We start from the raw sequence: 144,179 nt of genomic DNA, 5'->3' as shown, positions 1-144,179 counted from the left end.
TGACCAGGCTGGTCTCGAGCTCCTGATCTCGTTCGTGATCCACCCACCTCAGCCTCCCAAAGTGCTAAGATGACAGGCGTGAGCCACTGTACCCAGAATTTAATGGATATTTTTAATTGATTTCATTGGGTTTTTCAGACAATACCATCACATACTAATAAAAATCACTTCACTCTGCTTTTATTAGTTAGTAATATTTCAGTTCTTTTCCTTATCTTACTGTATTGGCTAGAACTTCTGGAACAAACAAGGAGAAATCACGGTAATCAGAGAAATCTTTGTCTTAGCTTTACTTTAATGAACGTGCTGCATTGAAACAAATAGTACAACAGGAAAGACGTCACAAATGACCCAGTCTCACTTCTCACCTATCCCATCCCCCTGCATCACATCAAAAGAAAACACTATCCTGAATTTGGTGTTTATATCTTACTTTTTAAAAATTTATTTTTATGAGGATTTTTTTGCACTGCTTCAAAAGAGCTTGTGCATTTATGTTCAGTTTTGCTAGTATCACACTCCATGTAGTTTTTCCCAGTTACTCAGGACTCTCAATATTAATATTAATATTAATATTAATGCTAATATTAATCCATGTCATTGCTTCCAGCATTTGCTTATTAATTTTTACTGCTATATTATATTCTTTTGTATAAACACACCACAATTTATTCATTCTACTTTCACGAGACTTTTGGATTGCTTATACGTTTCACCATTAACAATGTGGCTATGAACATTTTCGTATCTTGTTTCTTGGTGCAAGAGTTATTCTGATGATTTCCAGCAACATGAAATTGAGCATGTTTCCCTACTTTTTCTTTATATGTTTATCATATTATTGTGTTTCCCCTGTGTAACGCCTCTTAATGTCTTTTTCCTATTTTTCTACTGGGTCTTCTGCCATTTTCTTATTCATTTATGAAAGCTTTTCATAAAAACGGGGCACTACACCAACCCTTTGGCATTTATTTAAGTTACAAATACATTCTTCCAGCTTGTGTCTTGTCTTTTCACTTGATCTAAGTCAAAGTTGGTTTTTTTTCATGGATTGAGGATACTAATATTGTATAATGTAATTGCTTTATGATTGATGCTTTTTGTATCTTATATAAGAAATACTTCCCAATCATGAGAACATATTTTTTCATATTTTCTTTAAAAAGTTTTAGATTGTCTGGGCACTGTGACTCACGCCTGTAATCCTGACATTTCGGGAGGCCAAGATGGGTAGATCACCTGAGACCAGCCTGACCAACACGGAGAAATCCTGTCTCTACTAAAAATACAAAATTAGCTGGATGTGGTGGAGCATGCCTGTTATCCCAGCTACTTGGGAGGTTAAAGCAAGAGAATCACTTGAACCTGGGAGGTGGAGGTTGCAGTGAGTGAAAATGACACCATTGCACTCCAGCCTGAGCATCAAGAGCGAAACTCTATCTCAAAAAAAAAAAAGTTTTAATTTTTTTTCCCTTCTTAAGTCTTTAATTCACCTGAAATTAGTTTTTCTATATGCTGTGAAGTAAGTGTCCTATTTTACTTTCCATATAGTCAACCAATTTTTCTAGCACCATTTATGGAATAATCTACCCTTTTCCCACTGGAACCACAGTGTAACCTCTAACATACATCAAGTTTCCATGTATAAGTGAGTCTGATTTTTGGCTCTCGATTCTGTTTTGCTGTCAGTTTACTTAATCCTACACCAGTGGCTCACCCTGCAGTCATAGAGCTTTTAATGAATTCCGCTCACTGAAAGGGCAAGTCTCACCCTTTCATCCCAACCTTGATCTTCAGGAGTGTTTATCAAGTTCCTCTAAAAATCTTGTTGGGATCTACACTGGAGTTTGTACTGAATGTATAGATCAATTTGAGAAGAAATTATTTTTAAAAAATATTGTCTTTTCCTGTCTTCTGAAATAGTATCTCTGAATTTATGTAAATCTCCTTTAATGTAACATCATTATCTTATTACATGTATTCCTAAGCACTTTGTTTTGTGGATTCTGTCAATATCACATATTTTTGTATTATATTCTCTCAACCATTTGTTACTAGTTGACATGGACGTAGTTAATTGATCCTCAGTTTTTACTACCACCCTTTTCTAGAGTCACCAACTGGATTGCCACTGCCATTCCCAGCAGAGGATGGACAGCTGAAATCTACATTTTGCAGATTCTCCTGAAGTTAGTTTTATCGTTATGAATTAGTCTCCACTGATTATATACATTTATGGGAGATTTGTAAGGCAAAAGTAAGGAGAAATCGATTGGGCATGGTGGCTCACCCTGTAATCCCAGCACTTTGGGAGATGGAGGTGGGCAGATCACTTGAGGCCAGGAGTTCAAGACCAGCCTGCCCAACATAGTGAACCCCTATCTCTACTAAAAATAGGAAAAAAATTAGCTGGGCATACCTGTAATCCCAACTACTCAGGAGGCTAAGGCATGAGAATTGCTTGAACCCAGGAGGTGGAGGTTGCAGTGAGCCAAGATTGCCACTGCACTCTAGCCTGGATGACAGAGTGAGACGCTGTTTTAAAAAAGAAAAATGTAAGGCAGAAATCACTTTTCTGTTGCTTCAGTGGTTTTCAGCAAATAGTCAAGGTCACTGAAGTATGAAATTTGCCTGAAGCCCTGTTCTAGGATCCAGTCATATTTCACAGGTGCTGAGTTTGAGAGGCAACTTACGAAGTGGTTTTCTGATTTCACAGTCCTGAACTGCAGCTTTAGTGATTTCTGGGGTCTCTATGTTTGTTTCCTCTCTACATTAGTAAGTTGAAACCTAATCAGCAATGTGGTGGTGTTAGGAGTGAGGTCTTTAGGAGATGATTAGTTCATGAGAGTGGAGCCCTCACAAATTGGATTAATGTCATGATAAAGGAGCCTCCAGAGCGCTTCCCTGCCTTCTCCACCATGTGAGGATGCAGGGCCCTCCCCAGATGCCAGAGCTGCTGGAGCCTTGATCTTGGACTTCCCGGACTGTGAGACAGACTTTTCTGTTGTTTATAAGCAGTTTGTCATATTTTGTTATGACAGCCTGAACAGACTAAGATAGTGCTATATTCCTAAATGGCAGCAGCAGTTACCTGACAAGTTACTTCTTGTAGTCTTTTTGGAGGGTCATTTCTGTTTTTCTGAGATTCACACTGAAAAGCCCAGATCTCCTAATGATTTCATAAGCATCTAATCTCATCTATTAAATCTCTTTCTATTTAAATAATTTAGAATGGTTTCTATTTTATATTTCCTGGTTGTTAACTATATATAGGAATACAACTAATTTTTATGTGTGTGTGTGTGTGTGTGTGTGTGTGTGTGTGTGTGTATATATATATATATATATATATATATATATATATATATATACATTTTTTTTCTTTTCTTTTGAGGCAAGGTCTTACTGTGTCACCCAGGCTGGAGTCCAGTAGCATGATCATGACTCACTGCAGCCTCGACTTCCCTGGGCTCAGGTGATCCTCCCACCTCAGGCTTCTGAGTAGCTGCCATTACAGGCTCTCACCATTACACTAATTTTTTCTTTCTTTTTTTTTGGAGAGATGGGTTTTCGCCATATTGCCCAGGCTGTTCTCCAACCCCTAGGCTCATGCAATCTGCCTGCCTTGGCTTCCCAGAGTGCTAGGATTACAGGCATGAGTCACTGCATCCAGTCTTTTTTTAAAATTTTGCTTGTTTATCTATAAATTCTTTTGAATATTCTACGTACATGACCACAGCATCTGCTGCCATTGACTATTCTATTTTTTAAAAATCTTTGTATATTTTTTCTTTCTTTTTTTCTTTTTCAGTTAGAAGGGTTGGGTTCACTAGTAGAAAAATATCTTTGTATCTTTAATCTATTTTTCTTGCTGTTCTGAACTGGCTAGTACTCCAGTAAAGAGCTGGTTGAAATAAAACAAAAGTTTATTTGCAAGTGACTGTTTTAATCCCAATCTTAAAAGGAAAGTTTTTGGTATTTCAACATTAAGTGTGATATTTGCAGTAAACTTATTATTTGTGAATAATCGTTATCAGTTATGAAAGTTTGGTTTCATTCCTGACTCCATAAGAGTTATGTTTTAAATTACAGATGCATATTAAAATTCATTAAATGCTTTCTGTGTATTTATTGAAATATTCATCTGATTTTCTTCCTTATTCATTTAATAGATTACAATTATCTGCTTTCTCATGTGAAAGCAACCTTACATTCCTGGGATAAACTCACTTGGTCATGATGTTATTAACCTGTTTATATATTGGCTAATATGTTAGAAGCTTTTCTGAGGTACAATTAACATAATAAATTGCACATTTATCATTTAAATGTGCAATTCAATAAATTTTAATGTGCATATACACTCATGAAACCATCAACCCAAACAAGATAACGAACATATTCATCACTCCAAAAAGTTTCTTTATGCCCCTTTATAATCTCTTTCTCCCACCCTTCTCTTTTATCCCTAGGGAAGCAGTAATCTGCTTTCTGTCGCTATATATGGGTTTGAATTTCCTGGAGTTTCATATAAACGAAATTATAAAATATGTGCTCAGTTTTGCCTGACTTCTTTCATTCGGCATAATGATAATTATTTCCAGATTCAACTATGTTTTTATTGCCTGTATCAATAGTACATTCCTTCTTATTTTTGAGTAGTATTCCATTTTACGGTGATACCATCATTTGTTTGACCATTGGCCTGTTGATGGATATTTGGATTGTTTCTTCATTTTGGCTGTTACAAATAAAGCTTTCTGAACATTTGTGTACAAGTCCTGTTTTTTCTTTTTCATGGGACATCCACATAAACATATGTATTCATTTCTAGAAGTAGAATGACTGAATCATATGGTAGGTTTAATTTAACTATTTAACGTACAGTCAAACTGATTCCTAAAGTGAATTTCCTATTACATATTCTCACCATCATTGTATAAGAGATCCCGTTCTTTCTCATACTTGCCAACACTTGATATGATCAGTTTTTTTTAAAAAATGTGCTATTTGAATAGCTGTGTAGTAGTATCTCATTGTGGTTGTATTTGCATTTCTCTAATGACTAATGACTATCTTTTCATGTGCTTATTTGCTTTCTGTATATCTTTTTTGGCAAAATGTCTATTAAAATACTTTGCTCATTGTTTTATTGAGTTTTTTCTTACCTTTGAGCTTTTAGAATTCTTTGTAAGACATTTACAAATATTTTATCCCAGTCTATGACTTATCTCTTCATTCTCTTCACAGTGTCTTCTGAAGAGTAGAAAATTTTAGCTTTGAGTAAGCTCTATCTAATACTAATAAATGTATTAGTCTATTCTTTAATGGATTTTCTTTTGATGTCATAAGTAAGAAATAGTTGTCTAACCAGAGGCCATGAAGGTTTCCCCTATGCTTTCTTCTAGAAATTTCATAGTTTATCTATGATATAAGGTATGGATTGGATTGAAGTTTTGTTTTTTTGATTTTGCAGTATGATTAAAACTTGCTGGTAACTTTTATATCTCACACTCCCTTTGTCATGTTTTAGTGGCAAGTTGTTCTAGTTTCATAAAACGAGTATGAGTATTTCCTATTTTTCTATTCTTTCGAACACTTTATGTAAGATTGCAACCACTTTTCTTCCATGAATGTTTGATAGAGCTATCTACAAAAGCCATCTGAAGCTGGTTTCTTTGTGGGAAAGTTTTTTCACTATTGATTTGAGTTCTTAATTGTGGAAAAATATGTTTTCCTAGGAATTTGTCCTTGTCTGTTATACTTTCGAATCCATTGGTATGCAGGATGTTTATAATATCCCTTTGTTTGTTTGTTTGTTTGTTTGTTGTTTTTGTTTTTGTTTTGAGAAAGAGTTTCAATCTTATCACCCAGGCTGGAGTGCAGTGGTGCAATCTCAGCTCACTGCAACCTCTGCCTCCCGGGTTCAAGTGATTCTCAGGCTTTGGCCTCCTGAGTAGCTGTGATTACAGGTGTGTACCACCATGCCTGGCCAATTTTTGTATTTTTAGTAGAGATGGGGTTTCACCATGCTGGCCGGGCTGGTCTTGAACCTCTGACTTCAGGTGGTCCACTGTCTCAGTCTCCAAAAGTCCCTTATTGTTTTTTTTAAGGACTATAGCATCTATAATGATATTTCTTTTTGTATTTCTGTAGTGATTATTTTTACCTGCTCTATCTTTTTCTCAGTTAAACAGATACTTATAATTTTTATTGGTTATTTCAGAAAACTAACTTTTGGCCCTGTGAGTTTTCCCTATTTATAATCATTTTATTTTATTGACTTATGCTCCCATAGTTAATATTCTTTCTCTTTAAATTGTATGAGCTTATTTTATCTTCTTGTTGATGATTAATTAATTTCAGCCTTCCTTCTTTACTAATATATATGCATGTAAGACTAAATTTTCTTTTAAGTACTACTGCTTGAGCTGGATCACAAAAGTTTACCAATAACATATACAATGACATTCAGTTTAAAATATTTTCAAACTTCTATTATAATTCCCTTATTGCTCTATGAATTATTTCAAGGCAAATTTTTAATTTTCCAACTATACAAAAATTTTCATATTACATTTATGTTATTGGGTTACAACTTAATTGGATTGTGTTCAGGGAACATGTTTATATGGTTTCAATACATTCATATTTCTTGAGACTGGCTTCATGGCCCAATGTTCTATATTGTGTATGTTCTATATGTGTTCCAAAAATCTTAAATGGCTTATTTCCAAATGTGTGTGTGTGTGTGTGTGTGTGTGTGTGTGAGAGAGAGAGAGAGAGAGAGAGAGTGTGTGTGTGTGTGTGAGAGAGAGAGAGTGTGTGTGTGTGTGTGTTTGAAATTTTCTTTGCACTATGTGAATCTTTCATTTATTGATTTGTTTTAAATGCTTGTTTAATCAAGCTCCAAGAGAGGTTAGTAAGTATCCCCATTGGTATTAGGGGTTGTAATTTTCTGACTTTTGCTTTATACTTTTTGAGGCTATATTGATAGGTACATACAAATCTAAAATTGTTAAATGTTCTTGATGAACTGATCGTTTACCATTATGAAGTGATCTTCATTATTTTTGGTAATGTTTTTGCTTTTAAAAACTATCTTGTCTAGGTACATTACCTTTTCTTTTGGTTAGTATTTGCATGTCATATTATTTACTTTTGGTTCAATCATTTTATGTCTTTATATTTTAGATGTGCCTGTTCTTTATATTTTTACTTTTTTTCCATAAGTTATTAGGGTACAGGTGGCATTTGGTTACATGAGTAAGTTCTTTAGTGGTGATTTGTGAGATCCCGGTGTACCCAGCACCCAAGCAGTCTACACTGCACCATATTTGTGGTCTTTTATCCCTCATTCTCCACCCACGCTTCCCCCCAAGTCTCCAAAGTCCCTTGTATCATTCTTTTGCCTTTGCATCCTCATAACTTAGCTCCCACATATCAATGAGAACATACAATATTTGGTTTTCCATTCCTAAGTTACTTCACCTAGAATAATAGTCTCCAGTTTCAGCCAGGTCACTGCAAATGCTGTTAATTCATTCTTTTTTATGTCTAAGTAGTATTCCATCATATATATATATATATATATATATATATATATATATATATACACACATCACAGTTTCTGATGGGCATTTGGGTTGGTTTCACAATTTTGCAATTGTGAATTGTGCTGCTATAAACATGCATGGGCAAGTATCTTTTTTGAATAATGACTTCTTTTCCTCTGGGTATATACCCAGTAGTGGGACTGCTAGATCAAATGGTAGTTCTACTTTTAGTTCTTTAAGGAATCTCCACATTGTTTCTCATAGCAGCTGTCCTAGTTTACATTCCTACCAGCAGTGTAGAAGTGTTCCCTCATTACTGACCCCAACATCTACCGTTTTTTGAATTTTGGATTATAGCCATTCTTGCAGGAGTGAAGTGGTGTTGCATTATGTTTTTGATTTGCACTTTCCTGATCATTAGTGATGTGGAGCATTTTTTCATGTTTGTTGACCATTTGTATATCTTCTTTTGAGAATTGTCTATTCATGTCCTTAGCCCACTTTTTGATGACATTGTTTTTTCTTGTTGATTTGTTTAAGTGTGCTGTAGTCTCTAGATATTATTCCTTTGTCAGACATATATACTGTGAAGATTTTCTCCCACTCTGTGGGTTGTCTGTTTGCTGACTGTTCCTTTTGCTGTACAAAAGCTCTTTAGTTTAATTAGTTCCCAGCTATTTATCTTTGTTTTTATTGCATTTGCTTTTGGGTTCTTGTTTATGAAACCTTTGCCTAAGCCAATATCCAGAAGAGTTTTTCCAATGGTATCTTCTAGAATTTTTATAGTTTCACATCTTAGGTTTAAGTCCTTAATCCATCTTGAGTTGATTTTTGTGTAAGGTGAGAGATGAGGGTTTAGTTTCATTCTCCTACATGTAACTTGCCAATTATTCCAGCACCATTTGTTGAAAAGAGTATCTTTTCCCCACTTTGTGTTTTTGTTTGCTTTGTTGAAGATCATTTAGCTGTAAGTATTTGGTTTTATTTCTGTGTTCTCTATTCTGTTCCATTGGTCTATGTGCTATTTTTATACCAGTGCCACACTGTTTTGGTGACTATGGCCTTATACTATAGTTTGAAATCAGGTAGTGTGATGCCTCCAGATTTGTTCTTTTTGCTTAGTCTTGCTTTGACTATGTGGGCTCTTTTTTGGCTCCATATGAATTTTAGAATTGTTTTTTTCTAACTCTGTGAAGAACGATGGTGGTATTTTGACGGGGATTGCACTGAATTGGTAGATTGCTTTTGGCAGTATGGTCACGTTCACAACATTGATCTTACTCATTCATGAGCATGAGATGTGTTTCCATTTGTTTATGTCGTCTGTGATTTCTTTCAGCAGTGTTTTGTAGTTTTCCTTGCAGAGGTCCTTTGACTCCTTTGTTAGGTATATTCCTAAGTGGTTTTTGTTTGTTTGTTTGTTTTCTCTCTGTGTGTGTGTGTGTGTGTGTGTGTGTGTGTGTTTTGTTTTTTGTTTTTTGTTTTTGCAGCTATTGTTAAAGGGGTTGAGTTCTTGATTTAATTCTCTGCTTGGTGGCTATCAGTGTATAAAACAGCAACTGATTTGTGTAAGTTAATCTTGTATCTGGAAACTTTGCTGAATTCTTTTATCAGTTCCAGGAGCTTTCTGGAGGAGTCTTTAGGGTTTTCAAGGTGAACAATCACATCGTCGGCAAACAGGGACAGTCTGACTTCCTCTTCACCAATTTGGATGCCCTTTATTTCTTTCCCTTGCCTAATCGCTCTGGCTAGGACTTTCAGTACCATGTTGAAGAGGAGTGGTGAGAGTGAGCATCTTTGTCTTGTTCCTTTTCTGAGAGGGAATGCTTTCAACTTTTGCCCATTCAGTATTATGTTGGCTGTGGGTTTGTCATAGATGCCTTTTATTTCATTAAGGTATGTCTCTTGCATGCTGATTTTGCTGAGGTTTTAATCATAAAGGAATACTTAATTTTGTCAAATGTTTTTTCTGCATCTATTGAAATAATCGTGTGATTTTTTAATTTTAATTCTATTTACGTGGTATATCATATCTATTGACCTGTGTATGTTAAACCATCCCTGCATCCTTGGTATGAAACCCACTTGGTCGTAGTGGATTATCTTTTTGATATGTTGTTGGATTCTGTTAGCTAGTATTTTGCTAAGGATTTTAGCATCTATGTTCATAAAGGATGTTGGTCTGTAGTTTTCTTTCCTGGCTTTGGTATTAGGGTGATGCTGGCTTCATAGAATGAATTAAGGAGGGTTCCTTCTTTCTCTATCTTGTGGAATAGTGTCAAAAGGATTGGTACCAATTCTTCTTTGAATGTCTGGTAGAATTCTGCTATAAATCCATCTGGTTCTGGACATTTTTTTGTTGGTAATTTTTAAATTACCATTTCAATCTTGCTGCTTGTTATTGGTCTGTTCAGGGTATCGAATCCTTCTTGAGTTATCCTAGGAGGGTTGTATTTTTCCAGGAATTTATTCATCTCTTCTAGGTTTTCTAGTTTATGTGTGTAAAGGTGTTCATAGTAGCCTTGAATAATATTTTGTATTTCAGTGGGTGTCAGTCGTAATATCTCCTGTGTCATTTCTTAGTGAGGTTATTTGGATTTTCTCTCTTCTTTTCTTGGTTAATCTTGCTAATGGTCTATCAATTTTATTTATATTTTCAAAGACCCAGCTTTTTGTTTCATTTATCTTTTGCATTTGTTGTTGTTGTTTCAATTTCATTTAGTTCTGCACTGATCTTGGTTACTTCCTTTCTTCTGCTGGGTTTGGATTTGGTTTGTTCTTATTTCTCTAGCTCCTTGAGGTGTAACCTTAGATTGCCTGTTTGTGTTCTTTCAAACTTTTGATTTAGGGATTTAGGGCTATAAACTGTCCTCTTAGCAATGCCTTAGCTGTATCCTAGAGCTTTTCATATGTTGTGTCATTATTGTCATTCAGGTCCAAGAATTTTTAAATTTCCATCTTGATTTCATTTTTGACCCAATGCTCATTCAGGAGCACATTATTTAATTTCCATGGTTTTGAAGGTTCCTTTTGGAGTTGATTTACAGTTTTAGTCCACTGGTCTGAAGAGTGCTTGATATAATTTCAATTTTCTTAAATTTCTTGAGGCTTGTTTTATGGCCTATCACACGGTCTATCTTGGAGAAAGTTCCATGCACCTTTGAATACAATCTATACTCTGTGATTGTTGGATGAAATGTTCTGTATGTATCTGTTAAGTCCATTTGTTGCAAGGTATAGTTTAAATCCATTGTTTCTTTCTTTTTTTGTTTGTTTGCTTTTGAGATGGAGTCTTGCTTTGTCACCCAGGCTGGAGTGCAGTGGAGTGATCTTGGCTCACTGCAACCTCTGCCTCCTGTGTTCAAGTGATTCTCCTGCCCCAGCCTCCTGAGTAGCTGGCACTACAGGTGTGTGCCACCATGCCCAGCTAATTTTTTGTATTTTTAGTAAAGATGGGGTTTCACCGTGTTAGCCAGGATGGTCTCGATCTCCTGACCTCATGATTCGCCCACCTCAGCTTCCCAAAGTTCTGTGTTTACAGGCATGAGCCACTGCATCCAGCCTAAACCCAGGGTTTCTTTGTTGACTTTCTGTCTTGATGGCCTGTCCAGTGCTGTCAGTGGAGTATTAAAGTCTCCCACTATTATTGTGTTGCTATTTCATTTCTTAGGTCTATTAGTAATTGTTTAATAAATTTGGGAGCTCCAGTGTTAGGTGCATGTATATTTAGGATTGTGACATTTTCCTGATGGCCAAGGCCATTTACTATTATATAACATCCCTCTTTGTCTCTTTTAACTGCTGTTGCTTTAAAGTTTGTTTTGTCTGACATAAAAATAGCTATCCCTGTTCACTTTTGGCATCCATTTGCATGAAATGCTCTTTTCCACTCCTTTAGTTTAAGTTTTTGAGTCCTTATCAATTAGGCGAGTCTCCTGAAAGCAGCAGATAGTTGGTAAGCTCTTACCCATTCTGTGGTTTTGCATCTTTTAAGTGGAGCATTTAGGCCATTTACAGACAATGTTGGTATTGAAATGTGCGGTACTGTTGCATTCATCATGCTCTTTGTTGTCTGTGTACTTTGAGTTTTTTTGTTTGTGTGTTTTTGCTTTTGTGTGTGTGTGTGTGTGTGTGTGTGTGTGTGTGAGACAGAGTCTTGCTCTGTAGTGCAGGCTGGAGCGCACTGGTAGAATCTCTGCTCACGGCAACCTCTGCCTCCCAGATTGAAGCGATTCTCCTAACTCAGCCTTCCAAATAGCTGGGACTACAAGCACTTACCACCACACCTGGCTCATTTTTTGTATTTTTAGTAGAGATGGAGTTTCACCGTGTTAGCCAGGATGGCCTCAGTCTCCTGACCTTGTAATCCACCCCCCTCAGCCTCCCAAAATGCTGGGATTACAGATATGAGCCACCGTGCCCAGCATGTTTTTGCTTTTTAAATTGTATTTTTCTTTTATAGAACCTGTGTGATTTATGCTTTAAAGAGGTTCTGTTTTGATGTGTTTCCAGGATTTGTTTCAAGATTTAGAGCTCCTTTTAGCAGTTCTCATAGTGGCAGCTTGGTAATGGCAAGATTCTCTCAGCATTTGTTTGTCAGAAACAACTGTATCTTTCCTTCATATATGATGCTTAGTTTCACTGGATACAAAATTCTTGGCTGATAATTGTTTCATTTGAGGAGGCTGAAGATAGGGCCCCAATCCATTCTAGCTTGTAGGGTATCTTCTGAGAAATCTGCTCTTAAACTGGTAGGTTTTCCTTTATAGGTTACCTTGTGCTTCTGTCTCACAGCTCTTAAGATTCTTTTCTTCATCTTAACTTTGGATAACCTGATGACAACGCACCTAGGCAATGATCTTTTTGTGATGAATTTCCCGGGTGTTCTTTGTACTTCTTGTATTTGCATGCTAAGGTCTCTAGCAAGGCTGGAGAATTTTTCCTCAATTATTCCCCCAAATATATTTTCTAAGATTTTAGAATTGTCTTCTTCCTCAGGAACATGGATTATTCTTAGGTTCAATCATTTAACATAATCCCAGACTTCTTGGAGGCTTTGTTCATACTTTCTTATTCTTTTTTCTTTGCCTTTGTTGGATTGGGTTAATTCAAAGACCTTGTATTCAAGCTCTGAATTTCTTTCTTCTACTTATTCAATTCTATTGCTGAGACTTTCCAGAGCATTTCGCATTTCTAAAAGTGTGTCCAAAGTTTGCCAAATTTTTGATGGTTTTTTCTTTAAGCTATCTATTTCTTTGAATAGATCCCCCTTCACTTCTTGTATATATTTTAGATTTCCTTGGATTGGGCTTCGCCTTTCTCTGGTCCCTCTCTGATTACCTTAATAACTAACTTGCTGAATTCTTTTTCAGTTAAATCAGGCATTTATTCCTGGTTTGGATCCACTGCTGTGAACTAGTGTGATTTTGGGGGGTGTTGACGAGCCTTGTTTTGTCATATTACCGGGGTTGGTTTTCTGGTTCCTTCTCATTTGGGTGGGCTCTGTCAGAGGGGAAAGTCTAGGGATGAAGGTTGTTGTTTAGATTTTTTGTCCCACAGAGTGTTCCCTTAATGTAGTACTCTCCCCCTAATCCTGTGGATGTGGCTTTCTGTTAGCCAAAGTGCAGTGATTGCTGCCTGTCTTCTGGGTCTAACTACCCAATGAGTACCCGGTTCCAGGCTGGTACTCGGGGTTGTCTGCACAGAGTTCTGTGATGTGAGCCATCTATGGATCTCTCAGTCATGGATACCAGTGCCTGTTCCAGTGGAGGTGGTGGAGGGTACAATGGACTCTGTGAGGGTTCTTAGCTTTGGTGATTTAATGCTCTATTTTTGTGCTGGTTGGCCTCTTCCCAGGAGGTTGGCACTTTCCAGAGAGCATCAGTTGTAGTAATGTGGAGAGAAACTGGTGGTGGATGGGGCCCTAGAACTCCCAAGATTATATGCCCTTTGTCTTCCATTACCAGGCTGGGTAGGGAAGGACCATCAGGTAGGGGTGGAACTAGGCATGTCCAAGCTCAGACTCCCCTTGGGCAGGTCTTACTGTGGCTGCTGAGGGTGAGATTCCCACGTCAATGGAGTTGTGTACCTAGGAGGATTATGGCTGCCTCTGCTGAGTCATGCAGGTTGTCGGGGAAGTGGAAGAAAGCTGGCAGTCACAGGCCTTATCCAGCTCCCAAGGAAATCAAAGGGCTGGTCTCACTCCCACTGTGGCCCCTGCAACAAAGTTTCAAGACTGTTTTCAGGTGGAGGGCAAAATGGGCTTGAAAACTTGCCCAAGGCTTTCTGCCTCCCAGCTGCAAAAGAAAAGGGCTTTAATTCTTCCCCCACCTGTGAAGTATGCAAGCCGGATTCATGCCCTCCCCTGAGTTCTGGCCAGGAGGCTTATCACCCCGTTAAAATTGTTACAAAGTTCAGCTAGAGAATTCCTTCTCCCTCTGGAGTTTTACCCCCTGCTCCTCTGCCACCCTCCTGATGGATCCCTGTGGTGACAGACAGAAATGGGCTGCTTGGTGACCCAGTGAGCTCCCAGTGCCTTTCTGCTGCTTCCTCTACCACTGTATTTCACTTTGTTCAGCTCTATAACTTGACTCAACTCCAGGTAAAGTTGGAAACTTCTCCTGAAAACAGACATTCAGCTTCTTCAGTGGGTGTGTGTGTTCAGGAGAGGAGGATCTCCTTTTCCCACTTCTGTAGTTGAAGGACTCACAATATTTGGGGTGTCTCTTGAGTTCTGCAGGAACAGTCTTCTTCCTTCAGAGGGTCTGTGGGTCCACTCAGGATTGCTAGTTTGTTCTTGCAGTTGATCTGGAGCTAAAATTCATAATTCAAGCCTCTGCATGCTGTTCTGACCAGAGCTGCAATCTAGTCCTGCCTCCCATCCACTATGATCCCAAAATGCCCTGGATGTGTCTCTCTGCAAGCTGCATATAAATTTTGTTTTTGTTTTTGTTTTTTGAAATGGAATCTCACTCTGTCACCCAAGCTGGAGTGCTATGGCCTGATCTGGGCGCACTGCAATCTCTACCTCCCAGGTTCAAGTGATTCTCCTGCCTCAGCCTCCCAAGTAGCTGGGAGTACAAACATGTGCCATCATGCCATCTAATTTTTGTATTTCTAGTAGATATGGGGTTTCACCATGTTGGCCAAACTGGTCTTCAACTCCTGACCTCAAATGATCCACCTACGTCAGCCTCCCAAAGTGCTGGGATTATAGGCATGAACAACCGCACCTAGGCTGTTTTGTTTTTCTTAATTAGATTTGATAAGCTTGACTTTAAACTGGAGCGTTTAGTCCACATACATTTAATGCAATTGTTTACATATTTGGGTTTCAATTTACCATCCTATGGTGTGTTATCTGTTCCACCTATTCAGTATGTACTTTTCTCTCTTTTCCCGCTTTCAACAAATTGTTTCTATCAAATTTTTTCCCTTTATTGCTGGGAGATTGTGTAATTTGTTTCCATTCTTTTAGTAATTCTCCTAGACATTACAACATGCATATTTAACTTTTACCCTTCATATAAGCTGTTGAGGATGTCTGATTCCATTTGACCCTCTTCAACATGTATGACCCTTTTAAATACATTTTTTTTGTATTTTAGATGCTATATTATTGTTTGCTCTTTTGCTCTTTCAGTGTATATTAAACTTACTTATTCACCACTTTCTTTGCTTTTTAATCCTTTTTATGTTACTTTTTTAAAAATCTGCCTAAAGCACTTTTTTTATAACTTCAGAATGATTCTGCTTAAGAAAAACTCCTTAGTCTTCATTAGCCTGAAAATGTCTTTATTTCAGCTTCACTATTGAAATATTTTTCACTAGATATAGACTAGATAATAATTTTTTCTCAGTAAGTGGAAGATTTCCTTCCATTGTTTTCTGATGTCCCTTGCCACTGCTGAGCGTCATGTGTCAGTTTCACATTGACTCCTTTGAAAGCAATCTGTCACTTTTCTCTGACTGCTTTCACTATTTTCTTTTCTTTTTCTTTCTTTCGTTTTCTTTTTTTTTTTAGCTTTGTTCTTCCTCTATTTTGTTTTGGCAATTTTAGATATAGGTTTCTTCTTATTTTGCTCAAGATTCATTGGGTTGTCTTAGTCTGTACCTTAGTGTCTTTCATCACCTCCGGAAAATTTTCAGCTGTTATCTCTTCAGATATTAACTCTGCCCCATTTCTCTCTCCTTTCCTTCCTAGATTCTGATGAAATGTGTCTTAATCCATTCTCCTCTGTTGTTTATTTCTCTTCTTAGTCTGTATTTTCTTTTTGTCTCTCTGTTTCACTTTAAAATTATTGTCTTTCTGACCTAACTCCTAGTTCACCAATTCTCTTTTCAGCTGTATTTAATCTGTTATTAAAGTCATCAACTGGCTTTCAAGGTGACCTAAAAAATGCAAATTTATCTCCTTGCCCTTCCAAAATGCAATTAAATTGAAGAAATGTAAAAATAAAAATTATGTAAATATATAAACATAAAAATTTATTCAGGCCAGTCAAGGTGGCTTACACCTGTAATCCCAGCACTCTGGGAGGAGGAAGGTGGATAACCTGAGGTCAAGAGTTCAAGACCAGCCTGGCCAATATGGTGAAACCCAGTCTCTACTAAAAGTACCAAAAAAAAAAAAAAAATTTAGTCAGGTGGCACATGACTGTAATCCCAGCTACTCAGAAAGCTGAGGCAGGAGAATCACTTGAACCCAGGAGGCAGAGGTTGCAGTGAGCTGAGACTGTGCCATTGCACTCCAGCCTGGATGACAGAGTAAGGCTCCATCTCAAAGAAAAGAAAATTAATTAATAGCAGCACTAAAAACCAGTATGGAGACCAACCAGAAAACTAAAACAGTGAGGAATTTCTGAACCATATAAATTAATTTTATTCTTTGGGATTTTTAAAAATATCTGCAACGTAATTTTTTGTGAAGGTATTTCAAATTTGTCTTATTTCATTAAATAATAACCATAGTTGTTTTATTTTATAACCTGCTAAATCCAAATACTAAGTATTTGTGGTTCTATGACCTTTGTTATTTCCGTTTGTTCTTGCTTATATTGTCTTCTTTCCTCGTGTGCCTGTTTAAACTTGACTACACATGCTCTGATAATAGGATTTTAAGATGTATTTGTGAGAATGATACTAGCCTAACCGGAATCTACCTTCCTATAGAGACATCTCTTTGTTTCTGCTAGGCACCTAAGGATACCATCAATCTAAGATCACCTTAGTGTAAGTTCAAAGCTTGAAAGTGCTTGGACCACCACCATGATAAAAATAACCACAAGAGGATTTGTTTATTTCAGCTGTATTCTTGCCCTCAGGACACAGCTCTTTCATTTCCCACCTCACTGTCAGGAGGACCTTCTTCCTGTTCAACTTCCCACTTTGTGCAATCCCTGGACAACTGCCGTACCTTTCACTCGGTGGGGACATCAAAATGAAAGTTATCATAACCCCCACAAAGCATAAACACCTTCTACTGCTCATTTAGCTCTCTTGGTTCTTCTTTGTTCTTAATTTTGGTCTTGTATTTCTTATTCTCTGTTCAGTAGTTGCTTTTAAAAAAGCCTTTTAGATTTTTCCCCCCAGCATTTTCAGTAGTTTTCTTCAGGATGTTTGGTCGATTACCAACATCCAGAGGTTCATTTCTTTCTTCCTGAGTTACTTTTGCTAAGCTTTTTTTTTCCTAAAGAAGTTATCCATTTCTTTAAAATGTTCAAATTTAATGGCACAAAGTTGTTCACAATGTTCTCCCTTTTATCATTTTAGGCTTCACTATATATGAAGTTAGGACTCCCTTTTTCATTCTTAATTGTTTTTATTTGGGATTTATCTCATTTTTCTTGGTCAGACTCACCCAATGGTTATTTTATGTTTTTTTTTTCCCCTTAAATCAATAGACTCTTCTCTGTTTTCTGTTTTTCTATGTCATGAATTTCTGTCTTTATCTTCATCAGTAATTTTTTCTACTTTCTTACAGTTTCTTCTGCTTTTTGCAGGCATGAACCACTGCACCCAGCTGGAATGCATTTTCTTTTCTTTTCTCTCTTTTTTGAGACAGAATTTCGCCTTTATTGCCCAGGCTGGAGTGCAGTGGCATGATCTCAGCTCACTGCAACCTCCACCTCCAGGGTTCAAGTGATTCTCCTGCCTCAGCCTCCCAAATAGCTGGGATTACAGGCACATGCCACGACACCCAGCTAATTTTTTGTATTTTTAGAATAGACAAGCTATTTTAGTTTTATATGAGCTATAAAATGAATAATTTTTGAAATGACCAGCTGATCTTTTATTTCCAGGTTACTTAAATGAGAAATGATAGCTCTGCTAAGTGCCCTGATTTAATTACTATACATTATGTGTATAAAAACATCACCAAGTACTCCATGAGATGTACACTTATTATTTGCCAATTTAAAAAGTACATATCTATCTCCATATCTTTCAAAATTCCATATTTACTTTCAAAACTAAAAATACATATTTATTTTCATACTCTTTCAAAACTTAATTAAATTAACAGAAGAAATAGAAACATAAAAATTAATTCATGGCAGCACTAAAAACCAGAAGACTGGCACAATGGATAATTTCTGAATTACTTAAAGTAGATGTCATATCAAGTGCTAATTCTGAGGAGGAAAGTGGAATGGCAGGAGTAATATTCAAGGAGACCTCTCTGTGTGTGTGTGTGTGTGTGTGTGTGTGTGTGTACTGAATTTCTACAAAGAAAATGTATTTGTGTATAATCATTTATAAATAAACTATATGGATACTGGATCCAGATTTGACAATAAAACCTAATGGAGCTGAGGATCTTTGAAATGTATACATTTGACAAATCTCATTAGAAACACCTCCAAAAGAGGCCTAAGAGCAGAGACAGTGGGAAACCATGTAGAATTTATTTTTATTATGAAATAAAGATCTGATCATATATATTCTTAAAAACAGCCAATTGACATAATAACATTTACTAATAGTTTATCCTTTTCCAACAGAGTTGAAATGCCATCTTTATTATTTACTAGATTCTTTAAATACATGAATCTGTATTTTCTATTTTCCACCACATTTTTGTCCATCCCTGTCCCAGTACTACACTATATTAATTATTATTGCTTTTCAGTGTGTTTGTATCTAGCAGGTTTTTTTCCTTTCCTTTTGTTTTTTTTTTTTTTTTGAGACGAGGTCTCATACATGCTGGAGTGCAGTGGCACCATCATGGCTTACTGCAGCCTCAACCTCCTGGGTTCAATCCATCTTCCCACCTCAGCCTCCCCAGTAGCTAGGATTACAGATGCATACCACCACACCCAGCTAATTTTTGTATTTTTTATAGAGATGGGGTTTTTCCATGTTTCCCAGGCTGGTCTCAAACTTCTGGGCTCAAGTGATCCATCCACTTCAACCTCCCAAAGTGCTGGGATTATAGGGATGAACCATCACACCTGGCTAGCAGGTTTAAAAAAAAAAAAATTTTTTTTTTTTTTTTTGAGACTAGGTCTTACTCTGTCACCCAGGCTGCAGTGCAGTGGCATGAACAGAGTTAACTGCAGCCTTGAGTTCCTGGGCTCAAGGAATCCTCCTGCCTCAGTCTCCCAAGTTAGGACTACTCATATTTTATAGAGATGAGGTCTTGCTATGTTGGCCAGGCTGGTCTCAAACATCTTGCCTCAAATGATTCTACCATCTTGACCTCCCAAAGTGCTGGGATTACAGGCACGAGCCACTGTACCTGGTCCCTGGCAGTCTTAATGTATTTTTTTTTTGCAAAATTTTCTGTTGTGCTCTTGCATTTTCTTTTCCAGATGAAATTTAGAATCTGATTAATTTTATAAAAATTATCATCGGCTATGGATTGGGATAACACTAGATTTGTAGCTACATTTGAGGAGAATTGGTATCTTTATACTACTGAGCTTTTCATGTAAGTCAGGAGGTGTTCAATCTTTTGGCTTCCCTGGGCCACATTTGGGCCACACATAAAATACTCTATCACTAATGGTAGCTGATGAGCTTTAAAAAAAAAATCACAAAAAATTCTCACAGTGTTTCAAGAAAGTTTACAAATTATTGTTGGGCCACATTCAAAGCTGTCCTGGGCCACATCTGAACTACAGGCCTAGAGCTGGACAAGCTTGGTGCAAGTAATATGACACTTATTTTTCTTTTCTCTCCACCTTTTGTCTCTGCTCCTCTCTGCATGTCAGCTTTGTTATCTGCTAGTGTATATCATCCTCATATTCACAGAAGATATCTCAGCCTGTTGCTTTTAGTTCACATCCTGCCAGTTTTACTACCAGAAAAGGAAGTTGCTTTTTTCCTGACTGCACTTCAATAAATCCTGGTAGGATACTCTTTGGTCTGGCTTGGTCATATACCTTCTTCCCAGCAATCACAGTGGCCAGGAAGGTGGGATAATGAGTCCAGTCAGGGGAGATAAACCATACAGTAATTTGAATAGAGACAATAATACAAAGAATTTAAACTATAGCAAGGGATTGGAGTATTGAGCAAATATCTAGGAAGAAGGCAAGAAAACTATAAATGTATAAATAGTATGTATAAGGTGCAGGCACTACTCCTAGGGCTGAGATGGAGCACCATCTCAGGAAAGGGAAGGAGAGCTTCCCTTCGTGTCATCCCCACCCCCACCACCATGCCTGAGCTCTAGCCCTTCTTGGAGAAGGCATGGCCAGGGCTCACTGAATGAATGCCTTGCAATCTATGATGCTTCACAGACCAGAAATCCATCCTCTAGGTACTGGGGAAAGCAGTTCACTGGAGGCACCTGACGGGGCAGAGGTTGAGGGTATTGCTGCAGGAGGTGAATACTGGAGGAGCTGCATGTGTTGCAAGAGTCAGACGCCAGAGAAGCTGTTCCCATTGCAGTGTGCACTTCAGAAACCCGCCCGATATTCAGCTTCCACATGCACATTTCTGCAATAAACAATGCTATCTTTCTATGTAATAAGGTACAGCTACCTTCTTATGAGTGAAGTTTATGCTTTCCCCAAAATGAGGAGAGAGAGTCCTGGGAGTAATTGTATCCATCACTGGCTATATGAATTAATCCTCATACTCAGTTCCAGCAAATACTGTTACCTAAAGACAAATTGTGAAGTTAACTTCTGTTGAAAGTTGCATTGTGGCCTCAAAAAGATCCAAGTCCTAAACCGCATTACCTGTGACTGGAACTTTATTTGGAAACAGTCTTGGCAGATGTTATTAAATCTTGAGATCAGCTAGGTACAGTGGCTCATGCCTGTAACCCCAGAACTTTGGGAGGCTGAGGCGGCAGGTGGATCACTTGACCTCACTAGTTCGAGACCAGCTGGGCAATATAGTGAGACTTCCATCTCTACAAAAAATACAAAAATTAGCCAGGCATGGTGGTGTGCACCTGTGGTCCTGGCTACTCTGGAGGCTGAGGTGGGAAGGTAGCTTGAGCACTGGAGGCAGAGGCTGCAGTGAGCTGAGATTGCACCACTGCACTCCAGCCTGGGCGATAGAGCCAGACTTTGTCTAAAAAAAAAAACCAATTCTTAAGATCATCCTGGATTTAGGGTGGGTTCTGAATCCGAAGACTGGGGTCTTTATTAAATAAGGAAGAGAGGACTATGAAACACAGAGACATCCAAGTGAAAATGGAGGCAGAGATCAGAGTAATGCATGATAATGCCAAGAAGGATATCTAAGGTTGTCAGGCAGCCACCAGGAACTAGGAAAAAGGCCCTCGGAGCTTCCAAAAGAAACCAACCCTACTAAGATCTTGATTTCAGCTGTCTAGCCTCTAGAACTGTAAGAAAATCCATTTCTGTTTTAAGTTACCAAGTTTGTGGTAACCCTATGGTAGCAGCCCTAGGAAAACAGCATGAGTGCCAAGAGTTTGAATAAAAAATTCAAATGGAGAAGGAGTGAAAAGAAAATGGTGAGTAAATACAAATCACATATAACAAGCCAATAGAAATATGCAAAGTTACTGCAGTCCTCATTTCTATAATTGTTTGCAAGCTATAATTGATATCTATAGCTTTCTCCCCACCTCTACCCATTCTGTATTTCCTCTGCTCTCAACCAGAAACTCAGCTGGTCAGTATTCTTGGTGGAGTGATCCAAACCTTCATTTCCAAAAGATCTAAGTCCTCAAACACCCTACCTTTTCAGTTGCTGTTGTTTTTCATTTACCTTAACATTGAAGTACTGAGAGGATCCTTAGAAGATCCCCTGGATTCTAGAGCATACTCCTTGCCCCCATTGTCTAGAAACAAACCAACATCCTCTCAGTCATCAGGATCCATCACTCCAGCCAGTGGATTACCTCCTGTTTTTGCCTTTTGCCTCAGTGGTGTAAGGAAATGGACAAGTGGTAATCTCACCGTGTAACATGGCAAAACCATTGTTGCATCTCCTGATGGAAGCACCTCTCCTTGGAGGCTGAGGTCTCTAAACCAGCAGAAGATGGAGTTTCCAAGTAAAGAAGGAAAAATTCTAAGAGTAGAGGGTATTATGCGACGCGCTACTCTCACTGCCATAATTAGATTCAAATGTATCTTGGCTATGGGAAAAACAGCAAAATATAATGCTCTCTGACTCAAAACATATAAGACGGAATTCAATTTTCCAGAGTATTGTCTTCCAGCTGAGATCATAATTGAGTCTTCAGTGAGCCATTTCACCATTCAGTTATGCCAGCTGCTTCCAAGTGATGGTATATGTGGTAACCCTCGTTAATCCTATTGGCATGATCCATTGCTGCACCTCCTTTGCTATGAAATGAGTTCCCTGATCAAATGCAATGTTGAGTAGAATGCACCGATGGTAGATGGGGCATTTTGTGAGTTCACAGATAGTGGTGCTGGCAGAAGCATTATAAGCAGTAAAGACAAATCCATTTCCAAAATAGGTAATTATTCCAATTAAGATGAATCTTTGCTCCATGATGGAACAAGTCCAATGTAATCAACCTGCCACCAGATGGCTGGTTCATTACCCCTGGGAATGGTGCCATTATCAGGTACTCAGTGTTGTTCTCTCCTCTTGAAATATTAACTAGCTGGCAGTAGTGCTGGCAGGGTAAACTTTGGAAAGGGGAATTCCAGGTTGTTGAGCACATGCAATAGTGTCCATCCTTGCCACTATGGCCGCTTTGCTTATAAGACCACTGAGCAAGCACTGGCTTGCTGGCGAAGATGCTGACTGATATCCACGGAGTGTGCCATTTTGTCCAGCTGATTATTAGGGGTCACCTTAGCAATGGATATACTTAATGTAGCCGATACACTTCATAGTTTGTATACATTCAGATAAGTCCTTCCATATATCTCTTTCCCACACTTCCTTGTCGCCTATTTTTCAATCTCATTCTTTCCAAGTCACTAACTATCTATACAAGTCAATAGCAACTGCCCATTCTGGTCATCTCTCTCTCCAAACACACTGAGTAAACAAATGTAGTGTTTGAATGATGCCCACCTGGAGGAGTTTCCTTCCCCACTGCCCTTCTGGCCTCTGAGTAGGGCTAGGATAGCCACCTGTGCTGCAGAAGATGGATTCTAGGGAGGCCTTCCATGCTGCAGGAGCCTGTCAGGGAAACACACTGGCACCAGAAAGTAAACACTTTTCTATTTCAATGCCTCTCTAGCATTCTCTGTGGACAGAACTTACCACTGTGGTAGGTACACACACAATGGTAAGTTCTGCCCACAGAGAATGCTGAGAGAAGTAGTAGAAGACTATTTTAAGGGGTCAGATCCATCTACACAGACAAAGCATGAAAAGTGAATTTGAAAGTGAGAGGTAATAAATCAATGACAGCACAGGTACTGTATAGGTGGGTAGCTTAGTCCAAAAACTACCTCTGTCAATCACCGTGGCTACTGCAGCTCCCATTTGGTGTCTCATTAGACTAGGGATAGGCAGAGAGGAAAAGTAGTTTTCCCAAAATAAAAGCCTATGGCCTTTGGTTAGAGGAATGGGTCTATGGGAAAATGTGATAGACCTATTATTATTATTTTGTATAAATTTAGAAGTACAAGTGCAGTTTTGATGCATGGATATATTGCATAGTGGTTGAAATCTGGGCTTTTAGTGTTAACCATCTCCAGAATAGTATAATAGGTCTGTAATTAATAGTAAATAGCGCTTGCAGCAAAACCAAATCCAATTCCAGAATGAGGAACTATTGTAGGGAAGCAAATTATTGGCTTATCCATGACAAAAGGGAGTCTAAAGTAATTGACATTCCTGCTTCTATGTATTTGGCTGGTCCCCTTGAAGGAGAATACCTCATAAGAATCTTAGAACTGGTCGCCATTACTGCAACGTTGATTTTCAGCAGTGGCAGTAGCCACTGGAATAGAGAGTTTCCCCCTGCCATTTCCTTGGTAAATCATGTGACTTTCCAGCTTAAAACTCCAATTTCCCTACCACTTGGAAGAAAGTCCAAACTCCTGTGGTCTGCAAGGCACTGAGAGTTCAAGACCTTAATTACCCTCCAGTTTCAACGGCTGTCATTCTTCCTTTGCTCTGTTTCCTGATGCGCTGGCCACACTAATACCCCAGCACAGCAAGCACTCAGCATATCTTGTTCCCTATACATCCTTCCCACTCCCCCATTTTAGAAATCGGCTGAAATGTTTCCTCCTAAAAGTCCTCTCCCCACCACCGTACAGACATTACTTTCTAACCCAGCTTCTTGTTCATTTTCTTCATTAAACCCGACCCAACATATAATTATTATCCCTTGAAAAATAAATTAGTACAGAAATGAAAACAAACTCCATCACTCTACAGAGCTTTCAAATGCTGATATGTTTTTGAACACTCTGAGGGGAAAAGCAAAAAAATCAAAAAGCATCCTTGGATATCTCGTAAAAAATAAAAAACCCAAATGGTTGCCTACTGCCAAAACCCCAAGAATTCAGCTCACGTCTTCTCTTTTAAAAAGGCAGTGACATTTTCATTTTTCATCTGATTCCCACCAATCAGAGACCAGGTACCCATGAAACCGGCTCGACGTGGTCTTTTAATAATTAAATCAGGGCTGCCATTGACCTCAACTAGCGCCAGAGGCTTCTGACTGCAGCCGAGCTCTGGAGGAGAGGCTGAAGCCGGCCTGGGAGTGGGAAGCGCGGGGCCAGGGGCCGGGAGCTTCCGCGCGGCGCGGCGCGGCGTGGCGCTCCCAGGGCCGTTAGGCAATTCTCGCTCCCGACGGCAGCGCCTCTCAGGCCATCCCCGCGGGGTCCCGAGAACGCACTCGGGCCCCAGCGCGGCGGTTCACACGGGTGACTGCGCACCCCCGAGGTCCCCCAGGCCCCTGCAGGGCTACCTGGGCGCAGAGCTGCGGAGGGGGCTCTGTCCCCAGACGCGCTCCTACTCCGGGCTGTCTTGAGTCCTCGCCAGCAGCCGCCCTCTCCCGCACCCCATCCTTTCTGCATCTGCCTATCCGTTCCCGAGGGACTGTCCCGACCGCAAACCCACGTCGAGTAAGGAGTCTGGAAGGGACAGGTGACAGAGGTGGCCTACACTCCTGCGTTATCCCCCCGTCCCTCCACACCTTGTGTCTCCATCGCTCCCCCTTCCTTCCCTCCGTCCGTCATCTGTCATCCCCTGTCGCTCTAAGACCAGGATTCCAATTCCCCCTAGTGAGGAATCTCACTAGGGAGACTTATCGCGACATCATAAATTAACGCGTTCCTTTTGACTGAAAAAGCGAAGGACTTTTTTCAGGCAGAAAATACATCTCGTCTGGTCGGTAAGGGCTAGCTTTACCAATTACATAATGGGGGGGGGGGTGGAGAGGACCTTTTGTATAAATTTAATGAGCTAACGAGAAAGTTCTAAGGTTTTGACCCCCAAAAAAAGTCCACCTAAATATTCGGCTGTATGCCAGAAATTACTACACGTTTAGATATCAACTAAAAATATACAAGGGATACACGGTGTTTTCAGAACCCTTTCAAGCGGTTCTTAAAAAAGTCTAGCCCGATGCCCACTAGCACCGCCCCCACTCCAGCACTCACCGCCCCCCAACCCACTTCCCCTGCCCCCGCCGCGCCCAGCGGGTGAGCAGGAGGGACCTGACTTGGGGACCAGGAAAGAGGAAGGAAGCTTGGGGGAGGGGAGGTAGGGAAAGTGACGGGAGCAGTGAGAGCCGGAAATGAGTGACTAGCGAGGCACCCAGGAGAGCCTTGTCCGGCGACGCTCTAGCCTCCGCGCGCTGTCTCTATGCTCCTTCGCGTCTGGTCTATTTATTGTCGCGGGGAAGCAGCGGCCGCCTCGCACCCGGAACAACAAAGCCGGGAAGAGGGAGTCCGAGCCTCGGGGGCTCCTAGCAACGGGCCGGGGCGGGAGTTCCATGGAGACTGGGGAGCGCGCCCGTCTCATCCTCATCCTTGTCCTCCAGCTTCTCCTTCGCATCCGACGCAACCGGCAGCAGCGCTGCCGCCGCGTCCTCTGCCGCCGCTCCCTCTTCCCACGGTAACCCCCTAGGCTACCCTGGGCGCGGGGAGCGCAGGAGGCTGAGCGGCCCGAACGTCGGGTCCAGGGCATCTGGGCGCGGGGTGGGCATGTGCGGAGCCCGGGTCAGACTTGGGGTGGGGTGTGCGGGGGCGGGCGACTGGAGGGCAGCCTCTGGGGTGGGGGAAACCGGTCTGGTGGCCGAGGGAGGGCTCAGTTCTGAAGAGGACTGGGCGATATTTGGGGATCTCGTTAGGGATAACGGGTTGGGGGTGGGGCGTCCGTACCTGGAAGCGTTGTCAAGCTTGGTGTAGGTTAAGAAAGGAGGGGTTATTTTTCGTTTAAGCCACCACTAGGAAAGACAGGGAAGAAAGATTCCTCATCTGTCTCTGGAGCCGTTTCCCAGGGGAGGAGGAACCGTGCAAAGATGCTAGGGGTCCGTTGCTTCTCAGAAAACTTACAGCGGCCTCTCTAGTAGCTCCCAAAAAGCGGCTTCATCGGTTTCTGGTTCTGGTAATGCCGGCAGCCCGCTTTATCTTACTATTATTATTTTTGACCAAATTTAGGATTGATAGAGAAGGATCTAGAACTGAAGAAGAGAAAATGAATTGTGGGTAGGGCTAAGCAGGGATGAGAGCCGGAACAAGTGATAAAAATAGCCCATAAAAGCCCTAAAAGTAAATCTAATAGGGTATAAGGACTTTAAAAAAAAAAAATCTCTTCTACTGCCGAGATGTGCATCTGCAGGCTCTGTCAATGTGTTCATTGCAATAAGACTCAAACTGCAGTCAGTCCACATCTGTGAGCTCTCTGACTGCATCTGTCACCTGCAGTTCCAAAGCGACCCTTGCAGTAAGTAGCATGAGCTTCTGTATTTAGGGTTCAGAACAGTGCCTTAAAACTGTGACTCAAGAAAAGGGAGCATACTTGGTAGGGTGTGTGTGTGTGTTTGAGCAATGTGGACTATGGGAAATTTTTTAAAAAGATGCATAAGAAGGTTCAGCCATCCTGGCATAATTTCGTAGTCTCTGAGAAAATGGCAGTTCATTCCAATTGAGAAGTGACTTTTAGCACTATCTGGTTGAAAGAATTATTCAGTTTGGTATGCCCAGTGAAGTACCAGTTTATGCTATCTTGTTAGCCTTACATCACAAACTGCTTAATGGTTTTATGCTTTCCACAATCATTTTAGGTGCGTAATTGAGGTTTTCCTGTAGCACAGTGAAAAGGCCACATACACAAACAAAGTTCTTTACCTAAAGTTGAAGATTAAAGATGAAAATAAAATTGACAAATCATAGGGGCAATTAGGTCAACCACAGCTTCTGTTTGTCCCCCACCCCTTTTGTTAAACCTGACTTCTCTTAAGCAAAAAAAGGTGTCATCCTTTCCCCAGGCTCCTCTTTACATACCCTCTGCCCTCAAAATCAGTATCGGAAACTGTAGTGACCTACTGCTCTGTGCCCTTGATTGGCTGGCTTATTCCTGAATGAGGGCCAGCCAGAATATAGTTTTAGCATCTTAAGCTTTTAATATGGAATTGAGGTCCAGTGTCTGTTAACGGAATTTCATTCATGTGCAAAGAAGTGGACAGAATGGAAAGTGTGAACATTGGGAAACCTAAGTTGCATTTTAAGACTCTAAGAAGAAAAAGACAGTATTAACATCTTTAGATTAATGAATCAAAGACTGTTGCTTAATCTTTGTAGCAGTTCTGTGAAGGATTTGCTGGGATAGCCACAGTTGAGGCTGTGGATGTTGAATCCTGGGATTATCTTTGTGCATATGAAACTTAACGAAGTGTCCCTCAACCTCAGGGCTGCTATCAGACTCACTTGACCTAGACCTTATTTGCTGTTGTCTCTGTCTCTGTCTCTTCATTGTTGGAGTGAGGGTCAAGCCGTAGCTTCCACCTTTGTTAACAATCCAGTGTCTACTTTCCTCTGCCCCAATACTCCCAACTTTGGTGGTGGTTTAATTCCTCTCTTTCTTAATCATGTCCCAATCAAAAATGATTTTTTTTTAATACTGTATCATGTCTGTTTCTTGTGGCATTTTCAACATGTGTCCTTGGCCTGCATATGCGTTTCATTAATGTGATTCTTGTCTGTTGCATTTTCCTTTTGTACCCCTCCTCTTTATTTGGAAAATTGGAGTGGTTATGTTAGATGTTCTTATTCATTCTGAATAATTGCTTGTTGTGAATACAACAGGTTAAGAACCTTGTGCTGAGAATCAAGAGCTTATATTAAAGTGTATTAAAATTTTTGACTTAGCAGAATGAAAGACGTTAGGAGTCCAAATGGTAATGCTGCAATTGTAGACAGTCACTTTTTTTTTGAAGAGTATTGTAGAGCCTGTTGTGTGGTTTTTTTTTTTTGGTTTTTTTTGTTTTTGTTTTTTTGAGACGGGAGTTTCACTCTTGTTATCCAGGCTGGAGTGCAATGGCGCGATCTTGGCTCTCCGCAACCTCCGTCTCTTGGGTTAAAGCAGTTCTCCTGGCTCAGCCTCCCGAGTAGCTGGGACTAGAGGCGTGCGCCACCACGCCCAGCTAATTTTTGTATTTTTAGTAGAGACGGGGTTTCACCATGTTGACCAGGATGGTCTCTGTCTCTTGACCTCGCGATCCACCCGTCTCGGCCTCCCAAAGTGCTGGGATTATAGGCGTGAGCCACCGCGCCCGGCGTGAGCCTGTTGTGTGTTTTAAATTGAACCTCAGATTTTCATGATTCTTATTCTAAAAAAATTATTCTTAAAATCAATTTTGACTGAAATTACATTCTGCCAAATTTGAGGGAACTACTTATAGTGATTTCCCCAAGTTATTCTTAACATAGAAAATTGTCACGTCAACATTTTTGTGGATGAACACTTACAGAATGCAGAATTTGCTATAAAGTAGAACAAATACTTAAGAAACATATAGCTGAATGTTTTTGGAGAAAGTTATTTCTCATGGTCGTGGCACATTATTTAAAAATCGGCAAATATTGTATGATCTAGTTGAGTGAACATCGGGACTGTTTTTAGATGGAGACCAATAATAACCTAGGTATTGATTGCCTTCTGTTTCATCATAGACCATGTGATGAAATTATTGCTATAAAACACAAACGTTTAAGTTGATTTTAGAAGAATTTATAGTAGAATGTTTCCTCACTGTCTCTGAGTCAAAATCTCCGTTTTCGAATGTTAACTGTATTGTGACATTTGAACTAATAAAGATTCCCTGAAACTTATGTCCATTTTGTTGCACCTTCTGTATGCCTGGTGCTGTGTCAGGTGTGTAAAGCTGGATGAAAGGGGTGTTTCCCTTCAGGTGCTTTTTGTGCACTTGTAGATGCAGAGAAATGACATATGCGGGTAACAAAACATGGCAGACACAATTTGAATTTTAAATTCTTTATTACATACTGCCTGGTACCGTCATTATTGGTGAACGGACTTCATCACCTCTACTAAATTAGAAGTTTCTTGAGGATTAGGAGTATGAGTTGCTTTCATATTTGATGTTCCTGCCCTGTGTGTGTATTTTGAAGATTACCTTGTTAATAGAAGATACATGTTTATTTTATTTCACTTCAAGGGCTTAGCTAGTGAATGAAGAGAACCTTTTTGAAATCTAATTCTTGATGCCTAAGATTTCACCTTTGTATTCCGGCTGTGGGCCTGCAAGTTATAAGCAGTGACTCATGAGTAGGGCTTTCTTCTGACCCATTCAAACAATAAGGATAATGATGGACTACCTTCACTTGTGTAGATACGATATTTGCTCTTGTCACATGACTACCACTTTGGGAAATTTCAAAAGGATGAGAAACTATACATATCTGAGGTTTTTCCAGGCTACATAGACAGATTTGATTTTTGTATTATTAGCCAGTCTTTTCTTTAGAAGGCAGATGGAGTTCATGTGTTTGTATAGTTGTGAAAAAGCAGAATTCCAGAAGTATGTCCTTAGTGGAAAGGAATCAGGTCATGTCAGAAGTTCTACTCATCTGTGACTAAAGGGTGATAAAGTTGAGAATTTGGTTTAAAAGGCTGGTTTTGTGGGTGGAAGCATGCTGCTATGGATCCCATTAAATGTTAAAAAAACGTAAGAGGATGATTTCTGGCAGTTCAGATGTGCCTTCATTTGGGAGGCAATAATGAAACTGTTTAAAATTTCACCAAAAAATACAGCACAGAAGTTTGGCTGTTGGTTACTTTCACCATCCATTAATAAAAAATACTGAAAACCAGATGGTATGTTAAGGACAGAGTTTTCTTAGGACATATGTGGATAACTTCAGCATTGAATTGTGCTTAGCCCAAGATAGACAGCTGTCTGTAGACATTGGCCCATGGTATGTTTTTGTTTTTTAACTCACTAGGTGAGGACTTAAGTTTTACTTAAAAGAAGCAAAAAAAAAAAAAAAAAAAAAAAAAAAAGTATTTCCATTAATAAAGTGGTTCCAAAAAATCAGGCGTTAACTTTCCCACTCCTGATAAATTACAAGTATTTCCTTTGTGAGACAGAAGAGTTCTGATCAGAATCAGTTACGTTTTCTTGATATTAGGATTGAAACAACACTTAAAAGAGTATGGACTCTGGATACAGGCTCCCTGTGTTCAGCATCATGGCTGTGCTTTTAATTAATGGAATGGCCTTAAGTATTAAGTAGCTTTCTCGCTGCCCTGAGCCCCAGTTTCCTCATCGTACTAGGGGGTTAATGTTACTACTACCTTACAGGGTGGCTGTGAGAATTAAGTATAAAACACTTAGAACTTTATTTAAAAGCTGAGAAAAGTATTAGCAGGTGCTAGTAGCAGTAGCACTGGGTAGTATATTAAAGGTGAACTGTTAGACCCCTTGGATGCTTTGTTTCTTTTGTTGAGAGGCTTTCTAATAGAGCATTGAAATTCTTTCCTTCTTTCTCGTCACTGACTATTGGACTCGTATCTGCTGTTAGCTTTTAGAAGGGGGAAGCACTTTTTTTAAGTTTTGAATTGTCACACAGGCATCTGGTTATCACTGATGGCAGATGGACTAAGTAAAGAGAGACATCTCTGTTTCTTGGAAAAGGAAGGCCAACAAAGCCTGGGCTGGCACCGCGTTGCAGCTATTGAAATGCTGTTTCCCTGTGGACTTGACTTGTTTAGCTGTGTGATACTTCTGAATAAAAGGAGTAGACCCCAATGGTTTCATTTAACAGAATTAAGCTTTCTTTAGAAGGTACTATTTTTTCCTTGTATAATCTTAGTTGATGGTAAACTGGAAACTTGTTAGTATCAGTGTAAAGCCATTTATTGTGAGTTTTGTGTGCCACTATAAATGTTCTAATAGTCGCTTTTTTTGTGATTTTAGAAGTAGCTAAAATTGCTTCACTGTTCCAGTAATTCAAGTGGCTCAAGAATGACTTCGTAGGATTGCAGAATTATTTGTTTATGGTAAGACTAAAAACAAATACTGAAGCGACCTAATCAGGGAAATCATTTGATAATTACAGTTTTGTTTAGGCTGCTGTTGAAATAGCTAACTTTAAAAAGTTAAGTCCAAATGTTTTAGTTTAGTTGTGTGGACATTGGAAACTGCTGACTAAAAATAACTGTTTCTGCCTAAACAAAGTGAATTGCAAACTACTGTTCTTTCCCATTTTGGCTAATCTCCAGGTCTTGGTTTTTAGTTGAAATCCATTTTTATAATATATGTACTATAGAGGTTTATATAAAATATACTATTAAAAGCATATTTTGCTTTAAATATTCAGGGTAAAATGTTATAATTCCTTCTTCCTAGTTGTGCTGGTTTTGTTGATCTGTTTTGGCCGGTTTTTATAAGCTTCCACACACTAAGGAGGTTGGCAAATATGCATGTATGCAGAGGTGTGACTTTTGTTTTCCTGTTTAAGAGAGGAAATGATGACAGTTGCACCAAATACATAGAGATACATATTTCCTTTAGTTTTGCTAGTCTGAGAACTGTGCGGGGAATTTTTTTTTTTTTTTTTTTTTAAAGACAGAGTCTTGCTCTGTGGCCCAGACTGGAGTGCAGTGGTGCCATCTTGCCTCATTGCAACTTTTGCCTCCCAGGTTCAAGTGATTCTTGTGCCTCAGCCAGCCAAGTAGCTGGGATTACAGGCGTGCACCACCACGCTTGGCTAATTTTTATATTTTTAGTAGAGGTGGGTTTCCCTATGTTGACCACAATGGTTTCCAACTCCTGGCCTCAAGTGATCTGCCCATCTCAGCTTCCCAAAGTGCTGGGATTATGGGAATGAGCCATCATGGATGGCCTGTGTTAGGAAATTTTTAGGAAAACAAGTCATCAAAGTATCAGTACTATTGAGCACAATAAAATTGGCCTGTTTTGAAAAAAACATTCTGTCTAACACATTGTTAATGTTTCCCTAGTGTTCTTGTTCTTGTTTGGTTGGTTGGTTTTTGGAGACAGGGTCTTGTTCTGTCGCCCAGGCTGGAGTGCAGTGGCGGGATCTCGGCTCACTGCAGCCTCCATTTTCCAGGTTCAAGCAATTCTCCTGCCTTAGCCTCCTGAGAAACTGGGACTACAGACGCCTGCCGCCACACCTATATTTTTTTTTTTTTTTTTTTTTTTTGTATTTTTAGTAAAGACAAGGTTTTGTCACATTGACCAGGCCGATCTTGAACTTCTGATTTCTTGACTTCTGACCCTCCGCCTCAAGTGCTGAGATTACACACATGAGCCACCACGCCTACCCCCCTAGTGTTGTTTCTACCACACTCTTTTTCAGGGACAGATGTTGCTGTCTTTCAGATATGAACGTAATAAAGTCAATGTGTAACCCAAAAGTGCAAATATGAAGATGGGAATTTGATTTATGACTGTGGTCAACATTTATAGAGTGCATTACTGTTTGAAACTCGGTTAATAAACTTGAAGCTTTTGTGGAACAAGAACCACTCCATCCTTTTTAATTTGTCAGAGACTTTTGGTGAGCCGCAAGCATTTTTTTCTCTTACGTATGTATGGCTGCAGTGTGTTCCTTGGGCATTTCCAGTGACTTGTGTGCATGTACAACCTAGGAAAATTGTAATGAGCATCCCTTAATTGCTTGTGGGTTGACCACATTCCAGGATCTTTGCTGGTTACAGATTAGGGTGGTTGCAGGAATCACAAACAACCACATTGAAGGCACCATGACTAATTCATTAGACCTTCCTCAACAGAAATGAGTGTGCTAATCTTAAAGGCACTCTGTTCTTTATGCTGCTTTTGTAGGGAGATGGGGGCGGGGGGCCTTCAGTAAGGCATGCTGAGTGACTCAACAGATTTAAAAGCTATATTAATAATGGAAATCTCTAGGTCTCAGTATACCAGAGAAAGCCTTTGGCTGACCAGCCATCTCTTCTTTTTTTATTTTTTTTATTTTTTTTTATTTTTAGAAATTTCAACACTACTCCTTGTCTGTGGCCAGTAATCTTGAAACTTCCATTTCAATGCGCAGTACAAAACAACTTGAATATTTAATTTGTCTGTACATTTAGAATGTGTGCCTCTTGATTTACTCTTTCTAAGGTTTTGGTTTTGGCCTGTTTGAATTAGAAGAGTTTCAAATACCTGAAACCCATATTCTGAATTTGTCTTGGTTATATAGTTTTGTTCTCTCTTTTTAAATAAAGGAAAAATGGCTTTATCATCAAACCTTGTTTGGTTGATATCCTGGAAGTAAATAACAGGGTTGCCCTTCTCTGATGACCAGCTATCATGGAATTAGCTGTAGGCTGTAGAACATGGGTGAGGTAGAACCCTTGGGGATGAAGTAAAGGAGAGTAACTTTCAGAGGATGAGGAAAGGTAATATAAATAAGTGCTGAAGGTCAGTAGGTATGTTTTAATTAAAATAACTCCTTTCTTACATCAGAAACTTAGTTTTGCATCTGTAAAAGCTCCTGGAACACAGTTGTCCTTCAGGATTCGGGAGTCTGACCTAAAACCGTTAGTAACTTATTAGGTGTAGGAGCACTAAATAGAACATACCAGAAAGCGAAAAAAGGAAGTAATAGGATACTGTCGGAGAACTTGAGTGGGTTGAGGCTACTCAGTTTCTTATTTCCTTAGTGAAAGATGTCTACTCTTTACACTTACCTGCCCCCAACCCCACAAACCATTTTCTCAGTTGTTCTTAAGATATTCATTTAATTCATCAACTTTTTATTGAGTTTAGGACCAAATGCCAGCAACTGAGAGCCAAGTTCTAAAGACGCACATTTAAATTAAACAGTTATCTTCAAAGGAGCTTGGTGCCTGCAGTTCAGTAGACACAACACAAACAGTACCGTTCATTTGCTGTGCCCTCTGCCAGATTGCTCTTCTCTCTGAATTCCATATGGCTGGCTACTTCTTATCCTTTAAGATCTCATTTTAAGAATTATTTCTTATCCCTTAAGAAAGTTGAAAGGCCTTCCCTGGGTCATTCCTCCTGAAGTTTCTCCTTTGTTATTTATTTCCTTTACAACATAGATCATATTCTCTTGATGATTTCGTCAGCCTATTTGTTGTCTTTTTCTTCCACTGAAATACAACTGCCATGAGGGTTCCTTGCCTGACCATTTTGGTCTGAACTGTATTCCCAGTGTCTACCCGCAGGGCTTGGTTCACATCAGTTGCATACTAAATATGCAATTATGCGTAAAAGTTTCCAAGTTGAATGAGTGGGGAAAGGACAATTTAGGCAGCTATAAAACCAGGAAACAGTCTTTTATTGGAAGAGGAATGGTATAAAACTGAAAATGTTAGGTGTGTTGGGAAGATGGGAGGTGGGGAGTCCACTGCATTCCAAGGCAAGCAGATGAGATTCTGTTTATTCTAAGAGAGCCAAGAGGTGTTTCTTCAGATAGGGATGTAGCACAGTTAGGAAGATAATCCTGGTAGCTGTTTGGTAGCTGGATTAGATCATGGAGACTGCAACCAGAAAGTTTCATTAGAAGTCGGTAGCTATAATGACATGTGAGTGGGCCTAAAATAAAACATGGATGCTTTGGATGCAGAAAAGAAGTTATGAAAAGTTAACTGAACAGAGGAGAAAAATGAGAGATGAAGGATAATTCTGAAATTTCTGGTTCAAGTGAGTGAGTGTTGATTGTGACTCACTCCACAAAATTACAAAGAGATACAGCAAGGTATTTTGAGGGGCCTAAAGAGTTTTGTTTGGATGTGTTGATTTTAACAGATATGCCTAATAGATGATTGGGAATATGGATTCAGATCTCTGATAGATCAGGAGTGATGTAAGAGCCAGACATAAACTCAGATAGCAACTGAGGCCTAGAAAGTGAAGAGGAAAAGGATTTAAGGCAGTGGTTTATAACTTTAGGGATCTTAAACCCATTGATAATACGAAGAAAACAATGGTCTTCTCAAGTACACATACAGATTAGTGTGTATACAATCTCAGGGGGTTCCTAACCTCTGAAACCTATTGTTGAGCTTTTCAGGGCCTGCCATAGATTTCAGTTAAGAACTTCTGATTTAAGAAACAGACAGAGAAGTATTTGAGATGGGAGGGAACTCAAGAAAGGTACCTCAGAAGCCAGGGATAGGGCATGGCAAGGCAGCAATTGGAGAATCAGAGGTGCCCAGTGCTTTATGCTCTAGAGTAGGAGGGAGTTTCAAGTGTGCCATTGGATTCAGCAGTGAGCCATTCATTTGTAACATTTTGTACTGTGTAGAGGCTGAAGGCAGATTGTGCTGGTTTGGAGAATAAAGTGGGAGTTTGGGAAACAAGGCAAGGTAAACAGACAGTAGAGTCTTGATGTTCTCTGATAAACAGTACTGATAAGAGAATAGAGCCCTTTTTAAGGACTTACTGAAAGGGAAATTCCATTATTTTGATTACCTGTGATGATATTTCAACCTAGTGGTTCACAGCTGACTACCCATTAGAAACATCTTGGAAATGTTCTCAAAATTAGGGCCTTACCAAAGCAAACTACATCTGTGTCTTTGGGGTTTGAGCATCTTCACGGTTGTTATCTTGTTTCTGTTGTTTTGTCTTTCTCTTTGTCTTTTTATTTATTTATTTAAGACACAGTCTAACTCTATAACCCAGACTGCAGTGCAGTGGTGTGATCATAACTCACTGCAACCTCAACTTCCTAGGCTCAATCCTCTTGCCTCAGCCTCCTGAGTAGCTGGGCCTATAGGCACACACTCCCACACCTCGCTAATTTTTGTATTTTTTGTAGAGATAGAGTCTCACCATGTTGCCCAGGCTGGTCTCTAACTCCTTGGCTCAAGCAGCCTGCCCACCTTGGCCTCCCAAAGTGCTGGGATTGTAGGCCTGAGTCTACCATGCCTGGCCTTGTCTTTTTCTTAATAGCTAAGAATCAGTGTTACAATCAGAAAACTTCCTTATCATTCTTTTGTGTTCTGTGTAAGAATCCTTTCTTTTACTTGTATATTATCATTAAATTACTCACCCTACTATTGTGCTAGTGTTCGTGACTTTCTCACAGACTATAATTTCAGGTCTTAAAAATGTATAGCTTTCTTCTGATCTCTAGCCAAGTTCTCCATATTTATCTTTTGTGAGTGATGCAGCCTTCACTGAGTTACTCAGATCTGACAAGTTCTGAGTAAAATAAATTCTTAGAGGTACTTATATGTGGAAAGAGTGTTCATTATGTAACTGTATTTGTTTTGTTTAAGTATATTTTTTACTGTTTTTTAAAGAAGAAATGTTTGTGCTGTGTTTTATTTTCCCAAGTAGCTAATTTCATAATCTGACCTTCCTTTTCTTAAAATGGCACTTGTGCATGACACAGACCCTAAACAGGTTGTCTGTGCTAGAGCATTTTTTGTGAAGGGTAAGCCTGCAAAAGCAGTTGAAAGGAAACTCTCAAAATCAGAAATTTCACCTATTGTATTTTCCCCATGCAGTACTTTCTCTTGATTAAATTCTTGATGAGTTATCAGTGCTTCAAGCTTGAGCACTGTATTCACACCCTTAAAATAAATCAGAATATAGATAGAGAAGCCTGATCCTGATGCATGCCAATTTTGACACCAACTTATGACAGGATTTATTCAGTCTTTTAGCTACCTAGTGAATTAACATTTCCACTTGTAAATGAAAATAGTAATCTTTCAAAAATTATGCCGTTTTGTTAGCATTAGTTTAGTGGCTAAATTGGTCTTACAAATTATGGTCACTTAGGTGTGGCTTAGGACAAATATCAAAGTTCTCTGTAAAGAAATAAAACTTTCCAGCTTTTAAAATTATAGCCTGTAATATGGGAAGTAGGGACACACATAAGACGTGCTCAAGAAAACAGATACCTTACATTTCAATGAAATGAACATCATAAACTTACATTACAATTTAATATCTAAACCTGTTATGCTTCTAATTTTCCTGCTTTTTTGCAGGTACCTAATGAAGTAAAATTTAGCATAGTACCTATATTGTACTATGTAATAGATTTGGTCAGTCTTTTCCTGTTTCCTTCACCACCTTCGCTGTCCCCACTCCCCTCACCACCACCAAAAAGGAACCCCATGATCAACAACTGTTTGCTTTGATTTGGAATGGTTTTGTTATTGTTGGAGTTTTGTGAGTTTTTTTTTTTTTTTTTTTTTAATTCACTGTTAAATTTAGTGCTTTTTTCAGTACTCATTCCACTTAACAGATACATCAAAGTTGTATTCCTTATTTTGGCCCCTTGCTTTTAAACTTGAAGGAATATGATTTGTTTTTGTGTTCCAAAGCTTGACGACTGCAGTTAATAACTAGAAATCCTTTCCATTTTTGAACATTTCTCCATCCGTAGAAGTTGAAGAAAGGAGATACAATGATAGTAACAATGATAGTAGCTAAATTTGAATGCTTATCATATGCAAGTATTGTGCCAAGTGCTTCATATGAAATTTAATCTTCGCAACACTGTGGAGGCTTCTGTTTATCGGCCTTATTTTACAGAGGAGGGTATTGAGGCATAAAGGGTGTTAACTTATCCAGTCTTATGGCTAATAAGTGCTGGAGTCTAGATTTAACCCAAGCATTCTGCTGAGCTCTTCGACTTGAGAGAGAGAGAGAGAATGTGTGTGTGTTTGTGTAAGTAACATTGCTTTTTAATAACCTCAAGCTAATAGTTAAGCTCTGCAGACATTTTATTGAATGTGTATGGTGCATTGGGAACTATGCCAAGGCTGGAGTACAGAAATAAAGATATGATCATGCTTCTGAGGAGGTTATTGTCTACTGAGGAGACATATAAATAGGAAGGATTTTACTGTAGTTTGACTATAGTTTGGAAAACTGCTGTGGTAGAAGTATGCTTAGTAACATGGTAATGGGACTCAGGATAGGGACACTGGCTTAGTATTGAGGATCAGATTTCTGAGTTCCTTTGATTTTTAAATTTCACCCATGATGATTTTAATTACCTTCTGTACTAGGATTTCCAAATTTTCATTTCCAGTCTCGACCTAGACCTGTCCTGAGCAATGGACTTTTAGCTGATTAACTGCTCCATGTCTCCTCTGGGATGTCTGACGAGTTCCTGCAGCTCAAAATGTCCAAAACCGAATTGTTAACCCCCTCCTACCTTTCTCATCTGTCCTGCAAACCTGCCCTCTCTCCAATGTTTTCTCTCTTAGTAAATAGTATCTTAGGCCACAAACTGGCAGTCATTCTCCATCTCCCTCTATCCCCATATCAATCACAAAGTTCTGTTTACTCTGTCTCTTTAAAACTGTTGCTCTTCTGTCTGCTACTTTCCATTTTGAAACAGCACTACCATTGTGACCCGTGCTGTCGTCTTGCCTGGACTGCTGTGCTAGACCCCGTTACCCGTTCCTCTCCTTCAGTCCATTCTCCCATTGCAGAGTGGTGGTGATACATTTTTATAATGCAAATATGTGATGTCAGGTCTTGCTTTTCTTTTAGCTAATCGTTACTTTTGAGATAAATATGAAAATTCTTAATGTGGCCTAGAAGGCATGATTTTACCCCTCCCTGCATCTCTACCCTCGTCTTATGCCACTTTCCCTTTCACTTTTCCCACTGTAGCCATACCTCTGATTCTTCCTTCAGGTCTGAGCAGTTCCTACTCTTAATTCAGCTGAGAACATCTGCCATTTCCTGAACCAAGTCTGTTCACTGCCAGGTCCCTATCCCCTAGTATGGGGCTTAATGCTTAGATTTCCAGTTCATTATTACAGAATTGATTGAATGAAGGTGATGCTGAGCTGTAGAACAAGTGGGAGTGGATCACATGTAGAAGTGCAGATAAATCATTTTCAGCAGAATGAATTAGATTAAGCTGGCAAAAGGTTAATATTCTTTACATATTAGAGCTTCCATAAATCAATAAGAAATCTTAGAAGGAAAATGAACAGAAGACAGGCGGCAGCTAACTTTAAAGAAATACAAATGGTTAGGAATAGAGTCATGCATTGCTTAATGACAAGGCTGTGTTCTGCGAAGTGAGTTTATGGTTGTGTGAACATCATAGAGTATGCGTACATAAGCCCAGATGGTAGAATCTACTACACACCTAGGCTATATGGTATAGCCTATTGCTGGTAGGCTGTAACCCTGTGCAGCATGTTTCTTTACTGAGTACTATAGGCAGTTGTAACATAATGGTAAGTATTTGGGTATTAAACATAGAAAGGGTATAGTAGAAATACAGTATTATGTGGGGTCTGTTATTGACCAAAACATTGTTAGGCAGCGCATGACTGTATTTGAAAAGTTCACCCTCATTAGTATTCAAGGAAAATCAGTTAATTCATTATTGTCGCTTTTCATATCTCAGGTTCTTAAAGATTGTAATAAAATCTTTTGGTGACTAGGTAAGACAGCATGCGCGTATGATCCCAATCTTGTTTCATATGCACAGATACATATACAGATTTAGAGCTTAGAACCATGTGCTTATATGAGCATAGAAAAAAACAATTATCACTGGTACGGTTATAGGTGACTGTTTTATTCAAGTATTATGTAATCAGAAAATGATGTGCTATCTTCTTTAAATCTTGTATATTTAGACAATTTATCTGAAATATTAAGCAATCTATCCAAAATAAAAGTTGCTTTTATATAATAAGGAGTCATATGCCAAATGGCTCATCTTTGAGTTTGAATTTCAAAATTTAAAGTTGTAGTCAGTAAAATACACTTTTTTCCTTTATCCGCAATAGTATATTAGTTAAAATTACTGTTAGTGTTGACTAATACATTACTTTAAAAGAGTATATCATAATTTGTGAGGTTTTTATTCTTCAAAACAATCATGGGAAGTAAGCGATACTGTGTTTTACAAGTGAGAACAGGAGCAGTACAGAACTAGTGCACTGTCATGTAGCTTCCATTACCGTTCATGTCCACTGTGTTAGCATTCACATTTTTTTTTTTTTTTTGAGATGGAGTCTTGCTGTATCGCCCAGGCTGGAGTGCAGTGGCACAATCTCTGCTCACTGCAACCTCTGCCTCCCGGGTTCAAGTGATTCTCTTGCCTCACTAGCCTCCCAACTAGCTGGAACTACAGGTGCCCACTACCACACCTGGCTAATTTTTGTATTTTTAGTAGAGGCAGGGTTTCACCATATTGGCCAGGCTGGTCTCGAACTCCTGACTTCAAATGATCCACCCACCTTGGGCCAAAGTGCTGAGATTACAGGCATGAGCCAACCGCGCCTAGTCAGCATCCAAGTATTCTTACTTTACAGATGTATTTTATATTCGTTGAAACAGTGAAAATCTTAAATAGACTACTGTTCAGCATTATTAAGATGAGACAGGTTTTCAATTATATCTTCCTAATATTGCAAAATATTTCATTTTTTCATCTGGAACTTTTGCATGAGAGTGTAAACCATTGAACTTATCTTTTCTTAAACAGTAATTCAGAAAATCAGTATCATTTAAATCTTTCCCCATCACCTTTTAGACACCATTACAAATAATGTCTGGAGCATAAAATACACTCCTTTGACTGGAGCATAAAATACACTCCTTTATATTTTTAATAAATAGATGCTGGCAACCTCAGAGTTGTTGACTGATTTCCATTAAAAAACAGTACCTTGTAGCTTTCTTAATACAGATTTTTGTAATCATAATTCACTTTGATACATAATTATTCACATGAATGCTACCTGCTTATCAGTCTCCAGACTGAATATCCAGATTGAGTCTCATAGCTAGTAGGAGGAGACATATGTAATGAAGGTAGTTTAACTTCTGTTTAACTTAATGTAATGATGTTTTTTGTACATCAAATGCTTTTGCTTTAGCTTAAGCATTTGTTAAATGTTTTATGGGTGGTATGATATACAGTCTTTTCTTTGGAAGATACAAGGTTATTTATGGCCAGGCAAACTGTTGGTAAAATTTTCTTCATGTGGCTAGACTACAAAAATGTACTCATGATAGAATGTCACCCTGCCAAGCAAGTTCAGGGTTTTCAACTGTTACACCTTAGTGCATCTAACTGTCTCCCATTACTGCCCCTTTGAGCAGAAATGCATGCTGAAGGGAAAGTGAGGAGTTCAGAATTGATGATAATTTATCTAAACTAACAGAATAGTTGTAGAATTAAAATGGAAATTTATGGTATAATTTCTACATTTGTCTAGAATGTATCTTCATCTAATATGTTAGACTCCTGGGATTTTAGAATTAGATGGGAATCTTACCATCAGTCTAGTCTCATCTGTCATCTAATAGAAGGCTTGCTTTATGTCACTCTTAACTGTTAATTATCTAACCCTACCTTCTTTTTTGGACACATATCTTCTGGGGAGCCCACTACTTTGCAGTATAAGCATGTGTTTTGTGTGTGTGTGTGTTTGGCTTCATGAGATCTTTCATGTGACTTCAGTTGACTTGTCAGTTTTCTTTTTTATTCACTTATTTGAGAACAACTACTCTTTTTCCATTCTTATACTAAACATCCTAAGATTTTCTTCACACAGCTCACTGTTTTTATATTTCACACCATTATACTTTCCTTTGGCTATTTGGAAATAATAATATCTTTAAATAATAATTTATTTGACAAATTCAGGATATTCTAGATCTTTCAATAACAAATGGTATCACTTTCTTTGATCTGGACACTCCTGTGTAACCTAGGTTTGTGTGTGTATGTGTTTGTTTAAGTAATACAGTACAGTATGTTTTGAACCCCATGTTGTCTTAATATAACCTATTATTAAATAAAGTCTTAATCTTTAACAGCTTTTAGATATTATTTTGGAAACTTTTAGGCAGAAATATGGGGAGAGTAGTATAATGAACACTCATATATCTGTCACCAAGGGTTTTTTTTCCCCTTATTATTTTGCTTTATTTTTTTGAGACAGAGTCTCACTCTGTCACCCAGGCTGGAGTGCAGTGGCACCATCACGGTTCATTGCAACTTGAGCCTCCCAGGTTCAGTCCACCTCAGCCTCTCAAGTAGATGGCACCACAGGGGTGCACCACCATACCTGGCTAATTTTAAATTTTGTTGTAGAAATGCAGTATCTCTGTGTTGCCCAGGCTGAACTTTTTATTTTTTAATTGACACATGACTGTACATATTTATAAGGTACAAGTATGTTGTATAATCATCAAACCAGGATAGTGTGTCTGTCACCTCATGCATTTATCATTTCTTTGGCAAGAGTAGTCAAAAGCCTCTCTTCTGGCTATTTTATAATATACAATATACTTGACTGTTCACTATAGTCACCTACTGTGCAACAGAACACCTTAACTTATTTTTCCTATCTAATTGTAATTTTATATCCATTGACCAACCTCCCTTCATCCTCTTCATCTTCTCCCTAGTCTCTGGTTATTTTTTTTTTAAGATGGAGTCTCACTCTGTTGCCCAGGCTGGCCTGCCATCTCAGCTCACTGCAACCTCCGCCTCCTGGGTTCAAGCGATTCTCCTGCCTCAGCCCTTTGTATTTTTAGTAGAGACGGGGTTTCACCATGTTGGCCAGGCTGATCTCGAACTCCTGACCTCATGATTCACATGCCTCGGCCTCTCAAAGCGCTGGGATTACAGGCGTGAGGCACCACCCCCGGCCCTCCCCTGTCTCTGTTAACCACTCTTCTACTCTCTGCTTCTATTATAACACTTTTTTTTTTTTTAAGGTTCCACATATGAGTGAGATCATGAGGAATTTGTCTTTCTGTGTGTGGCTTGGTTTATTTAACATGATATCTTCTGGGTTCATTAATGTGGTCACAAATGACAAGATTTCATTCTTTCTTACAGCTGAATAATATTCATATTTTCTTTGTCCATTCTCTCGTTGTTGGACACTTAGAGTGATTCCATATCTTGGCTATTACAAATAGTGCTGCAGTAAATATCAAAGTGCAGAAATCAACATCCTGATTTCATTTTCTTTGCATATGTATTCAGTAGTGAGATTGCTGGGTCATGGGGTAGTTCTATTTTTAATTTTTTGTGGAACCTCTATACTGTTTTCTGTAATGGCTGTATTAGTTTACTATCCTACCAACAGTGTGTGAAGTATTCCCTTTTCTTCACATCCTTGCCAGCACTTGGGTGTTTTTGTTGTTGTTTGTTTGCTTTTGTATAACAGCCATTCTGCCTGGAATGAGGTGGTATTTCATTATGGTTTTGATTTGCATTTTCCTCATGATAAGTGACGTTGAACGTTTTTTCATATACTTGTCAGCCATTGGTATGTCTTCTTTTGGTATGTCTGTTAAGGTGTTTTGCTTATTTTAAATCAGATTATTTGTTTCTTTTGCTGAGTTTGAATTTCTTATATATATTCTGGATATTAATCTCTCATCAGATGTATAATTTGCATATATTTTCTCCTATTCTGTAGGATGGCTTTTCACCCTGTTAATAGTTTCCTTTGCTGTGCAAAAGCTTTTTAGTTTGATGTGATCCCTGTCATCTAGATCTAATAATCATTAAGAGATGAAGCAGTAACAGCATTTTTTTGGTCCTAAAATACTATGATAACTAGTATCAGTGCTGTATCCCAGAATAGATTATCCAAATTTGTTTGGTGGCAAGATTCCAGACATCAAGAGAGTCATCTGAAATGGTATCTCAGCGTATTTGTTACTGAGTTCAGTGAAAGATTTTAAAGTTAAATTACAGACATGACATTCCCCCAAATATCTGAGTGTACATCTCTTAAAAAAAAAAAAGTCTGTCTACATAACCACTCTATTTTCTCTTCTAACAAAAGTAACAGTAATTTCATAATATCATGTCACTCAGATCTATTCAGATCCACTCAAATCACTCAGATTTCCCTCAACTATCTTTTATACTGGTTGGTTTATTAAAACCAGGATCCATTCAAGGACCATGTTATGCAGACATTTTGTCATTTTAATTAAAAATATGGGCTTTACATTTATCAGTGATAAATTTTATTTTCTTGGTAGTACCTCTTTGGGCTTGTCCAGTAATCAGCAAACTTTTTCTTAAAGGGCCAGGGAGTAAATATTTTAGACTTGTGGTTTATTTGGCCCTTGTCACAACTACCCAGTTGTACTGTATAGTCATTATGGAAACAGACAGGCATGAAAACTTTTGCAAAACAGGGCAAAACCAGCACTGGCCCATTGGCTGCAGTGTACTGACCTTTGCCTAACCTATTATGATCTTGGTTTTGTTTTGTTTTTTTCTCATCTGTAACTGTTCTCAAGTTTTGCATTTAATTAAATAATATAATGAATATTCAACTATTGGTGAATCCATCTGTCAGTAATAGCTACAATTTAATGAACACATACTGTATGCTGTGTACTTGGGATAGATAATATTTAATCCTTTAAAGCACCCTGGAAGGTACAGGTGATATTATCACCTATTAATAGATGAGAAAATGAAGATTTAGAGAGGGATTAGGTAACTAGCACAGTGTCACGTAGCTAAATGGGAACACTAGGTTAGAGCCCCCTATGTAAAGCTTGTTTTATACTGTCAAACTGTTATGAAAGAACATCAGCATTCTAAAAGGCAAATGTTAGCTTTTCTCCATCTTGATCATGAGCATGTGTTGAGAGACTGTCAAGTAATTTGTTGGAATTGAGACACAAAATGTCTATTTCCTAATCTGCTATTTTGGGAGCTTTTTGAATAATATGAGGTTAGTTTGTGTGGCATGTCTGACTTTTAGAAAAGAGCTTTCTCTAGGACACGACGTGGGTTCATGTTCTGTTCGCAGCTTGATCTGTTACCAGTCCTCCCCTGCTTCTGCCGTTTCTCAAATCATAGCTGGTAATTTTGTGGTTAGAGCCTTGAGGTGTCAATTCCTCTGTAGCCTCAGCTGCAACTTGAGTGCACTTAAAGTAGCTAAATTATTCTTTTTTGCATTTTCAGGTTTATTTAATCTCTTGGATTTCAATTAGAATTTAGATTTATTTTTGCTCTGTTTTTATGACAGGGCTTATTGTGGCCTTTTAGTTTAAATATCTTTCCTTGTGTGGAAAATTTTAAATGTAGTAGTCTTTGATGCAATATGTCTTAAAAGCCAGAAGGTGGCGATGTTTTCCAGTTAAGATTTCAATTCCTTGTAGTTGCTGGAGCAATGTTTTTGAAAACCCCTAGAAAGAGGACCAAAAATACAGATAATGTGCTCTTGTCCACAAAATCATTGAGTGTGGAAGAATGTATTTTAAATTCTATGATGCATTTTAGTAGAAAGCTAGAAATATGCCACTTTCTGAAGGGAAGACAGCTGCGGTTTTGATGTTTGCTTTTTTTATAAGAAAATATTTGACAAGTCAAACTAAGCCATTTCCTTGAGAAACAGGATAAAACACCTGATTAATTTATGTCTTAATATTAGCTCTTGGGCAGTGGGCAAATAATTGGTATTTATATTTACATCAAAATGGGAACAACTATTTTTCATATACTAAACCTGATATATATATATATATATATATATATATATATGTATATTTGTTTTTTAAAAAAGATCCAGACTTTACCAAAAAAGGAAATAAAAAAGAAAGGCACTCTGTTGTGCCAGGTCTCTGAATAGAACAGTTGTTAACATTTTGGCAGATATAACTACAAAAGTGCATGTGTAGATATATAAACCAAAATAAACTCATAATTAGACATACAGTTTTTTTCTACTCTAATAAACATGGACCTCTGTCTATATCTGTATAGCTTTGTAATTTATAAGCTCCATTTAATAGTCTGTGTTATAAGACTGTACTGTACTTTATTTAACTAGTCCATTTTCATTGGATGTGCAGGTCGTTTCTGTTATAAATAAAATTGCAGTATATCATCTTATTTATATTTTGCACAGTTCAGTTATTTCTAATTGTTACCAGTTGACTGCAGTTCCGCATATATGCACATTTTAAATTATGTGAATACACACTGCCAGAGTATCTCCTATAGAAGGTTTTTGTACCATACTATAAAAGAACACTGATTTACTCACACCTTCAACATTGTTTGATATTTGCCAATATAATTCAGTGGCATCTTATTTTTTTAAGTTAGCATTTCCTCAATTACTGGTAAATGCAAAGAACTGCTAAATAAATAACTGATTAGTCCAAGAAAAAATTGAATTTTAATATCATTAGCATCAAGGGGTAATGAAAACACATGTCCAACTTCAGTCACATCTAAAGAACTGAGTTATAATTGTCTTAAATGTTCATTCAAGAAAAGACCATTAAAAACTAAAGTATTCAACTTAATTACTTTCATGTAAGAAATTAGAAAAATAATACATTAAATCTGTGGAAGAAGGAAACAGTGGACATGGGCAAAAAATTCAATAGAGAGGATCAGCTCCTGATAGTTTGTTCTGTGAAGAACCCAAAGTAGAAAAGCCTTCCAGTAAGATTAACGAAAGCAATAAAAAGCAGGAATAAATGACACTAGAATGAAAAAAGGATAAGTAGGCTATAATAGACTATTAAGACAGCCATGAAGAATTGTATGCCCAATAAATCTTAAAATTTAGAAGAAATGGAAAATTTAATTTAGCAAGACAATTTCAAGAAGAAAACAGAGACATGAATTATTTTGAAACTCTTAGAAATTGAATTAGTCTTTAAAAATTTATCAAACAAGAAAGAGTTCCAGATTATTTTCAGGTAACATCTTCTAACCTGTCTTCCAAGAATTAAAAAAGAAAGAAAGAGAAAAGAAATAAACGACCTTAAATTGTTGCATGAGTCTAGTATAACCTTGATGCTCAAACCAGATAAGGACAATACAAGAAAGGAATGTTATAGGCTAATTCTACTTAATAACATAGATGTATCAATCCTAAATGAAGTATTAGCAAACCAGATTCATCAGTACTCTTTAAAAATCATGAATTAATTGGATTTAGGGATATAACATTGTGTATGTGTAGTAAGTTTAAGAGAAATATATGAGAATGATAAAACCTCAATTGAAAGTAGAGTTTTTCTCTGGAGGGAACATTGAGGAGAGTGTGATTTGGAGAACTGCATGGGGAGGCATCAATTGTATTATAATGTTTGTTTTTTAAGCTGACTAGTAGGTACATAGATGTTCATTGTGTTCTTTTTGCCTTTTTGTATATCTTGAATATTCTATACCATAGTGCCATGGTTAGCAGCCTTAATAGCTTTGTAGGTTTAAATGTCACTTTCAAATGCTATATTTTTGGTAGAGTTGCTTAAACACATTCCCTTTGGAAGCTATACAAACCAGTTTAAAAAAGAAATCATGTAATAAACCACCACGAAATATAATGAAGTATACTGTATATGCGTTTTCATGAATGTTGTCTTAAAGGACTTGAAGGAAAAAATATTGTTAACTCTTTTATATTCAGTGAAAATAGGTAGCTTTGAAAATAAAGTTTCAGCCTTGCTAATAGGATTTTTTTCATGCTGAGAATTAAAAGAAGTAGTTTGGAATTCTAGGTAGAGAATAAATTTTATATAGTTCGGAGGTTGAAATGTTGGATTTCATAGCATTCATACACAAAGTAATTGAACATTTACAATGTGTCAGATACAATTCGAGCCCTGGGAATGTATAGACCTATAAAACAGTCTTTCATCTCAAGAAGCTTAATTTAGTAGGGGAAATAGGTGATTCTGATGTTTAAGTGTAGGTATATCATAGTCATAAACAATTTGGAATATATATTCCCTTTTGGGAATTAGTTTCCATCTTTCATTTAGCTGTTTCGTTGTCTTTCTTGTTTTAATTTAAACAAAGTGGTGTGTGTGTATGTTTTCAAGAATAACCTAAGCCTTTGAACTACTAATATTTAGTCGGGTAGACCACGTTAACCCATCAATAAATTATGTCACTACACTTAAAAATACGAGTGATATGGTAGGCAATCAGATGCTTTGTAGAAATTGAGATTTATCTGTCTCATTGGACTGTCATTCTAATTATATTATTGAAAAGGGATATAATATATTTAACTTTAAAAAGTAAATCTTTGGTACTATCTAGTTCTGTTCTCTTGTTCTACAAGACAGATGAACTGATTGCGAGTGGGTCTTTTTTCATGCTTCAAAAAAATGTGCTCTTTCACGTAGGTTGCCTCTTTTTAAAAAGTAGTGACTTTTTATATCGCATCTTTAATTGGAAACTTCTTATTAAAGCAGTATTTTCTGAGCCTGCTTGTCATATTACTCATATTATAAAATGTGAATACTTAGTAACTTATGATGAACTGTTCTCATGACCTTATTTTTAAAATTTAAGTTGCTGAAATGTTGAAAAATTAGCAATTTTGAGCTAATTTCAAGCCTTCTTTTTTGCATTCACACAGATTTGCTTTACCCTTTTTTCTTGACTCAGTTTTACTAATACTGTCCTTAGTTTTGTCCTCTCAGGCAGAACTCAAAATAGTAAATTCAGAATAGAGTAGAACTCAAAAGTAGTAAATCTCAGTCAATTTGTTTTCACCTGTTTGATATAAAAACAAGTCTGTCATGAAATAGTAAATTTGATAGTTTATTCGCATGAAGTTTCCTGTTACGTAGTTGCTTTGTGGTAGCTCATCCTCAAGGGATGTGCAACAGTTAGGATTAGGTTTGGCTGTATATCACAGAAATTCAACATGAGGGAAATTGATTTTTCTCTCACACTCATGAGGTCTAGAATTAAGAAGTAGGGGGATAATAAGGAGATTCACAGCGTAAAGGGCCCAGGCTGCTTCTATCTTGTTCTACCATCTTCGTGCTCATTGTCTCATGCTCCCAAATTGGCTCCTTGAGCTCTAGCTCTCACATCCAACCTCTAGACAGCAAGAATGAAAAAGGGCAGAAAGACAAAGGAGCCCTTGCTGGCTTAGTTGGTTGCTCTAAGTAGACTTCCGGAAGATACATAAGCAATTCATTTTATGTGTCATTGACCAGAACATATTCAGGTGGCCAGTTGGCTATACCAGTTGCTGCTAGGGAAGCTGAAATCTGTAGTATTTTATTTCTGCCACATTGTACCCAGCTAAGTCTGGCAAACTCTTGGCAAGTAAAAGTTACTTTTTAAGGAAGGAAAGGCCTGGATTTTGAAGTATATTGGCTGTCCTGGTAGCTTTTTTAAAAATGGCATTTTTAGTGGGGAGAAGAAGGGACATGATTTGTTTTGTTTGTTTGTTTTGCTGGAGTCTCACTCTATCGCCCAGGCTGGAATGCAGTGCTGCAATCTCGGCTCACTGCAACCTCCGCCTCCCAGATTCAAATGATTCTCCTGCCTCAGCCTCCCAAGCAGCTGGGATTATAGACACGCACCACCATACCTGGCTAGTTTTTGTATTTTTAGTAGAGACTGGGTTTTGCTCTGCTGGCCAGGCTGATCTCAAACTCCTAACCTCAGATGATCAACCCACCTTGGCCTCCCAAAGTGCTGGGATTACAGATGTGAGCCACCATGCCTGGCCAGGGACATGATTTGATTCTAGTAATATTTGAAAAATAAATATAGGTTCATTTTTTACATTTCAAGATTGTTTGTGAAAAGTGAATTAAGAGAACATTTAAGTTTAATGACTTTGTTTTATTTCTCAGGATGTGATCTTCGTGGTGAAAAGCTAAATTTTTAAGCCACCCCAATGGATGCAGAGAGTGACGTTGCATTGGACATTCTAATTACAAATGTAGTCTGTGTTTTTAGAACAAGATGCCATTTGAACTTAAGGAAGATTGCTTTGGAAGGAGCAAATGTAATTTATAAACGTGATGTTGGAGTAAGTTTTTGAGTTTTGATGTTTGTACTACGTATCCTAATTTTATAGTTCTATGAGTGATACTAAAATGTATTCATTCTACAGGTAGTTTATAAGCACCTTACCATGCACTAGTTGTCCTGGATACAGAAGTGAGCCCTGTAAAAGCAGTCCCTCATCTCATGGAGAGGTGCAAGCTTTTGTACATAGAGTGCCTGTCCCTGAATCAGCAAAGAACTCATTGGTTACAGAGACACTTTATTGTTCTCTCAGTTTATTTTAACCGAAGAAAAGAACCCTTATATTTTCACATAAACCAAATATTATTATATTTGAATGATGCCTTAATATATAATTGTTATATTAATTATCATATTCTTTTTTAATTAACCAATGTAGATGGTTTTCTTTCATAACAAACTGCTGAAAATAATATGAATATAAGATATTATTAAGATAAACTGGACAGCTTAAACTTTGGTTTTTGTTAAACCTGTAATATTTTAAAGCCTGAATATTAATAACGAACAAAACCTTAGTGTTTTGAGATTAACATTATAAAAGATATTGAATGTCATTATAAACCAAAGATTGATGAGATGGATATGCATTTTATACATTTATCATGAAAATTAAGAATGTATCTCAAGGCTCTGTTTAGCTCAGAAAATTAGATGCCAGGATACCTACGTAAATTGTCATTAATTATTAATACTAGAAACTAAGTAAAGATGTGAGTCTGCCCAGATAAATAGCTTTCTAGTTTGATAATATGGCATATGTCAGAGAACGAAGAACTCAAAATGTAACAAAAATTTTAAGCAGAAACATCTGATTCATTTATATGTCAGTAAACATTTGTCTCTTTCTTACATAGAATGCGCTTTAACAAATATTTCCATTAATGAAAAGTTGCAATGAAAATTTAAATTTGCAGGTTGTCTTGGAGCTTAGTACCTTGAACTATTTATACTCACTTTGTAGTTATTTCATTGTAATCCATAGCTTTAAATGCCTTCCAAAGCTAATTAATTTCTTCTCCAGCTCCAACATTTCTTCATTACTCAAGATGCCCGTGTTGAACTTGAGTATGTAATAAGCATCCCAACTCTAGGATGCAATATAAAGTAGTGATGGATACCACGAAGCTGAATAAAGCAGGGTTAGGAATTAGAAGGTGATGAAGGGGTGGGTATTTCAGGGAAATGATAGGGGAGGGCCTGTCTTCAGGAGGGGACATCTGGTAAGAGACCTGAATGAAGTGAGAATATTGAGGGGAGAATATTCCAAATGAAAGCAACAGCTACTGCGAAGCTTCTGAGGCATGAACAGATTTGGTGTGTGTGAGGAGCCATGTAAGTTCCAGTTATATGACTGGAGTGGAATGAGAGTTGAAATGTTTATGTACTTGGAGTACATTGATTTCAAGAATATAGAGTGAGAGATTTCTATACACCTTGTATATTTAATTAATCAAATGTCTTTTTGGATTAATATGTTCTTTGTGTTCAGCATTGTACTTGATTTCAGAATGGGTGATTTGGGGAGTAGTTATTACAGTCTTCGATAAGCTTGGAGTAGTATTTGGACATTAATATGACTGTATACAACAGAACCATATGTGAAAAGTAATGCTTATGAGGTAATCAGATGTATTTTTCTCCCCCAGAAAGTATTAATGAAGCTTAGAAAACCTAGAATTACAGCTACAATTTGGTCCTCAGGAAAAATTATTTGCACTGGAGCAACAAGGTAAATGCAACTTGAATTTTTTATTTTTATTTTTTACTTTTTTCCTCATGGAAAGGACATTTTCCTAGCTTTAACAGCAAAGTTATATGTAACGTTTGCTGTGTTCCTCAGGGTAAAATTTATTTCCTGTTTACCTGATCATCTTTTTCTTTCCTTAAAACCATAGTGAAGAAGAAGCTAAATTTGGTGCCAGACGTTTAGCCCGCAGTCTGCAGAAACTAGGTTTTCAGGTAACATTTTCAAACACTATCTAAACTACAAATATTGAAGGATTTATTTTTGTAGAATTAAAAATTGTAATAGACTCGAGAAATCACTGTACATACTATTCTTATGACTGAACTTTTTCTAGGTTTTTAATACTGCCCCTCAGCGTGAAAATTAGTAGCAAAATTTTGCCATGGGGTATTTGTAAAGGATCCCAGCTTTTTCCCTAATTCCTTTCCCATGAAGAGACTTGTTCCCTCACAGGTTAATTTCCTTTTCAACTCTTTGTAAGTTTTTTCACTTCTGACATACACATACAAAATCATTTTTGGTCATCTCAAGAATGCCAGGTCAGGATGGTAAATAGAGAATTGCAGAGGCCTGTTGACATGAACACACCGGCTGGCAGGCTCTCACACTTGTTACGTGACTGTCACTGGCATGTCAGCCTTATCAATATATACCTTTGGATAAAATAATTATGTATTATGGACTTGCTAGGTCACTTGCAAATGATAGATAAGTGAAAGATAAAGATGAGATATGGTCCCTCAAGGTGAAAGCAAGGCTGTTTGGGATTGAGCCAAGTTTGTAGAAGTGGGGATGGAAAGTTGTGTTTCCCTCTGATGACTCAGTCTACTCAGTCCTTCTGAAGTAGAGGGTGATAGGAAGAGACTGAATGGCTGGTGGGAGCAGGGGTTGGTGCCTGAGGAGGGAGGCAGTAGAGAGAGTCTTGAGTTGTACTGTGATTTGAGAGTGCTGCCACTTTGTGGTTTCCTGGCTTTCTGCAACTGCTGTGTGCAAGACTGAGCTGGAGGATAGTTAGCTCATCTAACATTGTGATTTTAGGAGGAATGTCTGAAAAATAACGAGATGAAACAGTTGAAGATGCTGGTAGGAGTGGCTGAAGTTACCACTGTTAAGAGAGCGTTATTTTCGGCCTTGGAACTTCTTTTCTTAGCATGACATTAGAAGTGTAGAGAGAAATCCCGATTAGTTAAAAACAATTTTATCACTCTATCCCCAAAAAGAAAATAAACCTGTAACTAATCTTACAGAAATGCCATTTTACCCAATTGCATATGAGGAAAACATCTGACTTTTGGAGCCCACTGTACAGTTTGTATTTACTGACATTCTAGAGTGACATCTTTTCCATTTTTACTCTAGCAGGATGACCTGGCCTTCAGTTTTTTCCCTCACTATTCCTTCTTTTCCTAGTAGTTTTAAGTATTTCACTTAAAGTATTAAAAAAAAAAATTAAGCATATGATTAGAAAGACCCATACTGTTTTAATCATGCAAATACCTCAGGTTTTAATTTTTTAATGACTTTTTTAGCTTTTTAAAAAATTAAATTAAAGCTCTCAATGCTACGCAACTTACACTACTAAACATACACTTAAAATGTTTTTATCTTGTTTGCTCTTGTTTTAAGGATTGACAATTATTAAGGATTGCCATGACGAGCAGATTTTTTTGTTTCAAAATAAATTTATTGAGTTTTACTTCTCTCCTAAAGGTAATATTTACAGATTTTAAGGTTGTTAACGTTTTGGCAGTGTGTAACATGCCATTTGAAATCCGTTTGCCAGAATTCACAAAGAACAATAGACCTCATGCCAGGTAAGTCTTTGAAGCAATTTATCTTGATCAGTTACCAAATTTGAAATTACTAGTCAGGCTATAAACACTTATATTAATTGTGGCTTTTTTTTGTATAGTTATGAACCTGAACTTCATCCTGCTGTGTGCTATCGGATAAAGTCTCTAAGAGCTACGTTACAGATTTTTTCGACGGGAAGTATCACAGTAACAGGTATTCTATTATATCGATACCAAACTTGTCAGTTATGGATTGGATGATACAAGATGCTCATACCAAGATAGAAATAATGTCTGATTTGTTCCCATCTGTCACTTCTGCCCTTTAGGAGGAACCAGTCTCCTGACTTTTAACACTGTAGATGTGTTTTACCTACTTTTGTACTATTTGTAAATGTTACACGTATTATTTTGTGTGTCTTCTTTTACTCAGCCTTATCTTAGTGAAATTCATCTGTATTATGTTTTGGGTATTTGTATGTAGATCATTCATTCTTGTGTATGGACATTTGAATAGTTTCCAGTGTGGAGCTTTAAAAATACTCTAGTATGTGTATCCATAGTATGATATTTTTTTTCAATTTCTGATATCTTAAATTTAAAATACGAGAAACTCATTTTGTATTCACAGCGGTTTTACATAAGCAAAATACTAAATATAATTGGTACCTGTTTGTTATGTTTATCTTGCTATATCTTTTGAATCTTCATTTGGAGAAGGGGTGGTTTCAGAAGACTAGGCATTCATGTCCAAGAGTAGCATTAGCATGCTGTGTGACTTTTTAATGGTACTATGATTATTATAAAGTGTACAGAGGCATTGCTTGAGAGTCAGGCCCAACCTTAGGCAAAAATGAATTAAGATTTCTTTAGTGTCCTTGAGCTTTGTTTTTTTTTTTTCTTCAGTCCTTAGAGGAAAATAATAGTTTACTCTCTCAACAAATAAACTTTAGTTTTAACTCATCCCATGGGTTTTTCCATCTTCCTTGAGAACTTCAGAGTGGATTCCAAGATCCACCTGAATCTTAAATATGGCACGGCAGGCCACACGTCTGTTTCTTCCCTTCTTTCTGCTCTCTGTTTCTATACTTTGGAGCCTGGACATCTGAGAAGCTCCAAAGTCTGTTAGTAAATCTCTACTAAGTTTACAATAAAACAATGCATATGCAAAGCTCTGTATTTACCGCGTTACTAGATATTAAAATGATAACAAACTGAAGACAATTGACCTGGTTAAGTATTATGCATTATTTACTTACACCGGGAATATCCTGTGAAATATTAGTAATACTGAATTGGTTCCCATGAGCAAAGCATAGCAGCGTGGAGGTAAAATGAGTCAGGAAGGACCTGAGCAAGACAGGATGTGGTTAGGACCTTTAGAGAGTTTACAGTGGGTGAATTTGTTAGTTTCCTGGGTCTTTCAAAAGCAGTAAGTGTGTATTAAGCCATTTTTATTCAAATAAATTTTATGAAAACAGTTTCCATTGCCCTTTTTATGTTTCTTTTTAGCTATTTACATTTTTATAAAGCTGTTTGAGAATTAACATACACATGGTCACCTCATAGCCTTCCGCTTTTTTTGTTTTCTATTGACTCGTATAAGCTCTGAGGCTTATGACCAGATTGGTAACAAACGTGGATACCCAGTGGTGGTGAATCTGTGGGAATTTTTAAACCATAGTTTAAATAACCTCATTTTGTGTTTCATATGTCCTTTAATTGCCCAGAAAAAAAAAAGTCTGTATTATTTTTGCCATTATTATGACTGTGTGTATAATTATATGTGTAGTTTTTTAAAAAAACAATTAACTTGATATTCTGTACTACTTGAATATTTTTAATTCTGGGAAATCAGTTTTTCCTAGTGCTCTCTGCTTTCCAACTCTTCTCACTCCTTTCTCCGTTGTGTTTATTACAGGGCCCAATGTAAAGGCTGTTGCTACTGCTGTGGAACAGATTTACCCATTTGTGTTTGAAAGCAGGAAAGAAATTTTATAAGTCACCACTTAATTGGTTAGAATCTCTAACTGAGCACCTTTTAAAACCTGCTGCACATTGGACTCAAAAGGAAAACTGGACCAACAGTAATTGAGGAAATAGACTCTTTTATTCATTCACGGCTACAGTGTAAGCTCCAGTCCCTCTGGATTTTATTCCAAACCTTGCTGTAATATAAAAGGAAGTTTACAAGACATGACATTGCTGCTTTTACAAAAGGACATTCTATTTATTTTCGCAGTAATTCTCATGTCCCCATAAGCAGAGCTGTCACAGTGTGCACTACCTTAGATTGTTTTATTGTTGTCATTGTTATTTTTTTCCATTTTGAGCTAATGTGTTTTATTTGTGAATAGTCTTTTACATTTTTGTATGCTGAATATGGGCACCAAAGAACCTGTAAAAGTTATCTTTTTCAATTGAATGTGCACAAATAAAAGTTTGGAAAAATCTCTCTTCATATCCATTCTATAACTTTTATTCCCCATTTTCTATTTAAACAAAAATTGTATTCATACTTCTTTTTTTAAAAATCTATGCAAGCTTAAGACTTTGGCTAAAGTGTGTTGGCTTCTTTTTGAAGTGTATATGTGTGTGTGTGTGTGTGTGTGTGTGTGTGTGTGCGCACCACATGTGTGTAGTATCTTTTAATGCTCTGTTACCAAATAACAAATAGAAGTTTTTTTTCTTGAAGATTAGAAATAAAAACGTGTATATAAACTCTAGGGAACTGGACTAGAAGTTTATAGATAAAGGATGATGTTTTACGTTGCTAATTTAATATGATAGAAAGTGTTAAATAACATGTAAAAGTTAAGAAATTGTAGTTTTAAAAAGAGAAACCTCTTACCCACTAGACGGACATGAGAAAGAAGCTGTGGTGAATGGTGCCTCACTTGGACCTTTGTTTTTCCAGAAAGACTCAACACCTGTAGTTGTAGAGAAGTGATTGAGGTTCTTTAATCTTGGATTGGTGCTCAAGGGTATACTAAGAGTCTTGTCAGAAGCTGGTATAACATTGAGCTGTTTTAACAAGAAGTGCCCACAAGGCAAGCTGCCTCTGTGCCGCAATGTAATGATCAAATAGTCCCATTTGAATTCGAAAGCCATTTTGTGTGATATTGTCCTTCCCCTTGCTGTATCTTATTTAATGGAGTTAAAGAGTGACTATTCAGTCAGTATATGGGATTGCTACTCTTAAAGTGATAATAAATACGCATTTATGAAACAGTGTGTCTGGCTCACCCAGGAGCCCTGAATTGGTAATACAGGATCAAGCTGTAGTTGTGCCCTGTCACTTAGATGTAGGAGTTGAGTGTAACCAACAGTAATGATACCGAGAAACAAAGCTAAGTGGAGAGTCCAATTAACTTCTCAGGAGAAACTTAATGGAGGCAATATTCCACAAAAACTTGTATTTCCAAAATGTTTTAAAACCTTTGTGGAAAAATTGCAACATCCTAACCTCCATATATAGTAAGTATATTTTCCTTACCATATTGTAAAATCTTGAAAACCTAGCTTAGGCACTGCACTGAACAATACATACAATTTTTATCTTTTTTCTTCTCAGTGCCTTCCCTAACCTGCTTCTTACTCCCTCCAAAGTAGAAGGCAAAGCCTAACCTACATTTTTCTTTCTTATGAAAGATTTCATTGAGGTTTTTAGACTTTTATTTTTCCTTTTTTAAAAAAAAAAGTTTTTATTTCCTTCATTTTAAGGTTCAGTAGGCTAGCCAAACTCATAGAGAATAAAATTACATGAAAGAGTTACAAGCTCACTGTTTTAAAGATTTTACATTTTTCATTTAGTTTTAATTAACAGTAGTAAGGCACTTCCTGTTTTGCAATGTTCACCAAAAGAAGAAATACAGAATGGGGGAAAACATGCTTATATAGCTAAGGTACAGATCCAGATGATGGAAGCTTTTTAGTATTCACATGACTTGAAAACGGGGCAGATCAATAGCTAATTGAAGTGCTTTATCTGAAGGGACAGTGTGACCAGGTCTGGTTTCAGGGCTGCTGAGTGAGCTTCACCTAGCAGTGTCCATGGGTAATTTGCTAACCTTAACAAAGACGGGAAGAAGTGAGCGCTCTGAGGTCTTCTGCTGGCTCTCCATAAGTACTGTAAATTTTTTTAATAAATAAGAACTGTGAATGTATATGTATAAATTGTAAGTATTTTCCCCTTTTTATTTTTGAAAATCAGAAAGCTTGATTTGGTGTGGGGCAGTGGGTATTGGATAAAAATTAATTTGAAGACAAAATTGTTTAGTTACAGACTCAGGATAAGAAAAGAAAAATAGAATGCTCAAGATACTGAAGTCGAGGTCACTAGTAATAAACCAAGCTACGTGGATAAACAGTTCCCTGCCCATTTACAATGAATGGCTAAACCAAAAAATACTTAAAGTATGTATAGTGTTTGAACTATGAAACACAGAAGGAAACATGGGGAGAATACACTTTACCTTCTCTTTTCAAAAACAAAAGACAATGCATGCTCTAACTTGCATTTGAAATATACCATGATAGAACTGAGATCTCAAATCTTTACTTTTAGCTGCCCACTGCCAATTTTAATGCAGATAATACACTGCAGATCTAGGCCTTTTAGTCATTCTCCTGAGTCTCTAATATAGTTTTATTCTCTTACATGGATTTATAGTCTCTCTGCATTGTTATAAGGGAATGTAGCAGATCATGTTCCCTTATATGACATTGAGACAGTTTGTTAGGAACCAGTAGGAAAATTCTAGGCTAAATAAAAAGGAGGTTTGGCTCTTAGTATTCTCTTTCCTTCAGGTTAATCATGTTTTAAAATTCTTTTCCAAGTTAGGTTGTTGATGCTTTTAAGTTTTTTGTGTGTCATCCATCACTTACAATACTAGTAATTTAATATGTTACTACTTAAGTGGTTCAAGATTTGATTGTGGATTTTCTATCATCATACCCAAATTTTATTAGTAAGGCATCTTACCAAGTCTTTAAAATCAGCTGGAGAAGTAGAGAACAGTTCATCATTGTGTGGGTGAAACCCACATTGCTGGTACAGGTAGCCATCATAGCGAAGCACATAGTGAGGGAATTGTCCTGATGTCTGAATGTCATTTATTGTGTCTGCGGTCATCTGAAAGTTCATCGATTATAGCCTGTGTGCTGTAACCTGAGGTAGTGATATTCCTGAGGTGTGTGAAGAATTGCAGGACACTGTGGATGGCTATTACATTGTCATGAAAGCCTTAGAAGGACGCCACTTTTATAGGCTTGACTTAATAAACTTAAACCTAATTGCTTGGAGATTTGGATAAATAACCTAACGGCCTGACTCCTTTTCTAATATTTTACTAACAGCTACTTCTAAATAAATGTGGTCCCAGGATCTTAAAATTGTCTTTTCTATGTATTTTTTAAAAATGGAAAAAAATGCTCATTTTTCTCAACTATTGCAGAATTCTTTTAATATTTTACAATATTAACATGAAATTCATAAAAGGATATTTTCATTAAATTGTAGTTTATAATTCATAAAATAAGCTGTATAATCTTCATACTTTTTGAACTATAACTAGGAATTACTACTGAAATGCTCGCCGGGACCCTCCCCTACTCCAGATAGAATATATGGGCAGTTGTCCACACTGTGTGTCCTGGTTCTTTCTTACGTGAGACCCAGTGCAAATAGTGGCTTGGTAGGCAAAAACTGTACCGTGTCCAGGCCACTTTTGTGTCTGAGTAATAAAGCTGCGACTGGCCTCCGTTCATACAGAGCTTAAGGCAGAGGTTGATGTCTTCGCTAGGATGTAGTCTTTTCAAACAAAGGCTCTGTGAAGAGGGTAGATTAAACCAGCCAGTAGCTTTTTTCCAACCTGATATCCTGCTCAGAATAAGAAAGAGATCACTTAGGACCTTGTACCTCATTTAACTTTTGAGGTTCCTTTTGGGGAAGAGGAGATTAAAGGCTGTCTTTATCATTTCAGAGTATCTCTTCAAAACTAGTTCCATGACACTGAAAAGAAAGCATAAGAGTCACATCTATGCATTGGTCCAAAGACCCCCTCCTAAGTGTTCTGGCACTGTCCACGTTCAGAAGGTGTTGAGGCCATTAGGTCTCTGGAGAAAGCTGCCTGGATTGGCCCCTACCACACAGCTTGTTACACTCCAAGAGCTGCTCCTGCGGTTTTCTTTTTTGCGGCTGCCTTGGCACTAATTTTTCTTGGTGATGACTCATAAAACAAATGTTGTTTTTCACATAGTTCCTGAAAGAGAAAGAGGCACTGATGAAAATGTCATTCTTAGTTTACAGTACATAAAAAAAAATGTGTAGGCTATTATTTTTCAACCACCCTGGGGCTTTCATGTTTTAGCTTTGCAAAATAAATACATCTTTTTGTTAGGAAGCCTGCTGCATCATGAAATTCAGTATACCACACTTTGGTCAATCTCATATAAAAGATAACAGGGTGTCTTCTCAGAGCACAATCCCAGCAGTCACTCTGTGGGGAAGGATTCCAAGGATTACGTACAGAGATCAGTGGAGGCTTTTCATCCCAGACCTGATTTCTTTCCATTTCTCAAAGTCCAGCAATGTGCCTCTGTTTATATCTCTTCTACCTTCTACATTATCCCTTACTCCTACATTAACACATTTTTCTACAGGATTCTTCCCATCCATAAAAATATGCTGTAGTATTTTGCTTTACCAAAAATAGAGGGCTGCCTTTGAACCTCCCTTTTCAAATACCTTTTTCTGTAATGTGACCAATGATTTGAGTGGCCAAGACATGTAGGTGGTATGGGTTGAGTAGATAAAGACTCCTGTTCTCAAGGAGCTTACTTACATTTTAAAGGGGAGACAAGCATATAATTTGAAGAAGTAAAAGTGCTAATCAGAAAAGTAAACAGGGAAGGAGAAGAAATGACTTAGTTGGGTGGGAGAGGACAGATTGTATTATAGAGGTGGCATCTCTCTAAAGCAGTGACGATGATCAGAAACTGGAATGAAGTTAGGGAGGGAACCCTGCAAAGAATTTAGAGACCTCAGAAGTGGGGGCAGGGAGATGGATTGGTATCTGGAGGGAACTTGAGGATGGTATTTTTTCAGATGGGAAATACTGCAGCTCTGTGTGTCTGTGCATGATGATAATCCCATGGAAGGGGGAAACTGGCGATGCAGTCAGCACACAAATGGAAGCATTGGCCTTTGCAACAAGGCAGAGGGTGTGGGCATAGACGTAGGTAGGATAGGAGATTTTGTGACAAGAGGACAAGGTGGTCTCGATTTATTTTCTCAGTGAACTAAAAAGCAAAATAATTAGAGTGAAGAAGTGGGAGGGGAAGCTGGAGGCTTGAGAAGAGTATTGGTGTGAAGCAATCATCTTCGAAAGTAGGAACGTCAGCTCACCAGGGTAATGTGGTATATTGCAGGGCATTCTTCAAGATCGACTTGAGATTTATGTTCCTAAGTTTACAACAAGGCTGATAAGCATAGTTGCGTGTTTGATTCAGCCACGTGTAGCTCCTTGGATGCAGGGATAAAATAAGAGTTGACTTTGATCAGAGTTAAGGTTTGCCTGAGTGATGGAGGGAGAGAGAAGAAGGTAAAGGGAGAAGGGGAAGTGCAAGGAAGTGGCCTTGGTGGTGGGCCGTGGAAAGTAGGTAGCAGGGTAAGGAGGGAAAGGCGAACGTGGACTTGCAGGTCCTGATGGGGCTGAAGACTTGTTGGAGTGCCAGTACTTGAGTGGGCCGGAGAGATGAGTGGTTAGAGGGTGAGTGGAATCCTTGTGAATGAAGCAGTGATTGGAAATGAGGCTAGGCCGTGACCAACCTGTTTTTCTGCTCCCCTTCACAGCGAAACTGATGCAAGCAGTGGACTATAGCTTCTTCACTTGACTTGCATTTTGTCCTCCAACCTCATCAGTCGGCTTCTGGCCCCTCATTCCACTGAGGTTACCTGTGTCTTTGTGTTGGCCTCTCCAGTCCCACCTTCCTACAACACTGGCTTTCCTCCAACTCACTTTTGGCTTCTTTGCAGTCCCTTTTAACACAGTCTCCTTTGCTCGGTCTCTAAGGTTGGCACCAAACTGGGCCTAGCCCTGATTTCCTTCTCTCTCTTTTCTCTGACCAGATAACCTTATCTGACTCCATGACTTGAATACCACTTATAAGCTGATGGCCACCCACATTTGACTGTCTAACTCCTACAGTCTCCAAATTTCAGACCTACATAGCTAACTGCCTACTACTAATGTGTCTGTCTGATGTCTAATGGACATCTCACAGTATCTCCAAATCCGAGCTCTGTTCTCTCGTGAGCCCTGAAACCTAGTCTTCTTTCAGGTTTCCCCTTCTCACCGTTCATCCAGTTTCTCAAGCTGAAATTTGTGGCATCAACCTGACTACTTCATTACCTTACTCTTGTATCCATCCCATTCATTCTTTTCATCGATTCAATGCTCAGTTTCGATTGCATGCCAAGGAATTGTTCCAGATGTTGGGAAGCAACCGTGAACACAATATACAAAATTCCCTGCCTTTGTGGAATTTAAATATAGCAGGAAGAGAACAGACGGTAGACCAAGTAAAATACAGTGTTTCTGCTTTGGTTAAAGCTGAAGGATTGGAAAGTGGGTGCAGAATTGGATACACAATTGGGATTGGAAATAGAGTGATAAGAAAAGTCTGGTGGAGGTGAAGCAGCAAGACAGGTGGATATCTGGTGGAAGAGAAAACAAGTGCCAAGATCCAGAGCCTTGAGCATGCCTGATGTGTCTGGGACACAGCTTTTGGCCTATGTGCCTGTGAGAGAGAAGGGAGATGAGTAGGGTGTGCAGGGCTGTAAGGGCATTGGAAGGCTTCTGCTCTTGCTGGAGGGCCACTGGAGGATTGGAACAAAAGAATACCTTGATTGCATTTAAGGGGGTCATTCTGGCCACTGTATAGAAAATTGATTGGAGGGGACAGAGGTGGAATTGGGACCAGTAATGAGGTACTGTAGTAATTCAGGATGGAGATCATGGTGACTCAGACCAGGGCAGCCATGGAGGGGTTCAGGCTCTGGATACATTTTGAAGTCGGAGCGAACACAACTTCCTGATAGACTGAATGTAGAGTATGAGAGAAAGAGTCAGGAAAGAGGAAAGACTCCAAGATTTGTGGCCAGAGCAAGTAGTAGCATAACATTGACATCCACTGACATGGGTATGGCTGTGAGTAGAATAGATCTGAGGACATCACAGGTGCAATTTAGGACGTGCGAGGTATTAGGTATCTGTTAAACATTTGGAAAGACGTGTAGAGTAAGCAGTTGAATAAACAAGACTTGAATTCTAGAGAGATTGCTAGAGACATACATTCCAGACCCTGGGATACCAATGAGATAAAAACGGTAATAACTAGCCGGTGAGGGTGACAGAGAAGTGGTCAGAGGACTAAGCCCCAGGGCACACCAGCTTTAAGAGGGGAAGCAGAGGAAGAGAGACCCATAGGTCAGAGACAACCAGGGGAGGGGTCCCTCAAGGTTGTGAGGCAAGCATGTCAGGAATGAGGATTATCCCCAGCCAAATGCACTATCTCTAGTCAAATGCTGGGGATAGTCTAAGATGAGGAGTGAGAATTGACCACAGAGTTTACCAACATGGAAGTAATTGGGACATTAAAGAGTAATTTCAGGAGGGGAGGTGGCCGTAAAAGTCTCATTGGAGCAGGTTCATGAGAATGGGAAGAGCAGAAGCACAAGCGATGACAGTGAATAAGGACAACGCTTTAGAAAAACTTGGCTATGAATAGTAGCAAATAGGGCAAAAGTTGGAGAGAAAAATGGCACCAAAAGACCTTTAAAAAAAAGATGGAGAAAGAATCAGCAGGTTTCTTTGCCGATGAGGAGTAGGTAAAGATGCAGATGACGTGGCGGTGAGCTGGGAGAATTGCTGGAGAATGTGCTGGAGAAGGGAGAAAGGAGAGAGTGGATGAAGAGGCCTCTCAGAGGAAGGACTGCATTCCTACATAGGCCCTGGAAGAACGGTCCTGTCTTTGGAAGGTAGTGGAAGTTTCCCCCGATGATGTCCATTTTCTCAGTGAAGTCAGAAGCAAGGCCATCAGTGGGGAATGAGGATGCGAGGAGGTTTCCAGAGAGAACGTGATCGGGAGCATTTGTCTAAGAGAGAAGCAGTTAATAGACTAAGGACATGTGTGATGGCCACATGTGATTTAAGGCTACTTAAGGTCCATGGTCATGATGGGAAAAGAAGCCCATCACCCCAATTGCATGCTTTCCCAACCTCCTTCAGCGGGAGGGCTGCAGACAGTCACTACGGCACACTTCAAAGTGCAAGTCAGATCATGTCACTGCCCTGCTTAAAACCCTTCAGTAGCTTCCACTGCAATTAGAATGAAACCCAACTCTCCACTCAGCCTGCAAAGCCCTGCACACTAGTCTCTACTTACTTCGTAAGTCATTGTCAAAGATGACAGCCTTCTTACCGCTTCTGGAACAACTCAAGCGTGTTTCTGACTTAGCCTTTGCACTAGCTGTTTTTTCTGCCTGGATTCTCTCCCCTGTCTTCCAGGGTTAGCTCTTTATTACCCAGATTGTATCTTAAATGTTTTCTCTCTGAATAACCTTCTTAGACCCGCCCAGTTGCAAGTAGCCCTCCAGTCACTTACTATCTAATTGGCATGTTTGAAATCTTGTGATTGTACTTGCTGATAATGTTGTTGTAGAACCTAGATCAGTGCCTGGTACATAGTAGATGCTCAGTAAATATTTATTAAATGAATTGGATGGATGGATGAATGAAGAAATGGCCACATAAAATTAACTGCTAAAAGTGAAAAATAAGTTCACATCAGAATTGAAATACTTACAAAACATTAACTTGTTTGCTTTCTCCATTTGTGCCTACTTAAGCTGGAGGAAAAGTAAATAAAATCACAGCTGAAACAGCAACCACGACAAACACCACATCCCACTTTGAGTTTGTAGCTTGCAAGGCAGAAGTTCAAAATAAAATCTTTTCAAATTACATTATTGCAGAAATCTTTTCTGACCTCTCAGCGGAGTCACTGTTTATTTTACAAGAAACTTAACATCCTTGGAAGAATATTTGTTTTCTCAGCTTTTTAGAAATAGGGGTAGAAGAACCCAACTGCAAATAGGAAAATGCTAAGCAATGTGTAGTATCATGTTTGAAGTTAATTTGATATTATAGTTTCCTTTCTTAGAAATAGATACTGAGATTTATACATCAGGACTGTTACCTTGGTGACAAAGGTTGATTCATTGTTTTATAAACTTCTAAATTCATGAAGACGCTCTTAACTCAGCAGTGTCCTTCCTCATTCTTCAAGTTCACCTCAGCTTCTGTGTACAAGCAAGTTTCCATGGGCTTTCACCGCCTCACATTTTCTTAAGTAATTTGACAACTTACTGTAATTTTTTTTTTTTTTTTGTCTCTGACATTTCTGTCTTGGAAACCTTATTTAACATATATCCTTCATAGATGCTTTGGTCAATTTACATAAGCCAGGCTGTTCACATTGTCATTTTAAAAGCTTCTGCCAACCTGTTGCTTCAGCTCAGAAAAGCCTCTGGCTCACTAGTATTGCATGAATAGAAGTCAACCTACCATTTGGCGTAACAATCTCATTACTGAGTATATACCCAAAGGAAAATAAATAGTTTTACCAAAAAAACATACGAACTCATATGTTCATCGAATCACTATTTACGACAGCAAACAGGTGGAATCAACCCAGGTGTCCACGAGCAGTGGATTGGATAAAGAAAATGTGGTACGTACGCAGTATGGATTACTACACAGCTATCAAAAGGAATGAAATCATTTGCAACAACATGGATGGAGCTGGAGGGCATTTTCTTAAGTGAACTAATGCAGAAACAGAAAAGCAAGTACTGTGTGTTCTCACTTACAAGCGGGAGCTAAACGCTGGGCGTAAAGAGGAAAAAATAGATACTGAGGACAACTGGAGAGGAGAGATGGAGGGGGGCAAAAAACTACCTATTGGGTACTATTCTCACTACGTGGGTGAAGATTCATTCATACTCCAAACCTCAGCATCATCCAGTAAACCTTTGTAACAAACCTGCACATGTACCCCGTTTCTAAAATAAAATGTTGAAAAAAAATAAAAAGCAAAATTTTTAAAAGCCTTTTCCTTTCTGTCCTCAGTACTGGGCTTCCTCACAGTATATGGCTAGTAGGTGTTAGTACTGCTGTCATGACTTTCACATGTAAAAATTTTTTGCCATCTCATCTTTCATAATTGCCTTTATCTATGTTTGTTATTCCTTACAAGCCTTGCCGTTCTATAGTCTGTCTAGAGGTCAGTAGTAGCTTTGGATTTTGGTTCTCTCCTAATTTATAATTCATAACTTTCTTGGAGAGGGTCTGGATTTAAGTTTGAGTAACTGCATGACTCAAAAGTAACAGAAACGTGATTCTTTCAAAAACATTTCATAACTCAGAATTTTAGTAATTTAGACAGATTCTTTCCCCACCCCAAATTCTGAATTAATGAGTTCTGTTGGGTTTTAGATACCCATATCATATGTTTTTAAGGATTATCTTATTCTGGAAGCCTACTAGATAGATTAGATTTTCTTAAGTTCTGTCTTTAAATTTTCATTTTGGTTTGCAATTTGATACATTCTGACAGCCCTATATGAAAAAAAAAAAAAAAAGGATTTGGAAGTTCTTAATCTTATACAGAACATTCTGCTTTCAAATTAGACTTTTGTAAGAGAGTACAACGGGTTGTCATAGTAAGGGAGGCCTATATAGTTTCATTCAATTAATTAATTGCTGCTTTCTCCCTGCCTCAATTTTTTAGTTATTTTTGTTCACAAGAATTCTAACCAAATTTTACTTTTATTTTTTGTGTTCTTTTGAGACAGAGTCTCACTCTATCACTCAGGCTAGAGTGCAGTGGCACGATCACAGCTCACTGCAGCCTAAACTTTCCAGGCTCAGATGATCCTCCTACCTCAACTTCTCCCGAGTAGCTGGGACTACAGGCACAAGCCACCATACCCAGCTAATATTTTGTATTTTTGGTTGAGATGGGGTTTTGCCATGTTGTCAGGCTGCTCTCAAACTCCTAGGCTCAAGCGATCTGCCTGCCTCAGCCTTCCAGAGTGCTGGGATTACAGCGGTGAGCCATTATACCTGGCCACAAAACTATGTTTAAAGGAATTTTGCTCCCTGAGTTAGTAGATGAGTAGTTCAAAGGTGCATACACACAAAGTGGATTTACCGTGAAGCCAACAAAACAAGTTATAAAATTGAACAATGAATACTTTTTAATCATCTACCAGGCATCAGTATTAAACTAGGTAGGCATTGCAGGAGTTACAGTAAGAAAGATAATGGACAGAGCGTTCATGGAAACTAAAACTTTGTTAGTTAACAAGGTGAAGCCACTAGAGTTCTAGCCAACACAGTGTAGAAGAAAAGAGGACTAGAAGATACTGAAAATCCAGGACAAAGGATTACTCTCCAGGGCTAGAGCTACTCAGGGCTTCAAGGATGAGGATTTGAGTTGAGTCTAAAAGCATAAGGACATAGAGCTGAATCTTCAAAGTTAGCTATAATGTAGGAAGAGGGGAGAAACAAGGAGATTAGAGTCATGAGCTAGGAGGTCATCCAGGAAAGAAGATTGTTTTACATGAGCTAAAATAATTTCAAGAAAGAGTAGGTGTGATCGATTAAATATGGTCAGAAACACTTTGCCCTTCATCTCATCAAGAGGGTAAGTCTCTTTCTTCACCCTTTATATCTGGGCTGGTCTCAGGACTTTCGCTGACAGTAGAAAGTGGTTGAAGTGATGTGTGTATTCCAGATGTAAACCTCAGAGGGACTGGCTGTTTCTTTCTGCCTTCACTACCTTGGAAAGTTGCCCCAGGTTTAACATGTGAAGAAGCTACTTTGCCTCCGCTAGGATGAGAAGAAGCCACTGGGGAGGATTGAAGCTCCCCACTGACAGCGTCACCTACTGCCACCTATGTGATCAAGTCCTGTGTGTGATCGTGGGCTCTCCTGCCCAGGTAGACACATGAGTGAGCCCAGGTAAAACAAGCAGAGGGCACCACCCAGCCAAACCAAAGAATCATGGGAAACAGTATATCGTTTTCAGCTGCTACATTTGGGATGCTTTGTTACGCAGCAGTGGATAATTGATGTGAAACAGGCATAAGGGAGGATGAGAAATGGAGGAAGACAAATAGATTTGGAAGTCATCAGTGTCCTGGCATCTCAGTTCCGGAAAAGATGAATCCGTGAAGCATGTTGCCAGTTTACAGGTGGATACATTGAGTTATCAAAGTCTGAGGCTGTTGATGATTTAAATCGTTTGTAATTGACAGTCTTATTCAGAGTCTAATACTCACCAATCATTTTGGCCTCCACTTAGATAGGGCCAATTCATCCAACTGAAGCAGGGAGAAAGTGTGTTCGTTAGTTCAAGGATATAGCCAGCCTTCCTGGTTTACCTTAAGCTTACCTTAGGCTTACCTTAAGCTTACCTTAAGCTTAAATGGAGAGAATTTTTTTTTTTTTTTTGGCTTTTTCGTTTCTTTTTTGAGACAGAGTCTCACTCTGTTGCCCAGGCTAGAGTGCAGTGGCATGGTCTCAGCTCACCGCAGCCTCCGCCTCCTGGGTTCAAGTGATTCTCCCACCTTAGCGTCCCGAGTAGCTGGGACTACAGGTATGCACCACCATACCTGGCTAATTTTTGTATTTTTAGTAGAGGCGGAGTTTCACCATGTTGGCTAGGCTGGTCTCGAACTCTCAACCTCAGGTGATCCTCCTACCTCGGCCTCCCAAAGTGCTGGGATTACAGGCATGAGCCACCATGCCTAGCCCTTTCTCTGCTTTTTCTATAGTAAAGTATTTTTTTAAATTTAGGCTATCTAAAAGTGTATAATGCACAAAGTGAAAACTTTCCACAATCCTACTTTCTATATCCCCAATAAGCCAAGATTCATGGTTGGTTCAATGTAAATACATATGCACACATATACCTACTATCAAGTCACCAATCAGGTTGATTCTTCCTTCGAGTAAAAGCTGAAGAATTGCTATGTTCGTAATATCTATAATCATCCATTTCCCTCTACTGTTTTCTAAGTATTTTTAAAAGAAAATCACACATTGTGCAAATGTAGTTTCCTCCCGTTATATTAAAACTCAAGAACAAGTAGCCCTGCATTTCTAAGTGGAATGATGTAATCCTAGGAAGAGTAACAAGTTCTTCTTCATTGCTAGCCCCCACCTCTCACCTCTTCCCCTAGGACGTGATTGTGGTCATTAGAGCTACTAAAAAAGGAAAGGGAATTTTCTGTAGCCCACTTCTAAGTTAAATGTTTCACTTCTAAGTTAAGTTGTTTAAACCATCTCTCCATGTGAAATTTAACCAGTTTTCTAAATGCCTATTCATATAAGAAACTTATCTTTCTTAAAATTACCTTAAATATGCAATATTTAGAACACCTATAGATGGTTAAGCCTGAGAGTTTTTCTGCTAATCTTAGCCTCAGCAAGTGTTCAGGGCACAGAGGGAGAGCTCTAAGTCTGACAGAGATAGAAGGGCTGAGGCCCAAGGTCCTAGCCCAGCATGAACATGGTCCATCTACATGTCCAGTGGCCTCCCAAAACCCCAAACAAAGAAAATCTGTTGGGGGGAACTAGAGAGATGGAAGAAGTTCTGTATGGTTACTGAATGGAGCTTTAAAAGGTTCACTTATTGGTTGGGGACTGGGTGTGGGAAGCATGGGGGTCGGTGAGGGATAAAAGACTACAAATTGGATTCAGTACATACTGCTCGGGTGGTGGGTGCACCCAAATCTCACACATCACCACTAAAGAACTTAACTCTAACCAAATAGCACCTGTTCCCAAAAACCTATGGAAATAATTTTTTTTTAATGAGATAGTTTTAATCAGTAGCACTGCAGATTCCCATCTTCTATATAACAAAATTAATTTCAGAATAAAACATAAAATAAAACAACAATAATGACAGCTTCTTTCTGTTTCAGAAAAGAAATGCAGACAGTAAAAATATTAAACTTTGTGTGAGTAAAAATTATTACAAAAAAGGAAAATATCATTTAATGCTTTTTAATTACAATGTTGTATTTTTGTTTCTGTTTCATAGAAAAGAAAAAAAGCTGTAACCTTGTACCTACATATTGGTTGGTCACAGTAATGAATAATAGCATTACAGTTTGATGATAATTATAAAATACTAACAAGTTAAAAACACTCCAGTTGTAAAGATTTTATTCAAATTCAGTATATTCATGTATAAATGAAAATTTGCACTTGCCAATCAAATACATTCACTTTGTATTTGGAAAAAAAAAAAAAAGTTCACTTGTTGGGAAGAAATGGTTATTCTTCCTTAGCTGAATCACCCGAATTAAAGACAAGGCATGGAAATTGGAATGATGCACTGAAACACAGTCTTATGCTAAAGGGAATGTACTAAAATAATTTCAGATATTATTCCTTTGTTGTATATAAAAGCTGCACTTTTGACCAAAGAGTATTGTTCGGAAACCAACGTGTGTAATACTTACACTTTTGCTAGCTCCATCGATATTTGTTCCAAAGAGCAACCCTTTGTCTCAGGTATAAACATAACAACAAAGAGTAGGGATGCAAGACTCATGATTGTATATATAAAGCACACCCACGGCAGGCCAATAAGATCTATAAAGGACAAAAGAAGTGGATTAGAAATGTGTTTTGTGTAGCTTTGATCCCATTTGTGAACAGCCACTTAGGGCATCCATAATGCAATATGTATTTTCAAATATGCCAGCAGTGTCCAGGAAAATAGAAATCACAAATTTAAAACGTAGCCGGCTCTGAAAGTCTTACTTTTACAGACTACCTTAGCTTTCTCTGATGAAGTAAATAGCAATCTTGTAACTATCATGATGTATACCCAATGCCACCTTCTTGGTGGGCATGTCTTTCTGTTTCAAAATGGCAATGTATCTTCATTAATATAAAAAAGCACATGCAAAAAAGGAACCTCAAATAACAGAAACAGATGATGTAGAAGGTGAAATATCTCTTCTCCCCATCCACAGTTCCGGTCTTGGGAATCGCCATGGTAGCAGTTTAGTTTCTGTTTGGTGGACAATTTGTCCCCCTCTTACTTCATTTTCGATGGTGGACATTTCTAATGACATATTTATACAGATGGATTTTTTGGAATGAGCTCACTCTTTGCTCTGATTTGAATAAATCATTTCATGCTGGCAATATTATATCATTTCTTAATAGCTTGCAGTGTATTTGTAATGCTTCTTCCTGGGTTCGGAGAAAAAAGCGATCATTGATCCAGTAAAAGACATGAACTTGCCAAGATGCATCACAGGAAGCAGGATCCTCTAGATTCTGATGGCTCTCATCTGCAAACCTAGTTTTTCCTCTGACCACTTCCAGCCAAAGATACAGTCCCTCTGTAGTCATGGACCAAGTCAAGGCTCATTCAATGGAGAACGTGGCCCCCAATTCATTTGAGTCTACCATTTGCATTGTGCCGGCCCCTGACTCCGCAGCAGAAGTTCTAGTGTGGCAAGGAGTAGTCAGAAAGAAGATGGCTCTTGAGATCATGCCATTGCACTCCAACCTGGGCAACAAGAGCAAAACTCCATCTCAAAAAAAAAAAAAAAAAAAAAGAAGATGGCTCTTTCTGAACATAGGCTCAAACCAACTAGGAACAACAAGATTTTGCGAATAGCCCTCAACAGCTGCAGCCACAAACCACAGGTGGCCAGGCAGGAAAACTGACTGAGCAGTTGGGTATGGAGGCAGCGTTCGTAAATGCAGCGTGGACGAACTGAAGCATAGTAACCACTTGTCAGTGAGTTGTGCTGAGACTGAGAGAGGCAGGAAGGAGCAGCAGCACTGCAGTGCTTTTGGCAATTTTAATTAAACTCCTGTCTCACTGTGCTTTGCTTGCTGGCACAGGGTACTGCCCAACTGACTGCTTAATAAAGTCCTTGTAGAATTGTGTCTCCTTCCTTCTCTGGAGCATAAAACCAGAATACGGAAATTGTAAAAACCCCGAAGCTTGTCTCATCAAATTGTCCCCAGTTTTGTTTGAGCTCTTTGAGTGACAGGGAGCTTACCATTTCACGAAGCCTCTCATTGCCATTTCGTAGCTGCATCTGCTAAAATGTTGTTCCTTGCTTAGATCCGAAATCTGCCTTTCAGAGGCTGTGCTTTGTCCTCTGGAAGGACACACATTCACACTGAAGCAGCTCTCCCCACCCCTTCTCCATGACAGCCATTCAAATATTTGAATGCACCTCAGCCCTCCTCTGAGAAACCCCTTGTCCAAGTCAAACGTCTTGAACCCTTCCAGCCATTCTTCCCACAGCATAGGTTACTGCCCTTGCCATTCAGGTTGCCCTCCTTCCGTGGACACACTGCCATTTTTAAACGGCCCTCTCAAGATATTTTCCTCAGAGCTAAATGCAATACTACAATTGTGTCATGACCACTGCAGAGTACATTATTTGTCTATCTGGAACAGTCTGTCTTTATTGATACAGCTGAAATTGCATAAAAATGTTGGTATTTAAGGGCGAGCTGCCAAGTAGAACCTCACATCTTGTAGATCTCTCTATCCCACACTTGGAAAATTGATTTTGAAAATAAGTAGGAAATGTCAAGCATTCCAATTAAATGTCATCTAAAAGTTTTAGATCATTCTAGGCTTTTTTTTTTTTTTAAGTGGATCTGTTTTCCTAACATTCGTTTTTAAAGCCCGTACAGGAGAACTTCTAAAGCTTCACGAGCTCACATCCAGTATATTAACTAGCCCTCCCAGAGATGTGCGTCATCTTTTTCCATCCCTCATCAATTCCATTTTTTCTTTTATATTTCTCTTTCTCCACATCGAATAGCAGATGGAGGTATGTGTGTTGTGTACCTGTGTGCACGGGTGAAAGTGGATGGCATGTGTTTACGTGTGTGATCGGAGTAGGACCAGTGTCTTTGTTTCCTTCAATCTTGAGCCATTTCTCAAAATAGGATAGAAACATTAGAAAGTTTTATATAAAAACCCAAACCATGCTTAAATAGTAACTCCAAAGGTTGATTTCTAAAAGTGGATATTCTAAATAAATACATATGTATGTATGTATGTGTGTGTGTGTATATATATATATATATATATATATATATAGTGTGTGTGTGTGTACACACACACACACACACACACACACACACATTTTGAGCAAATGTCCACTTTTGAAAATTATCTATATAAGGACTATATGAAATGAAGAAATTGGGTTGTTTCATAGAATTTTCCACAGTCTGGATTTTCTTGATCGCAGTCATGTTGTGTGTTCGTGATCCCTATATGAAATAAACACAAACCAACTCATTGGTCAGTTTTGGTGGATAACAACTGCCACATTATTTTGAAAACTAGAAAATAAAAAGAAAGTTTCAAGTACATATTTTACCTTTCTTATATGAGCCACACTTCAAGGTAGCCAAATAGCTAGTGAGAATAAATTTCTCTTTAGAGAGGTATTTCAGATGAAAATGGAGAAGGAATGATATAATAGATAGGTCTGGGAAATGATCATTAAAGGAACCCTATGTGACAAGTGAGACAACCAGACCTGATGTGCCTCCTGTTGGCAGGTCACATGGCGGCAGCTGCCAGGGAGCTCACCATCAAACAACATCCAAATCTCCCCAAGCTGCTAGCTTAAAAAAAAAAAAATTAAGCTTTATTTATTCATTTTAGTTCTATCATTCTTTGCAATCCCCAAAGGGTTTCCCTTCTTACTCTGCCCATGTTTACTGGCTTCCTAGTTGGAGCGACGAAACAAGGCAAATGCTTCTGATTTGATCGCTAATATTGGGTTATTTTATGACAATAGGTAAATCTAATTTATTGTTCTTTTAGATAGGGCTGCTGAATGGAACACACAAACAGCCATTTTTTGTTTTGCTTATAACATTTGTTTATGCCTTGCCTTATTTCCAACATAGGGATCCTCAAATTTTCTATACATGCAGTTGAATTTCAGGGAAGTAACCAATGAACCTGACTTTACTAAAGAATCTTCCTTCTGCTGCTCTCAATCCTTGAATTTGATGAGATCCACCGTGAAAACAAATGTTTATTATTATTACAAGCAATTCTGCCTGACACCTAAACTTGACTTTTGTTATTGTGGATTGCTTTCCCTTTCTCCTCAAACCTCTATCTAAATCTAATAGCAATTTATAAGAAACATAAAAGACAGAGAGGAGGGCCAGGCATGACGGCTCATGCCTGTAATCCCAGCACTTTGAGAGGCTGAGATGGATGGTTCACTTGGGGTCAGGAGTTCGAGACCAGCCTGTCCAACATGGTGAAACCTCTGTCTCTACTAAAAATACAAAAATTAGCTGGACATTGTGGCATGTGCCTGTAATCCCAGCTGCTCCAGAGGCTGAGGCGAAAGAATCACTTGAACCCAGGAGGCAGAGGTTGCAGTGAGCCGAGATCATGACACTACACTCCTGCCTGGGCAACAGTCTGAAAAAAAAAAAAAAAAAAAAAACAGAGGGACACACTACATGACTATAATCAACAAAATTCAGACTGGAAAATTCTATGAAACAAATGATTTTTTAATTTCGTTAAAAATATAAGGTGCAGTGGAGGTGAGGAGATGGAGACAAAACCTACAAATTATGAGCCATGTCAGTCACTTGTATGTTATGTATTTGGGTCATGATTCAAATCACGTATGAAAAACAATTATAAGACAATTAGAATGTGAACACAGACTGGATATTTGATACTAAGGGACGATTTTAATATTTTTAAGCGTGATAATGATATTGTAGTTATATTTTTTTGAATGTCTTTTAGAGGTCTATGCTGAAATACAGTCAAAACAGCATTCATTACCTATGGGACTGAGTGAGAATAATTTGGTAAGGGGAAAAGCAGGTGGGGCTATAAAGAGATTTAGATTGAAAACTGTGCAAATTGGGGGTACTTCAGGGTCCTGGCCATTCTAAGAGTGAAAATTTCCACCAAAAAAAAAAAAAATAGTTTTTAGGTGAGTGTGATTCCCAAACATTTGTCCTATGAGGACCAAAGACATTAGAGGAAAACAAAGACTTCTTACCGGTTACAGTCAAAAATGTCAGCGAGATGAGGAGATTGATGCCCCAGTTCATGCTAGAAGTTAAAGCCATGGCTCGTCCTCTGATCCCACCAGGAAAGATCTCGCTGAGCACCAGCCAGGGCACTAGAAGAAAGCGTGGTGGACCGCATTTTAGCCAAAACCCATTGAATCTGAGTGTCAGTGCCCTGATCTCTCTATGCCCTCATCCTGCCGGGATTTGTGGTTGGGTAAAGGGCCATTTCCTACCTTAGCAGGACAGGATGGCAAAGGGACGTGCTGCCTCCTCACCTCCAGCCAAGGAAGAAAGGATTCACAGAAACACTAGGAGAGCTGGACCAGGGTCTCCACGTGTAGGATGAGGGACATGAGGCACTGGTATCTGACACAGGACTAAGAACTGCAAACCGCACAGGCAGAGGCGGGGGCCACCTGCCTGGCAGCAACAAGAGAGCAAACTCTGGACATCTGCCAAGCACAGGAGCCTGGGTGCCAGAGCCCAGGTGTGCCTGTTGGAGGACTGGGCTGTTTCCTCGACTCTCTCCCCCTGACCTTGGAGGCACCCAGCGAATGGCTGGGTAGGAAATGGAGCCACCAGGGCATGAGGAAGCTGGCTACTCTTCCTTCTCTGAATTAAGCATCCTGGCCTGAAGCAAGCTGGGTACAGAGCAGTTCTAAATTAAATAGCGCTCCAAGATTTGATTATTGTATCAGACTAGACATTTGAGTTTCTAGAAGGAGAGTCTTATTGGCACCAAAATTCATCAGAGGACTTTTTACTACATGAGACTGACAGAAAACTTTATGGGGGTTGCCTGATGGGATCAGATGGGGCAGTTGAGGAGCAAATTAACTTGTCTTCTGCTCATAGCCTATCAAACCCAGTTTGCCTAATAAAAAACAGCCAGGAGTTCTTACTGCGGGCATTTACAAACAATTTTAAAACCTCATCTCATTGGATCCTCACAAAACCCTACAAGGTAGGAACTATTACGATGCCTCTTTCGTTGAAGAGGAAACCGAGGCTTAGAAGAGTTAACTTGCCAAGGTCACGGAGCACGTAAGTACCAAAAGTGGCATTATCCCTGGTAGTCTCTGGAACCCCTGCTTTTTTTAATCACTGTGCTCTCTTGCTAGTGGCTCAATAAATATTTTTTAATTAATAAATAAATGTGGAGTGTAAGCATCTTTGTTTCAGTGGAAAGAAGGCCTCCAGCCCTGTCCCAGCTCAGGCTGCCTGTGGGCTGATTCGCTATAATTTAGAAAACCAGCATTGTTGTATCAACCAACTACACAATTTTATCCTAGGAGAGGGGATGGGAAGAAGAGACTAGAAGCTAGGGAGAGGCCACTCTGGCCAGCAACCACCTGAGCTGCCTATGCCAGAATCAAGCAGTCAACCGTGCCTCTAACTTAAAATTTGCCTCTCCTCACAAGATTATACTCTGTAGAGAAAACACCTGCTGGGTGTAAATTTGCTACTTTGAAGGAAAAAAAAAATGAAATTGGATTGTAGAAGACTGGAAAAATCTATTTTTTCTTGATTATCTTCTCCAAGTGAATCTATACAGGGTTACCTTTCACACAGAGAAGATAATTGTAATAAAAAGTAGTGTAATTATTATTGTTCTTATTAATGGGGAATTCAAAACTAGGAAATCCCATGTCTGCCACCCCTCTCACCTCACCTCTCTTCCCCTGCCCCTCTCCATGCCAAAAGGCCTTCACTAGATTCTTCCAGATTATATCCTTGGTGGAATCACTTTACTTTTAATGAGACCAGTTTAGTGCTCAGGCAACCCTGTCTTGAGCTTTGCAAGACTGAAGATCCAGCTCTGAGTAGAATGATATCTGCATAATTCTTATGAAGGCTTTGTAATGAAGACCTGTCCTTGGACAAATGCAATATAAAATTACATAAATCTGATTTTTAAACTAAATAATACATGCCATGGACCAACCCCCTTACACCCCTTTCTGCCATGGGTATTCGATGCTGGCCAGGTGAAGCTGAGGGTTCCTACAACCATTTGCTTTAACAGCCATGAGGAGGTGATAGGGTAAAGGGCACTCTCATTTTTTCTTTTTCTGTTTTTTTTTTTTTTTGTAAAGATAGCTCAGGATTTCTTGTTTCAACTTCCATCCTCACCTCATCACCTTTCAGACCTCCTTCTTTCCCTCCCCATCTTTCATCGTGGTGACCTCTTGGAATTATTTGGTGAGATCTGGGGAGAATCATTGCTGGGCTCATCAGGACCACTTTGGCCTCAAATGAAAATGAGTTGATCCTGCTATGATCAAAAGTGGACTTCGCCAACAAAACACAAAACAGCAATCACATGTGCTCAGTCTGAACTGCCAGGGACTTGTCTAGAAAAACTCAAGATCCCCATTGCAAGCCTGTCCTAGACAGCTGAGTCAAGTCCTCGGGCAGTTTAGTCAGTGATCAGTGAGTTGATTATTGGAAAAAAAGACTTCCCTCAGTCTCTGTTCCAAAGGAAACTTATCAAGCGAGCCCTATACCTGATGCTTCCAAAAATAACTGTATCATTGCTGAAAGAGTCTACTTTTTTGATTGAATAGAAGGAATTAAATAATTGATGGCTTGGTTTATCTAATATTGACAAACTGGATGTCGCAGCAACTGACAAGTGTTTGGACAAGGATGGTTCAGCCTCCCAATGTGGAGCCTGTCAAGTTAAAAATAAGAATATTGAGACAGGCATGGTGGCTCACACTTATAATCCCAGCACTTTGGGAGGCTGAGGTGAGAGAATTGCTTGAGCTCAGGAGTTGAGACCAGTCTGCACAACATAGTGAGATGTGAAATCTTGTCTCTCCTTAAAATAACAAAATAAAATAAAATAATAAAATAAGCCAGGCTTGACGGCACTCACCCATAGTCCCAACTACTTGGGAGGCTGGGGCAGGAGGATTGCACGAGCCCAGAAGATCAAGGCTACCCTGAGCTATGATCACACCACTATACTCCAGCCTGAGCAACAGAGTGAGACTTTGTCCCCCACCCTTAAAAAGAGAGAATATTATTTTAACAATGATTTCAGAGATGTAAAATCATAGGTTTTCCACTCCAGAAAGAGGAAAAACAAATCTGAAAGCAGCATGTGCAGCAAGACAGTATCACTGAAAGGATCAGAGTCTTTGCATGGCAGACCTAGAAGCAAGACAGTCCAAAATCTCACCAGCTTGGATGTTCTCTGGAAAGATTCTGTCAATACCTAAAGCAGAAGCAGTGGAGAAACTCTTAGTCATTCATAAGAGATACGAACCACACATGAGATTTAATGTGTCTATGTTTATAATAACAGGTGGTGGCTTTCTTTTTTTTTTTTTTTTTTTTTTTTTTTTTTTTGAGACGGAGTTTCGCTCTTGTTACCCAGGCTGGAGTGCAATGGCGCGGTCTCGGCTCACCGCAACCTCCGCCTCCTGGGTTCAGGCAATTCTCCTGCCTCAGCCTCCTAAGTAGCTGGGATTACAGGCACGCGCCACCATGCCCAGCTAATTTTTTGTATTTTTAGTAGAGACGGGGTTTCACCATGTTGACCAGGATGGTCTCGATCTCTCGACCTCGTGATCCACCCGCCTCGGCCTCCCAAAGTGCTGGGAGGTGGTGGCTTTCTTAATCATGAATTCCTTTTCCGAATGAGATGGCCCAATTCCTTCCCCAGGAAAATCAAGTTATTGCCACAGGGGAGGGCTCCCTTTCACTACCACAGCAAAGAAGCAGTGGCTCTCTCTAGGCATCCTTTTTATTCCCTACCCTGATGACAGGCCAAAAGGGGATACACATTGTCCTATTTGTTCATCAGGAGTCCACAGAGCACTCATAACAGAGACACAGTGAAGTCTTCTTGAGTGCGGCCACTGCAGTTCAGCAGGCACTAAAACGATTCTCCTCAACGCATGTTACTCCACTTTCAATCCCATCATTTCAGGACTGCCTCAGCAATTCATACCCTTATAAATGTCAGGGTCTGCACCAGTCTTTAAGGTCTTGTCTATGTTGCAATGATGGAAGAAATTTTGGACTTGTGGGGGCAGAGGAGTGGTCATTGTTTATAGATAAGGGACTCATATTTCACAGGGTATTAAATCATCAGGGCTGTCCATCAGAACTTGCCTGATCCAGATGAAATCCACAGACAGAGTGTTTGTGGCTACACAGAGTGGCATAAAAAGATCATGAAGAGCAAGTATGTTGAAGTCTGTCTGTGTTCGGTTGAGGATATGGACTTGGATGAATAGGGATATTCAATGGAAATGGCAGCCCCACCATATGTGTATTTCCCCGTCCTACCTGTTTCAGGCTACTGCCCCAGTTTTTCCCACAGAAACTGTCATTTAACCTTCTATACCTTCAGATTTAAATTCTGCAGCTCTCCAGGCATACTTTCTGTTTGGCTTGAGTGCTTCCTAAACCACCTGGCATGCTAGGCCAGGGTTTGAAAGGCTCACAGAGGTCCTGAAAGTCTTGCCAGAGAACTCCTAACAGTTTGGAGGAAGCTCCACACTCAGGCTGCAGAGTTTTAAACAACTTGATCTGCAAAGGAGCCATGCCCTATGCTTTGTAGGAGGGAAAAATCCTCGGTTTTTGTTGTCTTTGTCAGCAGCATGCAGCACACCTACCTCTCTGACTGTAAAGGAGTAATTAAAATGTGAATTTGAGAGGGACTGTGCTCTTCCCTTCCAAGCAGATGTTTAAATTCTGACCTCAAAAGTTGCCTAAGTGGAAAAATTGGGTTCTTTAAAAACAAGTATATGACTGCATGTGGTTGCTCACTCCTGTAATACTAGCACTTTGGGAGGTCGAGGCAGGTGGATCGCTCGAGCCCAGGAGTTCAAGACCAGCCTCGGCAACATGGTGAAACCCCGTCTCTACAAAAAATACAAAAATTAGCCAGGTGTGGTGATGCGTGCTTGTAGTCTCAGCTACCCAGGAGGCTGAGGCAGGAAGATTGAGGCTGCAGTGAGTGATCTTTTCATTTTAAGATCAAATTAAAACTATGATCTTAAATTGGAATTTATTTTTATTTACTCTAAGAATGTCTAAGAGTTTTTCTGAATTATTAACAGGAGATCGAGGCTGCAGCGAGCCCTGGTCATGCCACTACACTCCAGTCCAGGGGTCAGAGCGAGACCCTGTCTCAAAAAAAAAATTTAAAAAAAGGCCAGGTGTGGTGGCTCACACCTGTAATTCCAGCACTTTGGGAGGCTGAGGTGGGCAGATCATCTAAGCTCAGGAGTTTGAGACCAGCTGGCCAGCATTGTGAAACCCCATCTCTACTAAAAATACAAAAAATTAGACAGGAGGGTTGGGGGGCGGGTGCCTGTATTCCCAGCTACTTGGGAAGCTAAGGCAGGAGAATCTCTTGAGCCTGGGAGATGGAGGTTGCAGTGAGCTGAGATCACACCACTACACTCCAGCATGGGAGACAGAGTGAGACTCTGTCTCCAAAAATAAATAAATAATAAATAAGTAAATGAATCCCACTATAGGTTACCATCGCCAACACTGGCAGTGATGTGGTTGCCTTAATTACTTTTTCCTTTTTGTTTTCTGTCTCCCTGAGTCATATCCACCCATGGCCTTTTGTAAAAGAAGTACTTTTTCAAGAATATTATCTTGAATTACTTAAATTACAAGCTAAAAATGGCAATGAAATAAAGGCTTAGTGTTCTCTCATCTTTCTGTCCTAATGATTTCTAGTCAAAACCAACTGAAATGATTTTTCAAAAAAATATACAAGGGGGAATTGGACTAAATGGAAGAGCCCTCAAAAATGAATGCTAGAGTTAAAAATGGAGCTCTTTTGTGAGCAGGCACCAACTAGGGATAAGAGAGAGCTACGACAATTGGCTTCAAACTCTCTGGCTTGTGTCACCTGGAATTTTAAAAACTAAGTATTTTCTTTAATTTATAAGCCAACAGCCAACACTTTTTTCACCATAAATTAAATAATAGCGAAGGATGCAACTTGTATTTAAACTCTAACATTTAAAGTAGAATAGTTTATTACTCTTTTAAATGTTTCCTGTGGGATTCAAATACCATAACTATTGGATAGCCATGGTCATCCATTTAGAAAATTTAGAAACAGGCCAGCACAGTGGCTCACTCCTATAATTTCAGTGCTTTGGGAAGCTGAGGCAGGAGGATCCCTTGAGGCCAGGAGTTTGGGACAAACCTGGGCAACATAACTAGACTCTGCCTCTACAAAAAATTTTAAAAATATGCCCAGGAATGGTGGTGCATGCCTGTGGTCCTAGCTACTCAGGAGGTATATGTGGCAGGATGGCTTGAACCCAGAAGTTTGAGGTTTCAGTAAGCTGTGATCAATCACACCGCTGCACTCCAGCTTAAGCAACAGAGCAATACCCTGTCTCTTAGAATGTAAATAAATAAATAAATACTATGGGAACAAGGTGTTTAGAAGAAAGTTTACATTGTTTCTATTTCACTTCGTATTTTAAACTACTGTACTGCATTTTTGAGCTGAAAAGTCTTTTATTGATCACCGTGTCATACATCCCTCAAAAAAAATATGACCTTAGGCCAAGCGTGGTGGCTCACGCTTGTAATCCCAGCTACTTGGGAGGCAGAGGCACGAGAATTGCTTGAACTCGGGAGGTGGAGGTTGTAGTGAGCCAAGTTGCATCATTGCACCCCAGCCTGGGTAACAAAAGTGAAACTCTGTCTCAAAAAATAATATTCATAATAATTTTATAAAATATGACCTTAAAATGAAATTTATTTTTATTTACTCTAAGTCCTTCTAAGAATTTGTCTGAATTGTTATTAACATAATAATTACTATAAATGGTTCAAAATTATAGAAATACCTTACGTATTTTAGAAATGATTATTAAACAGGAAAAATGAAAATGTATTAGAAATACTTCTCATCGAGATGGATGGGAAATTTTTTCCTTTATTTTGTATCTGTGGGTGAATGTCACTTATTTCTAGATTAATATGATACATTTATACTTTTTTAATGGATGAAAATTATTGTTCTCAAGAATAATTAAAATATGGGGAGTTGAAAAAAATTTGTAATAGCAAAGTCACCTATTTCTTTGAATAACAAAAACTATTTGTAACTATATATTTCTGATAACTTGATTAGATGATCCTCTATTTTTTGTTGAAAGCAAAGTATTGGAAATATCTTGACTTATAAAAGGATGATTGTCTAGGCTTTAGAGTCATTTTTGAACACCTACACCAATATTTCCAATTGTCTTTTTGATTAGTGTTCTTAGGTTTTTACAATTTTGGACATACACCAAAATAATATTTCTGATAGTAACAAGTGTGCTTTCTTTTAAGTAGGAGAACAGTTATAACTGGGGAGATGAGAAAGGAGAAATTTTAAGAAACAGACTTTTTTGAACCTGAATCTCTGGAAACTGATTTGCTTTGAATTATCATGGAAGAAGTACTCTTCAGAAAGTCAACTCCCTAGAGCAGTGGTCCCCAACCTTTGTGGCACCAGGGACTGATTTCATGGAAGACAATTTTTCCACAGACAGTGGGTAAGGGGAATGGTTTCAGAATGATTCAAGCCCATTGCATTTATTGTTAGCTTCTTATAAGGAGCGTGCAACCTACATCCCTCACATGGGCAGTTCATACTAGGGTTTGCCCTCCTATGAGACTAATGCTGCAGCTGATTTGACAGGAGGTGGAGCTCAGCTTCACTTGTTCACCCACAGCTCACCTCCTGCCGTGCAGCCGGGTTCTTAACAGGCCACACAGATCAGTACCGATCCGATTAACGGTCCAGGGTTGGGGACCCCTACCCTGGATCAGGCATACCCCAATTTGCAGACCACTGAACTAAACATTCAAAATGCCAAGTCAGGCCAGGTGTGGTAGCTCATGCCTGTAATCCAAGCTCTTTCGGAGGCCAAGGCAGGTGGATCACCTGAGGTCAGGAGTTCGAGACCAGCCTGACCAACATGGAGAAACCCCGTCTCTCTTAAAAATACAAAAAAAAGTAGCTGGGCATTGTGGTGGTTGCCTGTAATCTCAACTACTCAGGAGGCTGAGGCAGAAGAATCACTTAAACCCTGGAGCTGGAGATTGCAGTGAGCCAAGAGTGCCACTGTGCTCCAGCCTAGGTGACAAAGTGGGACCCTGTCTCAAAAAAAAAAAAAAAAGAAAAGAAAACCAAAACCAAAACCAAAACATGCCAAGCCTAAAAGGAAGGAGCTATAAGAAACTGATCTTTTCTAGTTTGAGCTATAACTTAAATGTCGTGGCTTCAGAGATAATATTTTCTGTTGTACATTTTTCATGATTGATACTTTAATTAGGAAAGTATTATGTTTTAAATGTCGCAAATTTTCCTTGAAAAATTCTTAACATTGTGTCCTAGAAAACGGCAAAGTAACACACGAATACTACGTTTATTTAGATAGTATTAAAACCTTAGCCTGTCACTTTAATGTCTATTACAGTCCAATATTTATCATTTTCAAGGTTATAGAACTATAATGGGAGTATTAGACTGAGAGGTAAGTTAAACACTGACATATTATGTGAGCAGTTGCCCATGGTGACAGGATTGATGGTGTCATTTTGTTATGCGTTTAGCTGTGCTTATGCTACAAAAATGTAGTTTTAAACTCTTTGGTTTTATTAGGTACTACTACTGCATCATCTAATTCCAAAGGGGAAAACAGGATTTAATTAGCTAAGTGCACATATTTCTTTATGTTTTTCCTGTGTTGTTTGGATGCAAAGTTTGCACAGAACCACATGGGTGCTCTTTTTCATGTATTTTGCATTATTTTCATGACTGATGCCAGACGACCAAATAATTCACCATTCCCATCATTCTAAATGACCTTTGACTTAATTAGTTGGTGTTTGTGTAAATATTGATGATAACTGAAACTTAAGATTTAAAGGGAAAAACAAGATTTGAAAGATCTTAAAGGTAGACACAACAACATAAACCTGTTATGTGGCTATTATTGTATAATGGCTGCATTTAATAACAAAACTCTTCTGTTAACACTTTTAACACTGTTGGTGGCAGTGGAAATTAGTTCAACCTTTGTGGAAGACAGTGTGGCGATTCCTCAAAAACCTAGAGGCAGAAATACTATTCGACCCAGCAATCCCATTACTGAGTATATACCCAAAAGAATATAAACTATCCTATTGTTATGATAAATGCACATACACACATATGTTCATTGCAGCACCATTCACAATAGCAAAGACATGGAATCAACCTAAATGCCCATCAATAAGAGACTGGATTGAAAAAACATGGTACATATACACCGTGGAATACTATGTAACCATTAAAAGGAACAAGACCACGTCCTTTCAGGGCCACGGCTGAAGGTGGAGGCCATTATTTTTAGCAAACTAATGTAGGAACGGAAAACTAAATACTGTGTATTCTTACTTGTAAATGGAAGCTGAATGATGAGAAGACATAGGCACATGGAGTGGGGACCAACACACACTTGGGTCCATTGAAGGAGTGTGTCGGGGGAGGGAGAGCATCAGGAAGAATAGCTAATGGATGCTGGGCTTAATACATAGGTGATGGGATGTTCTGTGCAGCAAACCACCACGGCACACGTTTACCTGTGTAACAAACCTGCACATCCTGCACATGTACCCCTGAACTTTTTAAAGTAAAAGTTGGAAATAAATATATATTTAAAAAATAAATAACTATCTCCTGTTCAAAAAATAATAATGTCTGAAATACGTCTTTTCTCTAAAGGTATGTGATTATCCCACAAGAATGGTGGAAGAGGAAGATGAGCACTAAAAAAGCCTTTGACTGTAATGGTTCTGCATGTTAGGGACCTGGAGCCTTGGAGGAAATCTGAAGAACAGCAGAATCTTTTTTGAAACACCTGACGTGCTTCTGCAATGTCAGCCTCTTTGTCTTAAACTCACTAGGTCTTGAAATGAAGCCACTAAGTAAACTTCCAAATTAGAACCTGCTGCTCCACATCCCTGGAACTGTCAAAATCTTTAGTTGTGCACACATCACATGAACAATTTTTATTTGAAGAGCCAGAGTTATTTGTTTAAATCTAAGTTTAAATTTTATGGCAGATGGCTCTTACGCTTCCAACATTGATGCCCAGCCTCTAGTAGGCTGGTACAGCTCCATATAATGAAACAGAACAAAAAGCTAGGCTCTAGGGTCTTTGAGTTTTTCAAAAATTCTAATGTGTTGTTTAGAACAGAAAGAAAGACATTTGAGTTAGAATATTTGGGTTGGGAGCCAGTTTTCCGTGGGTCTCTCAAATTTCTTCATGTCTTGTGGTCAAAGGCACTGACTGTCTTTGCTCCAGGCTGTCTTTTCCAAGGCTGCTTGCATAATAACCTTGATGTAGGCTGCATAATAAATAGCCTTGGAGATAAAGACAGTGCTACCTGCTGGAGCAAAAGGCGGATTTGTTGCCTGTTCGCTAAAGACAATGTCTCCTAGAAAAAATAACAAAAGAATATAAATAAATAAATACATACATACATAAAGATCATGTCTCCCTCCAGGGAAGACATCAGGATGGCTTTACCTCTATTATATATATATTAAAAAATGTGGCTTTGCTAAGCTGGGGTTCCCTCATTAAAAAAAAATTATGTGAGGGTGTCATCTGGCCCCCTTCGTGATGACCTGTGAGTACTGGGGCTTGGGGCTTGGAGAACCGGGGCAAGTACTGATGTTCTGGCTACTGTTTTGCTATGGATAGTAAACGGCCCTTTGTCTCTGACCAAGGAGCCTTGTGTTTTCTGTCAATATCCATTTGTGGATATTGACAGGCTAACTTGTTAGCTTGTGGAAATAACAGGCTAACTTGTTAGCTTGCAAGTGGGATAAAATCTCAGCCCCTTACAGTTATTGGTAGTTTGATCACTTGTGGCTATGGCATGATTTTTCTACAAAGATGTTTTATTGCTATTATCAATTTTAGATTGCTCATTCACATCTGAGAGATTTAATGTGATTCTTAAGCCTGAGATAATCCATTAAAATATTTCCATAAACTCTAATGTTTAATTAGGTAAGCAAAAACACCTCCCTCTCAAATTCCAGGTTTAGATAGTCACACATTTCTCTTAGGAAAACCATCGAAGGAATTTCCTCCAATCTTTTTGGTAAAGAGTCAAGTTTAAGAACATTCAATTACATGAAACCAAGGTAGGGATAATTATCCTACCTTGGATTAGCTATTCTCAATCTTTTTGTCAGAGAAAGCTGGGTCTTATATTTAGAGAAAAACTTAGAAATTAATTTTATCTAACACTAAATTTTTTTAAATGGCCTTAATTTTAGTGAATTTAAAACACAAACATGCTTTAGTCACCAAATATTGGAGATGGCCTTGAATCCTCAATTTAGTAGCTTTACTCAGAAATAATTTTTGGTCAAATGTACATGAGGTTCCACACAAACCACAGTCACCTCTCACTCCCTGGATATTGGGTCAGAGTCATACTAGAGGAGATCAGGATATCCAGCCCCAGATGATAGAGCTCCCCCTTAATCATGGGAGCTGAAAGAGTTCTAGAAAGAATTTTTTGATTCATCCAACAAATGTTTATTGAGCCCCAATTATGGGCCAGGTGCCATGTGAGTCTTGGAGGAGCCAACGTGAACAGGGAAGAGTTTATGTTTGTACAGGACGTATAGTCTAAATTAGCTGTGCCAACTTAGAAGAGTGGACATGTGCATGTTTCTCAGCCTATATCTCACCCTTCGTCTTTCACCAAAGCTTTATGATTTTCTTAAAACCTGTCTGGTTTCCTAGGAAGCCCTCTAGACTGCAGGTGACCTAGGATTGAACTATACTTCTCAAAGCCACAAATCTGGTCTTTGTGGTCCTGACTCAGCTGGATTTATGTGTAGAGGGAGGGAAAGATGACCACAGCATCGTAAATCAATAAAGGGCTTGAAGCACTTTCTGTGTGTCCCAGAGTGACTTCAGCAAAATGCCTGTTGAAGTCAGTGCTGGCATTATCAGAACTGTTCACCTCATGTCTAGACCACAGCCAGACATTTAGTAACACTAATGACTAAGTGTATTAAGTCCACGCCACACACCATGCATTGAACTAGGGGGACTTTATACAGACTGCTTCATTTAACTCCACATTTAGGCCACAGGTGGATACGACTGCTCTGTTTTCTAGATAAGAAAACTGAAAGCTAGCGAGATCAACGGACTCGCCCAAAGTCCTACACAGTGGTGTTGAGATCCAAGGCCAAGCATTCCAATGCCAAAGCCAGGTCCAAATTCAAACACGATGGCTTTCTTGCAGTTCTCCTCACTCTTCAAGCTCATGTTCTCAAAGCCATCTGACCTGTCATTAGCTCTGCTTCAAGGCCCCCTCCTCTGAGATCATCACACTGCTTTCTTCATACACACCTGGACCCAAATGTCATAACCCCAGAAATGTCTCAGTCATCGTCATATCTGAAATAACCCTCCTTCAAGCATACCCTTTCACTTACCCTCCTTTATTTTTCTTTATTACTCTTACTTCCACTTAAATTTTAACACTTCTGTCTCCTGAAACTGTATCATAGGTGTGTTTTTTTCTCTTTTTTTTTTTTTTTTTTTTTTTTTTTCTTTTTGCCTGTCTCCATCACTAGCTCCATGAAGGTAAGATGTGGATCTCCAGCACCTGGTACTGTGCCCACCATGTTGTGGGTGAGCAAGACACACTTGCTGGATGTGTGAGTGAATCAATGAGTCCCTACCACTTCTTTATCTTCTCTTCGTGCTCACTCCAAGATGTTTTCTTGCTGGAATTCCTGCCCATTTGAGTCCTCAGAGTTGGCAGAACAGATCAGGGGAGGTTATTTGACGTCACCAGTCACCTGAATATGTGAATACAAAGGTAGCTGAAGTCATAGCCTCAGTACCTAATTTCATATGCGACCTTGGGAAAAATGTCTTCCATCTGCTCACAGTGAAAAGTTATTTATCCTGAGATGAAAGAAGAGGATAATTAACTAGTTTATGGAAATATAAATTTTTGGATGAAAAAAGCCCTTATAATTGTTATGAATAAAAGCCAGTCACACATGTTTTTCTGAGTTACAGTGGCTATTTTAAGGAGGGCTGAGTTTCTACACAAGTATCACCTCAGATGAACTCATGAAATAATAATATTATGCCTTGGGTTTTGGCTCATCTTGACTTTACTTGTGAAGCATGAATACAAAAATCTGCACATGATTCTATGTCTTCACAATGTCAAGAATCTGTGATTCTATGTTGTGAAACTTGAACCATGTCAGAAAAACTCTGTTATTAAAAGGAGCTAAAGTGATGATCAAGAGCACCCCAGAAACAGTGGAGAGTTGAGGTAAGATTTTGAACATATTTAAAATGAAACATAAGAGATGGACAACAGAGTGATTAATAAGTTTATATTCTGATTTTATTTGATGAAAGAGTTTTAATGTTAGCTACAGAAAAATGAAAGGGAGGGGCTTTTCTCCTCTCTGGTAGGCTGATGGTGCCTATGGATCCCCTTCTTAGCATATTTTAAATGCATTTTAAAACTACATAAGATGTAGGGCACAGTGGCTCATGCCTGTAATCCCAGCACTTTGGGAGGCCGAGGAGGGTGGATCACTTAAGGCCAGGTGCTCAAGACCAGTCTGGCCATGGTGAAACCCCGTCTCTACTAAAACTACATAAGTTAGTGGGACGTGGTGGTGGTACACAACTATAATCCTAGCTACTCGGGAGGCTGAGGCAGGAGAATCACTTGAACCTGGAGGGTGGAGGTTGCAGTAAGCTGAAATCACGCCACTGCACTCCAGCCTGGATGACAGAGCGAGACTCCCTCTCGAGAAAAAAAAGAAAGAAAGAAAGAAAGAAAGAAAGAAAAACCATAAGATTACATGTGTACCCTCTTCTGAATTCTAAATTCTTGGGCAACCCAATTATTTCACAGTTAGGGAAACAGGGAACCAGAAAGTAAAATGCCGTGGGGACCTACTTTAATCTAAGAATAAAAACCTTTCCTGGCAGAAGAAAACCATGCTGTGATCTAGCACAATTAAGAATGTTGTTCTAAGCCAATCCATATTTAAGAAGGTCTAATAAGAATGGTTTAATCTTGCTTTCAATTTTGCTTTAGAACAGCAAGTACTTTTCCCTTCATAATTCTGTTCACACAGAGGATTTGTTTGTATTACAAGCAATAAATTCTCTAAATGAAATACCTGAGCACTAATTGTTAGGTAGAAAGGGCCCATTCCCCATGCCCGGGACCCACATCCAGCGGACCGCCTCCGGAGCCCATCCCCTCTTGCCACATGGCTCTTCCTTCTTCTTTGTTTAACCTCCACCAATCACTCCATAACACCTCACCTGTACTCCCCACCTTAGCCCGCCAAAGCTAAGCCAATCCCTGCACTCCACAATACTCCCCCTTCGTCCATGCCCAACCGCCACCAATCACTTCACAACACCTTGCCTAAACAGGCCGCCGCCCCTATAAAAACCCTCTCCGGCAGCTGCTGGGTGCAGCTCTTCCCTCTCCCGCTCGAGTTGCCCGCAAACCCCAATAAACCTGGACTCGGCTTAACAACTCCTCGCTCTCATTTGCTTTGGGAAGGGTCTCTGCGGGTCGCACATTTGGTGCCGAAACCCGGGAGGTGTAGGCGGCTGGTCCACCAGCGGCCCCCTCCCTCTGGCGACCCCCCTTCCTCTGAATTGGCCTCCACACTCCGGATAAGGTAAGTCCATTTACTTGCCTATCTTCCCCGCGGTGCGTGTGGTGGCCTCTTTTCCTTTTGCGTCTCCCCTTCCACGGATCCCTCGCCAAGCGCCGGCCGGCCCGAGAGTCAGATCCTCCAACCAGGCTCCAGGAGCCTTGGAAGTGATCAGACGAGGGACGCCTCCTCTGGTCCTTCCCCCACTTCCACTTCCACAATAGGAACGGTCAGACAAGGGGACGCCCTTCCTGACTCTTCCTACCGTCCTCTAGAGGGGCTGTGGGACAGACGGGACGCCTCTTCCCACACCGCTCTAGCCCAATCCCGCTAAAGGAAAGGTCCTGCCACACGCGCCATGGGGAACACGGAGTCTCAAATTCCTAACAACACCCCTCTCAGGTGCTTACTCCTCAACTTTTCTCAGCTGGGCTACTCCCAAATCCTCCTGTCCCAAGTGGCCTGGCCCCAATACCAGCTTAATAACCAGTCACATTGGCCTCCGACTGGTACTTTCGATTTTAACGTCCTACGAGACCTAAACAATTTTTGTCGCCGTACTGGCAAGGATCGCGAGGTGCCGTACGTCCAGGCTTTTTGGGATTTGCGTCCCCACCCCGACCTCTGCTCCTCCTGTTCCACTCATCAAGTTCTCTTAGCTCGCTCCCCTCCCAAGGTCAGCTCTCCCCCTCCTTACGAACAGCAGGAGGAGCTGCCTGACCACCTATCCCATCCCCCTCCTGCTCACTCCAACTCCCTTCCTCCGCCAGTTGCAGACCCTGCCCCCACTCCCACAGCTCCTCCTCCTCCTTCCTCGTCCTCCTCCTCCCTTCCAACTGTTGCGGCGCCGCCCCCTTTAAGTTCTCCAGTTTCGGCCCGTACTAGATCCCACCCACCAGCTGTCTTAGCTCCGCTCCGCGAGGTGGCCGGGACGGAGGGACTCGTCAGAGTTCACGTTCCTTTCTCTCTCCAAGACCTGGCTCAAATTGAACGCTGGCTTGGATCTTTCTCAGCCGACCCCTCCACCTGTATTAAGGAATTTCAGTACCTCACTCAGGCTTATAGTCTTACCTGGCATGATATCCGTGTTATCTGCACTTCCACTCTCACCGCAGAAAAACATGAATGCATCCTAGCAGCAGCTAGGCATGCAGCTGACAGGGACCATGCTATAAACCCCAACCAGGTCCCCGTTGGAGCTGAAGCTCTCCCTAGCACAGACCCCCAGTGGAATTATCAGGAGGGGCCAGGATCCCACATCCCAGCTCGCGATCGCATGCTCCAATATCTCCTACGAGGCATAGATACTGTCTCCAATAAGGTAGTAAACTATGACAAACTCAGAGAAATAACTCAGAAGCCAGATGAAAATCCCGCTCTCTTTCTCAGCCGCTTGCAAGATGCCCTTGTCCGTTTCACCCGGCTAGACCCCGCGTCCCAAAACGGGGCAACTGTTCTCGCCTCTCATTTCATCTCACAGTCTGCCCCTGATATCCGAAGAAAAACTAAAAAAGGTTGAGGATTGTCCGGAAACCCCTATACAGGACCTGGTAAAAATGGCCTTTAAAGTATTTAACGCAAGGGAAGACACAGCCGAGGCTGCCCGCCAAGCCCAAATGAAACAGAAGGTCACTTTACAAACCCAGGCTCTAGTAGCGGCCCTGCGGCCGGCAGGAAACCGGGGCCCACAAAATACCGCTCGCACCCCTCCAGGTGCTTGTTTTAAATGTGGGAAGGAAGGACACTGGTCCAAGGCCTGTCCCCAGCCTCGTCCACCCACCAAGCCCTGCCCCATCTGTCAGCTTATGGGACACTGGAAGTCTGACTGCCCCAGTTTGCCCAGGGTCCCGGTCTCTCTGGACCGACATCCTGGACAGCAAGGGGCTGTCACTGGAGGCCTGGAACCTGGTCGTGCCGCCCAGGGACCAGGCGCCCAGAACTCTCCGTTCCCGGAACTTCTAGGGCTGTTAGACGACTAGAGGAGCCCTGGCTCCCCAACCCCGGTTACCCTTGCCGAGCCCAGGGTTGTGTTCAAGGTAGCGGGTAAAAGTGTCTCCTTCTTAGTCGACAAGGGGGCTACCTACTCTGTGCTTCCCTCCTACTCAGGACAAACTCTTCCTTCCCAGGTCTCTGTTGTGGGAATTGACGGGTCTCCATCCACACCGCGCAAAACCCCTCCACTCACATGCTCTTTTAACTCCTCCATTTCCACCCACTCCTTCCTAGTCATCCCCTCATGCCCCGTGCCCCTTTTAGGACGGCGCATTCTAACCAAACTGCAGGCAACTAGCGTCTTCCCACATGCTAATGCCAGTATCTTCCTTCTTTCTCTGGTTACCAATCCGCCAGCCCCCCACCAGGCCGTCCAACTCCTTCCTAGCGTTTGCCCACAGGTATGGGATACCAGTACTCCCTCCGTGGCCTCCCATCATCAGCCTGTTCGCATTCGCTTAAAGGACCCCTAACCTCCCAGGAAACTGTTAACCAGGCCTTTAATGCTCTCCTAAAAGCCTTATCCACAACTACCAGTCTAGCTCTACCTAACCCAAACAAGCCCTTCCACCTATATACAGACGAGAAGCAGCACACAGCAGTAGGTGTCCTTACTCAGCCAATAGGATCCACCCTCCTGCCAATAGCTTGTCTGTCCAAACAATTAGACCCCACTGTACAGGGATGGCAACCATGCCTACGGGCCCTCGCAGCGGCAGTCAACCTCACTACTGAGGCCCTAAAACTCAATCTGCACCAACCCCTCCAAGTTTTCTCCCCATATCGGCTCACTGACCTACTTATTCACCAAGCTTTAACTCATCTCGAGCCCTCCCGACTTCAACTTCTACACGTACTATTCATCGAAAACCCTGCAATCACTCTTTCACATTGCTCCCCTTTAAACCTGGATACCCTCCTTCCTCTCCCCTCGGAGCCTTCAACACAGCACTCCTGCTCCGAAATTCTTGAGCTCAGTCAGTCCCCGCGCCCAGATCTGGCTGACCAGCCTATTCCAGCAGCCTCAATCACTCTCTACGTTGACGGTAGTTCAGCCCTCACCACCCCAGGACCGCGGAAAGCTGCCTATGCCATTGTTACAGACACTGACGTCATTGAAGCTCAGCCTCTGCCCCCACAAACTACCTCTCAACAAGCTGAGTTAATTGCCCTTACTCGGGCATTAATCTGGGCAACCGGAAAAGTAGTGAACATTTACACAGACTCCAAATATGCCTTCCTAATCGCTCACTCCCACTGCATGATATGGAAAGAACGGGGCTTCCTTACCACTAAAGGCACCCCCGTTCTCAATGGAAAACTCATCTCTCAGCTTATTCAGGCAATCCAGCTCCCCAGTAAGGTAGCTATCATCCATTGCAGGGGACACCAATCCTCACGTGCTCCTGTAGCTAAGGGAAGTGCCTTTACTGACTCCGTTACAAAAACAACAGCCAAAGAAAAAGCCCCCCCCACCACTCTCTATTTCCTTTCCAAAACATACGACCCCCAATACTCTCCCACAGAGTTAGCCAACCTTCAATCTTTACCCAATGTTCAATTCAGGGACAGCTGGGTTTTTAAGCACAATCTCCTTATACTCCCTGAAAAACAAAGGTACCAAATAATTCAAGACATTCACAACTCACTCCACATTGGACCCAAAGCCTTGTACCACTTCCTCAGTCCACGTTTTCACCCCCACAACCTCCTCAGCACCATACAGAAGGTCCAGTCCTCCTGTACTATCTGTGCAAAAGCCAACCCCCAACGTTCCTGTCATCCTCGGCGTCAACTTCATCAACTACGTGGGTTTCTGCCTGGCCAAGATTGGCAGATTAACTTTACCCACATGCCAAAACACAAACAATACCACTATCTACTAACCATTGTCGACACTTTTTCAGGCCGGATTCAAGCTTATCCCACAGCCTCCGAGTCGGCGGGAACAGTAGCCACTCATCTTATCCAAGACATCATCCCCCGGTTTGGACTCCCGGCCACCGTACAGTCAGATAACGGCCCAGCTTTCATCTCTAAAGATTACTAACGCTGTCTCCACTTCCTTAGGAATCCAGTGGAAATTACAGGCTGCCTATCATCCCCAGTCTTCTGGTAAGGTAGAACGGGCCAATGGCCTCATCAAGGAGCAGCTCACCAAACTCTCCTTAGAACTCCGACAGTCGTGGATCACCCTGCTTCCCTTAGCCCTTGCCAGGTTGCGGGCACGTCCACGGGGCTCATCACAGCTCAGCCCGTTCGAACTCCTTTACGGGCGCCCCTTTTTGCTGTCCACCCCTCCACCTCCAAACACAACCCCTTTAGAAAACTATCTCCCCTACTTCACCCTCCTCAGAAACCTCCTCAGGGAACACGCCAACTCCTCCATACCCCATCCCTCTAATTCTCCTACCAGTTCCAAGGGTATCTCCCCCGGTGACTCAGTCCTCATAAAAAACCTTACCCCAAAGCCCCTAGTTCCTCGGTGGGAGGGTCCTTACACAGTTATCCTCGCCACCCCTTCAGCCATTAAGGTCGCACAAATCCCGTCGTGGGTCCACCTGTCCCGAGTGAAGAGGTGCCCTGATGGCTCTCTCTCTCCCCGCTGGGAGTGTACTCCTACTGGCCCTCTATCTCTCAAACTTACCAAAACTTAGCTCCTCTCAGTATGTCTGGAGATTCTTCCTTACTGAAAACTATACCAAAACACATCATATCTGTAACTCCTCCCCTTACTCTCACAACCGTCTTTTAGCCACCTCTGACTGTCCCGCAACAGGGGGCTCACGTCCCCTACAACTCAACTTTTCTAGTTTTCATAATTCCAAAGTCACCCACCCTGTACTCTGCTTCCATTACAGACAGCCTTCAACCTGTCAAACCTCTTCCTGGTACTCTTGTCTGGGCTGTGTCTGGTCAACCTGTAACTTGGAAAAACAACGCCATACCCAAGCCCAAGCGGTCAAACCCATCACTCACTTTTATCTAAAACTCCCACCACTGAGGGAAAAAAACCAATTCACTCTAACCATTTCCGACCCTTGGAACCAAATATAGACCAGTCCTCAAAAGGCAGCCCTTTATGACTTCCCAAAACAATCGTACCCGTCCTCACACCTGTACATATGGCGCGCCTACGTCCTCACCTCTTCACAGATTCGTTCCTCCATACAAATCCAGGAGCAAATCCTAAACACTCAGCTCCAACCCCACAACACCCCTTTTCATGAATCACCCTCCTCAGGGAGGGATTAGCACTTGCTAACCAGTCCGGACTTACTAATTTAACCTCCTGCCTTCTGTGTGCCACTCTAGGACAGACTCCTCTCGTTGCGGTACCAGTTCCCTTTCCGCGTAATGCTCCGGGATCATCTATCCCCTTTACTCCCATTCCTAACGTACAACTCTATGCCTTACCTGAGTCTCAGCTCCCGGCCTGCTACTCCCTAGGCCACAACTATTCCTATTGTAACCACACCAAGCAGGTTTCGACCGACCTAACCGCTCCATGAGGCATTTTCTTCTAGTGCAATCGCACCCTAACCAAAACCCTGTCCTCCAGCCAACCTCCAACCCTCTTATGCCTTCCAGTCACCTTAGTACCTCGACTCACTGTCTACTCTCCGGCCGAGTTCCTCTTACTACAGGTCCCACAGGCTCCGTCTCATCGCACCCGAAGGGCGGCCTTCCCCCCGGTGGCTTTGGGCCTGTCCCTTACAGGCTCCGCGCTGGCCGTGGGGTTAGGAGGAGGGGCATTGTTCCATTCTCACCAAGCTCTGGCTCGCCTTTCCTCACAACTTCAGGCAGCCATCGAGGACTCAGCGGCGTCTCTAACATCTTTCCAACGACAGATCACCTCGGTCGCCCAGGTAGCCCTACAAAATCGGAAAGCGCTGGATCTACTTATGGCGGAGCGTGAAGAAACCTGCATCTTCCTACAAGAGGAATGCTGCTACTATGTCAACAAATCTGGACTGGTAGAAACGCGAATCGAAAATCTCCAAAAAAATCAAAACCAGCCTCCAGAATTACAAGTTCTCAACAGAAGCCTCCGCATAGTGGTCGTCTTCCATGTACACCCTCCTATTCCCATTACTCGGTCCCTTACTGGTTATCTGTCTTGTTCTGCTCATTGCTCCTTGTTTTTTCCAGTTTCTCCAACGGCGGTTCCAAGAACTAACCCGAGTTACCATCAACCAGATAATGCTACAACCAGTCTTCCACGATAACACCATACCAACACCAGCCCCCCGGAAACAATCACGTCACTTCCCACCCACCAACCTCCATGGAAAGCTACGCCCTTCTGCCCACTTCCCAAACCCCCTAAAGAAAATCAGATCCCTCCGCCGCCCATTTTCAGCAGGAAGTAGCCAGAACGACCTCGTGGCCCTTTTTCCCTTTTTAGGGAGTCGGGAATGTTAGGTAGAAAGGGCCCATTCCCCATGCCCGGGACCCACATCCAGCGGACCGCCTCCGGAGCCCATCCCCTCTTGCCACATGGCTCTTCCTTCTTCTTTGTTTAACCTCCACCAATCACTCCATAACACCTCACCTGTACTCCCCACCTTAGCCCGCCAAAGCTAAGCCAATCCCTGCACTCCACAATACTCCCCCTTCGTCCATGCCCAACCGCCACCAATCACTTCACAACACCTTGCCTAAACAGGCCGCCGTCCCTATAAAAACCCTCTCCGGCAGCTGCTGGGTGCAGCTCTTCCCTCTCCCGCTCGAGTTGCCCGCAAACCCCAATAAACCTGGACTCGGCTTAACAACTCCTCGCTCTCATTTGCTTTGGGAAGGGTCTCTGCGGGTCGCACACTAATCACATCAGGTTAATAAGTTTTGTAATGCATTCAAGATCTGGTATGAAAAGCTTGTTCCTAATAAAAATCTTCTTTAAAGTCCAGCTAGTATATGTAGTTTATACCAATGCCCTAGAATACAGTTTTGGGGATTGAAATGGAATTACTACGGTATATTTTCTTTAGACAAGAGAAAGAAACTAAAACGTGAATATGGAGATAAAAGATTGGCTCTTAGCAAGAAAAAAGGATAATTATGCAGATCTCTTTTAAAAACATGAAAGGAATTCATAGCCCCAAGATAAGAATGTGAAATGGCTGTTCTCTTTAGAAGGTGTGATGTGGATTCCTGCCTCTGACAGTATGACTCCAAGCCTCAAGTGTGAATACCCAGGCCAGTCCTTGCACCCGCAGTTGTAAACTGGACAGTTCATGAGACGTAAGAATTTCCTTTTCCTAGACGCCATCTTCCTTCAACCCTGAGATTCTCCATCTCATTGGCGTTGCTTTTGGTCTGAGAAGTTCTCCAAAGCCCCTCTTCTCTACGTTGCAGCAAAAAGCAGAGGATCCAAAAACACCTAGAACAACTTTTAGATATGGTGTCCAAAATTCCGGAATAACTATTTATGCCTTAACAAAGAAATGCCTGAATCCCTGCCACTAATTGTTTCTTAACACTACTAAATCTCTTGCATCTTTTCTTACAGCCAAAAATCAGAAAGAGATTTTTTTTTTTTAATTATGTCCAAGTGAGGAATCGTTCTGCAAAAACCTCGTGATAGTGTCTGGCAGAAACAGGATAGTATTTCTAGCTTACTTGGTCCCTAGCCGGCCCACTAGCCAGGTCTTTACACAAGTACAGAAGCCCAGTTTGAAATCTTCCCTATGTCTGCATCACATTTTTACGTCCTTTTCCTCCTCCCCGCTTAAAACACAAAGGTAAGTAAACCAGCCTGATTTTTAAAGACTCACGCGTTGCTCACTTAAAGTGTCAGAAAGAAAAAATGTGAGACGTTTCCTTCTTGAAAATGCTTCTGGTTTATATCTACATTCTGGTTAATAAACCAAATAAACACACACTATTGCTAAGGACTAACATGTGTTCTCGCATTGTCACTTACGTTACATCATACTCTCATACTTTATAGCATCTAAAGCACTCTCACATATATGAGGTCATCTGATGTGCACCTGTACTCGAGGAGATAGGACAGCTATTACTATGCCCATTTCATAGATTAGAAACAGCTCAGAGAAGAAAAATCACTTAGAGATCACATGGCCAGTAAGTAGAAGGGTCGGGATTAGAACAGAGGTTTTCTGATTTTAGATTTACACTCTTGGTAGCCCAGAACTGAATTACTCTAGAAACACACTAGCAGCTCATACAAATAAAGACCTCTAAAAAATGGAGTGGATTCAAAGTGGAAATAAAACTTCCATTAAGCTTCAAAAAGAGGGACCGGGTGCAGTGGTTCCCGCCTGGAACCATAGCACTTTGGGAGGCCGAGGTGGGTGAATCATCTGAGGTCAGGAATTCGAGACCAGCTTGGCCAACGTGACAAAACCCCATCTTTACTAAAATTACACAAATTAGCTGGGTGAATTAGCCAGGTGTGGTGACGCACGTCTGTAATCCCAGTGACTTGGGAGGCTGAGGAAGGAGAATTGCTTGAACCCAGAAGATGGAGGTTGCAATGAGCCGAGATCTCACTACTCCATTCCAGCCTCCCTCCAGCCTGTTCAATGGGAACAAGACTCCATCTCAAAAAAAAAAAAAAAAAAAAAAAGGATCTGGATAGAGTAGAGGGGGAAGGAAGAAGACACAAAAGTGCTTTGTGTTTATTGAGCTGGGTGTGGAGCAGTAGGAAATAAACCCACAAAGGTAAAGTATTGCCTCATTGCACAATCCCGGGGGCATCAATCACCTTGTCTGTTACGTGGAGTGGATGGTGGCCCTAGAGCACAAGTAAATTTTGACCCTATGGTCGTGCAGATGCCCTGACAGAGCTGGGTGAGATAATGGAGGGCCCTGAAAAACCACAGAGTTTTTACCTTAGCCATAGGTGACACAGAAGGAGAAAGAACATGGGTTAGCCTTCAAGTATCTAGGATTCTAGTCTCAAATATGTGTGTCCTCAATCTCCCAGAATTTCTTTTATTTATTTTCTATTAAATGGCTCATGCCTGTAATCCCAGCACTTTGGGAGGCCAAGGTGGGTGGATCTCTTAAGGTCAGGAGTTTTAGACCAGCCTGGCCAACATGGTGAAACCCTGTCTCTACTAAAAATACAAAAATTAGCCAGGTGTGGTGGTGGGTGCCTGTAACCCCAGCTACTTGGGAGGCTAAAGCAGGAGAAGCTCTTGAACCCTGGAGGCGGAGGTTGCAGTGAGCCGAGATCACACCATTGCACTCTAACCTAGGCGGCGACAAGAGTGAAATTCCATCTCAAAAAAAAAGAAAAAGAAAAATGTTGCACCAAATGATTTCTAATCTCCCTTTCATCTTGAAAGGCATTTGACTTGTATGTCATGGGAAAAAGGAGGCGATCTTTGAAGATTTGTAAAGATTGGTGACATGAGAAAAATGGTATTTAAAGAATACTGGTATGAAAGTTGCCAGTACCAAAATGGAGTCACTTATGTCAAAACACAAACAAAATGGAGTCAGGAGGGCAAGAAAGAAGGAGCTCTTATTACAAGAGATTTCTGTACGTACTACATGGTTTTCCTGTAACAGGACTTATTGCAAGAAAATCCCTCAAGACTGTAGTATTCCAAATATTCTGTTTACACAAGGACACTTGCCTAGCAAGTCTGTCTCTACCAACCAATAAGCTAATGCCAGCTCCTGTAACAAACCCCTGTTGCCTTTGCTCTCTGTAACCTTTGGTTACAGTCTGTGCCAACTTCTTTTTGTCTTTAAAAGCTTCCCATTTACCCCAGCTGCCAGATAGGTCTATGATCCATCACAGCATGCATATCACAGGTTCGCAAACCTCCTGCTCTTCCCTATTAAACTCTTTGCTTTGGAGAGTTGGTCACTCGTTTTTGGTTGACAGTGGTCTGGAGGATGGATGGGTGTGAGAAGGACCTGGAATAGACAAAGACTTCTGGAAGGGTATCCCAGTAATCTGACAATGAGATGATAAGAGGTAGCACTGGCTGGCAGAAATAGGAAGGAAACCATAAATACAAAAGCCATTGCAATCACTGACTGAACTGAGAAAAAGCCCCAGAGCATTGCTCCAAGTAGCAGGAAGAGTGACTGCTCTCTGGAAAGGGAATGGAAGTGGTAAAGAACTCTGGTATAAGGAAAAAGAATTCAGCTTTAGGGTTGTTGTGTTTAGCTGACAGTGAAGCGTGGAGGGGAAAGAGTTTAGTACTAACTGGGAAAAAAAGAAGCAGAAATCATGTGAGAGATGGAACTGGAGATAAGTGAGAGTCATCAGCTCAAGGGAGATAATTAACGTTCCTGAGAAAACAGCAGGAAAGCCTTTATGATGCATTAGCAAATGTGTTTTTCAGCTTTACAGCTAAAGAAACAGAAGCCCAGGAGACCTTAACGAAATGACCTCACCTCTTGTTTTAGATGGAATGGAAGCTAGTCATATATTTGAATAATTAACATTTTGATTTTTAAAGTTTATCGCAACAAAGGACTGAATTCAGGGCCCTTGACCTTTTGAAATTGTTCTCGCCCAGAGTCACATGTATTCTCTCTTAGGCCAGAGTCTGTTACGGTGGTGATTTTGTGCTGTGTTACTTAGCTAAGCCGGAAGGACATATCAGTTCCCTTCCCTGGGTAGTTCTCGGTGAGGGTTGGAAAGAAGAGAAATTTGCATGATTTGGAAGGCCAAAGTGACCCCACAGTGCTGTGCTTGAGACATTGGTGCCAGACCCAGCCACCCCCACAGCTCGTGCACCCTGCTGCTCGTACTGGGTCCACTTGTTGGGGTGGGGGGCAGCGAGTTTGGCCAGATCTCCTTCTGCAACTTCTCCAAGCACTGGAGCGGGCTCTGGGAGAAGGCAGCAGGGTTTCTGCAGGTCGCCTGCCTCACCAGAGTGAAGCGGTGAGAGACATGCGTGCTGCAGTTTCTGCTCATGGATTCCAGTTTGTCTACTGGATTTCAGTGGGTCATCTCTGCTTCCCTCTGCTTTGAGTCCAGCTTTTCTCCTGTCTGCTCTGCTGCCAAGCAGAAGCTTCAGGCCACCGCCAGATGCCAAAGCCACAGCCTTCTGTGGCTTCTTCACCGACTTTGCTCCGTGCCTTGATTAATAAATTTTTCCTTTTTCCCCAACTGTCCCCTTCCAGACCGTTGTGTTCTCAGCTTCTCCTACAATTGTGCGATGCCGAATCCCTGTAAGAAATTCCTTACTGTATCCCTCACCGCCGTTCTAACTCCCTGCTGCAATTGCTCAGGCTGTCTAGAGATGATCCAGGCCTTTCTCTACCCAACCTCCCTTTAGTTGACTGCACTCGTGCGTTTTTTACTTATTCCCAAAGGACCATTAGCTATGAATAAATAATGACGAGATTTTTAAATGCATTTTAATATGCACGAGATTTTAAAATGCATCTTATATAAATGGTCATCATGATAGACTAGAAACCAATATTAAAGTAGTGGCTGAAATAAGGTATAGAAAAACTGTAGACTTCGGGTGTGTGACCCTGGGTACCTCCACAACACCCAGAACTACCCAACTACACCTGTTAAGTAAGAGAGAAAGAAACAGGCCGGGCGCGGTAGCTCAAGCCTGTAATCCCAGCACTTTGGGAGGCCAAGGCGGGTGCACAAGGTCGAAGAGATCGAGACCAACCTGGTCAACATGGTGAAACCCCGTCTCTACTAAAAATACAAAAAATTAGCTGGGCATGGTGGCGCGTGCCTGTAATCCCAGCTACTCAGGAGGCTGAGGCAGGAGAATTGCCTGAACTCAGGAGGCGGAGGTTGCGGTGAGCCGAGATCGCGCCATTGCACTCCAGACTGGGTAACAGGAGCGAAACTCCGTCTCAAAAAAAAAAAAAAAAAAAAAAAAAAAAAAAAAAAAATAGAAAGAATCGTCTAACTTTAAGTCATTGTTAATTTGGTCCTTGTTATGTCTGCTGAGCTTGAATTCTGCATTCAATATTTTAATACATTCAGTTATGCAAGTAAATGTGTGGCAAAAACTCTCTTCTTCTTGTTACCCTTCTCTTTTTTCCTATAATTCAGTCTTATAAAAAGTACATGTTCACTTACTTAGCAGAGCTTCAGAAAAGAACTATGTCTCTATTTCGCAAAAATGCAGAATGCTTCATGAGTATTCTGATGGAAGGACAATGATACACTATTTTTATTCATTCTTCCTTCTAGTGGACTTTCAGGGAGAAGACTGAACTAAAAATAATTAACATTTACTCTCGAGACCAACACAGGATTGCCTATTCTTGTCTTAGACTTGAGATTAATGTTGAATTTCTGAAGACAAAACATGTTTTCATTTATTTCAACAAGTCGCTTAATTTCTTTGAGACTCAGTATCTTCATTTGTAAAATGCAGTGAATATCCTTTCTTCTCATGCTTGTTTTGAAGGTCAAATGAAGTACTCCAAAGTATGTAAAAACTGCCTAGCACAGTATTTGACATACTAGGTGTCAATAAATATTAGTGGAATCTAAAGCTTAAACTATATTTTTAAAGAATTAGCATAGAGTGTTATTGAAAGACAAACAGCCACCAATAACGTTTTCTTCTTTTTTTTTTTTTTGTTTTGGAGACAGTCTCACTCTGTTGCCTAGGCTGGAATGCAATGTTCTCTGCAACCTCTGCCTCCTGGGTTCAAGAGATTTTCCTGCTTCAGCCTCCTGGGTAGTTGGGATCACAGTTGTGCACCACCGCACCCAGCTAATTTTTGTATTTTTAGTAGAGACGGGGTTTCAACCATGTTGGCCAGGCTGGTCTCAAACTCCTGACCTTAAGTGATCCACCCACCTCAGCCTCCCAACATGCTGGGATTACAGGCATAAGCCACCACGCCCAGTATCCAGTAATTTTTTCTAAAATCAAATTTGGTTTTCTGAAAAGGAGAATTTTTGCTCTAATACAATAAGGTATCAAATAATATGTGAGACTGGAAGGTTTGCTGCATTTTTCAAAATTACCCCAAAACTAAAGAGAGATGGATAGCATGAGATTGAAAGGACTCTAACCATGAGTAGGTTGGTTCAAGAGGCCTAAGATCAATGTCTCTCACATTATGCTATGTGCCATGATGTATACCCTTTCAACCTGAGAGGTTTTCTGAATTAGAATGAGGAGGGATCCCTTTCTTTTTTGTGACTTTTTCTTATACTCTCAGTTGATTCTTGACATTTCAAAAAATTGGACCAAGAAAGTTGATGTACAAAGGAAATATTTTTAGTTTTATGATGAATATACAAGAAGAAGAGATGCTGGCAGAAGAAACCAATGGAACTACCACGTGAAGTTTATCAAATGCACAAAACTTACTGTGCTTGTTAACACAGAGAAGTTTCATACCCAAATCTAAGTTGTTTCTTAGTAGAAGACTGCACCCATATCTTGTCCTTCTGCTTTGAAGAGTTTCTTGAAATAAAAATGTAAATAAATAAAATAAAAATGTAATAAAAATAAAATAAATAAAAATACAAATAAGATGTTAGCTCAAATTTCATTAGTTTAAAGTATCATAGTAGCCACATAAGTATCTCATAGGTATACACTCAAGATAATTGAATCCCAAAATAATGGTAGAAATCTGTTCCCAGGAAACTGTTCATTAATGGTAATTATCACTGTTAAGTTTTAAAAAGCAGGTTTAAGGTTCAGGAAGAAGACTGAGTCATCAGAGGCTGGTGGTATTGTAATATTTACTCTACCTGCCCAAGCCATCTTACAGGAGGAAGTATGTCTACTCACAGTGCAGAGAAAGGGCCAACTTTCAGTCTTCCGCGCCTTGGACCATGACCCAATCTTGCCACAGCTGATTAGGCCTGAACTTCCATCTCTGACTTGGCACAGCAAAGAGCAGTGTCAATCAGATTTCACCCAAGAATTTGAACAAATGAGAATCTAGAAACTAAGTGCACTTAGAAGTGGGAGTAGAAGCTGAAAAATGAGGAGGCAGAGTTAGAGCAGGAGAGGCCATATCAGCCATGTGCAGGTCTAGTTATTAACTGAGATTAAGCAGGCCAAACCTGCTGGTTGCTGACCAGAAAGAGGCAGATACAGAGAGTGTAGCTCAGTCCACTCACCTACCATCTCACTGAAGATAGGGACAGTATCTGTCTTGTTTATGACCCTTTCCCCAGCATTCAGCATAGTTCTTGGTCATGAAAACATCTATCAGTCAATACATATCACTTGAATGAACAGTTAATGAGTTAGCAGTGGATGACTAGAGCAAGCCCCTACCTGACCTTCTTCCCAGAAACCCTGTCCAGTACCTGGAACCAGAGCCCTACCTCTCTCCAGGAAATTCCTTCTTCTTCAGCACAATCTATGTCTTCTTATTGCCCCAAACCTCCAATGCTTTCCATTATTTGAGTCAATTTGATTGCCTCCTTGATCTTTGTCAACAAGTTTCAAAACCAACTTTGTGATAGAGAGGGAAGGACTGAGAAAGAAAGAGAAAGAAAGGAGAGGACTAGAAAAGAAAGCGAGAGAAGGGAATAGGGTAGGAGGTGAAGTAATAGATGCTACCCTTCACGACCTCCCCACAGAGACCTTCAGGCTTTAGCTACGAGGCTAACAGACAAGAGAACTGCCACAAACAATCTATTCTAACAAATCCATCTCTAAAAGAGTTTGCCCAAGAGAGGTGTTCATACTTTGTCATTAGAGGAGACTAGCTCTATAAAATAAAATGACCTCATAGCTATGTCCCTGTCAATTGTTTGTATTATGCTAAATGATAGTAGCTAGACTTTCATGCTTCTGTTTAATGGAACAGAGTAAAGCGCCCCGGGAGGCTACTCTAGTGAATAAGATGTACTCAAAAAAACAATTCATCCTCCTTCTCAACTCATAATGTTTTCCTTCTTACTATCACAAGAATGCATCCAGTATTGTGTCTTTAAGAAAATCTAAATATTTGAATTTTTTTCTTCTGCATAGAAAGAAACTCAGAGATGATACGGAAGAAAATGTTACCGCAGCAAATTTTGCTTTCACAAAGCAATGTAATTCCCTTGGGCAGTAAATATCTTTCCAGGTCTGGTTCATCCTCAATCAATAGGAGTTAAAGTATCCTCATGTGACAGATAGTGGGAAACGTATCTTTCAATTGCACACTAGCCCTGTACTTTTCAGAAGCAGATATAAGCGATAAAAGCCTTCTGCATTAGACAGAGCATCAAATGACCAATGTTATCCTTGTCTTGCTTCTAACACTTACGTGTATGAGGTATTACAGCAGTACCATGCTCTGACTGGTCGAAAGCAATACACTAATATTAACAGGGGGAAAGAGGGAAGGAATAAAGAATAAAGTACTTACTTGGTCCTAGACCAATTGAAAAAGCAGCAACATAAACAAGCAAGCTGGCTAAGGACAGCCATTTTAAAAAAGCTGGGACATCCGCAGGGTCTGCAACTATCTGGTACTCAGTATGGCTTAATCCAGTATTTAGCAAGGACGCTGAGGTCGTCTCCACTCTCTTATCCACATCGTTTCTCAGGGGCATGAGTGAGCTTCTGCTGTGGGAAGCCATCCCTTTCAAGTGGTCTCTGAGAGTAGTATTGCTGGCTGACAGGTTTCCTGGTCCATAAATGGCAGACTTATCCAAGGACTCATTGATAGAACTGTGACTTCTGCAGATATTGGTGAAGTTCACATGGATGTTGAGATTTACGATGCCCATGGTCAACAACGAAGCTGCCATCACAGAGGAGCCGATGCAGAGGAATGTCTTGCTGCCGACGTGGTCTACGAGAAGAGTGGCGGGGATGGTGCTAATGACCTTGACGACTCCAACCCCAGTGGAGGCGAGGCTAGCTGCCTCGTTGCTTTGAAAGCCAACTGACTTCAAAACAGTTGATGCATAGAACAATATGTTTGGCTGCCCAGTGATCTGTACAAAAAATACCAGTGTTAGTCCTATCATGATTCGGGTCCGCATGTTGTCTTTTGAACGAAACAGATCCCAAAAACTATACTGGTATTCATCTTTCAGGGAGGATTTGATCACCGTGAGTTCCTCAGTTGTATCTGAGAGTGCTCTTAACCTTCCAAGAACCTTGCTAGCAGCTTCCTCTTGTCCTTTCATCACCAGAAACCGAGGGCTTGGAGGAAGAAAATACATCGCAATTGCTTGCAAAACTCCCAAGGGAATAACAAGACCAAACATGTACTTCCAGCCGTGGAAAACATTGGCAAATGCGTAATTTGAAATATAGGCAAAAAGAATGCCAATGACAATCATCAGCTCGTTCAGTGACACAAGAAGGCCTCTTCTGTGTTGAGGAGCAATCTCTGCAATGTAAACACAAGTGGCAATGGAAGACAGAGAGATGGAGACCCCTATGGCAATACGTCCCGCTATAAGAACCGTGTAGGATAAGCTGAGAATCAAGACTAAGCTTCCGAGTCCAAGCAGGCAGGAAGACAAGATGATTGCTGTCCTTCTTCCATACCTGTCTATCAGGACCCCTCCGGTGAGTGAGGCCAGGAGGGCTCCAATGAGGAGGGAGCTTACAACCATTTCCTGCTCATGGCAGCTCAGGGATAATAAGGTTTTGATCTGAAGAAGAGCTCCAGAGATGAGCCCAAGTTCATAACCCACGAGGAGGCCACTGACAGCAGCAGTGACAGACGACAGGAAGGTAAACATGCCACAACCTACAAGCAGAGAGAAGAGACAGGGAGGTCAGTTCTCAATTGGGATTTTAAACATTTTTGTATTGCAGCGGAGATTTAACCTTGTAAAAGTCTTTCACAGTACTGAGTTTAAACACACATACAACTATGATAAAATAGTACACTAACCAAAAAATGATTCGATATAGCAGGAGAAATCATTTTTCTTTCTTTTTTTGGGGAGGAGAGGCATGGAGACACGTAGGAAGTCCAGTTTCCTTCTATTTGTGATGTTGATGTTTTTGGTTTAGATCAGACAGTGATGTTGAGATAAATGATGACACATGGTAAGGACTGAACAGAAAAGAGTGTCATATGGTTCAGACCTTGGCAGTGGATCAGTAATTCAAAGAGCCTGGCTCTTCTGGTCCCATCCCAGTTCTCTGAAGGCAAACATTTGAGGGCAGGAGAGAGAGGATGGGAGCCTCTAGATGGGCTACAAGCTCCCTGCTGGATAGCCTGGGTCAGAATGAAACACAGCCTCCGGGAAACTTGCCCTTTCATCTCCTGGGCCGCAATCGTGCTGCAAACGGCCTCTGCTGAACACATCAGAGTGCTGGGGCAGAGGGTGGAGGTGGGAATGGGCAGTGCATGAATGTCTTAACAAGTCAAGATTTTGCTAAACAGAAGGGAGAAAGAAATGCTTGTGGTGTAAAGAACCAGCAATATCCCTTACTCGTTCTGAGTAAGGAGAAAGGAGGATGGAACACAGGCAGCACAAGGAGACTTTACCTTTATATTGTTCTTTTGTTAATGTTCAAATGCAAGGAAAAATGTCAAAAAGTTAACAACTCTTAATTTTTGGTGGTAGAACACAGATGTTTGTTATATGTTTGCAGCTTGTCAAAACAGAAACCAAACAAAACAAAAAGGTAGAAAAGGAAAGAGTCTTTCAGTCCCAGGAGAAAGTAATTTCCAAGGCCTTAGGGCAGGAAAGTTCACATTTTGTTTTAGGAGCTGTCAGATGGCCAGCACGTACCATGTGGGGCACGTCGGGAGCCTGGAGAGGTAGGAGGGAAAGAGCTTACAGTGAATTTAGGTTAAGTACAGAGGGGGCACTTTGAGTAGAGCCTTGTCACCGTGATGACTTTTCATTGTGTTCCAAGGATAATAGGGCCAACACCCATTGAGAGGTGTGGAGGGCATTGACGCTGAAGGTTTTCTATTTATAAAGGTCACCTTTGCGGCTATGTAGAGATTAGTTCTTCAAAAGGCAAGACTGGCAAGACTGGAAGCAGGGAGGAGGTTGTTGCCTTGGTTTGGACAAGAGATAATAGTAGCTTAGACTCAGGTGTTAAGAGTGGAACTGGAGATAAATAGGCAGATTCAAGACTTATTTTGGAGCCAAAAACCACTACACTTGTTCAAGGCCAAATACAGTGGCTCATGCCTGTAATCCCAGTACTTTGGGAGGCTAAGGCGGCTGGATCACCTGAGGTCAGGAGTTTGAGACTAGCCTGGCCAACATGGCAAAACCCCGTCTCTACTAAAAGTACAAAAATTAGCTGGGCATGATGGTGCACGTCTGTAGTCCCAGCTATTCAGGAGGCTGAGGCAGGAGAATTGCTTGGACCCAGGAGGCAGAGGTTGCAGTGAGCCAAGATTGTGCCACTGCACTCCAGCCTGGCAACAGAGCAAGACCTCATCCATCTCACACACATAAAAACAAAAAACAAACAAACAAACATTACACTTGTTAAAGAATTAGAGATGGAGGGTAAGTGGGTCAGAACCCAGGATGGCTCTGTGGCTTAAGCGGTTGGGTGGGTGATTTTATAATATTCAATATACTCGATACAGTACTATATGGGGCCAACACCCATTGAGAAGTGTAGAGAGCATTGTACTATATGCTGTGCAGTGCAAGGTACCGACATAGGGAAGATTAGGAATAGAACCGGTTGTGGGTGGTGAGTGATTAAGAGGAGGGGTAAAAATCAAAAGTTCATTTTGGACTTAGTAAAATGGTTTATTTGTTTTACCTGTAAGACATTCAGTTAAAAATATTAAGTAAGGGATTGGGTCTACTGATTTGGAGCTTAAAAGTAGGTCAAGCCTAGACATATGCATTTGGAAACCAGCAGCATGCATTTGATATTTAAAGCCACAGGAATGGGTGAGATCACTTAGGAAGATAAAACAGGGGAAAGAGAGAAGGAAGATCAAGACTGGGACATAGGCAATGCCCACATTTAGAAGAGTAGTGCCAGCAAAGGAGACGGAGAAGAATCGGAACTGAGATGTAAGTCAAATGGATTAGAAAGGTACTCGGGCACACGTTTTCGTAGGCTGAGCTAAGGCTATTTACCCCTGCCTTTTTGAGGTTGGGGGAGGGCATAGTTAAAAATGCTGTTCAGCTCTAGTGGAATAAGCAGATCACATAAAGGTGATCTAAATCTCTTTCTATCACAAAGGCTCAAGGTATTTTCCATCTCCCGGATCCTGGTAGGATCCGGGAATTGGGACCCCCAAAAATAAGGAGAAGAAAGCACTGAATATTTAAATGGAGGAGCAAATAAAGTACAATAACCCACAAAAAGTAAAACAAATGTATGAGCATTTTGAACTAAACCCAATCAATTAAAATTAAATCAGCAATTTAGCTAATCAGAAAACAAATATTTAGCACAGTTACATGGCGGGCACTTACCTCGTTACTGGGGAAATATATATATACATAGCAGTGAAACAAAACAAACGTGGTCTTTACACCCAAAGTACTTAATATTCTGGTGCTATCTCTATTACCTATTATTTATTGATTTTATGTGCTGTTTTACTTTTTTTTGCATGCAAAACGACTTTCAAGTACTCTCTTACAGGTTCATTCATGTCCATGGCTTCCACATTCTTTCTCCCATATGATCTTAAAGTCCTCAACAATGAATTCCTCTACCACAAGAATTAGGTCAAATCTTCACATTTGGATAAGAACATTGTATTATTATTCTTATCTCTACTTATCATTGTTCACTTTATCTATGTTTGCTGTGTTGATGAGTTTATGTGTTTTGGCAGTTGATGATTGGTCTCTGATATTCTGATTGGAGAAACAAGTGAAGTTGGAGACTGGACCACCTTGGAGGCCTGACTGAGTGAGGCGCCTGGGAAGGGCGTGCGGTGGGACAGCGGGCACTGGGGCTGCGGAGTTAAGGATACAGGGAAAGCAGTGGCAGAACTGCTTTGACAGCAGCAGATTGTCCTTACCACCCTGTGCTTCTCCTTCCCCTTTCTTGTTTCCCTCTTTCGTTAGATGGAAAACACTATGTCCCTAGAAAGAGAAAAACGCCTTGAGATGCAAGAGTTCCTTCCTTTGGTGCTCCATTATCCTACCTTAGAGAGCCCGAGGTGGTTTGTTAAGTGCTGGCTGCTTCTGTCTGGAGGAGAGAGCTTCTGACAGAAGAGGGACCCAACCTCTTCTGCTGCCTTTTGGACTTGGATCATTTGCCTGGTTCTTTGGGCCAGGACTCACAGCACACCGACAAACAGGGATATGTGCAAAGGGTCTGGAAGCTATCCCAGTTTCTCAACGTTCTCCTTGAAACCCGTGGAGTATAATTCTTCAGAGACATTAAAGAATTATTTTTATATGAATCGTGAAAGCCTTTTACAATTTTCTGTATTATAGCATATATCCCTTTCTTGCTACCCATCTTTCTACTCTATCTCCTTATCTCTGGGCAATTTGGCTTTAAGAGGTTAAAACCTTGCACAAGATCATTCTAGGACCCTAGTCTCACATGGAGGGCTTACCAACATGGAGTTATATGTTACAGAATTAAGCTATGGTCTCAGTCGTGTGAATTTTAACGTCTTCCCTATTATATGCTTTAAGGGATACTGCCCCAAACTAGCTTTCCCACTTCCCTTACTACTGATGCTGAGGACTGCTGAAAATTCCACTTTGATCCTCAGCCTGCCCATTCAGGGTTTTGAATTTTAATTCACTGCATAAAGCTAACCCTTAGCGCTTCGGAGATTGTGGCTCTGATACCTCAAGACTTCCATCATAGGAAGATTTCCTGGTGCTACTTAACCATAGCATAACAATGAAGAGAGGTATAAGTAGTGGGTTTTTTCTGTGTTCTGGTTAGCGATGACAGCAGGAGCAAGATGTTATCCTATGGATGCTGGAAAGTAGAGACACCTGTTTCTAAGAAATCTGGCAGTGAACAGGAAGCAAGAGATCAGAATGTGGTTTGAAGCCCTTGCAGGAAGGTGGGGTTTGTGTTTTGTTTGTGTACACACAGATGTGAGAGTTTGGGCAGCCACGTGGCCTGAGAAGTTGCCAGTGCTGAAGGACAGAGTAAGGTGAGGATTCATAATGAGTGCTTTTCCAAGGAATACCCAGCCCCAAAGTCAGTCTGCCCATAATGATGAAGTAGAGCATTCCTAGCCATTTTGCTCATGGCTTTGCTTCACGGGGCCCCTTCATTTATATCCCAGTTCTCCCAAAAAGGGCCATCAGGAATTCTTGGCTTTTTGTGGACATCACAGAAGTAGAAACTACCTGGAGACTTGTAAGTGGTACCCACAGGCAGTTTGGTTATGCCTGTCCTACTTTCTTCCTGCTGTTGGGGCTCGGAACAAGATACCCCAAAGCATGGCACATTGGTGTGCTGAGTACTTCGAATTGGACATAGGAAAGGCCTCTGGCTGCCTGCCAAAAAAAGAGAAACCTGTGTGTGCATGCATGTTTTTCAGCTGGCTGTAGGAATTCAGCCAGAAACAAGGTCTTTCTGACCCTCTCCCATTTTCCCCTGAAGCAAGTTATGGAAAACAGAATTCTTTTCCCCAAGGTGGGTCACAGAAACCAAAACCACTCTGGCCCAAGGCAAACCATAAAACCTAGAAAGGCCACTCTCTCCCTTTTCCCTTGAAAACCCTATTTCATGGGAGTCCTGCCCTCTACAGTGAATTCCTCTACAGAAGGAATGGCACACAGTGAGGCCCAGAAGAATCTGAACAGACAGGCCTTGCTGGGTTTCTCTTTCAGTTTATTACTATTCACTCGTACCCTTTTGTTCAATTCCATTTCTACACACCCATCCTTTCTTCATCCAACCTAAGCATAAAAAGTAGACATTTTTCCCTGAGTCTTCAGATCTTCATTTTGAAAGCCTCCCGTGTCACATACAGCTTCGATTAACTAAACGTGCTGTGCTTTTCTCTTGTCACTCTGTCTTCTGTGATAGGAGTGTTGGCTGTGCCCCTTGAGATGGGTGAGGAAAGGTATCACACCTTTCTGTCCCCACACTGCTTTGCTGGAAGTGCAGCAGCAGCAGTAGGAGGAAGATTTCCAGTTTGCCTTTTGATGCAATGACAATTCTTTATTAAGGTGGTAAAGTAAAACGGTTCCTGTCAAAGCTGTGATACAATCAAGCAGCTTTATGCAAATGGGAGCTGAGACCCGTAGCGTAAGAGCACCAAGGGCGCCATGAGACTGCAGTGCTAGCCACCACAATAGCTGCATTGTCTGCTGGTCACGGTGATGAAACCACAACTGTAACTGGCACTCAACGCGAAACACTCCATTTTTCACAATATTTGAGTTTCTGCATGCTTTCTTCTTCTCTTTCTTCCCCATATGCCTTTTATTGCGTATGGACATAATGGGCACGCAATAAACACATGCCAGCTGACTAAATCCTACAGCCAGCTGAAATGCATGCACACACAGGTGTGTCTTTTTTTTTTGGCAGGCAGCCAGGTAATTATATAGCTTGACCAACTGTGAATGCTTCACAAATTTAAAAGATCCCCCAACACCCGCTTCATGTGTTGTTCAAGAACTTGCAGTTGTCCAAAAATGGCCTTGTGACTATGGCCTGCCCTTCCTCTACTCTTTCTCCCTGAAAGCCTTTGATCCCAACTCATCTTTCAACAGTCGTCTCTACTACCACCTCACCTCTGAAGCCCACTCCTCAGCCCATGTGCGTCCACTGCACACATGGTGTGTGTTCAAAGTCCGTTTCCTTTTAAGGAACTTTTGATTGACTTGTCTTCACTACTAGAATGGAAGTTGCTTGAAGGAAAGAACCTTGCCTTGCTGAGACCTGTCTTCTCACCTCTAGCCTTCTAGCACGCGGTAAATAATCAATGTTTGTTGGGTGAATAAATGAATGAATGAAAGTAACACCCTACAATGCTGATCCTTGCACCTCTACTCCCCACAGTTGTATCAACAGACTCTGGTTAATATGTAGTGTTATATAATGGTTAGTATTCAGAACTTTATCTTCACATAAATATTTAGCAATTGAATAGCAATCCATCAGCATTTCTATGAAAGTGTTAGCAGTATTCTTAGCTAGCTCATATAGCACCATTTCAGGGATCATAAAATGTTTTATTGTCACACCTATATTTATATTTTATTAAATTCAGTCCTGTGCATGGAATTGTGCTCTAGTTGTTAAGACAGAGTGTTTGGCAGCCCCGTTTCAGTGGACCAGGTCTTCAGGTTCCATAACATTCTCCAGGCTCCAACTCTGCAGCGCATCGGCACCACTAGCTTTTTCCAGAATCTTCTGTGCTCTTTCCCAGGTTTGTGCTGAGACTCAGGCTATTCCCCTCACGGCAGGGTCCTTCGCCTTTCTTCACAGCCCAGAGAAACCCAATTCATTTTCTTTTCTTTTCTTTTCTTTTTTTTTGAGACAGAATCTTGCTCTGTCGCCCAGGCTGGAGTGAAGTGGAGCGATCTCAGCTCACTGCAACCTACGCCTCCCAGGTTCAAGCAATTCTCCTGCTTCAGCCTCCTGAGTAGCTGGGACTTCAGGTGTGCACCACCACGCCCTGCTAACTTTTGTATTTTTAGTAGACAGGGTTTCACCACGTTGGTCAGGATGGTCTCCTGACCTCATAATCCACCTGCCTCGGCATCCCAAAGTGCTGGGAATACAGGGGTGAACCACCGTGCGGGCCGGATTAGCTTTACTCTCCATTCTCTCTCTTGCCTTTACATCCAAAGTCTTACAGCACCCTGGATTATATTTCATTAGGGTTGTATCCTGCCTTAGACTGGGAGCATGTTGAGAGCAGGAGTGTCTGTATCATGGGGGCTGGTGCTCAGTAGAGTTACAGGATGCCCCAGGAACGAGACGCAGGGGCTTAGCAGAAGGCTCACCTCCTGTAACCTCCCAGAGGGCACATCCCAGGGAGGTTCTGGTGTGGTGTTTCCAGCCAAACAAATGTCCAACATGCTGCTTCTTGGCCTTGGACCCTGCGTGGCCACCCCTGTGGTGACAAATATTGGGTAGCAACCTTATCTAGCCGCAATCTCCCACCCCTCCACTGCACCCAGATCTCCTCAGCGCACAGTGAGACTCGGACCCACAGGAACTTTGGCCTCTCTCAACATCTGTTATCATTTGAACTTTCTAGGGAAAAAATATAGAAATGTTGCTTTCTCTGTTCGTTTTCTCTAACCCTGGGTTTGATTTAGTGTCACCTTCACAGACATCTTTTTCTGAAACTAACATTCTCCCGCTCCTATTGGCTGAGGAGGTATTAATAGGGGACACTGTTCATATTTGCATATTAGTACTTTCCTGTGCTTTGCTTTGTGGTTCACTTTTTCTGCCTGACTACGTGCATGGCTTTCATTCTTTTTCTTTCTCTGTGTGTTTTGTTGTTGTTGTTGTTGTTTTTTAGACAGAGTCTCTCTCTCGTGCCCAGGCAGGAGCGCACTGGTGGGATCCTGGCTCACTGTAACCTCTGCCTCCCAGGTTCAAGCGATTCTCCTGTGTCAGCCACCTGAATAGCCGGGATTGCAGGTGTGGGCCACTAAGCCCCCTATTTTTGTATTTTTAGTAAAGACAGGGCTTCACCATGTTGGCAAGACTGGTCCTGACTGCCTGGCTTCAAGTGACCCACCTGCCTCGCCCTCCCAAAATGTGGGGATCACAGGCGTGAGGCACTGCGCCCAGCCTCCTGCTGCTCTTTCTTTTATCCATTCTTCCTTTTCTGAGATGGAGTCTTGCTCTTTCACCCAGGCAGAAGTGAAGTGGCGTAATAGAACCTCATCGCAACCTCTACCCTTGGGTTCAAGCTATTCTCCTGCCTCAGCCTCCCTAGTAGCTGGGATTACAGGCACCTGTCACCACGCCCAGCTACTTTTTGTACTTTTAGTAGAGATGGGGTTTCGCCATGTTGCCCAGGCTGGTCTTGAACTCCTAACCTCAGGTGATTTACCTGCCTCGGCCTCCCAAAGTGCTGGGATTACAAGTGTGAGCTACCAAGCCCGACCTCCCTTCTTCCTTTATTCAATTCAAAACTTTCACCAAGATAAGTCTGGTGCGTTTTCTTCTAAATTTTTCTGCTACTTCTTGAGGTTTTTTCCCCATTTAAAAAAGATTTCCTCTAGAATTTTTGTCCTATTTGTTTAGGCATAATTATGTATATGTTAGTTTAATATATTCATTTCCTCTTTGATCTCTATCCTCTTGTTCTTTTCATCTGCATCCTAGAAGAACTTCTCATATTCATCCTCCACATCACAGATTTCAGACGGTGATTCTGCTGTTGCCGTTTCATTCTCTTCCACTCTACATGTCATTGATCTATTTGCATCTCAGTTCTCAGCAAGCTCTCTCAGCACCTCAGTTTATTCTTATCATCACATGTGGTTTACATCTTTGCCACAGTCTGTCTTAAAAAATTATATTGAGAACAGAAATCAGATGCTTTCCATAATTAATTTATGTTTCCTGAAAACAGAAATCTTAGAATGCATCCATTTCCTCTGTGTTTGAAATATACTTGCCCATAACCAGATTTGTTCATTTTCTTCACATAGCCCCCAAATCAGTTATGATATTTTTGACTATGATATAGTTTTGTTTTCATCATAATTGATGTCCCATTCCAAGACTATGATATTGTTTTAATGTATATTCCCACCAACTTTCATGTTGATTTCTAATCCCTGATGTTGGAAGTAGGGCCTGGTGGGAGGTGTTTGGATCATGAGGGCCCTTATGAATGGCTTGGGCCATCTGCTTGGTGATAAGTGAGTTCTGACTCTGAATTCAGATGAGATCTGGTGGTTTAAAAGTGTGTGGCTCCTCTCCTCCCCCCGACTCTCTCTCTCTAACTCCTGCTTTCACCATGTGATGTGCCTGCTCTCCTTTGCCTTCTGCCATCACTGGGGGCTTCTCAAAGCCTCCCCAGAAGCAGATGCTACTATGCTTCCTGTATAACTTGCAGAATGGTAAGCCAGTAAAGCCTCTTTTTTTAAAATAGATTACCCGATCTCAGGTTGTTTTTTTTTTTTTTTTTTTTTTTTTTTTTTGAGACAGGGTCTCACTCAGTCACCCAGGCTGGAGTGCAGTGGTGCGATCACTGCAACCTCCACACCTCCCAGGCTCAAGTGATCCTCCCACCTTAGCCTCCTGAGTAGCTGGAACTACAAGTGGATGCCATCACACCCAGCTAATTTTTGTATTTTTGATAGAGATGGAGTTTTGCTATGTGGCCCAGGCTGGTCTCGAACTCCCAAGCTCAAGTGATCCTCCCACCTCAGCCTCCCAAAGTGCTGGGATTACAGGTGTGAGCCACTACACCAGTCCTCAGGTATTTCTTTATAGCAATGCAAGAACAGTCTAATATAGATTGCAAACACCCCAAGCCCTGAAAAACAGGAGCTTATATCATAGTGGCATTTATTGATTAATTAACCAAAAGAACAAGTTAGGTTTGCTGTCTCCAAGGACTCATACTGTACCCATCCTTCTGTTCCCACTTCCTCAGAGGGTTGTCTGCTGTCCCCTGGCTTGTCACCAGATGTGCAAGGTGGCTGCTGCAGCTCCAGGAATTACATTCCCTCACAACCAGATCTATAGGCAGGAGACAATGGGAGGAGGCCTGGGACAAGGGTTTGCCCTCCTGTGCCTCTCTCCTTTTATTAGGGAGAAAACTTTCAAGAAGCACCCTGAAAGACTTACTTAATATCTCATTGACCAGAACCAGCAGATGACTGATCAAACTTGGCTATGAGAGAGACTGACAAGTACGTATCTGAATCTTTTAGTTACTCATATAGGAAAAGTAGAAAATCAGGGGAATTGGAATGGCTGTTGTATATTCAGTGTCAGACACACCTTACTCTAGCCATGTGGTTGCAGGTAGAAGCTCCTCTCAAGTCTTTTGCACTGGATGTGCAATTGATGTGTACAGCTGCTAGCCAACTTTCTGATGTCTGCATGTGATTTTTCTGGTGTGGTTTCACTGAACCGAGAAAGGAATTTTTTTTATTTTTTTTTACTTCCACTTTTTGGTCCCCTGATTATAAATGAGAGGGATCATTCCTGGATTATTTAAAGCAGTCTGTAGTTCTTTACTTGTCAAAAACTGTGGGTGCAAAACAAACTTCTAGAATGCATTGCTCCAGTGGCTCTCATATGCTTTGTCTCTTCTTAAAACCAGTTTCATATTTCAAAATGCAGTGAGTCACTGTCTTGTGTATTCAGCCCAGAGTTGCTGAAATTATGGAAACTGGAGCCCCTGTAGAGATACAGAAACAGAAGTGACCAGGCATGGTGGCTCACCCCTGTAATCCCAGGGCTTTGGGAGGTAAGGCAGAAGGATTGCTTGTGGTCAGGATTTCAAAGCTGCAAAAAGCTATAATTGTACGTCTGCCCTTCAGCCTGGGCAACAAAGCAAGCTCTCTCAAAAATAAATAAATAAATAAATAAATAAAAAATAAAAATAGAGAAAGAAAGGGAAGTGATAATGACAGGATGGGGAATGGGGTTGGAAGAATCCAGTGTTAGGGCAAGAACTTCTGACCCTTAGAGAAAGCAGCTCTGCGGGTCTGTGGCACTCTTCTCCTTCCTCGCTTGGTGAAGGTTCCATCTCTGTCAAATGAGGACGCACAGTGGAAGTCTATGGGAATCCAACATTTTACACCCAATCTTATACATTAGGATCCCTGTTTTATTTACTGTTAAATCATAACTCATTGACAAATATTCGGGCTTCAATGCTGTGGCAATTTTGCACTTCTGTCTGTGGATATTTTTGATGATAGTAAAGAGAGAGGGCATCTGGAGAACAAACCCACAGCTGTCTTTCCTAGAGTCCTCGGGCATCTCCAGGAAAAGGATACTCAATGTGTGTGAGCCGCCGTGAGCCATGAACATTTGAAAACCGACATCTCAGAAGGATCCCCAGGCCACTGAAGATAATTTAGTGTTGAAAAAATAGTAAAAGACTTATCTGTACTTAACAATTTCAAAGGTATATAAATGGGATGGAAAGTTGTTTTTAAAATTCCAACGTAGTAGTGAGTATGTAGCAGCTTTCTGTTACTCTGTATTTTCTAATCAATAAATATAAAACTGTGAAGACAATTATGTGAGAATTTGAAGTTGGTTTTATATTTTAAAATGAATTCCTGTACTCAATAATGGTTGAGAATCATCAGCAGTGCTTTTAAAATTATTTAATCAGTAGTGCTTTTAAAAATGGGAATAACATAAATAATCTTGTGAGGCCTCTCAAACCTGTAATCGCCACACTTCACAAACCAAGGCAGGCAGATCACAAGGTCAAGAGACCAAGACTGTCCTGGCCAACATGGTGAAACCCTGTCTCTACTGAAAAAAAATATATATATATAAAATTAGCTGGCAGTGGTGGTACATGCCTGTAATCCCGGCTACTCTGGAGGCTGAGGCAGGAGAATCACTTGAACCTGGAAGGCAGGGATTGCAGTGAGCCGAGATCATGCCACTGTACTCCACCCTGGTGACAGAGCAAGACTCTGTCTCAACAAAAATCTATTGTGAAGCCTGTGGATGAAATATCCTTTAGGAAGAACAATTTACTAAAATTAATACCTGAATGGCCACCTGAATGTTAAGGGTTAAGCTCATCATTATCATGGTGATAATGGACAGACGGCCTATGGGAGAGAGGGAGAGGAAGGGAGAAAAGGCTGAAGTGCTCTATCTGATATAAAGGAGGGAATCCGATGAGAGAGAGTGAGACAGAGAAAGAGAAAGACAGAATGAAACGCTAAGAGAACCCAGAAGTAGGAAAAATAGAAGAAAGGGTCAGGACAAGCTGTTCAGCAACTGCTTCTTCACTCATTGACTCCCTGAAGAATTAAGCACGTACTGTGTGCCAGCACCGTCCGGCAGGCAAGGTTCGTCTGATGGCTACTGCAATCAGCCTTCGTGGGTACTGAGAGCATCGTGTTGAGATGTTTCCTAGGTTACGTCTGGATTTGATCGCACTAGAAGGTAACACTTGTGCCACATGGATGTGATCCCTGATGTGTAGACTGGAAATAACAGAGAAAAAGGCATAATTCCTACCTTTTATAAATTGCACAGAACTTTCCAAGCACTGTCAGTCAGCTCAGAGCTCTGACAGGTGCATGAAATATATATCTTACCCAGAAAATTATAATCTTTAAGAAAAATGTGTTGCATAAAAAATTAGGGAAGTAGCTAAAATAGAATGCAAACAAGTCCTGAAATGAGTGTAACTGGAACCCACATTCACAGATCAGAAAGTAGAAATGTCAGTGCTGGCTGGTAATATTGGTCAAGAGAGCAACCCTGGATGGACTGGACTGGAGAAAGTGAGCTTCAGATCACTGTGCTATCATCTAATATATGTGCTACCTCGGATAAGTCCCTTTGCTTCTTTCTAGGAGGAACCTGGGCTTAAAGGTGAAGGACAGTCTGGAATCAGAGTCCTAATTAGTTACCGACTAGGCTTTGACAAGTCCCTTAAGGTTTGTCTCTCTGTGTCCTCATTCATAAGATAAAGATAATAATGTTAGAGAAATGCAAATCAAAACCACATTGAGATGCCATCTCACACCAGTTAGAGTGCCGATCATTAAAAAATCTGGAGACAACAGATGCTGAAGAGGATGTGGAGAAATAGGAACACTTTTACACTGTTGGTGGGAGTGTAAATTCGTTCAACCATTGTGGAAGACAGTGTGGCGATTCCTCAAGGATCTAGAAATAGAAATTCCATTTGATCCAGCAATCCCATTACTGGGTATATATCCAAAGGATTAGAAATCTTTCTATTATAAAGACACATGCACACGAATGCTCATTGCAGCACTGTTTACAATAGCAAAGACCTGGAACCAACCCAAATGCCCATCAATGATAGCCTGGACAAGGAGAATGTGGCACATATACACCATGGAATACTATGCAGCCAGAAAAAAACGATGAGTTCGTGTCCTTTGTAGGGACATGGATGAATCTGGAAACCATCGTTCTCAGCAAACTGACAGAACAGAAAATCAAACACTGCATCTTCTCAGTCATAGGCGGGTGTTGAACAGTGAGAGCATATGGACACAGGAAGGGGAGCATCAAACACTGGGGTCCGCTGGGGGGGACTAGGGGAGGGACAGTGGGGGGTGGGGGGTTGGGGAGGGATAACATGGGGAGAAATGCCGGATACAGGTGATGGGGATGGAGGCAGCAAACCACATTGCTATGTAGGCACCTATGCAACAATCCTGCATGTTCTTCACATGTACCCCAGAACCTAAAGTGCAATAAATATATATTTTTTAAAATAAATAAATAAAAATAAAATATTTAAAAAAATAATAATAATATTGCCTCCTTTGTAGAGTTGTAAGAATGAATGAGACAGAAGAGTGCCTGGTACCTGGTAGTAAGTGACTGGTAAATTTTGGCTGTTTTTCTTAGCCTCAGTTAACTTATCTGTGAAATGGGTGTCTCATTAGGTTGTTGTAAAAATATGAAGGGATAACAGTAATAGAAGCACTTGGCCTACAACAATCATTCAACAAAAGGTCATTTAATCTGAATCTAGGAGGTATAATCTTCATAATACAGAGGTAAAACTTTGAAACAGTCTTTTACTGATTGCAACAGAAATAAAATAATACCTTGTTTCCCACATAACAATTGTGTCTTTCATAAATTCTTGAATTCCTTTGCTTTCAAAATTGGCAGTACCTACATAATTGGGCTTGCAGCATAAAAAACTCCTCCTGTGATTTTGTCTGCAGGTTTCTGCAGCTTAGTTTCCCAATATAAATAAAACATTTCATTAGTGTGAGGATGCCCTCTTACCACACAAATTAACCCTAATGACAACTTCCTTTTACCCTATTTTTCAAAAACTTTGCACACGTGAAGCTCAGATGTCATGGTTTTTAAATTAGCATCGCACATAACTCCCAACTCCAACTTCCATCAAGTGTGGAGATGTGTGCAGGAGCAAGATATTTTGTATAAAATAATAATGGGCACCGCTAACCACTCTAGAGCCCAGTGAGGCCAGGCAAACCTGAGTCATGCGTTGTCTGAGAAACAGCTACTTCCAAGGCAATCACAATGTAACAGTTTAAAATTAAATTACAGCTAGCTTTACTTAAAAAAGTATATTCCTGAAAGTCAAAGGAAGAATTACATTTTTCTTCCTGAAACTTTGACAAAACAGTATAAAATGAATCATTGTTCAAAAATAATAAAATCTCCTAAAACTAGAATGATGTAATAAATTATTTTAGTCTTATTATTATTTCTACTAAGTTGTTTAGAATAATTAAGCTTGGGGGCAATGACTCACACCTGTAATCAAAGCACTTTGGGAGGCTGACACGGGTGGATTACTCAAGGCCAGGAGTTCGAGACCAGCCTGGGCAACATGGTGAAATCCTGTCTCTACTGAAAAAGAGAAATACAAAAATTAGCTGGGTGTGGTGGTGCATGCCTGTAATCCCAGCTACTCGGGTAGCTGAGGCACAAGAACCACTGAAACCCCGGAGGCAGAGGTTGCAGTGAGCTGAGAGCGCTACCCAGCCTGGGTAACAGAGTGAAACTCTGTCTTCAATTTTAAAAAAAGAATGATGGAGGCTGATCCAAGATGGCTGAACAGGAACAGCTCTGGAGTGCAATTCCCAGAGAGAACAACACAGAGGGTGAGTGACCACCACATTTCCAAACAAATTATTACTGCCCACAGACCAGGAGATTCCCAGGCTGAAGAGTGCCACAAGTTTCCAGCATGGCTGTTACAGCTGGCACAATGGGTCTCTGCACAAAAACTCACACAAATCCAGGCACCATTTCAACTGACACCTGGAACACCCGGGAGACAGGGCCACCCATTCAACTGAAAAAAAGGGGACTGAAACAGGGAGCAAGGTGAGCTGGCTCTGTGGGTCCCACCCCAACAAAGACCAGCAATCTGAAACACTCTGGATTAAGAGTTTCCCAACAAGCACAGCTGGACCTGGGATGGTCCAGCTCTGTGGGGGAAAGGGGCAGTCCACCATTACTGAGGCAGTCCACCATTACCGAGGCAGTCCACCACTACTGAGGCAGTCCACCATTACTGAGGCTAAATGCCATTACCGAGGCAATTCTAATTAAAGCTCTATAAACAAAACTTCAAGGAAGTTCACAGGGCAGCTGGGGAGGGCCCAGGACAGCTCAGCAATGCCTCTGCTGGCAGACTATGACTAGGCTACCTCCTTTCTGGGCAGGGCGTCTCTGGAAAAAGGCAGCAACACATCAGAAACTTATAAACAAAGGCCCACCTTCCCAGGACAGAGCACCTGGGAATAAAGGGGTTATGAGTACTGCTGTAGGAGATGTAAACGTACCTGACCAGCAGCTCTGATCAGAAAAATGGAGCTCACAGCTCAGCATTTGAGCTCCTATAAGGGATACACTGTCTCCTCAAGCAGCTTTCTGACCCCCATATAGCCAAAGAGTCACCTCATAAAGGAAAGCTCAGGCTGACATCTGGCAGATACCCTTCTGGGATGAAGATAACAGAAGAAGAAACTGACAGCAACCCTTACTGTTCTGCAGCCCTCGTGGGTGATCACCAGGCAAGCAGGGTCTGGAGTGGGCCTCCAGCAGTCCTACAGCAGAGGGGCCTAACTGTTAGAAGGAAAACTAAAAAACAGAAAGAAATACCTTCATCATCAACAAAAAGGACGTCCATTCAAAGACCCCATCCGAAAGTCACCTACTACAAAGACCACAGGTAGATAAATCCACAAAGATGGGAAGAAACCAGCACAAAAAGGATGAAAACACCCAAAACCAGAATGCCTCTCCTCCTCCAAGGGATTACAACTCATCACCAGCAAAGGAATGAAGCTGGATGGAGAATGAGTCTGATGAATTGACAGAAACAGTCTTCAGAAGGTGGGTAATAACAAACTTCTCTGAGCTAAAAGAACATGTTCTAGCCCAATGCAAAGAAACTAGGCTTGAAAAAAGGTTTGACGAAATGCTAATGAGAATAAACAGCTTGAAGAAGAATATAAATGACTTAATGGAGCTGAAAAACACAGCACGAGAACTTCGTGAAGCTTATGCAAGTTTCAGTAGCCAAATCAACCAAGCAGAAGAAAGGATATCAGAGATTGAAGATCAACTCAATGACATAAAACGAGAAGGCAAGATTAGAGAAAAAAGAGTGAAAAGAAATGAATAAAGCCCCCCAGAAATATGGGATTATGGGAAAAGACCTAATCTACGTTTGACAGGTGTACCTGAATATGATAGAGAGAATGAATCCAAACTGGAAAACACTCTTCAAGATATTATCTAAGAGAACTTCACCAACCTAGCAAGGCAGGCCAATATTCAAGTCTAGGGAATACAGAATACCACAAAGATATTCCCCAAGAAGAACAATCCCAAGGCACATTATTGTCAGATTCACCAGGGTCAAAATGAAGGAAAAAATCCTAAGGGCAACCAAAGAGAAAGGTCAGGTTATCCACAAAGGGAAGCCCATCAGAATCACAGTGGATCTCTCCACAGACACCCTACAAGCCAGAGGAGAGTAGGGACCAATATTTAATATTATTAAAGAAAAGAACGTTCAACCTAGAATTTCATATCCAGCCAAACTAAGCTTCATAAATGAAGGAGAAATAAAATCCTTTACAAACAAGCAATTGTGGAGAGATTTCATCACCACAGGTTTGCCTTACAAGACCTCCTGAAAGAAGCACTAAACATAGAAAGGAACAACCAGTATCAGTCACTCCAAAAACGTACCAAATGTTAAAAAAGCATAGACACATTATTTGTCAACTAATGGGCAAAACAGCCATCTAGCATCAAAATGGCAGGATCAAATTCACACATAGCAATATTAACCTTAAATGTAAATGGGCTAAATGCCCCAATCAAAAGACATAGACTGGCAAATTGGATAAAAAGTCAAAACCCATCCCTGTGCTATATCCAGGAAACCCACCTCACATGCAAGGACACACATAGGTTCAAAATAAAGGGATGGAGAAAGATTTACCAAGCAAATGGAGAGGAAAAAAAAAAAAAAAGCAGGAGTTGCAATCCCAGTCTCTGATAAAATAGACTTTAAGCTAACAAATATCAAAAGAGACAAAGAAGGGCAGTACATAATGGCAAAAGGATCAATGCAACAAGAAATGCTAACTATCCTAAACATATACTGAATACAGAAGCATCCAGATATATAAAGCAAGTTCTTAATGACTACAAAGAGTCTTAGATTCCCACACAATAGTAGTGGGAGACTTTAACACTCCACTGTCAATATTAGACAGATCAACGAGACAGAAAATTAACAAGCATATCCAGGACTTGAACTCAGATCTGGAACAAGCAAACCTAATAGATGTTTACAGAACTCTCCACCTAAATCCACAGAATATGCATTCTTCTCAGCACACATCACCTACTCTAAAATTGACCACATAATTGAAAGTAAATCACTCCTCAGCAAATGCAAAAGAACGGAAATCATAACAGTCTCTCAGACCACAGTGCAATCAAATTAGAACTCAGGATTAAGAAACTCACTCAGAACTGCACAACTCCATGGAAACTGAACAACTGGCTCTTGAATGTTGACTGGATAAACAATGAAATGAAGGCAGAGATAAAGATGTTCTTCAAAACCCATGAGAATGAAGACACAATGTACCAGAATCTCTGGGATACATTTAAAGCAGTGTCTAGAGGAACATTCATAGCAATAAATGCCCACATGAGATGTGAAGAAAGATCTAAAATTGACACCCTATCATCAAAATTCAAAGAGCTAGAGGAGCAAGATCAAAAAAACTCAAAAGCTAGCAGAAGATAAGAAATAACTAAGATCAGAGCAGAACTGAAGGAAATAGAGACACAAAAAGCCCTTCAAAAACTTAATAAATCCAGGAGCCGGTTTTTTCAAAAGATCAGTAAAATAAACCACTAGCCAGATTAATAAAAAAGAAAAGAGAGAATAATCAAATAGATGCAGTAAAAAATGATAAAGGGGATATCACCACCGATTCCACAGAAATACAAACTACCATCAGAGATTTCTACAAGCAACTCTATACGCACAAGTCAGTAAACCTGGAAGAAATGGATAAATTCCTGGACACTTGCACCCTCCCCAGCCTAAACAAGGAAGAAGTTGAAACCCTGAATAGACCAATAACAAGGGATGAAGTTGAGGCAGCAATTAATAGCCTACCAACCAAAAAAAGCCCAGGTCCAGATGGGTTCACCATCGAATTCTACCAGACATACGAGGAGTTGGTACCACACCTTCTGAAACTATTGCAAACAATCCTAAAAGAGGGAATCCTTCCCAAATCATTTTATGAGACCAACATCATCCTGATACCAAAACCCAGCAGAGACTCAACAGAAAAAGAAAACTTCAGCCCAGTATCCATGATGAACACAGATGCAAAAATTTTCAATAAAATACTGGCAAACCATTTGCAACAGCACATCAAAAAGCTTATCCATCACAATCAAGTAGGCTTCATCCCAGGGATGCAAGGCTGGTTCAACACACGCAAATCTATAAACATAATTCACCACAGAAACAGAACCAAAGGCAAAAACCACATGATTATATCAATAGATACAGAGAAGTCCTTCGACGAAATTCAACAGCCCTGTATGCTAAAAACTCTCAAGAAACTAGGTATCAACGGAACATATCTCAAAATAATGAAAGCTATTTACTACAAACCCACAGCCAATATCATGCTGAATGAGCAAACACTGGAAGCATTCCCTTTGAAATCTGGCACTAGACAAGGATGCCCTCTCTCACCACTCTTATTCAAGATAGTATTGGAAGTTCTAGCCAGAGCAATCAGGCAAGAAAAAGAAATAAAGGGTATTCAATTAGGAAAAGAGGAAGTCAAATTGTCTCTATTTGCAGATGACATGACTGTATATTTGGAAGATCCTGTCATCTCAGCCCCAAATCTCCTGATACATATAAGCAACTGCAGCACAGTCTCAGGATGCAAAATCAATGTGCAGAAATCACAAGCATTCCTGTACACCAATAACAAACTGAAAGAGAGCCAAATCAAGAACGAACTGCCACTCACAATTGCTACAAAGAGAATAAAATACCTAGGAATACAACTAACAAGGAATGTAAAGGACCTCTTCAAGGAGAACTACAAACCACTGCTCAAAGAAATAAGAGAGGACACAAACAAATGGAAAAACATTCCATGCTCATGGTTAGGAAGAGTAAAGATTGTGAAAATGGTCATACTGCCCAAAGTAATTTATAGATTCAACACTATCCCCATCAAGCTACCTATGACCATTTTTGCAGAACTGGAAAAACCACCTTAAACTTCATATGGAACCAAAAGAGAGTCCGCATAGCCAAGACAATTATAAGCAAAAAGAACAAAGCTGGAGGTATCACGTTACCTGACTTCAAACTATACTACAAGGCTACAGTAATCAAAACAGCATGGTACTGGTACCAAAACAGAGATATAGACCAATGGAACAGAACAGAGGTCTCGGAGGCAGCGCCACACATCTACAATCATCTGATCTTTGACAAACCTCACAAAAACAAACAATGGGGAAAGGATTCCCTGTTTAATAAATGGTGTTGGGAAAACTGCCTAGCCATGTGCAGAAAGCTAAAACTGGACCCCTTTCTGACACCTTACACTAAAATTAACTCCAGATGGATTAAAGACTTAAACATAAGGCCTAACACCATAAAAATCCTAGAAAACCTAGGCAAAACCATTCAGGACATAGGCAAAGGCAAGGACTTCATGGCTAAAACACCAAAAACATTGGCAACAAAAGCCAAAATAGACAAATGGGATCTAATTAAACTCCAGAGCTTCTATACAGCAAAAGAAATAATCATTACAGTGAACCAGCAACTAGCAGAATGGGAAAATTTTTTTTTGCAATCTACCCATCTGACAAAGGGCTAATAGCCAGAACCTACAAAGAACTAAAACAGATTTACAAGAAAAAAGCAAACAAACCCATTCAAAAGTGGGTGAAGGACATGAACAGACACTTTTCAAAAGACATTTATGAGGCCAACAAACATGAATAAATGCTCATCATCATTGATCATTAGAGAAATGCAAATTAAATACATTGAGATACCATCTCCCGCCAATTAGAATGGCGATCATCCAACAGATGCTGGAGAAGATGTGGAGAAATAGGAACACTTTTACACTGTTGGTGGGAGTGTAAATTAGTTCAACTGTTGTGGAAGACAGTGTGGCAATTTCTCAAGGACCTAGAAATAGAGGTTCCATTTGACCCAGCAATCCCATTACTGGGTATATATCCAAAGGATTAGAAATCATTCTATTATAAAGACACATGCACATGTATGTTCATTGCAGCACTGTTTACAAGAGCAAAGACCTGGAACCAACCCAAATGCCCATCAATGATAGCCTGGACAAGGAGAATGTGGTAAATATACGCCATGGAATACTATGCAGCCATAAAAAACGATGAGTTTGTGTCCTTTGTAGGGACATAGATGAATCTGGAAACCATCAGTCTCAGCAAACTGACACAAGAACAGAAAATCAAACACCGCATCTTCTCACTCATAGGCAGGTGTTGAACAATGAGAACACATGGACACAGGGAGGGGAGCATCACACACTGGGGTTTGTTGGGGGATAACAGGGGATGGACAGTGGGGGGTAGGGAGGTTGGGGAGGGATAACATGAGGAGAAATGCCAGATGTAGGTGATGGGTAGATGGAGGCAGCAAACCACATTACCATGCATGTACCTATGCAACAATCCTGCATGATCTGCACATGTACCCCAGAACCTGAACTGCAATAAAATATATATATATTTTAAAAAGACATGGGAAGGAAAATGATGCCAGTGTGCAAAAACAAAACAAAATAATACAGAAAAAAAATTTGAATTTATGATTTACTCTAAATGTTTGTCTCAGTTTCAGCTGGGAAGTATTTTGGGGTACTTCACATTCAGTAACTTTAACTGAGATTGAGTACTTTTTAAGGGAAGAAGGGATGAGAAATCATCCACATTTGGTATTTGATCAAATAAGCCCTTGGGGAGGAGCCAATTCCAACTTTTCCTTTCCCATTATCCTAACTTGGTGTCTTTTAAGTGACTTCCATTGCATTACTTTGTCAATAACTCACCCTCTGGGGAAGACTGCTCATGAGAAAGCTGAACGAAGGAGCTCTGACTCTGCTCACTTTCAAAATCTTATAAAACCAGTTCTTTCTCATACACTCTGAGTAAATAACTGTTTAAACTGTTGCACAGTAATGGAGCCTTTTAGAGCTCTCAGAACATTTTTAGCCTGAAGGGTAGATAATAGTACCGAGAAAAAGCTACCTATGAAATCATGATTCAAAACGAACTATTCTTGAATGAATAATAAAATCCTCACATCTACAGCAATTAAAAATTGCTTTTTAAAATTGGCAGATTCATCTTTTATATACATATGCAAATCTCAGCTTCCTTCAGCTGTTCCAAGTGTATTTTGAGTTCTGTCTCTACCAACTAATGTAAGCTCTAGACCACTGAAGATGACCCTCTTGAGAATTCACAAGGAAGATACCCTGTGGGCTCATATTCAGGTCCTACCAGCTACCACCAGGCCTATTCCTGGGCTCTCAGCTGCCTCAGCAACTGTTGACAATCTGGCAGAGAGAACAGCAATGTTGAAAATATTTAACCACTAGAACAGAGGCACCGACCTATCAAAATGGCTGTAAAAACTGGTTCAGGCATGCTGGTGTGTGCCAGCTAATAGGCATGCTGGTGTGTGCCAGCTAATCTCAGCCTGCCCAGGTGGGCCCCACCGCTTGGCTGGCTGCTCTCAGGCTGACTTGGTCTGGGTCTGCCAGGCCCTGGCAGGACAGGCTTCCTGCAACGTGTGTCTGCTGCTGCTTCAGAGCCCGGGAGGGAGTCTATGGCAGCCTCTCTGCTGTCTCTGAGTGACAGTTCCTTAGAGAGGAGCAAGACCACTGCTGCATGTGACCTATGGCACCCAGAGTTTGCGGTGAAACAGCTCCCACCATGTCAACAGCCTTCCCCCTTCCCAGCAGATCCCAGAGGAGCCATTTGCCCAACGCTCACAGTGGTGAAAAGCTTCAAATCTAGACTTTCGATGTGATTTCCAAGTGAGGGTAAATGCACAGCCACTGAGATACGCTGTCTGGACTGAAAGGGGAGATGTTTATCTTTAAATCTGGTCTCATGACCACACAGAAGAGCAAGTTGTCTTCCATAAATGAACATGTCTAAACATCTTGTCATTTCCAGCCAGGCACAGTGGCTCACACCTGTAATCCCAGCACTTTGGGAGGTCGAGGTAGGCGGAACACCTGAGGTTGGGAGTTGGAGACCAGCCTGGCAGGCATGGTTAAACCCGTCTCCACTAAAAATGCAAAAATTAACCAGCTACTTAGGATGCTGAGGCACAAGAATCACTTGTACCCGGGAGGTGGAGGTTGCAGTGAGTCGAGATTGCGCGACCTTACTCCAGCTTGGGTGACAGAGCAAGACTTAGTCTCAAAACAAACAAACAAAAAAAATCCTGTTATTCCCTTGGGAATACACATCACAGTAGACACAATCATTGTTATCAGATATTGACTTGTTAAATACATATATTTTTAAAGCACTGTAATTTTTGTCACGGGTTTCGAGGCTTGTTTTCGTTTTTTTAATATATAGAAAGTGTAAAAAAATGGGCATGGCCCAGCATCTCAAAAACTCTGAGATGCCCAGGTCTGCCCAAGGTAACTGGCCTCTTACTAGAATCCGTCTTCTCACAACCAAAGCACTGACATCGGGTCAAGCTGGTTGGTCTGACTTTCTCTTCCCTGGGGATGAGTTTGTTTCCAAAAGTCTCCTCTGTCTCTCTTACAAGTTGTCTTCCTCCAGAGCCAAGTGACCAGGCCTGAGAAAGCCAGGCCTGACGAAATTCCAGGGGACCCAGTTTAAGCTAAACCTGGGAAAACAGCACTCAGTAGGAACATAATTACAGTTACATCTTACATACTCACCACCTGTCCAGCTTTTATTTAGGAAAAAGGTGTTCACAGCTTTAAAAGTGTTTGGGAACAACTGCCTTAGAATGTTCATGTGCTGAGCCAAAGTGTGTATTTCCTAAATTCTGGACTGTGGCATCTTCAGAGGGAATGAAGGACCGTCCTTTCAGCTGGGTCCGTGAGTCCCGTTCTCCATGTTCGGGGTCCCAGGGTCAGAGAGTTCGGCAGTGCTGACCACCTGCACTCATACAGTAAATACTGTTCTTGGTTTCTGAACCTTTGGGCACATGAGGGTTAAGGGAAACTAAAGAAGCCTCTCTCCCCAGCCAACTGTTTGGATCATGAAATAAAGGAAGCCTGGAAGCTAAAGAAGAAGAAATCAGTATTGAATCTCCTGGGCCAGAGCCCACCAGGGTCAATTCTGGACCATCCTCTGTGTGACCTTGGGCCAATCACACATCTTCTGACCTCAGGTTTCCTTTGTATGAGATGATTTAGCCATCTAGTATCTCACATCACCTATATCTGTTGTCAACTCTAGGCACCAGAAATTCAGACTGAGCTTACTTCTGCCCTATAATAAGATGGATTGGATCATGTCCATGAAAGCTGAAGAAATTTACTAAAAATGCCACCAGTTTGAGTCACAGCTTATTGAAAATGAATTAAGTTAATTAGCTTCTAGTTACTGGAACAAAGCATTCTTTTCAGTTAAGGAGGGTTAGTCAAGAAAGACCTGCCAAAATTTTTCATTGTGCACAGTAGCGTCAAGGGAGTTCAACTGCAGAGCTTAGGGGGTTGTCTTTCGGTTGTTGTTTTTCAGTATCTCACATGATTTAATTACCTTGTCCCGAGTTATATAACTCATTCCTCTTTATGCTTTGATTTTTCCACCTAGGAATATAGAAAAGCTTGCTACCTTCAAATGCAGAAATATTATGATAATTGTTGAGCATAATTTTAATACTCTGAATTTCTTAGATGAAAGCAGCTGTAGAAGTTTAAAATATAAAGAAGCCAAAGGAGTATTGGACAAATATTATCTCATTAAATCTCAACACCTTCATAAGACAGATGAAGATACAACACCAGTATTAATGAATGGAGACTTTAAGTAACTTGTGAAAACCATACAGCAAGTCTGCACTATGAATTCATTTATACATATGTACGTATAATTGCTTTTGGGTGCCAAAAGACATTTAAGACAAGTTAAGAAAATTTACGAAAGTAGAAAATAAAAGGTTTGCATTCATCTAAATGCATATTATATATAGCACAAATCAAAGTTGTATTCATCTGACATTTTAAGGAAACATTTAGGCTTTCTCTTCTATATAATAAAAGTTCATTTAAAATTAAATTCAAAAGATCATTTATGGTACTTATTCATTAATTGTTTCTTTACAACTACGTAAATAGTTGCACTTTCAGTTGAATTTTGTGCATGTATCCAACTTTTGTAAATGTAAATACACATGATCTTTCTTCTGGATAATTGTGAACTTGTACCATAAAAGCTATTAAGGGCACATTGTGCCTTCAAAGCCATATCAAAATAAACAGTCCATTTTTAATGGTTACTACAAAGGCCCTTCCTAGGCAGACTTTCTTTTCATCTTCTTTGTGACATTATCACTGACTCTATTTAGCCGGCCCTTTTGTTAACATCACCACCTCAGCGTGCTCTGCAGTCTACACTGCAGCTCATATTCCCAGGAATTTGGAGAAAATAACTTTGCAACTCTTTCCCTTTATCTCCAAATATAAATTTTCCTTGCCTGCTCTTAGGGAACTTGTGGGCCAGTGAGTAGCGAGTAGCAAGCACTCAGAGAAAAGGGTGCCTTTGCATAAGAGAGGGCAGACCATATTGAAAGATGATCCCAGATATTCATTTTTTTTCTAGACAGAGTTTCGCTCTGTCACCCAGGCTGAAGTGTAGTGTCACGATCTTAGCTCACTGTAACCTCCAAGCAATTCTTGTGCCTCAGCCTCCCAAGTAGCTGAGATTACAGGTGCATGCCACTATGCCCAACTATTTTTTTTTTCTTCTGTATTTTTAGTAGAGATGGGGTTTCGACTCTGTTGGCCAGGCTTGTCTTGAACTCCTGGACTCAAGTGATCTGCCCACCTCGGCCTCCCAAAGTGCTGGGATTACAGGCATGACCCATCACGCCCGGCCTCGTTCTTGATGGGAAGTGAGAAAGCAAGAGAAACCTGAGCGCAAGACGTGGAAGATGGAGGGCTTCTCCATTCCTGAAGAGGGCCACTTCCTGCCTCGATGTGAGGGATCACAGGTTCAATCCCCCAAGATCAGACAAACCCGCAAGGCAAACATCAGTGTTAGGACCATTCCCAAGAGAAAGGCAAATGTCTTTTGTATCACTTAATGTATTGGATTTTGCATGAAATTCCTATATGCTGCTTGGGAATGTAACATCTGATTAAGAAGACACAGCTAAGGAAAGTAGCAGGAAAGAGAAGATTATTTCTGTTTGTTGTCATTTCATATTTCAAGAACTTTCAATTCCTTTCACCACATACTAAACGAACAGGAAGAGGCAGCAAAAAGTGCACAATGTGTTTGTGGAAACAGTAAATATGGAAGTGAAGAACGGCCTCTGATTTAGCAAAGATCACTGAAATGAATTAAAACTTTTTCAAATTTCACCTCCAGAAGGACAACACAGCAAACAAACCTCAGTTTGCAAGGCCAGTTTTAAAGAAGGCAGAACTCAGCAAAGCAAGCGTTTCAGGCTCTGAATAACGCTCAAATCCATCACAAACGTGCTGGGAATTTAAAAAGGAAGTTTGTGTTCTCATTGATTACATAACTAATAATTTTATGAAGCCTGTTTAAAATACCGATTTTTATAACAGTGGTTATAATGTCAACTGGTGACACAGCGTCCATTTGTGACAATAAATGAGAAAGTGTGGGCATGCGTGTGCCTGTGTGTGTTTACAAATGAGACTATCTTTGCAGGAGGATCTTTCCAATATGAAAAAGATCCATACATTTTGTTATGTAAACACAATCAAGGGGACCCATCATACCAGTGGTGAATGTGTAACCTGCATTTTCTTGGCACGCACCAAGACTTCGATTTTCACAACATTACAGCTCCGAGCTATCCCACGTCCCACCAGACCCTGTCCCCTTCCCTCCACGCATGCAGCGTGTCCATATGCGCGCGCGCGGCGTACACACACACACACACACACACACACACACACACACACAGGACTTGGGAGGCGAGTTCAGCTTGCTCCTCTGCGGGTCACCCGAGCCCTGCGGGCTCACTTTACCTCTCGCCCAGAAAGGATGCCGGCTGCCGCTGGCTCGGTAGCTGCCCTCGGTCTCCACCGCTGTCCCCTTCTGGTTCAGCAGATTGGGGCCCTCCGTGTTTTCAACAGGTACCATGGTCACGTAGAAGTTACAGCCTCTCCCCCGCCACCAAACCGCCCCGACCACCCCCGCTGCCAGAAGTGGTCACTTTCCCCATAGTAGCACGCTAAAGAAGAGTGTGGGGAAAAACTTCGGGCAAAGCTAATGTGATTTGTGACCAACTTTGTTTCTATTTCCGAAGGCTTTGCCCTTTTCGGTGACACAGGCTGTTGCTATTCCAAGCAGCCTATCACAGGCAGGGGGAGGGCCACGGGTCAGAGGATTGTTTTTGCTTTCAGATGCAGAGTGGGAAGCAAGGGGTTAAAAGAAAGGGAGCTCAGGCGCAGTGTTTGGCCATTAGCTAAGGGTAGCTCTTGTATTCTAGCACCTTTGAAAAGAGGCAGAGAAAAGAAACATGCAGATTTAAACGCAAGCTGAGAGTGGGGATAGAATACTCACAGATGGTATCAGTTAATCTTGCAGAACGAAGAACAATTTATGCAAAGACATACCAGAAGGAAGAGTGTGTCAAATTTTCAGCAAGACTGTTATTCCAAAAGTCATAGTATTTACCAGCTTACACAAAGCATAAAATACCTTTATCGTTTCAACCTGATTTTGATCTAGGTAAATACCTATATCTTTCTCTCCAAGGCCTGTCAGATTAATCAAAGCCTTAGACCAAGAATACGCAAATTCAGAATCCAAAGATTCTTTAGACTTTTTAATATCCTGAGGTTATAGCAAAGTAATCCATTTTTTAATGCAGAATTGTCTTTAAGAGAGAAATTAACACTGAATCTTCTGTTAGGTTTCGTGTTTGCCTAGGTAAGAGGAGGATACTCCCTACTCAGAGAGGCCAGACTAAGTGAACCATTGTGTGGGTGTGGTGGTCTTGTAATCTGAAGAACAATCAGGGCATGAGAGAGAGGATATTTTTCTGATTTGTAAATATGTTTATAAAAAAATCTTACAGGGTTATGACATCCTATCTTCAGTTATTTATTCAGCAAATCATATTTATTAAAAAACCTTTTAGAGGAAATTGAGATCATCTTAAAAATCATTTGGAATAAAACCCAGCATGTATGGAACGCTTATGTGCCAGAAATTGTGCTAAGCACAGTAACTCAAATGATACCTTTGAGGCAGGACCAGCATTACAGAAGAGGAAATGGAGGTTGGGTAACTTGCCTATAATCTCACAGCTAAACAGTGGTAGAGCTGAGATTACGAATCCAGGAAGTCTAAAACTGTAGCTCTCCTGTATTCGAACTTCCCAGCCTTGTCCTCTGATTTTCTTGGCTTCATACACTTTCAGATCTACTTGACTTTAAGACGATGCCATGAAATATGGCTTTTAGTCCTAGGCATTTCTCTGGACAGGAAAACGTATTTGTGCTTGTTTAAGCAGAAATTAATTTTTTGTTACTTCCTTTCAACGTTTTAACTGAATCACAGCAAAGCTCTAAATTCACTTATTTGTACATTTCCTTTGCTCATCATTAGATAGTCCTATATTTTTCTTATCTTTCAGAGAATCAGGTAGCAAATAGAAACAACCCTATAGTAATTCAACTAGTATTTACTATGCACCTGCTGTATGTCTGCTGGTAGTGCTGGAAAATGGAAGTCCTCCAAGCATAAACCAGGCCCCTTCTGATTAAAAGGCTGAGAAGTTCAGAATCCCACACATCAGTTGTCCCCACTAAAGAATGTGTAACGCAACGATGGTTTTAAGCAACTCATTTATTTGTTCCCAGGATGCATTATGATTATATAGAAGCTCCAGTTTCTATTTGTGAGACACATATATTTCCTATAAGTTCTCTCTTGGCTTCTATCTTCTTTCTGCTCAGAACCAATGACCTCAGTGGAGGGAAAACGTTCTTGAAATGGGTTAGTTGTATCATTGCTTTGTTTCGTGATCCCATAACCTGTGTCTCTGGCAGCTTCTTGGCTGCATGAGAGTGTTAGAGTGTTTGCTATAGTGCTTGACCAGGCAGAAGACAAACCTAATTCCAGAATACTTCACTATGGTTAAAAGCAGTTGAACAGTTCTCACTGGCTTTTTGTAGCCAAACTATACAGGAGTTCCACAGGCATAGTAAGTCCACCAGGTGTCAAAAGGAATATTCAGCAATGGAACTGACATCATCACCTCCTGCTGCTCCTAATCTGTTCTTTATTCCACTGGTGACCTGACCTGGGCCACTGGCTATCTCAAGCTCTGTCTGTATTTATCTCATTCTCTTAACTCAGAGAAAAGTTTAGGAGAGAAAATTTTTTTCAACCAGACTAGAGCGGGAAACTCTGCCTCAATTCTATTAAGAACTCTGGACTTCTCCTTCCCAGTCTTTTGCACACGATAGTGTATTCAACATAGTTACATGCAGTGATTCGATTAAATCTGCCTTTTTTTTTTTTCTTTTTTTTTTTTTTTTGAGGCAGTCTTGCTGTGTCACCCAGGCTGGATTGCAGTGGCGTGATCTCAGCTCACTGCAATCTCCGCCTCCAGGTTCAAGTGATTCTCTGGCCTCAGCCTCCTGAGTAGCTGAGATTACAGGCGTGTGCTACCATGCCCAGCTAATTCTTGTATTTTTATGAGAGACAGGGTTTCACCATGTTGGTCAGATTGGTCTTGAACCCCTGATCTTGTGATCTGCCCACCTCAGCCTCCCAAAGTGCTGGGATTACAGATGTGAGCCACCGCTCCCGGCCATAACTCTGCCTTTTCTGCTAGATTGCAAACTCCGTGAGACTATGGACTATGTTTGTTTGGTTTATTATAGTATTCTGCATGCCTGGCACTCAGCAAATACTCAGTAAGTACTTGCTGGCTAACAGACTGATCCCTGTAAATTCAATCAACTTTAGCAATAGAATGTATGCTCCAAAAGGGCAGGTACCTATTTTTATCTTGTACATTTGTCCAGCTCCCAGTACGACACCAGGCATGCAGTAGACACTTAATAAATATTTGTGAGCTAAATGAATGCTCACAAATAGAGCTTTCAGTGAGCTAAATAACAGCTTAGTTTTTAAGTGTTAAAATCCATATGATAATTGCCTATAACATTTTGGCCTTCCTCTCTGCTTTCTGCCAATCCCTTTAGACCAAGTATAACCACAGGCTATCCCTTTTCTCTGGAGTTTGAGCCACTTTCATTATTAAAAGCGGTTTCTCCACTCAAGGAATATATAATGAGCAGACAGCAGACAGTTCATTCTTTGTAACCGAAATAATTCTGCTACACACCACTTTAGACCACTGTTCACAGGCAATGCTAACAAATCCAAAAACACCTATCCTGGCTTACGAACTGACACCGCGGGGAAGAGGGAGTGAACGAGAAGACAAGCAGTTTCGCAGGCCACGGGAACATCTACCACAGAGCACACTTATTTTCATGGCAATTTTTTAAAAGCTTCACAACAACCTTGCAAAGTAAATACCCCTACTTGCATTTTGCAGAAAGTGAAACCAATAAGTTTATGAAACATTCTCAAGATCAAACAATTTTCCAATGTTGAATTACAAAATTTTGAATGCCACAGGAAAAGCCACACGCAACATGTTACTATTCTTACTCATTCACCTCTCTCTAGAGAGACCCATTCTTCCATCCCTCTGTCGATCCATGTTAGTTTTTATATATATCAAAGTAAGTTGAAATACTTCAGAATGCATATTTTCAATCGAGTTCAATACTTGTTTAGTATTTTATTTTGAGACAAAAAAGCTCTAGATGCAACCGATTTTCCGATATTTTTCCACATAGATTACCTTTGCTTGTTCTAAACCCTCATTCACATAATGGAACCATAGAGAATGCAGTTTTGTGTAAGACTTCTTTCACTGCGGATAATTTTGATATCCATACATGTTTTTATATATATTAGTAGTTTATTTTGTTTATGAGTGAATAGTATTCTATGGATGAACATACCACAGTTTATCCATTTTCCTATTGATGAACATCCGGATTGTTTCCAGTGTTTTGCTATTACAGATAAAACTGTTATGAGCATTCTTGCACAAGTCTTTTTTTGCAGAACATAACATTTCAGAGCACAGCAGTTCAAGTCCATCTGATTCCAAAACCCACATGTTTTTCACTGCACCCTATTGCTTCTCTGCAGTGCACCCTGTTGCAGTACATTGATGTGGAATGAACCTTCTATGATGGCTCATTACAGCGTAAACACAAATGGAGAAATACAATCTTTATGCAAACAAAAAAATTCCAAATACAAATTCACTTCTTGTTCAGCCTTATTCCAATAAAGTATTCATCTTGGTGTGATTGTTTGGAAGGATATTTATTATTTCACCTGTTTACACTATCTAAATAACTCCTCTATCTGAAAGTTTTCATTATAACTTTTTCCTTGGGTGTAGAATATTATCAATCATAATATGTTGATTAAAGTTCCTCAAATTACAAAGTCAGTATGGCTAAATTCATTATAGCATTCACTTGATAAAATATGTGATAAATCATTAAAAGAAAGGCAATGTAGCAATGCAAGAAATTGTTTTTTCAATGATTTTAAGTGGGAGAATCAAAGTGACACACAGAAAGTTGCAGACTCATTACTGTTACAATAATTTTTAAAACTGTATGTGCCTATTGTTAGAGACTGGAAGGAAACTTGGAACGACTGAAAATTACTAATAGGTTGGACTGGTAAATCATGTGTAAAAAGTACTGTCTTAAAAGTTGTTTGCTTAATGTTTCTATCGTATTGTATATGTACTAGAAATAAATCTGAAGAAAAGTTCTTCATACTTAGGGCTGCCATTTACCATTGTGCAATTTGGACACTGTACAACTCTGAGTCATTCTCATTTGCAGACTCAAGTTTGCTTATTTATAAAGCAAACTTTCCAGAATATGACAATACTGATGTCTTGAAGAAAAGGCAGCTTTTGCTCATTTGCTCAAAGGTACATTTGAATAACTGATAGGGCTGTTTAAATTATCATCTCCCTTTAAATCATACCAACGTCGTATCTGTTAGCTTGGCCTGTGTCCTGTCTTTGTAGCCCAACTACATAGAATGAGTACTGTTCTTCCTTTGATTAGCTATTTTTCCAAATAAATTATTTTTAATTTAAAAATCTCCCTCAGTTCGATTGCCAGGCCCCTTGGATAGAGGGCTTTAACAAAAAAGCTGTTCAACGATTAACCCTCTCCTCTCCTTGAGATTAACCTGCCTTTGATACCATGAAGTCAGAAAAAGTTGCTTGATCATACATGACTACAAGCAGTAGTTATTGGGTTGGGGGTTCTGGTCCACTTTCATTACATGTCCCTTGTTTACTAGACAATGAGGACAGAAAATGACTACTTTCCAAGCTTAAATAATCTGAATAACTCAGGGAAATTTCGGAGCAGAAAGCTTACTGAAATGTGAAACCTCATGCTCAGCTTCTTAAGATGAACTCACTACATTTCAGCGTGGGTGAACATGTTAGAGCTTGTCGTGGGCTTTTATTTTCTTCTAGGCTGCTGAGGATCTGAAGACCCTTCCTGTGTTGGGAATTTTCCTCTGCATGGAAGAACGTATCTCCTAAACAGAAGCTGGAAAGGCCTGATAACTTCCTTTTCTCACTCAGGACCAGCCTCTGCCAAGCAGTTCATACACCCTGGATTTTGCATCAGAAGCTGTGGCGCAAAGTAGGAGGGTCTACAGGACCCACCTTCCACCGAGAATGGTGACAGTGGCTCTGGCCAAAATATTTAATGTCAGAGTTGCTAGATATATGCTGTTAGGTATGTGCTCAGGGGTGGCTAGATTCGCTCAAAGCAGGATTTGGGGAGTTATTCTTGACTACAGTTGGCAAGTTGGAGTTGGTTTCTTTTGCTTTAAACCAAGAACTAGGAATGACACTAGACTCAACTAGATATGTCCTTTCTCATGTGTGCAGAGGCAGATTAATCAGGAAGCTAATGAAGTGTAAGTGGCAGCACCCCTCATTCACACCAGCCCTTCCAAGGCCCTGGGAGGCACCAGCAAAGCATTTATATAATTACATGTTTTTGTAATAATTGCAAAAATGAAATAACTGCGATCAGTTAAGACCACTAACGCTTTGCACCTGGCCAGCAATGTCTAGTTTCCTTTGTGTCATGTGACATAAGGGTGGCCATGGAATATTTGGGATCTGACTTAAGATCAGTTAAGTTAGAAATATATATATATATTTAGACAGAGTCTCACTTTGTCAATCAGGCTGGAGGGCAGTGGCACACTCTTGGCTCACTGCAATTCCTGCCTCCCAGGTTCAAGCAATTCTCCTGCCTCAGCCTTCCAAGTAGCTGGGATTGTAAGTGTGCGTCACCATGCCCAGCTATTTTTTCTTTTTTTTTTATTTTTAGTAGAGATGGGGTTTCACCATGCTGGCCAGGCTGTTCTCGAACTCCTGACCTCAAGCGATCCACCTGCCTTGGCCTCCCAAAGTGCTAGAATTACAAGTGTGAGCCACTGTACTGGATCTGATTTTGGTTTCCTATGGATGGCTCACAAGCACTTAACCATGTACAGTTAAGCTCTCACTAGCTGTCTTAGTACAGAAAGGACTTCCAGGAATTCTCTTGCTACTCACTATGCCATCTCATGTTGCACATATCCCACATTGTCACTCACGTGGCACGAAGATGGAAAAGCACAGGGCTAGAGGCTATCTCTTAAGGTGACCCTGTCCTACAGCTTTTAGGGCCATGGCAGAAGGCCATGCTAGAGGACAGACTGGATTCTTTTATTTTCTCTATATAGAAAGTAATGTCACCAAAAAAAATTGTGTTATGAAAGAAAGACCAAAAAGTATGCAATCAAAAAATGAAGGGAAAAAAGTATTATGGAAGTGTATCAAGCAATTCCTGGATTACACAATTTTTGTAATGCTTGGCAGCTTGTTATCATTCATAATTTATTGCCAGGCATGGTAGCTAATGCCTGCAATTCCAGCAATTTGGGAGGCCAAGATGGACAGATCGCTAGAGCCCAGGAGTTTGAAACTGGTGTGGACAATATGGCGAAACTCTGTCTCTATAAAAAATACAAAAGGTAGCTGGGCATGCATATGTCTGTAGTCCCAGCTGCTTGGGAGGCTGAAGCAGGAGGATTGCCTGAGCCTGGGAGGCCAAGGTTTCAGTGGGTCGAGATCATGCCATTGAGCTGAGATCACACCACTGCACCCCAGCCTGAGTGGGAGAACTAGATACCCTGTCTCAGGGTTGTTTTTTTTTTTTTCGAGATAGAGTCTTCCTCTTGTTGCCCAGGCTGGTGTGCAATGTCACGATCTCAGCTGACGCAACCTCTGCCTCCCAGGTTCAAGTGATTCTCCTGCCTCAGCCTCCCGAGTAGCTGGGATTGCAGGCATGCACCACCATGTCAGGCTAATTTTTTTTGTATTTTTTAGTCAAGGACGAGGTTTCTCCATGTTGGTCAGGCTGATCTCGAATGCCCAACCTCAGGTGATCTGCCCGTCTCAGCCTCTCAAAGTGCTGGGATTACAGGTGTGAGCCACCACCCCTGGCTTCAATTTTTAAAAAAATTGTAGTTTATCAAAATACATACTTTCATTTTTTTGTATTATTACTTTTTAAAACAGTGGTCCCTAAATTTTATAAATCTCAGGCCCCACAAAACCTGGATCTGCCCGTATGTTGAAGAAATATAGTCCTTTCCAGATGACCATTTCTACTAAAAACCTCAAACATCTATTCAGTCTTCCTCACCCCGCCACCAGTCTCTAAATCCAGGCCACCTTATACTCTCCCATGGGAAGAGCTGCAATGGCCTCTAACAGGTCTTTCTGTGGGCGTTCTTGCCTTCCCAAGCCTATTTTCCACAGTGATGCCAAGAGTTTTTTTCTAAAATCTAAACACTTAAATGGCTTCTAAAATCTAAACACTTAAATGGTTTTAAACTTTTCTCCAACTTCTAGTTGTTCTTAGGATTGGTCTAAATTTCTTCACGAGATTTAAAATACCCCACAGGATCTTGCATGTGCTGATCCCCCCGCATTCATCTCTCACCACTTTCTGACTTGAACTCTGCAATCTGGTCCCCTCATGAACTATATGGTAGTAAAGCCAGTCATTGCCTCCTTGACCTGATATTCTTTTAGACACACTTGTCTCCCACCTTATTGTGGTTCCCATCTCCCGACTTGCTCCTGTCTCTGCTAGCCTCCAGCAAAACTAAATTAACCAGAGGTAGATGTTTTATGCTCAGGGAGCCAATAGGACAGGCTAGGGTCCTCTCTTTCACATCCTTTTCCTCGCTGATTAAGTTAGGGATGGTTATATCAATGAGAGTTCAGTGCAGGAACTTTAAGTAGGAAGAAATTTAGCACAGAGAATTGGGTGCTTATATTTTCATTGGAAAGCCTGAAAGATTCCAAGCATTTAGGAATGACTCCCAGAATAATACAGAGCTGACTCATCAGCTGGGCTCCTACATCTAAGCTGCCCAATGGAGCAATGAGTTCAGGAATGCATTGTTTAAACCCAGAGATCAGACCATTTCTGCTCCCATACCTGCATTCTCTAGGAAACTATAGACACTGGAATGCCAACTCAGGAAAATCTCATATCTGCCTGACTCCCTAGGATAGCAGAAACTCCCCAAACAGGAAAACAAAAAGCAGAAAACAAAACATTCCCATCAAACTCATCTTCGTGCAGGTGCCTCTTACTGGTATCTACAGCCCTATTGCAAGGTAACCTAGGAAATGTAGCTTTCTAGTCTCTCCAGTGGGAGGGAAGCAGGATGGATGCTGACAGGGCCACTCTGCTGTATCCAGCATCATAGTGAATGTTTGGATTAATAGATTATATGAGCTGGGGCTTCAGGTCAGGGCCCTAGCAGACCAAAGCTCGTGTAAGCCGAAGTTATAATAGCAGGATCAAAAGAGGCATGCCTGATAAAACAAGGGTGAGTGCTGGAGAATGGAAACTCACAGAGTAAAGCAGAGGCAGGACCCTGTGGCCCCAAGACAATGGTCTTGGCTTCGGGTTTTCTATGAGGCCTGGCTGTGTTTGTTTGTTTGTTTGTTTGTTTGTTTTTCTTTTTTGAGAAGGAGTTTTACTCTTGTTGTCCAGGCTAGAGTGCAATGGCTCCATCTTAGCTGACTGCAACCTTCACCTCCCAGGTTCAAGTGATTCTTCTGCCTCAGCCTCCCAAATAGCTGGGATTACAAGTGCCTGCCACCACACCCATGCCCGGCTAAGTTTTTGTATTTTTAATAGAGATGGGGTTTCACCATGTTGACCAGGCTGGTCTCGAACTCCTGACCTCAGGTGATCCACCCGCCTCGGCCTCCCAAAGTACTGAAATTACAGGTATGAGCCACTGTGCCTGGCCCTGGCTGTGTTTTACACTTGCCCTTCTATGCTGAAGGACTGACTGACATCCTCTTTTCTATCCCCCTTCACTCCCTACCCATCAGCATTTGCAAGGTGCTTTGGTCTTCTCTGACCTTCCTCCCCTGGACTGAGCCAAGTGCTCTCCTCTCTGCTCCCAGGGCACATATTGCTCTCATTGATGGAGCATTAAACTGAGTGCTATGGTAATTTACTAATCTGTTTTCCCTATTAGTCTGTCAACATTGTGAGCACAAGGTCATGACCACCTTGTTCACACTCCTTCAGAGTTTGGCACGGTATCTGAAACCTTGAGTTGCTCACTAAATATGTATTTAAAGAAATCCAGGAGAAAAGGAGGAAGGAGAAAAGTATATACACAATCAAACTTCCCATCAATCTTATGTGGTTTCATTGCAGCATCGTTTTCAAAGTAGATTCTAGGACTAGTTTTGGTTCTAATTCTGGCTGTACCACTTACAAGCTCTAGAACCTCTTTAATGACTCGGTTTCCTTTTTTCTAAAAGATAAGGACAACAATAGCAGCCATCTCATAGGGTTCCTGTGAGGATTAAATGAATTAATATATAGAAACTATTTAGAACAGTATCTGACCACAGTCATCTGTAATAAATGATAGCTGTTGCTGTATCCAAGGGAATCCATAGAGGTATCAAGTAATAACAGAAAAAATACTGGGGCAGGGCACAGTGGCTCACACCTGTGATCCCAGCATTTTGGGAGGTTGAGGTAAGTGGACCACTTGAGCCCAAGAGTTCAAGACCAGCCTGGGCAACATGGTGAAACCCCATCTCTACAAAAAATACAAAAATTAGCCAGTTGTGGTGGTTCATGCCTGTAGTTCCAGCTTCTCAGGAGGCTGAGGTGGGAGGATCACCTGAGCCTGGGAGGCAGAGGTTGCAGTGAGCTGAGATCTCACTACTGCACTGCAGCCTGGAAGACAGAGTGAAACCCTGTGTCCAAAAAAAAAAAAAAAAAAGGAAGAAAAAAGAGAAAAAATATTGATTCAGAAGTAAAAGAATATAAACTCTAATGTAGGAACTTTATTATCCATGACTTTGGGCAAGTCTAATAATCGCTTTAGGTTCAGTTTCATCATCCCTAACACAGGGAGACATATACTTGCCTCTTGCTCTCCCAGAAGCCAAGCTCTCTTCCTTTGGCAATATTCCTGTAATTTTTTTTCATGGTGGGGGAGGGGAGAATTGCATATTGCCTGCCAATTTGACGTACCTGCCAATTAATGTTCACCACCGTCTACCTACAATGACAAATATTCTATCCCTCTTGAGAGGTAGCATTAGACTACATCTGGATAGAACAGTCTCAAAAAAGACAATCGGTTTATATGACCAGTTTCTCCTGAGCTATTCTACTTTTTCCCAAGACTTTGTTCTTATTTTTCCCTTCAGTTCTATAAACCACTCAAAGGCCAAGCAACAAATTCATTTTTGGTTAGTGTTACCCAGAGTACAAAGATTCCCTAACATAAACTCTCTCAACGGATTTTTTTAGTTAAGATAAAATCAGTTGAAGTATTTGAAAACATCTTAAAAACTATTAAGGTGCTATATAAATATCAACTGTTCACCAAGGCAACAGCAATAGCAACTGTAGAGGAGAATAGCGGTAATGCTTCGTCCATTTGTTCATCCATTCAAACCATGCTTTCCCTTTCTAAATAAGGCTGGAATGACAGGAGACTGGTAACTGCAACTGTGGTGAAAGACCAGA

General features: G+C 40.6%; 2 protein-coding genes across 6 annotated transcripts; one reads left to right on the top strand and one right to left on the bottom strand.

The window, feature by feature from the left end:
• The first annotated feature begins 25,794 nt into the window (after positions 1-25,794).
• Positions 25,795-56,199, top strand: TBPL1 (TATA-box binding protein like 1). 5 transcript variants are annotated; one of them, XM_074397432.1, is made up of 9 exons: positions 25,795-26,042; positions 31,369-31,451; positions 32,797-32,974; positions 50,026-50,204; positions 51,853-51,935; positions 52,102-52,165; positions 53,664-53,767; positions 53,866-53,960; positions 55,668-56,199. In XM_074397432.1, exons 4-9 carry the CDS (start codon positions 50,070-50,072, stop codon positions 55,745-55,747), a joined length of 561 nt encoding a protein of 186 aa, XP_074253533.1. In that variant the 5' UTR covers positions 25,795-26,042; positions 31,369-31,451; positions 32,797-32,974; positions 50,026-50,069; the 3' UTR covers positions 55,748-56,199. The 5 variants fall into 5 exon arrangements, with proteins under 5 accessions (XP_074253533.1, XP_039323484.1, XP_003932505.1 ...); XM_039467550.2 differs by lacking the exon at positions 32,797-32,974; XM_003932456.4 differs by lacking the exons at positions 31,369-31,451; positions 32,797-32,974.
• Positions 56,200-57,031: 832 nt separating this feature from the next.
• Positions 57,032-133,243, bottom strand: SLC2A12 (solute carrier family 2 member 12). Its single transcript, XM_003932455.3, has 5 exons — positions 132,969-133,243; positions 104,975-106,315; positions 74,934-75,056; positions 70,350-70,482; positions 57,032-60,009 (listed from the first exon to the last, which is right to left on the bottom strand). The coding sequence occupies exons 1-5, from the start codon at positions 133,081-133,083 to the stop codon at positions 59,856-59,858; spliced, it is 1,866 nt and encodes a 621-aa protein (XP_003932504.1). The 5' UTR covers positions 133,084-133,243; the 3' UTR covers positions 57,032-59,855.
• Between the last annotated feature and the right edge of the window lie 10,936 nt (positions 133,244-144,179).

The sequence above is a fragment of the Saimiri boliviensis genome, chromosome 4 (assembly GCF_048565385.1).
Source record: "Saimiri boliviensis isolate mSaiBol1 chromosome 4, mSaiBol1.pri, whole genome shotgun sequence".
Lineage (NCBI taxonomy): Eukaryota > Metazoa > Chordata > Mammalia > Primates > Cebidae > Saimiri > Saimiri boliviensis.
The sequence above is the reverse complement of the archived record's forward strand: the minus strand, read 5'-3'. Positions and strand labels throughout refer to the sequence as shown.

Bases quoted from the DNA above. Each gene is read 5' to 3' on its own strand.
- SLC2A12 (XM_003932455.3), bottom strand. From the start codon at position 133,083: ATGGTACCTGTTGAAAACACGGAGGGCCCCAATCTGCTGAACCAGAAG. The intron at 75,057-104,974 runs GTAAGTACTTTA...GCTTTCTTCTAG, and splicing joins TTCAATTGGTCTAGGACCAA to TGCCCTGGCTGGTGCTCAGC. The intron at 60,010-70,349 runs GTAAGTATTACA...TTTCTCTTTCAG, and splicing joins TCGATGGAGCTAGCAAAAGT to GAACTATGTGAAAAACAACA.
- TBPL1 (XM_003932456.4), top strand. From the start codon at position 50,070: ATGGATGCAGAGAGTGACGTTGCATTGGACATTCTAATTACAAATGTA. The intron at 52,166-53,663 runs GTAACATTTTCA...TCTCTCCTAAAG, and splicing joins TGCAGAAACTAGGTTTTCAG to GTAATATTTACAGATTTTAA. The intron at 53,768-53,865 runs GTAAGTCTTTGA...TTTTTTGTATAG, and splicing joins AACAATAGACCTCATGCCAG to TTATGAACCTGAACTTCATC.